Source organism: Brachionichthys hirsutus, chromosome 13, assembly GCF_040956055.1.
Source record: "Brachionichthys hirsutus isolate HB-005 chromosome 13, CSIRO-AGI_Bhir_v1, whole genome shotgun sequence".
Classification (NCBI taxonomy): domain Eukaryota; kingdom Metazoa; phylum Chordata; class Actinopteri; order Lophiiformes; family Brachionichthyidae; genus Brachionichthys; species Brachionichthys hirsutus.
Genome location: NC_090909.1, coordinates 10,231,821 through 10,347,775, shown reverse-complemented (window position 1 = coordinate 10,347,775; position 115,955 = coordinate 10,231,821). Strand labels below are relative to the sequence as shown.

At 45.5% G+C, this 115,955-nt stretch overlaps 2 protein-coding genes across 2 annotated transcripts; both read left to right on the top strand.

Annotated features, from left to right (window-relative positions):
• The first annotated feature begins 1,762 nt into the window (after nt 1-1,762).
• On the top strand, nt 1,763-9,248 carry LOC137902853 (spectrin beta chain, erythrocytic-like). Its single transcript, XM_068746948.1, has 4 exons — nt 1,763-2,074; nt 4,016-4,077; nt 7,496-7,585; nt 9,070-9,248. Exons 1-4 carry the CDS (start codon nt 2,008-2,010, stop codon nt 9,151-9,153), a joined length of 303 nt encoding a protein of 100 aa, XP_068603049.1. The 5' UTR covers nt 1,763-2,007; the 3' UTR covers nt 9,154-9,248.
• Nucleotides 9,249-14,888: 5,640 nt separating this feature from the next.
• On the top strand, nt 14,889-113,604 carry macf1a (microtubule actin crosslinking factor 1a). The gene is given in 102 exon segments (XM_068746947.1): nt 14,889-16,028; nt 20,327-20,493; nt 21,317-21,429; nt 21,797-21,903; nt 22,247-22,366; nt 22,747-22,842; nt 23,180-23,307; nt 23,438-23,531; nt 24,041-24,195; nt 24,444-24,738; nt 24,904-25,032; nt 25,116-25,193; nt 25,688-25,849; nt 26,015-26,119; nt 26,334-26,429; nt 26,728-26,853; nt 27,575-27,727; nt 29,628-29,782; nt 30,243-30,664; nt 31,645-31,811; nt 31,969-32,147; nt 32,251-32,389; nt 32,491-32,684; nt 32,869-33,028; nt 33,257-33,340; nt 33,412-33,519; nt 33,663-33,761; nt 33,860-33,982; nt 34,180-34,271; nt 34,346-34,481; nt 38,113-43,089; nt 43,153-43,845; nt 43,981-44,139; nt 44,270-44,482; nt 44,627-44,791; nt 45,018-45,269; nt 46,042-46,191; nt 46,336-46,569; nt 46,676-46,855; nt 46,935-47,108; nt 47,276-47,443; nt 49,121-49,312; nt 49,422-49,595; nt 51,055-51,178; nt 51,340-51,539; nt 51,747-52,064; nt 52,153-52,319; nt 53,318-53,474; nt 53,628-53,739; nt 54,430-54,492; nt 54,606-54,844; nt 55,165-55,294; nt 56,443-56,642; nt 56,985-57,212; nt 57,298-57,574; nt 59,159-59,757; nt 59,852-60,040; nt 60,118-60,324; nt 61,733-62,050; nt 62,167-62,349; nt 86,118-86,279; nt 86,368-86,538; nt 87,982-88,148; nt 88,410-88,569; nt 89,179-89,505; nt 89,780-89,864; nt 90,555-90,781; nt 91,341-91,547; nt 91,659-91,886; nt 92,060-92,278; nt 92,382-92,585; nt 94,039-94,264; nt 96,737-96,963; nt 97,094-97,216; nt 97,319-97,420; nt 97,590-97,691; nt 97,914-98,087; nt 98,171-98,326; nt 98,525-98,722; nt 98,823-98,951; nt 99,404-99,586; nt 99,712-99,867; nt 100,061-100,267; nt 100,455-100,574; nt 100,889-101,058; nt 101,175-101,334; nt 101,470-101,664; nt 101,798-102,070; nt 102,272-102,460; nt 102,538-102,649; nt 102,759-102,898; nt 102,977-103,139; nt 103,234-103,388; nt 103,506-103,580; nt 104,648-104,665; nt 105,279-105,396; nt 106,366-106,428; nt 106,888-106,920; nt 108,715-108,917; nt 109,742-109,858; nt 110,340-110,448; nt 111,413-113,604. Coding segments are annotated over 102 exon segments (23,562 nt in total). The 3' UTR covers nt 111,658-113,604.
• The last annotated feature ends 2,351 nt before the right edge of the window (nt 113,605-115,955 follow it).

Genomic DNA, 115,955 nt, shown 5'->3' with positions numbered 1-115,955 from the left:
AGAGACTAAAACTGCAATAACCATCAATCACATTAATTGACGGTTATACATATGTAATGTGAGCTTTTGATTTGTGAACAAGAAGGAATTTCCCTCTGGTTGGAAGTCCTTTTTTAACTCCTGTCATTTAAGGGACGTTTTGCATTAATTAGCTGTGATATGAAGTCATTTATCTTCAGTAGTTTCCCTAATATGAGACTTTTAGATTTGTGTCTCTCTCTGCTTTGGCCACAGGAGGGCAGGTCGGATTGAGTCTGCTGACGGGGCTTGTGGCTCACTAGTTTATCTAATGTACTTTGGGGAGACACTAACTAACTACCCATGAAGGAGTGAGAGTGTTTGTATATTTAAGATGAGACGTCTTCTCATCCAATCGGTTGATTTGCAGTTCTGGACTAAGCTCCCGTAGCTTTAGAAATATTTGTGTGTTCAGTGCATAGAGAATAAGAATCGGAAGGAGAGGAGGAATGAAGTGACACTCACAGGCTGCTGCCAGCCTTTGAGTGAGAAGAAGAGGAGGAGGAGGATAAATGAAGCCTGGGAGCCAGCCTGGCAGAACGGAAACAGAAAATTAAAGAGAAAGTGAAAGAAGGGAAGACGGGCAATGGACCAAGAGGGAAGGAAGGACATTTGGAAAGCTCTGTCCCACTTGTAATTCTAATTGAATCACAAGAGGAGGAAGCCAGATTACCGGAAGATGAGTTTGAGTGAGAGAGATTAGAGGTGATAAAAGGGAGGGGGGGGGGTGAGGGATGAGTACATCCAGACGGGGCGTAAGCGTAAGCTCTGTCTGGTATTTTTAGTTCGGATGGACATGGAGGAGGAAAACAAACTGATGGCGTCGTTTAAACGCCCTGTTTAAACGACGAGGAGCTGTTCTCCTCGGAGGCCCTCTACTCGCTGTCGGATGCTTGTTGTCTCCCAACCGAATGTTTCCTCCTTCAATGGTCCCCATTCATCTCCCGTCTCTGCTGTGCATACACAAGGCCCCTGCACTAATGAGGGGCGTGTCTCTGCTTGGTCTGGTCTGGTCTTTTCTTGCCTGTATGAAATTAAATTATGTCACATGTCTGCCAGGCCTTTCCTGATGCTGAAGGTCATCATTTTCAAGAAGCTGCCGAGCTCACATTGGCATAGAGAATCCACGAGACGCTTGACTCCGGTAGAAAAGAAAGCTGGGGAGGTTTATGTTTGCCTCTTAAGGAAAGGAGACGACGCAGCAGGAGTTAAAGGCTCGCATCGTGGAGGTGGAGAAATCAGGGAGCTTTTATCAGTGTCAACACTGGAGTGAGTGTTTCCATAGTCCTGCAGAACAATCGATTCTTTCATGCCTTTGCAAGCTTCTGTACTACATTATCTGTCTGTTTTTAAGGATTCCTCTCTGTAGTTTACGTATTACCTGCCTGGGACAACGTAGTTCTGCTGCGTGAAGACGGCAGAATACAGCGTCTCACCGTCAAATTCTATCTGCAGCAGTCAGACAAATACAGCCGGAAAAAAAAGGCACTTGAATCCTCCCTCTGTAGCTGCAAAGAGAGTTTGAGGGTGCACAGCGAGGTGGAGGAACTAAAATACGAGAGAGGAGGCGGCTCTGCAGAGCGAGTACAGGGAGTCTGTCGGCATCCGGAAACAGTAAGTGAGCAAGCTAGGGAACGAGTGAAGGAGGGGGGGAGAGAGAGAGAGAGCGACGCTGCCTGGAGAGGAAGTGGAACTGTGTGGAGGGAAGGAGGGTGGGAGGGAGGGTGTCCTCTTTGGATTGAGGGCGGGTAGCTGACGCTGACTTTGACACACACGTGTGAGAAGGACTGAGAGGAGTGCGAGCGACGCAGAGAGACGGCCGGCTAGCGGCGTCTGCCATGACGGCTCCCAGAGAAGAGGAGGACGGGTGAAGCACGGAGGGAATCTGGTACTACCTGCTGGTGCTGCTTTCTGTGTGGAATATGTGGAGGCGGCACTAACCTGACGTCTGCGTCGGATTCAATCTGCTCTGACCAGCAGGGGGGAGCGATGTGGCCCGCCTACAGGAATGAAAGCCACCTCAACGCTCACCTGTACTCGCTCATGTGCTGTGCAGGTCAGTGCGTTTAGGGGAGTGCACGTCTGTGTGGATGAACGAGTGCCTCGCTGCGGCTGTCACCCCGAAATACAATGCTCCGTTGTTTTCAACCGTTCCTCATGTTCAGAGATGAGAACTGTGTGTGTGTGAGAGAGAGAGATACGCAAATGAAAAGCCTTTAGAGCCTGTTTCTGATTGGCTGTGGAGCTCAGCTCCCCCGGCAGGTTTGGGAAGCAAGGCGTGCTGCAGGGCTGAAACTATGATGCAAGCGTCTGAAGAAATATTTGTTCTGTGCCTCTGGGGTTGGCCTTTGGGTCAACTCGTTGTCATCCTTCGCAGCGTGTGTTGAAACCAGAGTTTTAGCTAAATATCTGACCTAAATTCTGAAACGAATGTCTTTTTATTTATTTTTATAAATAATGTTTCTGCTTCGTTAGTTTCAGTTCAAGGCTTTTTAAATGTTTATGTGAGAGAGAGTACAAGCTAACAAGATATTTGAAAGAGGAAGTGATGGGATCTCTGCTCATGAACACGGTAACCAATGAACAGCGGGCAGGAAGGAATAGAAGTGCCTGCAGAAGCCTGTCTCCTGATTGGCTGGAGCTGATTTGCTGTTTGACAAACTGGAGGGAAAGCGCTGTAATACTTATTGGTTAATACTGCAGATACTTTTATTGAAATGTAATAATTAGACATTGACAATATACTTAAACTTTTTAATGGTACACAAAACCAAATGAAACTGTCATTAAAACAAAGTTATTTTATGGTTGTTTATGGTTTTTTATTTTGGAGGATAGATGTTTTTAAAATAGAATCTACATATTTCTACAACCAGAGACGTGGGGACTAATGCAGTCAGGAATGATCAGAATCATTATTATGTATTCATTTGTGTTTTACGGGTGTATTTATATTTCTGCAGAAATGATCTTTGGAAGCTTTAGAAAACTTCTGCAGTTACATATTATGAAATATGTTTCTCATTTGTTCATGAATGATTGATCTTTAAATCTCTATCGATACACCGCTCAGAATACACACGCAGTTAGTGCTGTGTTTGTGTTCGGTTCTCAAACGAGCACCTGAAGCCTGCTGCTGACGTTTGGCTGCACACAGACCCCTCTGAGGTCACTCTGTCCTTCTGTCCACTGGTGACCTCCGTATTTTGCCGTCATGCAGACCATCTAATGTTGTGACTCTTCCCCTGTTGAACAAGGGCAGCGCTTTCCTCGCCAGAGGAAACGTAGACCCCTAGCGGAACGGGGTCTACGTTTATTTCTGCTTCATGTCTTTCATCTGTGTTCGTTGTGTACAGACACAACACATTCATTTCTGGAAGACGCAACGTCATTCCAGAGGACGTTTGACTTGAACGGAATGGTGGGAAGGCATAAGCGGAGGGTTTGTGGTTTCTCAGCCTGATACAAGCTTGATGAAAAACAGGCTCCGTTGGTGTGGAGGTGTGTGTGTGTGTAGGGGGGGGGGGCAGATAACACATTTGCGTCTCAGCGTAAGGCTCTATTCCTGGCCTGGCTGCCTCACTTCTGTGGCCTATGTAGAACTGCGGCTGAGAACAGGCTTCAGTCGAGACCAGGGAGGGCAGACCGAAGAAAAGAAAGCTGTCTAATTACAGCTCGGTTTATTGTGACTGTCATCTCAGTATAAGGTTAGGTTTCTTATTACCACTACCTGGAGCTGAGGTTCATGACCTTGGAGGACCTTCGCAGTGCTTGAACATTCAGTTACTGCAGTACTTTACGACTCGGTAATAGAAACGACACGTGTAGCCGTGCGAGGCCTCTCTTAGAAGAACAGAAGCGTTCCTGTTGCGCTAAATGAAGCCAGCATCATCTGGTCGTTTCCCTCCACCTCCTTCCTTTGATCCGGGCTGGGTGCGCTTGTTTTGAATGATGCACTTAAGCTGACTCCTCTCTCTCTCTCCTCTCCTCTCTGCAGATGAGCGGGACAGGGTGCAGAAGAAAACCTTCACCAAATGGATCAACAAGCATCTCATCAAGGTACGTGTCGCAGGTATCTGCTGCTGTCACTGGACGGGCCTGCGTCATCTCATCTGCTACGGAGTACATGCTTTACCTCCGGCCAAAAATAGATAGCAACCCTGTTTTGCCTTCACTGCTGCGATTCCCACTCTGACATTCACCACTGATGAGTGAAAAGCGGCTCCAGTAGCTCAGATCCTTCTAGCCGGGATGCTGTTTTGGGACGTTGTTCTGTGGAGGCATGAAAACAAAGTGTTCCTATATGGGCTTCTGGATCAGCACATGTCTGGAGGGGGAAGAATGAAGCGAGCACACCCTGCGGTGACTCATAGCGGTGGCTCAGCGATGCTCTGGAGCTGCTTCGCTTCGGCCTGCAGTGTATTTATACAGAAGGAAGAAAAACTAGCAAACCGAGTGACGCAAAGGTGACCCATTAAGTTTAATGGGTGGGTCCAAATCACGGCAGGTATCCTTGTTCAACGAATAAATTCAGGCGCTACTTGGCCCCATTATTCTCGGTTTGAGAGCAGCAGCAGTCGAAATGCTCGACGGCGAATGAAGAGAGTGAGCAGCAAATCAGCGAGACGCATTATCCGATTGTTTTATCTGCAGTTCTGATTGCGTCACGTATGGACAGGCCCGTACCTCCACTCAACCCTGCAGGAAGGGCACGTTTTCAGAGAAGAGTTGAGAGACGTAGAGCGACCCGGCCTTTATCTGTTTATCTGACCTGTGTCTGAATCACACTGCTCATCTAGCAATCTGCAGAAACAGACACATTTCTCTTGGGTCATTAATGTTTACATATATCGTGTGTTCCTACTGTCTCATCTGATTATGCATTACGCTTCTCTCTAATCCATAAAGAACAGCTGCGCTCAGCACACGCAGGTGGTGAAGACGGGGAGGGGAGAATGCAGAGTATTTGTCACATGACCACGGAACGAAGCGTCTGCCTGACCCCATAACTCTGCAGCGGCTGTCGTCACAGTGTCCAGCCTGTGGATGTAACTCTGTACGAGCTGGCGCTGCTGACCGGCCGCAGTGAGGGAATGTAGAATGTAGGTCAGAGACGGCAGCAAAGGTGGAGCTTTTACTCAGAGTCACTTGTTGTGGGACGGCGCTGCTTGACTGCTTTTATTTCTGCTTTCTATTGTGTGAGAACTGAAAAAATTATTAGTTGGTCTGTCTCATATTAATATTCGGGTTCTGTGAAATGGCACCGTTCTCTGTCTTTAAGAGCGTTTGAAATGAATGTGTTCAAGATTGTAACTCGTAATTTCTTAGGCATTATTTTTTGGCTAGTCGAGAATCAGTTAGCAAAATTAGAAAGGATTAGCGACACTTTAAATCCATCAAGCATGAGCCTGAAGAGGGAAGCAAAAGAGGCAACTTGCAGAGTAGCTCTCTGTGGCATAATGCAGCAACACAATGCAGCCACACCAAATGAGTTAGATGAATGTTATTGACGTGTCAACGCAACGAATGGAAAGACTCTCTTAGTACATGTGAGTAGATCAAATACACAGATATACAGACAATGGCACGAAACCTCTAATCTCTTGTGCTTCTGTTTAAAAAGTGATTGTATAAAGACACAGTGCATCATCTGTTGACTCTTAAAGCACAGGAATGTTGATTCTGCAGAGCTCCACCCTGCCATGTGGGGATTAGGCCCATCACAGACGGAGAGAAAAGACTTGAGAAAGGACATAGATAGGTGACGTTAGAATAAAAATAAAGACAGAAAGGAGAGGTGGACAAAGCCCTTCTGTGACACCATCGCTCCTTTTTTCCTGTTAAGTCTGTGTGTGTCATATCTGACCTGTTATTGCCTGCTTGGGCATAAAGACTATTACTGCTAGTGTGTGTGTGTGTGTGTGTGTGTGTGTGTGTGTTGGTGTCTGTCTGTGTCCAATACAAACAAGAATCTTTTTAAACGCTGACTTCCAAGCTACCTGCTGGCTGCAGCAACACACTCAGCAGTGTGTTGACTGACGGAGAGTAAACCCAGTCGATGTGGATTAGGAAGTTGGGAGCAGGCAAGAGGTTTGAACTGTTAGCCACAGCGAAGCTAAGTGAGCTCTTAAGATGTCTAATCGTGCCCTTGATCTGTTGTTCACTCAAATTAGCGGCTGTAGCTAAAGCTGCAGAGCAACCAGACAGGAAGTAATCCAGAAAAGGCTTTTGTCCATCTTGACTTTGGGGAAAATGTCATAAAATCTGAAAGAAACTTGCAACACAACAGCCCTTGATCTGTCTGCATCTGGATCAACGTGCAAAGGAGGTTTTTGTTTGATTCAATTTCATTTTTTTTAGAATTTTGTTGATACTTTTTAGTAGAATCCTAGGAAGAAACACACAAAGCATGAAACACAAACTGATACAAACATAACCTCCTTGATGGAGGCAAGAAACCGCGAGCAGTTTTGTGATATAAATCTTGTTAAATCAGAACAGGATAAAATGGTGTCGATTATTTTAACATTTTATGAACTGCCTCCCAAGAAAGAAATCTTCAACGAGCATCATTCTGGCACCATGCTGCACTTGTTAAACTGTCCAGCAGGAGAATGATGGGAGTTTAAAAGATGGCAACATGCAGTTGATCTGGACTCGGGCTCTTCATGTTGGGCGGCTGTTCGGGTCTGTTCGCAGGCTCGTGGGTTCGATCCAGACAAACGTTTGGTAAATAATAGAATGGAACATGAGTTTTAACGAGCTTGGCTTCATTTCAAATCACAGGGTATGCTTCCGGTAAGCTGGCGTTCAACACTCATTCAGGTTCTGGCCCCGCCCCCAGACACATTAACACACAATTGGACAAGAACGGCGCCTCATTCTCTGAGTTGGAGAGACCGTTTCATTCAGTCTAATTAACGCTTGTGCCATCATCTAAAACCGCTGATGTCAACGCTCGCTGTAGGAAAAGAGACAACGGGAGTGTGTGAGTGTGCCACGGATGAGAGGAAGATGGAAGAGGAGAGTAGGAAAGGGGCTTATCAAGGGTGAGTGGAGGGGAGATGATGTTTCTGTAACGACAGTAACAAGACAAACGCGTCGACTTCAGCAGAAGGCTTCCGTCAAGTGTTCTTTTTAGGGAGATGTAAAGATGGCTGCATTCTGAGCAGCGTTTACAGACGTCTGTCTCGAGGCGGTCTTGCCCTCCCGATGGATAGAAGAAGCGATCCGGTGGATCAGCCTCAATGCTCATTCTGCATTATCTTGTCACCTTTCAAACTCTCCTCTCTCACTTTCTGTCTGTCATTCTGAGTGTCCTACTTTACAACAAAATGCTGAGTCATTGTGCCAGCAGTGGTTGGCCTGGCAACCGTCACCGTCAGCTGTGGGGTCAATCGGCCCGGCAGATGTCAACAGAGACGTGATTTGCGTGTTGACTCATCTATAACTCTGTGTCTTCGTTCCTCTTCGTCAGGTGAGGAAGCACATCACAGACCTGTACGAGGACCTCAGGGATGGACACAACCTGATTTCGTTGCTGGAGGTCCTCTCTGGAGTCACTCTGGTATGGATGAGTATTTCTTGTATGACTCGTTTTTCCATCAGGGCGTGCTGGGGTTAGCGCTGTGACCTCACAGTAAGAAGGTACCGGGTTCACGTCCTGCCTGCGCAGCGTTTCTATGTTCTCCCCGTGTCTGCGTGGGTTCTCTACAGGTTCTCTGGTTTCTTCCCACCTCCTAAAACATGCAATTTAGGCGGTTGTTTGTCCTTTGTGTGGCCCTGGGACAGACTCCAGAATGCATTTTCCCGTCCTCCCCTGCTCTGCCATGAACCCGCTCATTGTTGGTTGTAACCATCGCAGCTGAGCGAGTATTAGCACACAAAGGTTTAAACCTTCACAGCTTTTAGGGACTTTCTGCTCCGGGCTGAACGTGGCGATGCCCGAGTTGTGACTTTGGATCATCACCGGGATGTAAACGGCTCTGCAGCAGTTTATTAGTTTATTTGACCAGTGTGTAACCCAGGCAACAGAAACAGATAGACTGCTCCTCTTTGAAACCTTCATCATTGGCCACAGATGGCGTGACCCACACTCTTTAGGTGCTGATTTCTTATTTACTGTCTTTCGTTTAGTTTTGCCCTCTTTCTCATGTTACACCTTCTTCCGCTCTTTCTCCCATTTCCAACTCTTCTGTTACTATAGCAACAGAAGGGTGACCCTTCACTGAAAAGGGCCCTCCCCTCTCGGGGCCCCCCTCTCATCTTGCTTGCAGGGGAGGATGAGGATGAGGAAGGAGATCAGGGAGTATGTTCAAATGTCCACCGTCACCCCCCCGCTCTAATCCTTTCAGCTTCACCCTCCGGCCTGTAGGTGGTGCTGTGAGGCTGCATGTGAGTGCTGTGCCACTGATTTCCTACCAGGATGCTGGACTGAAGAAGAGCCCGTACAATGCTGTGTCACTGTGTTCCTACTCGTGTTTGTAAGATGGCTGGGTCGACTGTCAGCGACCGACGGACTCTTCATCAGAAACAATGGCTGTGTGTCTGAAACACTAACTGCTGGGATTATTTCTCTGGATTTGCAGTGTGTACTTCTGTAGCTTCTTTATTACACACACACACCAATAAAATACAACATTTCTACTGTTCAAGTCGGAATATTATTCATATTAATGTCGTATTTGGCAGCGATGATATTCGGACTCGTTAAATTTGTCCTTCACAGAAGCCTAAAGGAGGAGAAATGTTAACATCCTTGCAGTCTCGAGTGATAAACATTCTAAATGAGCGAGGTGTCCAGGGAGGACGTTCTGTCTCCAGACGGCATGGCTTGGCTCTAGTTTGCCTTGGAGTTCTCGGCATGCCTTTAACATCTCACCCCCTCTAGAGAACTATTTCATATGGACGCAACTGCTGAGTTATACCTCACTGGCTTATGCATTTAATCCAGATTTACAGCATTTCAACTCAATGCCGCCACTTAAAAAATGTTTAAAATACACGTGTTCACTTTCCTCATCACTTTCCCCCCCTTTCTTTTCATTCCAGCCCAGAGAAAAGGGTCGGATGAGATTTCATCGACTACAGAATGTCCAAATAGCTCTGGATTTCCTCAAACAGAGACAGGTATGAACACGAATCCAGAATCTGGATGTTGTTCAGCCAACAAACGAGAGCCCAAAACATGCGTCGGTTATTCTGACAAGCAGCTCGTGTTAATTCTGTTTTAGAGTTTATTACCCGATGTGGGATCGGTGAGAGGAGACGTGGCGGTAAACTGTGAATTTAGCACAACTTGATGGAATCTATTTCCTATTTACACACATTCTTAAAGTAATGTCAATCCGGTTTGGAGTCAGCTCCATGCTGCATCTTCTTCTGGAAGTTCCTCCAGCTAACTTTGGTCCATTTTCCTGTAAATCTCTGTAATTTGCCTAATTTGTTAGAGAACTACTTATAAACTTCTCCAAACATGCCTGAAGTAAAATCAACTTTCAAAACTTTGTTTTAGTTTTTCATTTTCACGTTTGAATCGAAGGTCCAGACCAACAAGATATAACAAGTCTTATAATGAATTGATCATTTCTCATCCTTTAACATGAAGTAAGGAAGATGAGTGTAGTTTCCTCTCATTTCTCCAGTCTAGCTTACTTTAGATTTTGCTCGGAACTAAGCAGACTCCTCATTGAGATGAAGATAAGTTCATCAACGTCTCTTCTCACTTTGAATTGGAGACCACCAAAAACATTGTGCCCCTTTTTTTATTTTCAGGTCAAACTAGTGAACATCAGGAATGATGACATCACTGACGGGAACCCCAAACTGACACTAGGCCTCATCTGGACCATTATCCTTCACTTCCAGGTTGGTGCCCCTCCCTTGCTGGTCTTGCTCTGTTTCTGTGAAGGTTATTTCGTTACAGACGAGAATGAAAGCGAGCTGCTGTAGATGTAGATCTCTGTCCAGCTGCTGAGTTATTTTCACTGCTACAAGGAGCTCATCTATATTTGTTCGAACCCATCTTGACTTGGCTTTCATTTGAACTCCGATTTGGACTTGTGTGTTCCCGTGTGACACGTACTGTGTCTGTATTTCAGTTGGTTGTTTTGTGGGATCAATGTGGAGGAAAGAATCCCTGTTAACCTTTGATATTGGCAGCTTCAACGTTATTCTTGGACTTGGTATCGACGACATTCGTTGTAACTCAAACACATGAAGGTTGTAGGTTTACGTTATTAACGCGTTGCTGAGTCATCATGCTTAAAGTGAGGGAGAAGGGTGGTTGACCACGCTGGTGTACTTTGAATTGACCCTCAGCAAGGTGACAGACAGACGGCTGGTTGCTATGGAGACGCCAGTGCACTACACCCCGGCAGCCGTTTGATTGGTCACGACTCAGCAGAACGTTGTGTTTGAGAGGTAGAGGGGTAAAGTTGTGTGGGAGGGAAAGTGGAAGACCAACTCAAAGATGGAAAGATGACCTGGAGAGCAGGACGTGTTTGACGAGTCTCTCTCTCTCTCTCTCTCTCTCTCTCTCTCACACACACACACAGTTATGTGTCCCTGCAGTGAGTTGAGGTGAGATGAGTATTACTGTAAATCCACGGTGGTGGATGAACGGCACACGTCACACATTTGTGTTTGTTGTCCTCTGGTTGCTGCCGACGTCCAGTACAGATTGGACAATCTTGTTCCAGTGTTAAACTGCAGCTGTGGTTGTTTCTGGTCTCGTCAGTGGGCGTGGCGTCCATCTCGGAGTCGCACTACGAGTCTCTCCTTGGGCAGAATAAAGTCATTACTGGGACGTTTCTCTTTCACTCAGAACTTGACCGACTTATTCCCGCGTTTGTGTTGGAGGCTGCTTTTGGTCTGTAATGATGATGAGGGAGTCATTTCTGGAAACAAGCCTCCAGTTCTTTGCGTGTTCAGGATGTGCATATGCAAATTACTGCTTCATTACGTAATCTTAAATTGTAGGGGCTCCCTCAGTGAGCTATCGTTTTCCATTTGGTTGCTATTTTTGTGAGTCGTCATTTCACTGGAACATCAAGTAACGGACGAGGCGATTGCTCTGCCTTGCACCGCTGTCAGCCGACTGACAGCCAGCTTCCTCTGCGGTCCTGCTGTTGTCAAACCGCTTTAACCTCAGAGGGTTTTATCAGCATCTTCTCCATGTATCTCCTGCTAATGTCACCTCGTTCCGCGCTGAATGCATAGCTTGGCATTTAAAGCAAGTAAAGTGAAAACATCGGACGCATCAGAGCTTCCATTCTAATTTTGCTTGCAGAGCATGCAGAAAGCCTTTCAAGCATATCGCAGATTATCAATCCTGTCTTTTTTTCAGTACAGTTAGTCGTCGATTTACGACCTATGCGGCTTACGACACCAACTTTACATCACTGGTCTGTTGCTTTTTTTGTCTGTTTACGCCGTGTTTTTACGACATACTGGAAAGCGAGCGAATCGAGTGTACGACAGTTTCTGTGGTCTCACCCACGATGTCTACCCAGAGAGTAGACATATGCTGTGTCATGATTACAGAATCGTGACACAGCATAATATACTGGCAGTAATTTAACATGGGCGACAAACCCCTCAGAACCAATTGTGGTCGTAAGGCGACGACCCCCTGTATATACTGCGTACAAGTACAGTGCAATCAACCACTGCCGGCTGCAGTTACAAAATAAAATCCCAAGGTGGCGCCAATTAGCTCGGTTGTGCAGTGAGATTTGAGTCCTCCTGCTTCGCTGTGTCTGTCTGTGATTGGCTGAACAAGCAGGTTTCCTGGTGAGGAAATTCATCAGTTTGACCTGCTCACAGGAAAAATCAGCAGCTGGGATTACTGCATTTGTGTTCCTTGCTAGTAAATTACGGTTGATCATCATCTGTATCAATTAAAACTGACTTCATGTTGATTCGGAAAGGTGTGATGTGGGTGGGGGGGGGACCTGATCGGGACATCCCTAATTAAAACCCAGGTTGATCGAGACATTGATGCAGACATCCTGCAATCCTCTGTTTTTATATCCCTGCTCTACTTTCATTCTTTTCACAGCTTCCACTCACTCACTCTTCTCTAATGTCCTTTCATTCCGTCAAATCGTCCTGACATTCTCATTCTCTCGGGTCCTCTCCTTTTTACCGCTAGTCCGACTCAGACATAACCTGTAGCTGGATGAAGAGAGTGAAGATTAAGGGAAGAGAGGAAATGGATTGAAGTGTTAAACCAGTGCGACAGTCGCCTCAACATTTAAGCTATTTTATTTCCCTCCGATCCTCTCGCAGCCTGTTTGTTGTTCAGGGAAGCTTTTGGGTCAATTGTGTGTGCTTGTGGGAGAAAAATCAGCTCACTAATGAGAGCGAGAGACGGGAAGAGAGAGAGAGAGGGAGAGATGCAGCGAGGAAACGGAAAGGAGGAGGAGAGCCAAAGAGGGAGGGGTGGATTGTGAGACTGAGATCGAGCAGAGGAGAGAGTGAAGCTGCTGCAGGCAGGAGATGAAAGCTTTCCTCTTTCTGCCGGGATCCGCCAGCGAGGGATAAACCAGAGGAGTGGATCCAGCGGCGGGAGGGACGAGTCCGGGCTGCCCGCTGTAACTGGAGCGCCTGGCTTCTCCCGATCAGCAGGCCTCCAACCACGCAGGACAGGACAGGACACACCGCTGACCACCTGGGGGACGCGCTCTTTCCTTCTCCCGGATTGCACACGGATCTGCTGTTTCTCCAGCCTCCGCCATGTCAATCGGATCCATTCAGTCACGCTTGTCTGACGGAGCGACGCCCTGCGTTCCCGTTTTTGCCCCCTGCATGTCTTTTGTTATTTGACATTCGGAGTGTGGACTCTCTCGTCCTGGCCTGTGCCGCTGTACAGTGTGGCGTTCTAACCGTCAGTGGACGATGAATACCTTTGGCTTCATTCCAGAGACGTGTACCCGAAGTAGGTTTGCTTATAGAATGGAATTTTGACAAGATCTTGGATGAGCTGTCGGAGGACGAGTCTCTTCCTCTGCTCCGTCTTTGCCCCAAGAGTCCAGTTCCGACTCGTATCCCAGATGCTTATGCCTAATCAGATCTAACGAATGTGAAGAATTAAGAGGCTGTAAGGCACAGGAGAGGAGAAACAGACCCCAGTTCTGCTGTGTATGTATATATATATCATTTCTCTATCTGAATAAGATGTAACATTTCCTCCGAACTATGGATTCGGTCAGGCTGTTGCTTCGTCGCACTGCACCACCTGATGAAGGAGGATTTTCCTGAGGAACGGCAGAATACAGAATGTTTGACTGGACAGTACTGGAGCTGATTTCACAGCCAACTCTGGCCCTCTGACATCAAAGCTGGGGGGGGGTGTCTTTATACTGTTATCCAGGGGAGGAGCATGTGATGCTAAGCTGTCTGGGGAGCTCAAAGAGGAGTCGGTCTGCTCTGCTGCCGCCGGATTAGGAACAGCGCCCCACTAATGCCATCGCATAGCATGTAGCAGCAATTTGCATTATTGTGATGCGAGTCCACAGGCATTTGACTCCTTTTAGTGAAGAGCTGCCACGTTGGTCACATTTATATAACAAATATTTGATTGTAGCATTTTGACATTATTCTCACTCCGGAGCTGGAAGAATTCACAAATCGTATGAAGCACCCGCTCAATGAGCAGAAGGAGCAGAAGGAGGAGCAGGAGGAGGAGGAGCACTCGGTGTAGCATCGGGGTGGGAAGCCAGTGCCTCAGAGTATTGGCTGATTGTTCCATCAGTCTGTGGCAGCGTTGGCTGACTGCATCCTGTCTTTCACTCGGGGCAGAATGAGACACCCGGCTGGTTTCTATATGCCGGAGATCATACATGAATCCGTCCAGGATGATTGTTGCAACTGATCGGATTCCTACTCATCTCTGATGTGTGCGTAGAAAAGAGGCATCCTTAATTCATGACCAGATTGATAGATCTGCGTGTCGATAGAGTTCCTGGATTACGGTCACTTGGAACCGACGGCAGATCCGAACATGGCTGTTGGCTCGGCTGTGGAAGGAAGAAGGAGTCTGCGCTGAATTGCATCACGTCTCATCTCTGAAGGAATATTACATCGAATAAAGAAGTGCGATAAGACGGCTACTGATCTCTGCTGTGCATGCACAGTCAGACTTTCACCCTTTATTCTCACATCAAATGCACACACACACACACATACAGTGTGTGTGTGTGTGGAACCTCAGGCATGGGCTGAATACCAACGGGATGTACTACTTTTTATTTCTCCCACTCATCGTCCTCCAAGACGTAATTTCTTACCTGTGAAATCTGTAGTGATAAATCAGACACCTTACCCTAACCCCCCCACACACACACACGTTGGGCTCCTAACATAACGGTGTCTTCCTGTCCTTGACTGCAACCACAAACCTTCTGGGATCAAGTTTAGTTGCCAGCTGCCTGCATATAAATCCACTGTTAATCACAGCAGCCTTTGGAGGAGGCCGGTCTGACTCCGGATCCAAGTCTGGAGAATGAAGGATTGAGCTGTGATGCATCATCATCCTGCTGCTGCTGCTGCCCCGTTACTTAACCAGTAACTATTTCCTTTCTTTACAGCTCGTATCACCCATCTTTTCATTTGCTTGTATTGTACTCAAGACGGTGACATAGAATATGGAGCTCTTTCCAGCATCACATGTCAGATTCCTCGGGAAGCAGTTTATATGATCTCTTCTCTGGAGCATCTTTTAATGAAGGACTGTTTTTTTCCCTAAAATTTCCACCTGAAATCTTCAAACCTAAATGAACATTGATTTGCCCTCTCAGACAGTTAATCCCCAATTGCCTGAATTTTGTGTGATTTCTTTGCTCTAAGCTGTTGTCAACATCAACAACATGGGGAACTCCATGGGTTGTGTCAGACTTCCCCATGAGGGAGGCGTCAGTGGAGCTCCCCCAACTTCAAAGAAGCGTTTGCGTTTTAGGCGCAAGCACAAGGGAAAGAAGAGCAGGAAAGAAGTGTTGGACTTTGGGCGAGAAAGGAAGCATGAGGGGAATGAAAGAGATGATGAAGAAGACGAGGGAAAGGCCTCGGCTTTTAGCAACAGAGCTCGGACTCTTGTAACAGTGCCTGATACCCGATTGATGTATTCCAAAACCAATCCACACAGCAATACTCTCTCCTTAAGCGCTGGGAGTGCCAATACAGGAGGCCTTTTGGGCAGTAGAATATTTGAAGTGTCCCCCAAGCCCAGCCCAGCATGGAGAGGAATTTTCTGCCTTCCAGGGGAGGAAGACACTGTTAGTGCCATTATAGATGTCTCCAGCATCCCAAGTCAAACCACAAATACCACCCCAGTCAACACAGCCCCAGCACTGGGCTGTACCACTCCAGGTGGAGGCAGGGTTTGCCTTGTTCGGGAGAAAGTCCAAGGAGTCCTAGAGAAACCTTGGATACGCCGCCAAACGGAGGGGGGAAAAGACAGAGGGATGTTTGGAGCAGCGGAAAAGGACGGAGGAGCGGAATTTGAAGGAGCACCAGATGTTGTGCAGACACCTTTGGGGAGTGACCATAAAGGTGTGGTCCATATCCGGGAGGTGGATGGTAAGCTGTGTGTGGTAAGGACCGTCTACCCGAGAGATTTTGGCTCTCCAGTGTGGAGTGGCGAAAGTGACAGCAAAGGAGATGTGTACACGGATCCACCTGCCCTCTCTCCAGGAACAGGGAACATTCTCAAAGTTCAGCTCTCTGAGGAGGACAAAGGGACGGCCCAAATGTCTGAAGGGAGTTTCCCTGTCACCATGTCCGTCAAAGGATTTAGCTTGAACACACCAGTGCATGCGCAAGAGCAGTCTTCTCCGTTGGAGTCGGGCTACGCCAGCGATCTGCCGCTGACCTCTCCGGGGACGGCGGGCACCACTCCCAGTCAGACAGACTGGGGAGGCTTGACCAGTAGTTCATCAGAGAGACTGGACTCCGTGATGGAGAGCTCCATGTCACCACAGCAACAGACAACTGCAAAGTACCTGCCAAAGGTTTGCCTCTACATACCTCTACTCGTCCTGTCATCCACATCGTCTCTGGACTTTTACTGATTATGTCTTTTATAAGGTGTAGCGAGTAACCTCGTGGTTCCGAACAGCTCGTCTCGTCAGCAAGTAAACAGTTTCTGTGCTTCGACGACAGAAGGTGCAGAAAATGGCTGGAACAGCCCCTGATAAATTAATCCACGGATGTTTTAGTCATTTTATTTGTCTTTTTAAGTTGCGAGAACATTCTGCTTTGGTCTGCTTTTTATTGTGAATTAAGAAGGTTGGCTTTAGGAGACAAAACTAGCTGTCTTCATACATTCCATTCCACTCGTGAGAATTATATTACTGTAGGCATTTTATATTTCTTTTGACAAAGTTGTGACTTTGTATAAACTACATATAATATATATATATATTTTTTTGGGGTACAATCTATACATACGATGTCTCTGGAACCCATTTTTTCAAAGTAGCAGTCTGTGGCCTGATGGAGGTGCATTCTGGTTTTCTTATTTGGTCCGTCCTTTTGTTGTGCAGGGTTCAGTGTGTGAGTGTGTTCTCGGCTCTTTCAGAAACCTCCCTCCATTCTGTCCTCTGTCCCCCCGAGCATAATCAACGCCGGACGGGTTGTCCCTCCATCCGTAGCATTCTTCCCTCCTTCCCTCCCTCCCTCCTCCATTTATTTCCATTGCCGCTCTTGCTGTGTCACTCCTGCCGTCTGTTGGACAGGCTTGGTGTCGTGGCCTCTTGCTCCAAACTGAAACGTATCATTCAAAAGCATATAAGTAGATGTAATTGTCTGTCCGTGTCGAGCTCTGGTGGCTTTGCCTGGCAAGGATTTAGGTCATTCATGGCAACATATAGTTGAGATGTTCAACGACAGGTTCTCTGCTGTTGGTGTTCTACATTTTAATCCTCTTACATTACTTTTGAATGTTTATCAGCAGATTTTCCACGGTTCACTGGCTGTTTGAAGGTTTGGATATGACTGCTGATGGGATGCCAGAGTTTTCTTAATCCTCCTTGAGAAAAGGAGCAGAATTCTTCTGCAAAGCTCTTGGGAGGCACTTTAGAGTACCGCATCACAGCCTGATAATAACATACTAAATAAGGGTAATAGATTGATGATACCTATATATTATTTGGGTAATAAAATGCAATTACCAAATAATAGCTTGGTATTAACAGCACTGATATATGGATAACGTCGGCATTAAATAATGAGGAGAAATAACCAAAGATGGAAACAAGACAAATGTAGTGAGTAGCGTTGTAATCTTAACCAATCTAACAGGATGTCCGGTTGTTTTCACAGCTTTACAGAATCTTGTTATTGTCGCACCATTTTTGGAAGCCAAACTTGGTTATTACCATTTAATGATGCAGAAATTCATCAGTTCTCATTTTCAAGCATTTGTTTCAAGGTATTACACACACATTTTGTGTGTAATACCATGTCTGAGTACCTGTGATAACGATGAATCTTGGTTACCTGTTTCAGTTTAACTTCCCACCAAACGCTACACCCAGCAGGCCGACAGAACTAACCCGTTTGCTAAACTCTAGTATATTTTTCAAATGGTGTTGACAATAAAACGGTGGTAAACGTCGTTCCTCTTTTGGCTGCTACCAATTACACATTACACAAACAATACTTTTCCATATGCGTTGTAATCCACCAGAAATCCTCCGCTTTCCACCCTTTCTGTTATTCAAAGAGCACACAGTTTGTACGACATCATGAGGCAAGCTTGAGTTATATAAATTGCATATAGCAAGAACACTTCCAGATCAGTGTTTCTTCAGAAACTATTCATGTTGGGCTTACAGAAATGTTTGTGGCTTGCGTGCAGCAGTCAGATTCTCTGCTGTGCTCGTTTCCATCCATCCTGCTCAGCCCTCCTTCACCTTGAAAATGGACAGGCTGCTGCAGCAGCACAGCAAATGAATCAACGGCAGCGCCTTCATGGCTGTGCAGGATAGCAGTTGGTGTCGTGTCAGTTTGATCTTGGCGCTGCGTGTCTCACTCGCGTAGCTGCTGAGTCATTGGGAGAAGACAAATGGGCGCTGCTGCAGCTTCCCAACGGTTCCTGCTTAACTGGTTGGTAGTAATCAATAGTCCCGTTCTGTCTATGGGTTCCTGGGTCGTGACGGGTGTGAGAATGTGTCAGGGTGCGTCTGCGTTCAGTCTAAGTGCGGCCGTCCGTTCTGTGTGGCTTTGAGTGGAAACTCTCGCTGCGTAAAAGCGATTTGAAATGTGCAGTCGTCAGCGTGACGGCTGCCTTTGAGCCTCGAGGGGATTCCTGCCACATATTAAAGTCACCCTCAGATTCATCCAGACAACCCTCCAACTGTGTCTGAAGCTATCCAGCCATCCATCATTCATCCATCATTCATAGTTTGATTGAAGGACTTGAAGGCAAGGTTGTACTGAAGTACAGCAATGAAATCCTCCTCCTCCTCTTGCTGGCCATATTTTTAAAGGAGGGCTGGTTCCAGGGTCTTACAAAGGATTGTGGGTATTTGTAACTGAACACTGCACAGACATGCACACGCGTACATTACATGTAGATATAAGGAATACATGGAGGCTACAGAGATGAACATCGTCTTCAATATGCAGACACACATGTAGACGGTGTGTATCCACAATGGTACTGAACAGATGTGGCCATTGAAGCCTTTCCTGATGAGATGAACCAACTCCAGCCATGTGACCAGTGTCTGGAGCCAGTACTCCCTGAACTACACTTGATGTTCACACAGGTAGTATTTTATGACGGCCTTCACTAGCGCTGACTTCAGCGAACTTTCATGGATTTATTAACTTTGCAACTTCACGTCTTTTCTGTTCAGTTTTTTAGAAACCCCGTTTTATTTTTTCCATCCAACTGCTCAGTCTTCCTCCCACAAGCTGAAGACAATGCGCAGGTGAATTGGTGATTCCAAATTGGGCATAGGTGTGAATAATTTTGTTTCTCTAAGTATCTGGCCTGAGATAAATTATAATCCATTGATGGCAGACACAGACAACAAAATGTTCTGTTGGGTGAGCTGCAGATAGATGAGTCCCTGTTAGCAGAGTCTCAGGTTGTTTGTGTAAACGTATAGATACCTTTTTCTTTGCAGTAACTATTATTTTAACGACTACTACTTCATGAGAAGCTTCTAACGATGCAGTCTGCTGTTGCAGTCCCCCCTTCTCTTCCTGCTGGCCTCAATGCTTTTTCATCACCCCCCCCCCCCCCCAAGCTCTGCTCCCTACCCCCTCCGTACTTTTTTTGGTTGTTGCTGCAGTATCCTGGCACACACTGGAATTTCGTATGGCTCTGTAATATCAGTAGGAAGAGAGATGGAGGCAGGAAGGAGGGGAGGATGACGGGAGAATACTGATTACAATAACAGCAGCCAAGCACCGACACTTGCTGCATATACATAATTCAGCTTTTGTCAGTTTGACCTAAAGGCAACAAATCCAGAGGAACAGGGACCCTGTGTGTAAATGGCCAAAGTGGTCTTGCAGCTCTGTGGCAGAGCACATCGCTGTTGGTCTCCATGGAAGCTTCTCCTCAGGCCTGTGAGCAAACATCCACTGTGTCCTTAGTGCTCTCAGGAGTACAGCCAAGTCCTGTTCCTTAAATCCGCCGATGTAGAATTAAAACCATTCGTCATCCTTTCGAGGGACTAGTAATGATCCTGTTTTGCTGACGCTGCCTCTTGTCTTCAGTACAACAGTGAAAATCCAAGGGAACTGATTTGAACAGGACTGAAGGTAGTAGCTGCAGTGGATACGAGGGCTGCACCGATTGATCAGCATCTGAGGCAGAACAGATGAAAGACAGGTCGAGGTTGGCAGGACGCAGGAGGAGAGGGGGCAACATGTTCTCCGAGCTGACTAGACTATAGATTATAGAGAGGGGACTGAAAAAGCTGCATTATTACACACACACACACACAGGCTATTATTGATTATCATGAAGATGAATGAGAATGAGGGCGGTCTGAATCAAAGTGAGTTTGTGTCCTATTCCAGAGCAGTCGGCTGTTTGTGCAGATTCGTTGTGGCTGTGGTTTGAATAGGAATGAGGGTAAAACTTGTGTCTACTGCAGTTCGATTGGTTTGAAGGTGTCCAGAATAAGATGCATATTTTGAAAGAATAAGCTCTATGGTAATGATTTTAAATACAAACCATATGTTTGATTTGATGACTGCAGAATCGCTGTGTTTCTAATTCCGTCTCCGCAGACTGGAAATGGCGAGCGTCCAACGGTAACTCCCGCTTGTCTCTCCCCACCTCCAGATTTCAGAGATCTATGTGAGCGGTGAGTCGGGCGACCTCACTGCCAAAGAGAAGCTGTTATTATGGAGCCAGCAGGCGACAGAAGGCTACGCCGGCCTCCGCTGCGGCAACTTCACCTCATCCTGGAGCGATGGACGCATGTTCAACGCTCTGCTGCACAGATACAGGTTAGAGGACGCTGTTTATACTGCGTAGTATAGGAAAAAAGCAACCTGCATCATGAAGGACCCCACCCACCCTGCACGCGGACTGTTTTCCCCCCTCCCATCTGGAGGAAGGTCGCGCAGCATCAGGGCCAGAACCACCAGGTTCAAAAACAGTTTCTTCCCTGATGCTGTGAGAGTTATGAACACAGAATAACTCTGAGGTGGACTATCAGGTCACAACTACTGCTGCCTTGTCGGACTCATTTCACTCCGTTGGATGCTGCTATTCGGGTATCTGTGAAATAAATGTGTACATATTTTGAGAGGGAGAGAGAAAAAAAAAAAAAGGTTTGCACTGAATGACTGTCTTTTAAATGACTGTTTGTTACTTGCCTCGATCTGGGACCTGAGTACTATTTTTCGTTCCTTTCATGTGGGTGGGGGAGTGACAATAAAACTTTCTTGATTCTTGGTAGTAAAACTAGATTCACTGAAGCTAATTCCAGGGGATTCTAAGGGAAGTGTTTCGCACCTTAGTGACGGGTCAATCCTAGTCGACATGTTTCATTGGAAAAAAATATTTAATGCAAAAATGCTGTGGAAAACACGACCATAAAACCCGCTGAATACGCTGTAAAAGGATGTTTCAGCTTTAGTTTTCAACATAGATACAGACAAATTCAATATTTCTTTGGAATCACCAAATTATAAAAGCGTTACACGTTCCGTTAATGCTTTCTGAACACAATGGATGCTGGTAAACACGAACCAGACACGCCGAGGCTGCTAAAGAGACGCGCACCGAGAGCACTAACTAATGCGCCTTTCTGTATCCGACTTCCAGGCCAGACCTGATCGACATGGAGGTGGTGTCGCAGCAGGGTAACCGGGAGAACCTTGAGCAGGCCTTTGAGATCGCCGAGTCGCTCGGGGTGACCCGTCTGCTGGATGCCGAGGGTGGGACTGTTATTCTGAGTCAATAGGCTGAGGGTTGACTGTTGCCAGTTTACAGTTCTCTGTCCAGCATTCTTAATAAGGTGTAAGAGTAGACGTCAGTCAACAACTACATATTATTTATTTATTCTAGTTTAGAAGTACGCTGATATTTTGACCAGGCATCCCTAATGTAATAATGTAATGCAATATTTTATGGTCATACCTGTTGTCTAGTTATTAGAAACAAGTTCTATAGGTTAATTCAGAGAAAAAAAAACATTCTGGAAATCTTAAAATGTATTATTTATTTTCTGTGTTTGAACGCAATCTGTCGCTCAGTGTTCTGGAGTTCTTAAGTCTTTGTCTGTTATGTTTTCTTTCTCTTCAGACGTTGATGTTTCATGTCCAGATGAAAAATCGGTCATCACCTATGTCTCCTCCATCTACGATGCCTTCCCCAAAATCCCCGAGGGAGGAGAGGGCGTCTATGCAAATGTACGTCACATCCCACTTTACCGAGCAGCCATCCATACGTTTGAGCTCATTAGAAATGGACGTCACGATGTTAGGAACCTGGTTTATAATGCTATGTTCATTCATCATTGTTGTTCCGTTTCCTCTAAAACCTTTAAATGTTTTTTCATATTCATTTTATGCTTAATTCTTTACAGAAATGTGTAATTAATTTTGTTTGACAGTTTCTACATGGAATATCAAATAATGGTGTTTTTTTTTCTTGCTGACATTGCATGACATGTAAAATGAATAAATTAGATTTAGGACAAACAAATTACAGACTATCTGTTCTCATCCTCTGTCTCCTCTCTCGTGTCATCAGGAGGTCAACCAGCGTTGGTCAGAATACCAAACCAGGTTCTCCTCTCTGCTCCAGTGGAGCCGCCACCATACTGCCCTCATGGCAAACAAGAACTTCCCACAAAATCCTTTGGAACTCAAGGTGAGAACTTAACACGAGCTCAACAATCCTCAAAAAACAGCAAGGAGTTACCACAAAACCCAGAGAAACGCCAGTGATGGGTAAATTCTCTCAAAATGAATAATGATTTGTAAATGCATTTTGCTTTAGTGGAACTGAGTTGCAACAAAATGTGAGAAAAACGAGTGTCACTAAAATGTAAATGACAGGATTCTGTTGTGAGAAATAACGACCTACGTGATGTCTAAAGAGAAACGGAGGAGGGACGGAAAAGAAGCGGTCACATCTGACAGAAACTAGCTAATGTCCTCCCCGGGACAGAGGCTGCGATTACAAAACTGCTTTTGACTTTGTGTTTGACCTTAAACAAATCATTGGCTTCTGTCTCTCCTCTCCACCAGGCACTTTACAATGAATACGTCCATTTCAAGGAGACGGAGATCCCCGCAAAGGAGGTGGAGAAGGGTCACATCGAACACCTCTACAAAATGCTGGAGGTGAGATGAAAGTTTGCGTGGGGGGCATCATGGGTGTCAGCCCAGGGGCATCAGGAGACTGCCAATGAAAGATGGAGTTTAGTTGGTCAGACATTTGTCTACTGATTTATTTTAGTGTTATTAATGCGGCAGCTTGTATAACGGCGCACAAAGACGCGATAGACCCTTCTGTATCCTCGCTCAGACGATGCTAGCAAACTTTTAGCCTGGGTGAGACTTCTCATCGCTAGAACTCTGATGTAAAAGCGCTCTTTAGTGGCCTGTCTGAATTTCAGACTTTGACGGTGTGTACAGTTGCACTGAAGCATGATGGGATGTTAATGTGTGCGTGCTGTAGGTGTGGATGGAGTTCGGTCGTATCAAGCTTCCTCAGGGCCTCCATCCCAATGACCTGGAGGAGGAGTGGGGCAAACTCATCCTGGAGATGCTGGAGAGGGAGAAGGCTCTCCGGCCAGCTGTGGAGAGGTACACACACACACACACACTGTCATCCATGCACTTATCTCACCCCAGTGAGGGTGCAGTGAATCCTCATGCTGATGTGGTTCCACGTCAAGTCTGGCTTTGAGGGTTGCACCTCTGTGTGTGTTTTCAGGCTAGAGCTCCTGCTCCTGAGGGCCAATAAGATCCAGAACATGGCTCTAGACTGTGAGGAGAAGCTCACCCTCGCTAAGAACACACTCCAGGCTGTGAGTACCGACCCTCTCCTATCTGACTTCCTTTTAATTTCCTGCCTCACACATGCGGGGTGCTGGGGATTGGGGATTGACACTGTGATAAGCCGTGCGAGCTAGCACCCTTCTAGGACTAAGTATTTCCTTTTTTTTATTTATTTATTTTTTCATTATGTTTGCGAATGTTTGTATTGTATGGTCTGGTAGACTGCTTGAACTAAATTGCCCCTTGGGATAAATAAAGTTGTCTGAACTGAACTGAACTGAACCACTTCCCCTGTTTGTTGCAAAGCTGGACACAACATAATTTAAAAGATGGCACATGGCCACTTCTCCATCTTTGTTTCCGCCCCTTCAGCTTAGAGCTCTGTTGTCAATAATGTGAACTATGGAAGAGAAGCTACTGAGAGCTGCTTTGGTGTCCCCTGTGCTGTTCACTGCCAGCGGGGAAACAGAACGGCATCGACCGGTCGGCTAATCAAAAAGGAGAAATCTCATTGTGGCATGTTTCCTCTGCCATCCAGGACATGTCTCGGGTGGAGAGTGGCGAGGCAGTGCAGTGTGAGGGGGAGCTGGCCTGCTACCTGCAGGACTGCGAGTCTCTCATCAGACAGCTGAACCAGGAACTAAAGGTCCTCCGAGAGGAGAAGTACTACCAGGTGGAGCAGCTGGCGTTCAGGTGAGTCTGGAGTTAAAGTTGGATGGAATTGGCTGTGATCAATTTGTGACCAACATGATTACTCAATTCAGGAAGGATTATCCTTAATTATTAGTGTCCATTTAAATCCTCTAATTATCTTCATACCACTCCATTTAGCCAGCTTGAGAATCTGAATAAAACAACCGTTTTGGCAAATTGACTTTTACTGCAGCTGTGAACCAATCACAAATGATAAATTCTGCTAACAAGAATCTGCGTCTCGTCAGAGTGTCCTGCCTTCAAGAGGAGCTGGTCTCCCTCAGGCTGCAGTGCGCCAGCGTCTACAGGAAGGGCCACTTCTCCCAGTCACTGGGCAGCACCGGGGCAGAGCACCCCAACCAGACGGTGACAGACGGGGGCCTGACACTGGGGCAGACGCTGCTGGGAGCTGTGGGAGCAGTCGGTGCGGCGCTACTGCGGCGTCCCATGGCTCGCTCCCAGCTGGTGGCCATGTCGTCATCAGAGGACGAAGGAAGCCTGAGGTTCATCTACGAGCTGCTCGGATGGGTGGAGGAGACACAGGTCAGTCTCTGTGACACGGAAATAGGCATGCGAATGCTCATTGAACGGACAGGCCCATTCTGAAATCCTCGTCTCACTGTGCTGGAGGATGATTTTCAGTGTGAAATGTAAACGTCAGTTCATTCTGAGTTCTGCTTTGGAACTTTTTCCGCCTCTGGTTTTCAGGAGCTTTTGGAGCAAGCTGAATGGGGCGCCGACCTTCCCACTGTAGAAAACCACCTCCAGGATCACAGCAATATACACACTGCAGTGGAGGAGCTGATGAGCAGCGTCCAGGAGGCGCACAGCTACGAGGCAAACACACATCACATATGCTCCGCAGCCTCTGCTTCTGCTAAGAGTTGTTTGTAATGAGGATTTCCTCCCCTCTATTTCAGGCAAATGTTTCTCCCAACTTCAAGACCAGTTACTCTGAAACGCTGGGAAAACTGGAGCACCAGTACTGCAAACTCCTGGTTAGTGTCGGGTTGAATTGTGCATGAGGTAACAAACGTCTTGGTGACTCGGAAGCAGCCTGAAGCTTGTTGCGCGGGTGTGTCTGTGGTGTGGAAGTGTTCTGAAGTGGATGACAAAAACCTTGCGATTGCACTGCTGTTCATTTTATTTTAAATATTGGTATTTAATATGTCCTGTTGCACTAGTCCAAGTCCAAAGTGAAAAAGGTATTTTATTCATTGCTTGAATGTTTGAGCTACGCCACAGAAGAGCTCTGTTTAAGAGTTAAATGTTGAAATAAGATGATTATAATAAAAGGGGACATCCTGGATCCGTTTTTCACTCGTCTGGTATCGGATCGGGACTCTGTATTGGTTCAAAATCGAATGACTCGGACTCGGGGTCCAAAACACCTGATTGGGACATCCCTAAATGGAATAGAGGATGCTTACTCCGCTTCTCTCTGCACAGCTGATGAGCAGCATGATGATGTTTGTTTGTGTCGTTGCTATAGGAACATTCCTCCTTGCGCCTCCGGAGCTTGGAAAGCCTGCATGCATTTGTGTCGCACTGCACTGAAGAGCTGATCTGGCTCAATGAGAGGGAGGAGGAGGAGATTGCCTTCGACTGGAGCGACAACAACCTCAACATGAACGGCAAGAGAGAATTATACAGTGTGAGTGGAGGAAGGGTGCTTAACCGATACACTGATGACGTGGCATACATAAAACAAGCTCGCCTTACTTTCTACAGGATGCGTTTATCTCCAGGAATGTTTTCCACATTCAGAAATGTCATATTTGCACCAGATGAGTGCTATAATAATCCATGTTATCCACAGGAAATGAGATTAGAGCTGGATGAGAAACAAGAAGTGATGCAGTCGCTTCAGAAAACCGCCAGTAGCCTGTGTCAGGAGAATCATCCAGCCAAGCAGACTGTGGAGGTGAACCTCTTCATTCATCTGGGCTGAATGGCCTTTAGATGCTGTTAAAGATATTCAGTTATGTAGCATTAATTAGGTTCAAAAGGGGCAGGACGTAAACAGGTGCATATTATATTGAATCTAAATGTTTCTGCATCTTTGAAGGGGAGCAGCATCTCCCCGTAGCTACCGTGGATACATTTACTCACCGTCTTCCCTCTCCGTGTTTCTGCAGGCGTACAGTGCTGCCCTGCAGACTCAGTGGCAGTGGGTGAACGAGCTCTGTGTGTGTGTAGAACAGCATCTCAAAGATAACACGGCATACTTCCAGGTAAGGCACCAGACACAGACGTCATTGTAGTTTAAGTCACGCTTTAGCCTGCTCTAGACTCCCATGCAAATGTCCTCCTCGTCTAAGGTATAGAGTTATAAATGTCTCTGATGCAAAATGAAGAAGCCGTTTGTTGTGGCTGCATCGCATCCGGTCCTCTAGCTGCAGATACACGATGTGGGTGTGATGCTGTAAGGGAGGAGTTGGTTATTTCTCAAAGCGTCTTCTGCATAAACTTACCTTCACATTCAACTTAAAACCCATCTAATGTTTTCATTCCTGTCTGTTTTGCCGTTAGTTTATGAGTGATGCTCGGGACTGTGAGTCGTACCTGCGCCAGCTGCATGAAACCATTAAGAGGCAGTACACCAGTGACAAGAACAGCAGACTGAGCAAACTGGAAGACCTGCTGCAGGACTCGATGGTATCTTATTTACACACACGCTTCTGTGTTTACATTTCATTGATATTAAATTACTTTTTCAGATGTGATTGAATTTAAAGTACTTGGTATTTCTGAATGTAGAATTAATCTTTGTCATTTGTACCAGGCGACATTAATAGGGTCATTACCTCTGCGTCAGCATTTCATTTAAGTCTTCATCCAAAACTTTATTTGAGAGAGCATTTAATCATTTATTTTTATTGAATTGTTTTTATTTGAGGTTGTCAAATCCATTTTTGATTCTTCATGCGTGGATATTTCTCAGTGTAAATTCTTTCTATGCCTTGCTTTTCATTTGACACGTTATTGTCCTGTCTGAAATTCATTTCAGGGATGTAATGTACTGTATACCGCTCTTGTAGCATCCCCCACTCTGTCTCTTCCTCTCCCTCACTTTTATCTCTTTTTTTGAATACCTCTCTCTATCTGTCTCTCTAAAATGAGTCCTAAATCAAATAAGAAATAAATGTTAATTCTAGGGTGAAGAGCACCTATAAATAAATACCTGCTGTTTAGCATTCAGGGAGCCAAGTCACAGGCTAATTATCTATTAATTGTAATACCGTATACCCTAACAAGTGATATTCGTCTAAAATCTATCCTATGAATTTGGGTCGGTGCTTTTATTCACAGTAGTGGTTTAGGGGGAAATATTTGCAAAACGGAGCTGCAAATGGTAGCATTTTTCTTTGTCCTGCAGGAGGAGAAGGAACAGCTGATTGAATACCGGCGCACAGTGGCTAGCCTGGTTAGCCGGGCCAAGGCGGTGGTGCAGCTCAGCCCTCGCAGTGCAGAGAGCTCCGTGGGAACCACAACACCCATCAGAGCCATCTGCGACTACAGACAGATAGAGGTATGCGACTAACCAGGTTCCAGGTGCTGACAGCTGAACTAATCCGCTCATAACACTCAAATCAGGCCCCCCCATTTCTCCACGTTGCCTCTCAGGTTACCTTTAGATAGTCCTTTAGCTGCTAGATACTTTGTGATGGGATGCGTTGCTAAGTGGTGCCAGGTCAAGAATCACCCGACCAACGTTTTGTTTTCAACCTCACCACCTACTCCTGCCTGTCTGCCCTGCACTTCCTATTATAGCTGCCCCCCCCCCCCCAGAAAGGTTTCATCTTTAGCTTGAGCAGTGTTTCTGTCCTCGGTGGTCCATATTAATGAATATTCTGTGGCCGTGAGATTATTTGCTAATCTGTCCTGGTAGCTGTTTTTGTAATTTGACTGGCATGTATATTTTGCCCATTCCATTTCCATATGGAAATGGAATGGGCAAAATAGTTACAACAAAGAATTGATCATTCTCATATCATGATCTGTGCATTTGCTCTCATTAAACAGACTAGACTGGATCTTGGTAGAATAGCCAAAGTTTGCACAGTTCCACCTATCAGTTCCACTTTTTTTTTTATAGCATACAGAATCAAGTGAAATCAAGGGCTCAATGAAAAGCAGCACCTTGCTCTGCAGGGTTGGATCTGCTGCTGCTATTTTTAGATTGCCGTTATGCTGTACGTGAGGTGTTGCATCCAGGTGCAGAAAGGAGGTGGCTTGCTCCTTACCTGCATTACTGATGTAAAACGATAAATAAATAGGAAGCTGCCACAGGGATGACGTTTGAACTAAAGCAAATCCATGCGTTCTGGACAAACGTGCACATGACCAAAAATAATCTCTCTCCTTCGCTTTCCTGTGTTTCCTCCATTTTCTTCACACCCTCATGTACCTTTTTGGCCTCTGTTATCACTCCTTCCACCTCCTCCTCCCTCTCGTCTGTCGGCTGGGCTGGCAAGACGAACGTTCAGGTATAGCAGCCTATATTCTCCCCGTCTCACCTCAGAGTCCTACACTGCACACGCTCTCCTGCTATGGCTGCTTCTCTGTCGTCAGCTGAGGTCAGGCTTTCCTGTCATTACTGTGACCCACTCTAAAGTGGATGGTTTTAAATATCTTATCAGAGTGGACCAGATGCATTCAGAAATGTGGACTCGCTGTCCGTCTACGTTTACAGTGGTAATTGTACTGTACTTGGAAAGGCGGGCAGCTAAAGACAAGCTCATAAATACACAGGTGGGGTGGGGCACAGAAACACAGCCGTCCTCCAGGTATTCATCTCCTGGTTTACGTTTGAAAACTGACGCAGATGTGATTGCTTTGTCTTTAGTTTGGAGCTGAGTTTCGCAGCTTTGAATCCCAACCTCTTCGTCCTGCTCTGGGTTTCTTAAACTTGCCGTATGATGGATGTTTGTCCGTTGCTGAACTGCTGCTCAGGGTGATTCAGGCGTGAGGAAACTGAACTGAGTTTGGATAGTTTCTTCTTTTGTGATAAAAGCTTTAGTTTTATGTGCAGCTTTCAGTCCTTGGTGGGGGACTAGAATGCTGCGTCATCAAGGGCTCCTGCTAACCTCATGACTTCAGGGATGTTTGCATTTTATGTTGCGTTCCGAGTTTGTTTTTGGTTTTCAAATTCCTCTTTTCCCTGATTTTAGATCTCTCCATTTTTTCATCTGACCTCTCCTTTGATCTTCCAATTAAAATTCTGTCATCTTTCTTTTTAATCATAATTTTATTTTTCTCTTACTTTCTGCCTTATCCATCATTCGATCTTCATCTCTGCCTCATTCCCATTGTCTGTCTTTCCATAACTTCCACCCGTTCCCCTTTTTCCCCTCCATTTGTGCTCCATCTATCTGTTGTTGTTGTTTTCCTGGTTTTTGCCTCCATCCTGTTTACCTGTCTCTTCTCAGATCACGATAAGCCAAGGTGAGGAGTGTGTGCTGGAGGACAACTCTCAGAGGACCAAGTGGAAGGTGATCAATCCAACCGGGAATGAGGCCATGGTCCCATCAGTGTGTTTCACCATCCCCCCTCCAAACCAGGAGGCCATAAACACCGCCAGCAGGTGAGACACGATCACGACCTGCAACAGGAAGGAGTGGTGTTGTCAAATCCAGCTGTGGTTGATGTGCAGGTGGATGAACTATCCTACGCTCATGCAAACTCTTAATGTTGGATGCGAAAAAGGATTAACGCAGGCTTATAATGTTTAACCATCAAATAGGATTCATTTCTATGCATTCCAGAGGGTGAACATTTATATTAGTAACTTTTATTTACAGTTACTAGAATCAGAATCAGTACACGGTACATACATTATTCCAGTACACATAAAACATGCTGTGAAGTTGTGACTTGAATGAGGTAAAATAAGGTAAAATGGCTTTCAGATATTTAATTTCAGATATATAAATCAGTTTTAGCAAAGAGCTATTCATGACTCATTGCTGTAAAGTCTTGTTTATTATATATCCAAAAAATACTTTTTTATGAGCTAAAAAAATATTTGTGTTTGCATTTTGCAGGGCAGAGCAGTCGTACCAGAAGGTCATGTCTCTGTGGCATCAGCTGCATATCAACATGAAGAGTGTCGTTTCCTGGCAATATGTGCTGAAAGACATCAGAACCGTCTCTGGATGGAGCCTGGATACGGTGAGGCTGACCGTCTGTTTGTCTCCAGTCATCTTTTGTCCTGTCGTCCTGTTTGTGGCTCTCTGATTTTCTCCTTCTCTCTTGTACTTACCGTCTTCCCTCTTCTTTCAGGTTCGGAGTCAGGTGCCTGCAGAGCGGCAGCAGGTACTGGATCACCTGGAGTCCCAGTTGGCAGACTTCCTGTCTGACAGTAAAGAGAGCACTCTGTTCACACCGGTTGAAAGAAGAGAGCTGGAGAAGGAGGTCCATCAGGCCCAGCAGCACTGCCAGGACCTGCTGCTCAACATGGAAACCAGTGAGTGAACTCAGTCCTGAACTTCACAACTTAACCCTCTACACATAATGTATAGATACCTGCTTCCATTGATGTAGGTGGAGCTACACTTTACATCCACTAGAGGGACACAAAGTCTTGGTAGAGGAGGTTGTGATGGTAAATAATAAGTGTAGTCTGCGGTGCTCTGTTAGGATATGAAATGCTTTTCAACATGTTGACAGTTAATTTCATTTTTTTCAATAAATTGTATTTTTCATCGTTGTGTCCATAACAATTTGTCTTCCTTGATTTATGGCTACATAAATTTAATTTATGGATATTTATGGTGACAGTTTGCTGCTCTGTTTTGTCCTTTTCAACCATATTTGTAAGCTCTCTGAAAAGCATGAATCTGGAATGAATCAAGAGTTATGCTGTAGGGAGCTTCATCCACACCCATATAGATCTTTAACGTTGAGCCTAGTCAGCTTTCAGCTCCTGGTTTCTTCTCAAATGAAAATGTCTTGGATCTGCTTTGTTATTTGAATATTCATTTTATAGAGTTTTCATTATTTTAAGAACTGGGCTATTTGTATCTACCTGGTAGTTTTTTTCTGCTGTTTTTCTCCCGAACGGTAGAAAGATATTTGACTTTGGCATATAAATGAATTGTTTGAATGCTAGTTCCATTTCTGTTATGTATGATTGAGCGTCCCTTCTGAAAACAGAACGCCGGTCAAATTGACTTTCTTCACAGCAGTGAAACAACCACAGTCAATCCAGAACAAAAATCCTGCTCATATCTGTAGCATGACCAAACAACAGAGACATCAGAATAAAACTCCGAAAGGTTTTACTTTGTATGAAACCAATGTGAAAATATCATTAATACATCTTCATCTCATCATCTCTGAACATAAATGTTTGTTGTTGTTTTTAATTGAACCCCAACAAAATGCTTACAGTGCAACATTTGATGCCCCAAATCTCTTCCTCTTTCTCTTGCCTGTTTCCCACAGTGGAGAAGGATGAGTCGGTTTCACGTTCCTACCTGTCCGAGCTGCAGAACATCAGCCTTCGTCTGAACGAGGCTGAGCAGAGACTGATAAAGGCGATCGAGGCTACGCGCTCCAGCCGGCTGTCAGATGATGGCACTGACAACGCTGTCAATATCGCAGAGCAGCAGGTCAGTCAGTTTTTGATATTTCCCATTGCAATAGCAGTAGCACCTCTTTTTATGTAATACCTTTTAATCTTTATTTAAATGAACTTTATATTACTGTTGTGATTTAAAAGATGAACAAATCCAAATCTTCTGTCGTCTCTAACTTTTATTTGTCTAGAAGCTGCGGTCAGAGCTGGACGCCTTGCGTTCTAGCCTGGGGGATGTGTCTCACCGCTGCGTTAGTTTCTTTGAGGAGAAGCCGAACTCCTCAAATGTTCCCGTTATCCGGTCTGAGCTCAATCAAGCTCTTGAGAAGATAGACAAGCTGCACAACCTCTCATCTGTCTATCTAGAAAAGTGAGTGAGCACGTTCTCCTCTTAGCATCAAAAAGCATTCTGTTGATTAACTCTTAAGACTGAGAATGAGTTCTTTAATTTTTTCTCTGTTTTATCTAATCAGATTAAAAACAATAGACATCCTGATGCGTAGCCTGGATGAAGCGGAGAGCCAGGTGAGGACGAACGAGAGCAGACTAAGTGAGGGGGACATCGTTCCCGCTGACACCGCGGCCCTTCAGAACCTCAGAGATCAGCTGGGGGTAGGTCGCACATCGTTTCGCACAAGGTTTCTCAGACAGCAAAAGAGAACTATTTGACTAGCTTTTGTTCTGCCTTCTTTGGTTCCCATGTTCTTCCTCAGAGTTGGCAGGCTGAGCTTCCTGAGCTAGAGGGCGTCTTTCCCACTCTTCAGTCGGAGGTAAGGCGAGCCAACGAAGCAGCATCTCGGCTCAGCAGGCTCCACCCGGGCCACAGCCCCGAGATGGAGCACTACCAAGAGAGAGCCCGTCAACTGGCAGAGAGGTGGAGTGGTGTCAAAAGACAGATGGAGACACGGTGAGCATGAGATGATGAAGATATGGGGGGGGGGGGGTTAATAGTTATATTCAGGAGGTTCTGGCAAGGAGGCATGAATCAACGGAAGACGTATTTACACGTACCGCATGCTAAATATTGGATAAATGTGCAATAAATATTTCTCTATTACTTTGTCTTAATGTCTTTTCCTGTTTTATTGCAGACAAACGGACCTCGACGCTCTGGGCTCGTCCCTGCAGCACTATAGAGACGGCCATTCGGCTCTGATCCGGTGGATTGAAGAAACCACAGAGAGACAAGAAAACGCTCAACCTGGGCAGACAGACAGCAAAGCCCTGTCTGAACAGCTGGCTCAGCAGACGGTGAGGAGCATTAATGTAAAGCACGTTAGTCTGTGGATTGATTGTCACCCAGAAAAGCAATAAAATTCTGTGGGCGGATTGGAATGAATGCTGGAATCCATTTGTGGCAGAACTATTGTTTTGAATTAAATCTTGCATTAGCTAAAACCCAAAAGGAAAGCTACAAATTATATCTGGCGGCCTTAAATGAGTGTTATGTATTCATTGTTGGCTGATTCCTTCCTTCAGGCATTAGTAGCTGAGATTGAACAGAATCAGACCAAACTAGATGATTGCCAGAGTTTTGCCAGAAGCTACTGCACCTCTGTGAAGGTAAGATACCATCTGTTTGTTTTCTGTTTGCTTATACTAAAGATGTAAACGCGCTGCTGTTTGTTCCGTAGGATTATGAACTGCAGCTCATGACCTACAGAGCCTTCGTAGAGTCTACACACAAGTCGCCCACCAAGAGGAGGAGGATGCACTCTTCCTCTGACACCATCACTCAGGAGGTGAAGTTATCTGAATTTCTGTTATGTTATCCAACTTGTGTTGAAATAAATATTATTAAATATGAAGATTTATCTCAGTACTGTTAATAAAATGTAAACGTTATTTACTGTTCTTGTAATAATTTGTGGGTGTACCTCTGCAGTTCATGGACTTGCGCACACGCTACACGGCTTTGGTCACCTTGACAACCCAGCATGTAAAGTACATCAGTGATGCACTGAGAAGACTAGAAGAAGAAGAGGTGGACTTTTGTTTCACTCCATATTCGTATTAGTATTTTTTTATTGCGATTTATTTCCCCAGGGCCTTGTAAAACATTTTCTTCTTCAATCTGTTTAGAAAGAGGTGGAGGAAGAGAAGCAGACCAGGGTGGGCCAAGTCTCAGACCTGCTGGGCTGGGTCAAAGGCCTCCAGGGAAGGTCTGGGGGGCCCATCACGGAGTCGTCATTGGTTGCTCAACAGGTGCAACATGAATCTTATTTCTGTTTTATGGAGACCAGCTTTTGAGTATCCAAGTATTCAAATGATATGTATTTACAAATCTTTATGTAAATACATAGTTTCTGATTACTGAAATGTCGTTTTTGTGTGTTTGTAAATAGTAGTGGATCATGTGTCCCATACTAAGCTCATCATGCATGAATGTTTGCTTTCTAAAGGCCATCGCTGAACAGCTAGCAGCCAAGAAGGATGACGTGGCTGAAGCCCTAAGAAGCGCAGAAGTCTTCCTGCTGTCAAAACAGGCCAGCAAGTAAGTTGAGTTTCAGTGCATGGACTCGAGCATCGAACCCACTGATCTTACCTCCTCTCTTGTGTCCTCTCCAGACTTTCTCCTGAGGAACGTGCTCAGGTTGAGGCTCAGCTTGATGAACTGAGGGCCTCTTACAACCAGCTGTGTGATTCTTCCACCCAGCAGATGCAGCAGCTGGAGCAGCAACTGGCTAAAGAGGAGGAAAGAAAGGTAGACCCGTTGGTGGGGTTTGTTGAGATGCAATGGTGGCGCTGCAGCTTTAAGACAAGAAAAAATATTTTTGTGTTTTTCAAGTTTGGCAAAATGTAATTTTAAAGGCATTTGGTTAAAATGTTGCTTTCAGTCTGATTGTGCTTCGCTAAGCGCGAGTTCATTTGTTGGCACAGTAAGAGTGAATGTGCTGTTCAGCATGTTGTGTGTTCACAGAGTGTACCTTTTTGACAAACATCACCACTACTTGACATGGTTTGACAAACATCACAGGCCCTTTTCAGACATGCATTCTAAAAAAGTATATTTCTAAGAAATCCTTCTTCATCGTTCAGTGAGAAGATACCAATGGAGTCATTAAAGACTTTTAGAGAAAGTAACCCTTGGAGTCAAAATTTGGCCACAGAAGAGAGAAGAAGAAATCGCTGAATGATGCTGTCTGAATTGGGCCTCAGCATGGAGTTTTTCACTCTCACATTGATCTCCTAAAAGCCTGCAGTCATGATATTAACATCCACATCCTCATTGTCATCATCATCATCATCAGTACATATATCTGCTATATTGGCCTTAGTGGTGCCACGCTGGAACAGTCATGCTGCCAGTTGAGTAGGAGACCTAGAGCTTTGGTTTTCATAGACCCCTTGTTGGATGCAATAAGCTGCATGTCATCCCAGCAGCTACAACATAATATCATGACACGTTTCTTTCTGTGGTGTCAGTCAGTCACATTACATTTCAGTATTTCTGTTTACCCCATGTCTGCTTTGTAGTCACCAAATGGGAATCGCACATGCACATATTCATATGCAGTTCAGCACATTGATAGAAAGAATTTATGGAAGATTCATTCTTTCGATAGCTCTGTAAATGTGATTGTCACATTACAGGACAGGTATGCTTAATGAAGTAAATATTTGTTTAAAAACAATAAATTGGTTTTGGTTCAGCTGCACCAGAGACCAGCTATGCAAAGAAAAAGAAAAATCCTCTCCACCATTTGAGCATGTTGTGTCCAGTTCACAGGAGTGAGTGTGAATGAGAATATTTCTGCTTGTTTAATGCATACTGTAACTGTGTGAAATTTAAACCAGAGTTTTGCTTGAAAACCACTAACAGCTTCCGAGGAGAATGGCGGACGCCAGAGCTCAGAGCCGCACGTCAGGGTGAGAAAGGGAAACCAAAGTTAGACGTTCATAAACACAATCTGCACCGCTTCAGTGTGTTAGTGAGTTTGATCACTTTATTATCGTTCACCTGATTCAGCTGAGAATCAGTCTCACGATGCAACTGAACACACAAAAAGCTATTACAACTTAACGTGATGTTAGCAGGTTGAATTAGCGTCAGTGCTAGGAGTAAGAATGAAGAGTGGCATGCTCAGTGCTAACAAGCGGCTTCTCACCTGTTGCGCCTCACTCTGCTGAGCCCCAGGCTGGCCCATTAGGGTTTGCCATTGGACAAGCTCATACGGTAAGTAGTGCTAGCTTTCTCTTACCAGAGGTTTTTCTCATTTAGACATGTGGTTATGTATCCTTGCTCAACTTGATCTGCAGCTTTTCTGCTTTTTTTTGTAACTACTTGCTTGATGCATGCTTCATTTTTGATTTAGAGTAATTGTGAAAACAATCAAAGCTTTTTTTTATGAACGAGCAAAATTATAAATAATCTAATACATAAGTGAGTAACAGGCACCCTAAAGGCAATTATATCTTCTTAAATCTGTTGTGTTTTTTGTGGGGAGTGGTTGTGGGTTTTCTTTTTCTGATTATTCCCATGATGTAATATGAAGGTATATATATACCGTATTTTTTGGATTATACGTCGCTCCGGATTGTAGGTCGCACCAGCCAAAAAATGCATAATTAAGAAGAAAAAAACATATATAGGTCGCACTGGAGGATAAGTCGCATTTTTGGGGAAAATTTATTTGATAAAATCCAACACCAAACAACATATAGCACAAAGAACATGCTAACACGTTTACCAAAATATCAGGTTTTATTCCGAATCACGAAATCCAAGGAAATCTTCATCCTCGGTGTCACTTTTGAACAACTCCCCCAACTCGGCAGGTAGACAAGACGCCGCTTCCTCTTCTACGTCGCTTACATCAGACTCGTCGTCAGTTGCAGTTCCAATTATTCCAGCCTTTCTGAATCCCGACAGGATGGTTGCGGTTGTCACTGAAGCCCATGCTTTGTCGATCCATTCAATGACTTCCAGGAAAGTTGCATGGCGCATTCTCCCGGTTGCCGTGAAGCTGTGCTCTCCATCCGTCATCCACTGCTCCCACAGGTTACGCAAAACTGACTTAAAGCTCCTATTCACGGAGATATCAAGTGGCTGGAGTATTTTGGTTAAGCCTCCAGAGATGATGGCAGGTATGGAGTTGAAAAATTTTAATTTATTTTTTAACTGTGGTGTGATGTGCGCTCTCATGCTATCCATCACAAGCAGAGCTTTGCGTGCTCTAAAGAAGCCATCCGGTCGCTTATTGTAGCATTTTGTTAGCCACAAGTTCATCATTTCTCCATCAATCCACCCTTTCTCGTTCACGGCGATTTCAACTGAGGAGCATTGGATTTTTGGCATGGTTTTTCGTTTGAAAATGACCATCGGTGGCAGTTTTGATCCGTCTCCACAACATGCCAGCACCACTGTGAAGTGTGATCTCTCATGACCAGTTGTAACGATATTCACACTTTTTTGCCCTTTCTCTGCAACACTTCGGCCCATGGGGATGTCAAAAGTGAGGGGGACCTCGTCCATGTTAATAATATGATCCGGTGTCACGTTGTGATCACTTACATGCTTTTCAATGAACGCGCGGAAACTGTCAACCTTGGCTTGGAAGTCCGCTGGCAGTTTTTGGGACAGTGTCGTCCTTGCTCTGATAGAGAGGCGTTTGCGCTGCATGAAGCGGTAACACCAAGAAGGTCCTCCCGCAAAGCCGTTTATATTCACCTCCCTGGCAACCACTTGGGCGCGGAGACGCAACTGCACCGTTGACAAACCTCTCCCAGAAGCACGTTGTTCAAGCACCCATGCGTGAACTCGTTCCTCCAACTGCGGCCACCTAGCTTGTCGCCCGCGATTAGCTTTCTTTGTTTTCTTCATTTCAGTAAGCGTAACCTCCGCTTTTCGCCAGTCCCTTACAAGTTTTTCGCTCACTCCAAACTTTCTTTCTGCTGCTCGATTGCCGTTTTCGGCTCCATATTTCACTATCTGAAGCTTGTAAGCCGCGGAATATGACTTTCTTTTCGGCGACATTTTCAATCAGCCCTTCTAATTGGTGTTTTTAGATAACAGGTGTGACAGATAACTCTGAACCTCCAGAAACCGCGACAGATTCTGACGGGTCACAGAGTTCCCTGTAACACCTGTTATAGAAATGTGTAGGCTACTGTCTCTGCGCTCACAGATTTTGTAAAAAAAGCATATATAAGTCGCTCCGATTTATAAGTCGCACCCCCGACCAAACTATGAAAAAAACCGCGATTTATAATCCGGAAAATACGGTATATACTATTATACGATAGGAATATGGTTACATAACACATACGGTACATACTCTTATCTGAAGTGATACCAGTACATGTCTTTAATTTATCATTCTGTATTTTCATAGAACCAAACTGCCATTGCTGGAGTAATTGACCTGGGAACAGTGGAAACCTTTCCAGTGTTCCAAGCAGCCCAGCGTGGTCTCATTGACCAGGACACCTGTCATGCACTGTTGGAGGCCCAAATCATTATGGGTGGCCTTTTCCAACCTGATTCCTCGCTCAATCTTTCACTGGAACATGGTCTATCTCTCGGTCTAATTGACCCGCATATGAGATGGTCTCTTTCTGAGCTAGAGAGTGCCCTGCTAGTGGTGGAAAATTCCAGGATGCCAGATGACCAACAGAATTATATTCTGCCAGTGGCTACAGCCATGGAGTTTGGGCTCATCCAAGAAGAGGTGGGACTTCGTATTTTAGAACTTCAGATGAGCACAGGGGGCTTGAGGAACTCAGTGGGAAAAATAATGAGTTTGGACCAAGCACAATATCAGAATCTTTTGACTCCTAGAACCATCAGCAAACTCCAGTCAAGACTACGATGTAAAGAGCTGATCGACCCAAACACAGCCGAGAAATTAAACCTATGTGAGTTACAGCAGCGCTGTGTCTTTGACAATGACTCAAGCCGCCTCCTCCTTCCCGTCAAGCAGCAACCAGGAGGGACTGTCTGCCTTCGTTCTGGAAGAAAAGTTGGAATATTCCGTGCCATCCAGGAAGGCCTTATTGATCGAAAAGTTACTGTGAGGCTTCTTGAGGCTCAGCTATTCGCTGGTGGTATTGCTGACCCAAGGTCTGGACGCAGACTAACGATTGATGATGCTCTTCGTCATGGGCTTATGGACCAGGATCTCGCTTGTTCTATGTTAACACGGCAGCTGCAAAGTGGAGGAATCCTAGACCCGTTCAGTGGCGAGCGTCTAGATTTGGAAGAGAGTATTCAAAGGAATCTTCTCTCTGCTCGTTTGGCTGTCTTGGTCCTTGAATCTCTTTGGGCATTCATGGGAATCCTCTGGCCTGAAACTGGGGAACTGCAGCCCATTGTTGAGGCTCTCCAACAAGGAATGATCTCAGGAGAGCTATCAAGGAACATCTTAAGACACCGGCATACCATTGGGGCTTTGTACAATCCAGAAACCCTCCAGGTTCTACCCTTGAATGAGGCTGCTGATGAAGTGATTGATCAGAGTGTAATCACTTTTCTCAAAGACTTTGACATTCCAGATGTTCTGTCCAGCATGAAACAGTCAGGCACCCCATTTCTAAACCGCTCGAGCCGGACTTCCACCAGTTCGTCCTCACCTCTATCGTCTCCTCTGCCTTCAGCATCTCCTGAATGCCTTGTATGGGATGCTACACCGTCACATGAATTGGATCCTAAAGAAAAAGCAAGACACAAGCTACTGTTTTACCTCATGACTCACAGCTATGTGGATGCTCATTCTGGAAAACGATTGGTGCTGCTAGACCACGAGTTAGTGCAGCTAGTCAAAGCTACCAAACGAATTGCTGGGGACACTCTGTATGGAAGTCAACATGACCTAAAAGGGTCTTTGATAGCTCAGAAGAGCATGAATGACAAACAAACAAAGGTTGAGGAAGAAAGATCAGATGGCGTCACTATAAGTAAAGAAATTGAAATTAATATCTCAGACAATGTAAAAGAAAGATCAGATGGAGATCATTACAACAGATTTCTCAATAAGCCATCTGAATGCAAACCAAGGGACAGTTGTGATACAACAACTAGAAGTACAACCTCAACAGTAGAGGGAAAAATAGACAGGGCACCACTAAGTTCAGAGGGAGATTTTAAACTGTTGAAAGAACCCCCTCCTCAGGATGCAAAGACGAGTGCCGTTAATTGGGCCAAGTCTGATGATATGAAAGACATGAAGAATTCCCAGCCTGAAAAGATCAAACCGAATATGACTATGAGAGAAACTGGCACAAAACAAAATAAACCTCAAACTGGTCTCCCTCAATCTGCATTCGAAAAGACAATGGTGGATGCTGAAATGGCAAAGTTAGTCCTAGAGCTCAAACAAGGTGGACTGATGACAGAAGACGGGGAAAAGCTACTCCCAGAGGAAGCAGTAGTCCAGGGAGTTCTCCCTGGCTGCACTGCGGTTAAACTAATGGCTCAGGCAAGTCTGTTTGGTGGGTTCGTAGAGGCTAGCGGTGGTAAGTCACTTAGCATGGAGCATGTTATGCAAGGTGGTTTACTAGATGAAGATCTAATGTGGAAAATCCTGAAAGCAGATAAAACCCTTGCAGGAGTTGTGGATGCAGAGAAACAGCAAATCTATGGGGTAAGGGAGGCTGCGGTGGCAGGGTTGATAGACCACAACACTGCTGCCCGACTTTTAGAAGCACAGGTAGTGTCTGGGGGGATTTTTGACGTACATGGGGATAAGAAGGTCTCTGTCACTCTCGCAGCAAATCTGGGACTGATTGAGGAGGATCAAAGGGAAGGATTGGTGGCACTTGAAAAGGCTTTCAAAGGAAAAGCTACAGATTCAGCAACAGCCCTCACTAAAGCCATGTTGGAACTACAGATGGAAGGTGTTATTGACCCACAGTCCAAGCGCCCTGTTCCACTGGAGCAAGCAATTCAGAAAGGGTTAATTAGGCCTGATGAGGCTTATCAGGTGTTGGCAAGGCAGGTGGCAGAGGGCGGTATAATACATCATGATTCATCGATAAGGCTGTCAGTTTCTGACGCAGTTAACAGAGGACTGGTTGATCGATCAGCTGCTCCCGGGCTGGAGCAACTAGAGTTGGTTTACCAAGGAAAAGTCGGCCCTTTATCTCACCCAGAAGCTGTCTCACTGCAGGCATCAACGGGAGCTATTTTAGATCCCGTCTCTGGGCGTAAACTGACAATTACTGAGGCAGTTTCAAAGGGTCTTTCGGATGAGAATGTTGCCGATCAAGCCATTATTTCCTGTGCTTTAAGAGAAGGAGTCCTTGACCCCCAGACTGCACGCATTGTACCTTATTCAGAACTTGTAAATAAGGGTAAGATCGATATAGAAACAGGCAAACGCTTCTTGGAGGTGAAACCATTCAGGGGTGTTCAGAATGAGCAAACAGGAGATTACTTAACTCTTCCTGAGGCAATTGCATTAAAGCAAATCGACCCAATTCCAGCACTGAGGCTGTTTCAATGCCAGGTGGACAGTGGAGGGATCATTGATATCAGTACTGGAGAAAGGCTTCCTCTATCTGAAGTCTGTAGAAGAGGTTTAGTTGGCGACGACATGGTGAAGGTCATGGCCGCCAACAAATTTCTGAAAGGAGATTTGGTTGATCCTCCCACCAGAAAGCAGGTCTCCAATCTTGAGGAAGCCATTGCTAAAGGGCAGAGCTCATCCAAGGTAGTGTCAGGGGTACAAAAGAAACTGGCTTCTGTGGAGGAGGAGGATGATGAAGGTAGCTCTACACGGGTTGCCTCGTTAAATGGTACACGCAGCCCTGCTTTACTGTTATCAGTGTCAAGCCAGGATAGTCCCACAAACTGCTCAGATCTGCATATGGGGGTTTGTTTAAGATCTCCAGTTTCAAAGAGAGGTTTAGCAATTACACAGGACACTGAACATGCGTTTACATCTGCAGAATCAGGCAAGTCACTCCTTCATGACATTTCTTTAGGAGAGGACAAAGTAGAACGTTCAGTATCAGTTGAAGGAAAGACTGCAGCTGAGACAGACAAATCCATAGACCTCTTGTGTGAATTTGCTACACATGTTGAGAAACGAATTCAGCAAGCAATTGAAGGAATAGTGCCACAGTCAAACGTCAGTAAATCAGAGCCTCTTATGCAGAAACTGGAGATTGGTCTGAGTGAGACAATTAATAAAGAAAAGGCCGATGTTTATGAAGATATTTCTGAAGAGTCCGTTCCGACACCTGTTCATGATAGTAACAGTGATACACTGGAGGAAAAAGGCGATGCCATTTTGAAGTCAGATGGGCAAAATGTTAAGGTCGCGAAAATGACATTCCTAGCAGGTGATAAGAGCACATCAGTGGTTCATCGTGTTTCCGAAAATAGAGACCTCATGATGGATGATGACGGAGAAAACCAAGGCGATGTTGAAATGTCAAGATTTGCTGAAGAGAATTATAGAAAGGCTAATGTGCTCGTGCAGAGATATGTTATAAATGATGGGGATAAAAGGTACGAGAAAGATAAATCTTCCGAGGTCGACGCCAAATCGAGCCGTCAAATTGAGCAGTCGGACCAGCTATTCGCCTCAACATCCAATGTGACTCAAACCAAAACCAAGAAAAAGAGGAAGAACAGAAAGACTGGAAAGGATAAAGAAGCAGAGAGTGAAGCCTGTCCTCCAGAAGTAAAACATCCAAATCAAAATGACAATACTGATAAATTAGAGGTTCGTGGTCAAGCAGCCTCCATAGGGCCTCCCATTGGTCAAAGTGAGTCAGCGATTGACAGAGAAATTGAGGTTGAGAATAATTTGGTAACACAGGGACAAAAGGAAGTTCCGGTCACCCTGACATTAGCCGATGGCATCATCAAACCAGACATTATGCTATACAAACGTGCAGAAAAGCTTGATTTGATGCAGGACAGTAACATTGAAAAATCAAAAGATGTTCTTGAAGATAAAGCTTCTGTCACTCGGCAGCAGAAGAGCAGTCATGACCTAAAAGGCGAGGAGCATAAATTGCCACAGAAATCTGTTTTACCAGATGATGAGAAAGCAGCCTTGATTTTGAAAGCTAAAGAGAGAATTTTTAAAAAGGTTTTCGAAAAAGAAGTGAGTGAGAAGCAGACTGCAGTGGAGCTACAGGCATTGCGCAGTGAGGCTGGGAAGAAGAGTCCAGGCATGTTTGTGTATGATGTGCATTCTCAAGCCCTGCTCACTGAACTGGATGGATTGGAGACAGGCAATGTCAACGATGACGGTGTGAAGAAGCCCAGCGGTTCGCCAGAAGAGAGAGAGACGGAGTTGAGCGTGAAAGAAGACCAAATGAAATTGGCAGTGGTCAAAGAAGGCCTAGAAGGTCCATCAGTGGAGAAACGTTCTGTCAAGGAGGACATGGACGCCCAACTGTGGGAGGTTTGTGAGCATGAGCACCAAAAGAACATGGGTTCCGAAAAGAAAGACGTTCAAGAGGAGATTGAAACACCTCCATCAGTTCAACCGAAAGAAACCCCACAAAATAAACGAAATAAGAAAACCAAGAGGGCCAAGAGTCTAAAAGTGGCAGAAGCTCATGATGAGAAGTTGTGTACTCCTAAAAAAATGAAAGCTGAGATGACTACAACACCCTCAATGGCAAAGGAAGTTGAGACTTGTGCAGTTAAAGGAGCTGAGAGCAGCCAACAAAGTTCACCACATCGGTCAGAAGAACGCAGTTCTCACATCGAAAGACACCTAAAACTGGCAACAGAGGTTTCTTCCACTGGGGAAGAACAATCCGAAGTATCCCATCTAGATCCCGGAAATGCTGGCAAACACATTGGCTGTTCTCATAGAATTGTCACAAACAAACCAGTTATTAATCCAACAGGTCAATACATGGCCACTGGCCCAGGAGCAGATAAAATATCAAGGCGGGGCAAGACAAAGAAAGAGCTCCAACTGCCTGAGATTAGTGGAACCAGTCTCCAAGAACCAACATCTTCAGAATCAGGAGACGCTTCAACTGATACTGAATCACTTGGAGTCCCTGAGTCGGAGAGTTGTGAGGAAAGAGAGGATGGTGTGAGAGAGGGCCAAGAAGTGGCATCAAACCAAGAGGGGACGGCATCCAGGAGTAGCACGGTAAGAGGGAATAGATCTTTTATAAAGTATTATTTGATAAAATATTTGTGTAGATTTCTTTAGACAAAATATGCGAACATCTTTAGAATAATGTATGATAATTAGTGTCACTGTATTATTATTTTTTTTTCATAGACACCGTTGGTGGGTCAGGAATGCTTGGACCATGATCAGAGCATTGCTTGCTTGGTCTCCATGATAAGACGAATTGAAGTTGGACTGAAGCAGCAGCAGCAGCAGCAGTCTGTTGGCCGAAGCCTCGTCGCTTTAGAAGACGCCATCAAACAAACCGAGGTGAACAATGTGCAGTTAACAGGGATTTGTCGTCATATTATTGTCACACCATCACATAAAAGAGCTGAATTTAAGTTTAGTCTCTCACCAAGTGGCGTCAAGAAAACTTGTTTCCTGTTCCGTCTCTCAGACTCTGGATGTTGAATTACGTGACTTGGAGCCTTCTGTGAAGAAAGAAATGGAGGCTGCTCAGCTTTTTAAAACCCAAACTAAAGATGTTCCTGAAAAACTCCTATTGGCCCTGGGAAAGGGTAGCAGGAGCTTGGCTCGAGGGTACGAGGCAGCCAGAGAGCTTTCTGATGGCATTCTGCAAAGTCTACGAGATGGTAGAGATTCGTGCAAGGTAAAGGGAGTCCATATTAAGCGAGGTAGAAGCGTGTGTTTTTCTGTGTCTGTCTTTGAGGTGCAGAGAACTCTTATTTCTTCAGATGAACTCATTTTAGATTATGATGGGATGCATTTATTCCCTCTGATATGTCTCTTTCAGGAGGCCGTGACAGCTGAGCAGAAGTCAATGGTCGGAGAAGTTGAGAGGCTGCTGTCTTGGCTGAGGGAGACGGGAGCTCAGATGACTGGAGGAATTGAAACAATGAAGGCGACAGAGAAAGATGACAAGTGTGATCAGCTCACACAGCAGCTGCATCTCTGCAGGGTTGTTCAAACTAAGCCATTTTATTAACAATTTTCTTTTTTAAAGGAATCATTAAATGTATATTATGACGCATCTTCATGTCAGAATCACTTTTGAACAGAGGCATCATTTGTTTGCAGAAATTAAGCAATTTTATGCCTTTAAATGTAATCTGTTGGCAGTAAAATACAGTAAGGAAAAATAAACCACCGCTAATTCATTCACTCATCTCTTTGTTCCATTTAAGGAATTCCAGTCCTCTTTGATGGCTCGCTCCAATGAGGTCAATAGTGTGGCTTTGGGCATTCAGGTGTTCATCTCAGAGCGAGCTCGGGACCTGGCTCCTGAACAGAGCAGGCAGCTTCTGGGGCAGCTCCAGCAGCTCCAGGGGGCTTTCCACCGAGCAACAGGCCAAGCCCAGGCCTGTGCCGAAGCCTTGTCTGCTAAAAAAGAGAGGGAGGAGGAGGAGCAGCGCAGAGAGAGCGCGAAAGAGGAGGAGGTTTGGAAAAGGATGATTCAAAGGGATTGGCCTGAAATGGAATTAACAATCACATGCCATGTTTCACTGCTTTTGCTGTCATGTCTACTGCCATGCTTTCTGGCCTCTAAAATCAACATCAAAATAGACTTGAAGCTGGAAAAAGGCTTTCGTTAACTAGCTAACCTTCACAATTTAACTTGTCGGGTCATTACATTATCAAGACAAACATATCCACACCTTCATACCTTGATAGCAACCTGCTTCTGCACATGCATAATACATTAATGCAAGTTTGCTCCTCTGCATGTCTCTCTAACATGTTTTATTAACTTGTTTGCCTTGCTCTTACAGATTGCCACTGAAGGGAGACGCTTGTGTTGCCGTGGTAAAAGCTATAGCAGAGGAGCATCACTGATAGCAATGTTGGCCTGTTTTTCCCTTTTGTCTCGCCTGAATTTAAAGGACGAGGAAAAACGGCAAATAAACAGACATTTTGTTGATTTCATTGTGTTTGTTGTTGTGAAGCTACTATGTCTGTTTGCCTGGGTGTGCGTGCGTGTGAACTCTGGACACAATCTGCTCAAAGCTTGGCAAAGTGCACTATATAAGGTTTTGTTTAGGAGCAAAACCTTTTTTTTTAGTAGAAAAACGAGTGGTTAAATCAAATACGAGTGGAAAATGATCCATGTCACATGTTTAATGGTTTTCATTGTCGCTGCCAGACTTTTTTTCTCCAATTCATATTCTTTGTGGTTCCTTTTCTTCCTTATCTGCTTATTATTTCTCTCAGGTGGCTCAACAGCAGAAAGCTGAGTACTCTCAGAAACTCGACGGTCTTGCTCTGTGGCTGGCTGGAGCTGCCAGCTTGCTGGCCAGTCAGAAAGCTGGACCAGAGTCAGGTGACGTGAATGTGTTGCAGGAAAAGCAGAAAAGACTAAAGGTATGAAGCTTTCGTTTCACTCCGATCTAGAATGTTTAGACGGACTACAGAGAACGTAACCGTTCCAGATGCTGGTCCACACTGGGTGAAGAAATGGTTTTTTTTTTTCTATGACCAAACCAAACTTGTTTTCTTTCTCTCCAGGAAGTACAGAAGGATCTACAGAGGAGACAAGAGGGCGTAGCTGAGGCTATCCGTTCTGTGGAGGAGCTGCTCTCAACGCGAGGAGAAAGTCTGAGCCCAGAGGAGAGGAAGAACCTCCAGGGGGCGCTAACAAGAATGAAGGAGCAGTACAGTGTCCTTACAGATTCAGTAAACGCATCACTGTCAGACGTGGATGCAGCCATCAACACTACTGTGCAGCAGAACACACAAAGGGTAAGAGGACGCATGGGGTCATAGCTATACATATTCTACACATATTTGTGCTTGTGGTATATGTTTCTTTTTTTATCGTCTCTTCATTTCCTCTTTTCCTCTGTAGGCAAAAGCTGAGGAGGAGCTCCAGGAGACCCAAGGCCAGATAGGATCTCTGTTGAATGAATTGACGTCTCTTAATCAACCAGGCAGCAGAGGAGCGGCCTCTGGAGTGGCCAAAGATGTTCTTGATGCACCTTTCCTACCACCAGAGAGCGCTATGATGTCACACACGGAGACGCTTCAGGTTATAGTCCTTCTTCTATTGTAGCTAATATTGTCTTAGCCATCCCTTAACCTTTTACGCCTCTCTCTCTCTCTCTCAGGCGGAGCTTCAGCAGCTCCAGTCTCATCAGGCAAAGCTGCTCCAGATCACACAGTCAGCTCGATCCCTTCTGGACCAACCTGACTCCGCTGTTCCTCCTGAGGAGAAACGGCGTCTCCGGGCTGCCTTGGATCAGCTCCAGGCCCAGCACCAGGGGAAGCTACAGAGTTGTCAGGTAGGCTAAATAAAAACTGGCGTGTCTTCAGCCAGACCTACTGATTTGTGTCCTGTAAACTTTTTGTCTAATTCTAACTGAATGGTTTTCGTTCTGAATGTAGGATTTATTTCATCTTTAAATGAGAGTTATTTTGCTTGACTAACTCCTGTGACTATTTCTTCTAGGACCGTTTAAGGAAGTCTGAAGCTCTGAAGGATGAAATGATGAAGTTCCTCCAAGAGCATGGGAATCTAGTTGCCTGGTTGGAACAAAGTGAAGAAGAGCTTCGTTCGCTAGGAGAAGGAGAAACCGATGCACAAGGACTGAAGGGCAGGTTGGACGAGCACAGAAAGGTGCATACCGTAAAATAATGCATTCATCTAATGGGGATTAATCTGTGCGTTGTCATATCTTTAATAGCCAAATATTCCCATGTGGGTGGCGCTGTTGCCTAGTAGCAAGCGTTGATTTCTTTCTGTGCCGAGTTTCTATGTTCTACCTTTGTCTGCATAACTGTAGTCGGGGATTTTTTTTTAAAGAAGATTGATGATGGATATGTATTCCTACGTCACATACCATAGATTCACCACAAGAGGGAGCTGTTTATTAGTGCGAGAAATATTTATCATGTATTAAAGACCTGGTAGCAACACTTCACTTGTAAATGAGACACCTAGACAAAAATATTAGTATGCTTATAAAATCTGTTAAGAACCTTAACTTTTCTTTCACTCTCAAAACTAGAGTTCACAATTTAACTCTGTGAGCTGTCTTTTTTCCAGGATTAGAAAATGTCCAGACAGCTTATGTTATCAAAATACAGACTTAAAAAATATTTCACATGAATAAATGTTCAGACATTTCATTTCATTTCATTTTATTCATATGCACAATAATAAACATAAACAAAACATTACAAAGGCAAATAATAGTGCAGGAGAGGGAAAGAAGCCGAAAGGGCTTACAGTATATAAAAATCCTCCCCTCAAGTTCAAATTAACGAGACAAAGTCAATCAATATATATATATATATATATATATATAAAAGGAGGTTAAATAAAAGCTAAAATTCCATAAAGTATTCTCAAAAATCCAAAGTTATTTGCCTGAAGGTGGCTTTGGCATCCACATTTCAGAATGGGTTGCATTATTTGGCCTTATGTCACACATCCTTATACATCTTTACATTCAACCTGCTGTTTTCTCACCTCCAAATAGTGCAAGTTAAAGTTTAACTGAAGGTCTGAGAACACTGGCACTGTGGCTGAGGCTTGATTTCAGCAGCTGAGGTTTGTTTTAGTTGCTTTGCAATGAATCTGCTGAGAAATATAATCCGATCCCACAGCAGTTCAAAGTTCAAATATATTGCCAAAATCGGCTCTTAACCTTTAATTATCCATGGAAGACTGACTTTCCATGTTGATTCAGTCCAATCACAGGCCTTGATTCGCACTCATCCGGCCTCACGTTATCATCTGGAAGCCATTGAGAAACTCCTCTGAGGAAATTTGGGATATTTCTCCTGTTAGGTGTCCCTTGATTCCACACATTTAAAATCTGAATTGGCAACCTGTTGGTCATAATTCTTTCGTCACTGATGATTTTATAAAAGTAGCATCACTTTCTAGCATATATACAGAATTGTCAAGTGTTGTGCTAACTCAGGGGTGGGCAAACTTTTTGACTCGCGGGCCACAATGGGTTCTAAAATTTGACAGAGGGGCCGGGCCAGGAACAGATGGATGGAGTATTTGTGTGAGCTAATATGAATGACATGCAAAACCCATTACATGAAAGGATTTGGCTTTTTACAGGTAGCATTACAAGGAAAAGGTCAAATGAATCGGGTTTAATTCTAGTAAAATTTAATTTAATGATATAATTTGGACAAGTTCGGCGGGCCAGATTAAATAGCCCAACGGGCCGCATATGGCCCCCGGGCCTGGGTTTGCCCATGCCTGTGCTAACTCAAAAATGAGTTTGAGTTGCTTGAATGCGTTCACAATTTATATGAAGTTTTCTGTTTCCAGCTTGGGGAGGATGTCATTTGCCACAAAGCGGATCTGCGCTTTGTGTCCATCTCTGGTCAGAAGGTTCTGGATTCTGTTCAAGGAGCCCTGGAACAGGTTGGCGGTCCGGACCCAGCAATGGACAGTACCAGGCAGCTGATAACTGACAAGCTCCAGGACGCTAACCACAGATACACAACCCTCCACACCAAGGTGAGGGCTACAAGAATAAACTCGAGGAATTGTTACGATTCTGCTTCATTTATTCATTTCAATTATTTTTCTTGATTTTTCACGTTGAACTTCTTTCTGTTGCGTCCAGTCAGCAGAGTTGGGCGGTCGCTTGTCTGGCCTGTTGGAGCGGTACCAGCAGTACCAGGATGAGGTTGTCTCCCTCCACTCCTGGCTCAGCACTCAGGAGCAGAACCAAAGCATATCCAATCCCAGTGGAGAGACAGACCCCCCGAACCTGCAGAGGACACTACGACAAGTGCAGGTGACGGATTACAAACATTTGCATAAACATACAAAGTTGTAGGGAAGGCAGAAATGCATAAAACAATTTTTAGTGTGTGGAAAAATATTTTTGACGATCTGGGCTCATTGACAGTACAGGTAGTCTGATGGACACTAGTCTGATGGACACTAGTCTGATGGACACTAGTCTGATGGACACTAGTCTGATGGACACTAGTCCCATCTGACTGTAGTCTGATGGACACTAGTCTGATGGACACTAGTCTGATGGACACTAGTCTGATGGACAGTAGTCCCATCTGACTGTAGTCTGGTGGACAGTAGTCTGATGGACTGTAGTCTGATGGACAGTAGTCTGGTGGACAGTAGTCTGATGGACTGTAGTCTGATGGACAGTAGTCTGATGGACAGTAGTCCCATCTGACTAGTCTGGTGGACAGTAGTCTGATGGACAGTAGTCCCATCTGACTGTAGTCTGGTGGACAGTAGTCCCATCTGACTGTAGTCTGGAGGACAGTAGTCTGATGGACAGTAGTCCATCTGACTGTAGTCTGGTGGACTGTAGTCTGATGGACAGTAGTCCCATCTGACTGTAGTCTGATGGACTGTAGTCTGATGGACAGTAGTCTGATGGACAGTAGTCCCATCTGACTGTAGTCTGGTGGATTGTAGTCTGATGGACAGTAGTCCCATCTAACTGTAGTCTGGTGGACAGTAGTCCCATCTGACTGTAGTCTGGTGGACTGTAGTCTGGTGGACTGTAGTCTGATGGACTGTAGTCTGATGGACTGTAGTCTGATGGACTGTAGTCTGATGGACTGTAGTCTGATGGACTGTAGTCTGATGGACAGTAGTCCCATCTGACTGTAGTCCCATCTGACTGTAGTCCCATCTGACTGTTGTCTGGTGGACAGTAGTCTGGTGGACAGTAGTCTGGTGGACTGTAGTCTGGTGGACTGTAGTCTGGTGGACTGTAGTCTGATGGACAGTAGTCTGATGGACAGTAGTCCCATCTGACTGTAGTCTGGTGGATTGTAGTCTGGTGGACTGTAGTCTGACGGACTGTAGTCTGATGGACAGTAGTCCCATCTGACTGTAGTCTGGTGGATTGTAGTCTGGTGGACTGTAGTCTGATGGACTGTAGTCTGATGGACAGTAGTCCCATCTGACTGTAGTCTGGTGGACTGTAGTCTGGTGGACTGTAGTCTGGTGGACTGTAGTCTGGTGGCCAGTAGTCTGATGGACAGTAGTCTGATGGACAGTAGTCCCATCTGACTGTAGTCTGGTGGACAGTAGTCCCATCTGACTACTGCATCGTGTTGAGTCCTGTCCAAAGCGTTTCAATTCAATTGGAGACATGATCATCTGGAAAAGGTCTGAAATACTAATATATGTGAAGTATAGTCGGACTTTGCTCTGGTTTTAAAATGTCTCTTTTCAGCTATAACCGTTTCTATAAGCGCTTCCCCTGTCATCAGCTCCTGCAGGATGAGCTGGCTGAACGTTCAGTGCAGCTGGAGAAGGTGAAGAGAGCCGGACGAGATCTGGTCAGCACCGACGAGTCTCCTTCCCTCAAAGCGGTAGACATCCTCTGTGCTGCAGGTGGCGTACCTCCACAAATCTCCCTTGATCTTAACTGTACACCGCTGATCCTGGACCGGGGCTCAGTTTCTGTATTTTGAAATGCTCACAAACACACTTTTGAAATGGCACGTTTTAATTATAGAAGTCCTGCCTGAATGTTGCTGCCTCCCTCTTTTCAGATGGTTTAGAGAAACGGTTTGGCTCCCTCTCTGCGTCTGTGTCGGTACGGGCCGAGCAGCTGCAGACAGCTGTTGCCCAGTCAGTCAGTGTCCAAGAGGGTCTGAAGGGTCTGCTGAGCTGGCTGGACAAACTGGTGGTGAATCCCGGACCAGTCGAGCCCACCGCACAAGCTGTACAAGATGCCTTGACCCAGAACCAGGTAGGGATAATCCCAGAAGACACTCTGCAGGACCCTGCGAGGTCCAAGACGTTGGTTTCCATGTTTGCTTTAACATGAACCTGATTAGTTTTTATTGAATATCCGCTACAGCGCGTTGAACTTGAAGCATCGGCTAATACAGCACGTCTATGACTCTTCGCTGAAGGTTGCTGAACTCACACTTTTGATCCAATATTCTTTCCACAGAAACTTCGTCAGGAGCTGCTGTCCAGGCAGGGCAGCGTGGAGGCAACGCGAGACTCTGTTTCCAAACTCCTTCGGAGTTCCGACGCCTCCGCAGCCTCCGGCCTCCAGGATGCTTCAGCTGATCTCTCCCAGCGCTACTCTGAGGCGCAGGCTAGTCAGGCTGAAATGGAGGCGGAGCTCAAAGGGCTGCTGCCCAAGCTGGAGTGCTATGAGCGACTGGGCTCTGACCTCCATGTCTTTACACAAAGCCGGCTAAAGGCTCTGAGCCCAGCGGGGCAGCCGGACCGTAGTGTGGATGACTATAGGCAGACCATTGAGGTCAGCACAGCGGCCAGATGAAGGACGGACGGTGGAAGAAGCCAACTTCTATCTGCTCAGTGAATTTGTGCTGTGCTTCTTTTCTCAGGAGGTCAGGTCTGAGCTGGAGCAGGAAACCGGCCAGCTGAAGTCCTTCTGCAACCTCGCCACTGAGCTGAGTCAATCTAAGGCGCTCGGCAACACACAAAGCGTCTTAGATAATACCCGGCGGGTGTCTGCTGGGTTCACCCAGCTGGAGGCCGATATCAACAAAAGGTAAAAACCAGGAGAACACCTGAGGGGTGCCCTTTTAATGAAGGTTAACAGTCATGAATGCTGTTGGCCTAGTTAATATCAAAACAGATATAAATAAATGATCTCGGATCTCTAATCCTGCTCTGGTCATTTGTGGAGTGCGTATATTCCACATGGAACAACGTGGAGGCCGTTAACCTGTGAGCGGCTTAGTTCTTCTTCTAGTTCTTTCCTATGAGTGAGATGAATTCAGATGACCTTCAGAAGCAGCGCGTCAAACTGTAATTGAGTTAATAAGATGTGATTCTGCAGGACAGACTGCGCCGCTGGCACGCTCAAAATGTCTCTTCTAAATTTGTAGCTTCATGGAGCACCAGTTGCTATGCCTACCGTGCCTGAGAATGTGATTGAGTAACATGTTATCTAAAGCATGTGTGAGAATGTTTTTAATGTTAGCCCATGTACCTGAGAGCTCTCACTGCGCATGACGTAGGGGAGGATTTATCGTGTTGTGTGACGCTTCACAGCAGTCGGTGTTCAAATACTTCGCAGTACGTTTACGTGTCTGCGATCTGTGTGCACTAATGTGGCCGGTGTGATCCGATGAGCAGGCCTGGCTGCTAATATAAGCAGAGTGGATGGCTCATTGTTCATCCTATAAACGGCCTACTTGGATGAGAACCAGCCTCGAGTCCCGAGGGGGAGGAAATAGCAGCATGATAATGACGCTGCTGGATGCCGGGCAACTTCTCAGAGCCGTTTCGTCTTCGGGCAGTCAGCAATTTTCCAGTCAAAGCTCAAGACACTTCACATACACAGAGAGAGAGGTTAAGGCCAGTTTTTTTGAGAAGTAATAATAAACTCAATTAAGATCAGTAAGAAATATAAAACTATGATGCGAGCTGAGTTGCCTATACTTTCCTCTGTTCTCATGCCCCCTTCCGTTCTCCTCCTCCATGCTACTCACGCGTCGATCATTGATTCCCTCCATTTGCGTCCGTTTCCTTTCTCCCTTGCAGGTTTGCCGCCACCCAGGCCTGTGAGCAGCAGTTGTTTCAGTTCCGTGGCCTCGCTGCGTCTCTCCTTAGGTGGCTTCTGACGGCACAAGACCAGCTGCCGCCCAAAGAGGCCAGCCTCTCCACAGACTTCCTGCAGAGAAGAGTTCAGCAGCTCAAGGTGTCTAATCACTAGAAACGATATATATATATATATACACAGATGTAAATACAGTATACTTTGGTTTTTACATAAACAAAAGGGCGACATTTTGTGAAAATGATCGTTGCACTCCAAGAGCTCACCGACTCGGTAAAACACATGTACCTTCAGGACTTGTCGAACGACTGGGAGTCGCAGCAGTCACGGTTTCAGGAGCTGAACAAGACGGGCTCGGAGCTGGAGACCCTCATCATCGACGTCACTGCCCCTCAAACCAAAGCCGGTAAGGCAAGAATACCAATGCTGCCCAAGTTATCAATGTCACCATTCTCCGCCTTCTTCACTTCTCTTACATTTCTCGTGATGCCATTTTTGCAAGCAGGCTTACAGAATTTGTTGATGGGGGGGGGGGGGGGGGGGGGGCAGGGAATCCCCTCAGACTCGAGAAAATAATGGCCTGAGTAACACAGGCCTATAGAACACAGCACGAGGAAACATAGGAGATGAACAGACACACTGTTAAATCAGGTTTAACCCTCGCCCAGGGCGACAGAGTTCACGTTGACATTTTATTGGCCCTGTGTAAAATGCCTATTGGAACAGAACAACATTGTCTACCGTAATTCATTCCCAATTGACACTGGTGCCTGTGTTTAAGTGATTCTAAATGGATAGCCTGAAAAAATCCTGCTGCAGAGCAAGACCAGGGACTGCGACCACCGTGCCGGAATGGTCGCAGCGTGAAAGCTAAAACTAAGCCGTTTTATTTCCAGAATCTTTTGAAATGGCAAAACGGATAACACGCCTTTCAAGCATTTCCTCATCCACAGCATTTTGTTGGCCGATGACTGCCGCAGCTTCATCAGTCATCGTGATTATGTTGCACAGCTGCGTGTTGATCAGCTTCTTTTGTGTGTGCCCTTTGTGAGTGCTTTTGTGCCGCTGTCTCGGCCTGATGTGTGTCTTTCTCCAGGTGCTCTTCAAATAAACGGCTCTGAAGGTCCCAGCAGCGTCAATGGCATTCACACGTGTAAAGGTGAGGCCTCCTGCTGCCGCTCTCTCTCCTCCTTTCCATCTGAAAGGAAATAAAGTAAATGCTACTGCTACCCTTCTTTTTGCTGATTATGTATTACGTTACTGTTTCCTCAGACCTCACAGAGCTCCAGGTAGCTGTGTCTGATCTGAACGGTCGATATGAGACGCTGGGTGGCGAGCTGAAGGAGCGTCTTAGTCGGCAGCAGGCCTCACTGGAGCTGAGGCAGAAGGCTAGGCGGGATGGTGAGGAGCTGAAGAGCTGGCTGACGGAGAGAGAGCAGAGCCTGAAACAGGGACAAATCGCCTCCCCCTCCAGACCCGAGGTGGTACGCACCCAGGCCCAGGAGAACAAGGTGAAGGACCGGTCTATCTGTTTCTGATAGATACAAGCCAACACATGCATCTGCATTTTCCCTGAAAATATTCCACATTTTGCAAAAGTTCCATAAATTAGAGCGCTTGTATAAAAATTTTTTGTTTTTTTTGACCAGTTTGTCAGATGGTTCCATTAAAACCTGATTAAAGTGTTAGGAGTCTTCTGACGATTACCAGTACTTCATGGTCCGGGCTTTAAAGGGTTAATTGGAAAGCCAACATATTGTCTTTTTGTCTTGCTGGACACGTTTGGTGTTTCTAATTTGAAGCTTTTAAGTGCTCTCGTTGTCTTCTTTAGGCTCTGCTGTCAGAGCTGGCAGAACACACTGGCCGGGTAGAGGAGCTGAAAAACACACTGAGGAAGCTGATTGCTGACAACCCGGATTCTCCTGAGGCACACAGCTGGAGACAGCAACTACAAGAGATAGGTATGTGCTGCAGGAGACGAAGCAACATGAGAAGACGATAGGTGGTTTTACAGAAAGAGGTAGATTAGAGTCTTAAGAACTAATGCTGATGCCTAAAGGCTGTAAATGATGTAGAATGATGGGCGCTAAATCAACCCAGAGACCAAAGCTACACGATCCACTGGACACAAGCTCAACTGTAACGTTCCAGGTAAAGAACTGGTGTGAATAAAGTGTAATTATGTCAACCTTACCTGATGCATTCATATGGGGGAAGCGCATACTAGAGATAGCCAAGCAGTGAAAAAACACCTGTTCTATTTCAGAATGGGAAGGTGATCTGTGAAGAAAATCAATGAATTAATGTCTGTAGGGCCTTTTCATAAAAGTAGTCAGAGTGTATCAATGAGATGTAGAATGTGGAGGCTCAGAGAAGTGGAATTACCTGTCTAAGGTCCAACATCCCTGAGAGAGAGAAAAGAAAGTTTGCATTCTGTTTACATCCATGCATAAACGATATGTCATGGAAGAAATATATATTAATATTATTATTATTTAGTTAAATTATCTCCATTAGCCTGAAAATGAAAGACTAAAACTGTGATTAAGGAAATCTAACCAAGCTTTTTCTACTCTGGTGCGTCTTTGAAAGTGTTGCAGTGCCTCAGAATTTATAGAAATGAAGAACTGAGATCCATTTTCTCCACTGAGGGAGTGGGAGGTGTTCTCAGAGCTATTTGTTCTCTGTCAAACTTGATATTTTTACCGGTGTCTCCTATGAGTTAACTAAGACCAAAATATTTAAGGTGAAATGTAAGAAGGGCTCTTTTCGAGTTCACACTTCACAAAGCGTTTTAAAATCCATGTGGATCGAAGAAACACGAACACACACTGCAAGATGCCTCGAACATGAACACAAAAGGGAGAAGGAGGCCGAGGAGGGACTGTGGAAAACGCTTCTTGTCTTGTTTTTTCTTTAGATTGAATCAGGTGTAATCAAGTTTCATAAATTACAAATATCATTTAAATATCTTATTCCTTTTATATTAACATTTTGCTGTTATAATACCTCTTCAACTCAGGAAGAAAAAGGGACACTCTTGAGTAAAATAGACATTATGAAGGTGTTTTGAATTGTTCTCTCGATCCTCACTCAACAATTTCCCCAGAATCTCGCTGGCAGTCGACCAATCAGACTGCAGCCCAGAGGCAGACTGAACTGGAGACATGTGCCGATAGGCTAGGCAGCTTTGCCTCTGCAGCCAATCAGCTGGGCCCATGGCTTTGGGAGAAGGAGCTGATGATGAGCGTGCTGGGACCCCTGAGCATCGACCCCAACATGCTCAGCACACAGAAACAACAAGTCCAGGTAAGGACAGAGGAGGCAGAACCACAGTGATGCTGCAGATATGTCAAACAGCCAATGCACAAACAAGACTCAATCTGAGACCTCAAAGAACAACTTGTGTTTTTAATTATAGCAAGCTGAATTAAAAGACCTTTCATGCGTAATATAAAGTCGCAATGCAGTGTCAGATGCTCTGTGTTTGTTAGTAATTCAGGATGTCAGAATAGCTCTTTCAATAATTGTGTGTTTCCATTTGCTTTTGCTTTGAAATCACAGATATTTAATCACAAGAAACTTTGTTTCTCATTTTTGTACCGTCTCTTCTCTGTGAATAATTCAGTCTAACCTCTCCTTTCTGTAAAGTTTATGCTGCGTGAGTTTGAGACCAGGCGACCCCAGTTTGTCCAGCTGACGGAGTCTGCTGAAGGAATCCTCTCCCAGGCCGGTGACTCTGACCAAGACCCCAAGGACCTGGCGGAGGTGCGAGCTGAGCTGGGCTCCATCTCACAGCAGTGGGAGGGCCTCACAAACCGGCTGACTCAGAGGTCAAACCACATCGAACAGGCCCACGGCACCAGTGAACAGTACCAGGTATGAGCCAGAAAGAGTCATTGTTGTATGATAAATGTCATTCTGAGTCTCTGACAATAGGACTCTACCTCCCTCTGCGGCCCAGGTCTTGCTCAGAGAACTCTCCTCCAGTGTTTCTGCTCTGACCGAGAGGCTGGATGCTCAAGCCTCGCTGAGTGCCCAACCAGAGGCACTTAAACGTCGCCTGCAAGAAACGGGAGAGATCCGCTCAGAGTTGGAGAGACGGCGGATCGAGCTAGCCGAAGCTGAGAGGCTGTGCCAGGAGTTGAGTGCCATCATAGCAGAACCGTACCTGAAGGACGAGCTGAGAAAACGACTGGAGAGTGTCAGTGGGCCTCTGAAGAGTTTGGAGGAGCGGGCAGGTTTGTGTTTAGTGGTATTTCTATGCAGCCTCATGGGTAGTACGGGCAGTGCGGTTAGCAGGAGCTAGCCTAGCACTGACATGGAAGTGTCTAGGAGAGGTAGCCGTAGAGTTTTTAACAGGGTTGTTTAATACAATCCCAGAGGGGAAGAACGTGCCAGATGAATGGAGGAGAAGTGTGATGGTGCCCATTTTCAAGAAGGGAGACAGAGTTGTGGAAACTACTAAGGACAGAAGTAAGAATTTGTGAGCGGCTGTATGGCTTTATGCCGAGGAGGAGTACCACAGATGCAATATTTGTGTTGAGGTTAGTAATGGAGAAGTACAGGGAAGGTCAGCAGGAGCTGCATCGTGTCTTTGTAGTTCTAGAGAAGGTCTATGACAGGGTGTCCAGAGAGGAACTCTGGAACCGCATGAGGAAGTCTGGAGTGGGAGAGAAGTATGTCAGAGTAGTTCAGGACATGCAGGACAGCAGTGAAGTGTGCAGTAGGAGTAACAGGGGAGTTTAGTGTAGACGTGGGATGCACCAGGGATCAGCTCTGAGCCCGTTTTGTTTGCCATGGTGATGGATAGACTAACGGATGAGGTGAGACAGGAAGCTCCTTAAAATATGATGTTTGCTAATGACATTGTGATCTGTAGGTAGAGGAGAATCTAGAGAAGTGGAGGTCTGCTCTAGAAAAGAGAGAGATGAATGTGAGCAGGAGTAAAACAGAGTACATGTGTGTAAATGAGAAAGAACAGTGACGTAAAGAAGGTTGACCTGAGGTACCTCGGATCAACAGTACAGAGTGATGGAGAGAATGTGGAAAGGAGGTGAAGAATCGTGTGCAGGCAGGCTGGAACGGGTGGAGGAAAGTATCAGGTGTGCTCTGTGATAGGAGAGAGTCAGCGAGGATTAAGGGAAAGGTCTACAAGACGGTGGTGAGGACAGCCATGATGGACGGCTTGGAGACAGTGTCTCTGAGGAAAAGGCAGGAGGCGGAGCTACAAGTGGAGGAGATGGAGATGCTGAGGTTCTCCTTGGGAGTGACCAGGTTGGACAGGATTAGAAATGACAATAAGAGGGACAGTGAAGGTTAGACGTTCTGGAGACAAGGTCAGAGAGACCAGACTTTGATGGTTTGGACATGTCCAGAGGAGAGACGGGGACTATATCGGTAGAAGGATGCTGAGGATGGAACTGCCAGGGAACAGGGCTAGAGGTCGACCCAGGAGAAGATACATGGACGTAGTGAGGGAGGACATGAGTGGCTGGTGTTGGGGAGGACGATGCAAAGGACAGGGTGAAGTGGAGGAGGTTGATTTACTTTGGTGACCAATCATGGGACAAGAAGAAAGTACAGTAGTAATCTATACAAATGTAATACCTCTTTAACTGATTTGTAAACTTGATAAATAGTCTGTCAGCATTACCTTTCAAACTTAATCATTTTTAGCTGTAATGGAAATAATTAGTGCAAAAACAAATCCTCGAAATAAAATGCAACACAAGCCCCATAGTCCCACTCTTCCTCTTTTTTGTTTGGAATAGTTTGTCAGTGTTTGTGTCTGTAATCCCTGCTCTGCTTTTCCTTGCTCCTAGCTGACGGCCTGTGTCAGCTCCAGACGGCGCTTTCGTCCACGCAGCAGTTCCAGCAGATGTTTGAGGAGTTAAGATCCTGGCTGGACGTACGGACAGATCACAGAGACTCATCCAAAGACTCTCTGCCATGTCAGCCCGAGGCCATCCGCTCCCTGCTTGCACAGACTGAGGATGTCCAACGTGAAATCGCCAGTCAGCGTGGTTCCTATGAACTGATTCAAGCCGAGGGCGTGTCACTGCTCACCTCTCTGCCTGCCAGTGGCGACGAACGGGCTGCCCTGCAGTGCCGCCTGGTCTCCTTGAGACAGGACTGGGAATGGCTGAATGAGAGAATCTCAGATCAAGTAAACAAGCTGAAGACCACCCTGAGCAAAGCCGACATCTACCAGCAGCACAAGGCTGAGTTGATACCCTGGTTAGCAGAGTGTGAGCAGAAAGATGGTGACATCCGGCCGTCATTGGGCCCACTGGCCATGGACGAGGCTCTGCAGAAGGCCCGCGGTCTATCTCTCGACCTGGAAAGACGACAACCTCTCGTCGAGGCGTTCAACACTGCAGCAGATCATCTTCTAGAACAGTGCTGCATCGGGGAGGAAGAGGTGCATAGTGTCATTGTTTGTTTGATTGTTTTTGGAGGATTGCTTAATTACAGATTTTCTATATTTTATTTTTATGTAAACAAATCGTGTGTAGGTGCGAGATGAGAAGGCTCAGCTGAACCACAGGATGGACACGCTGGGTGAGAGGCTCCGTACCCGCACCACCCAGATGGAAGAACTCGCTGGACGCCTGAAGGAGTTTGAGGAGGGCAGACAGGCTGCATTGAGAAGACTGGAGGCCGCCAGGCACCAGGTCGAAGTCCAGGAGGCTCTGGGACCACAGGTACAGGAAACGTTCTTCAGTCTGCATGTGTACGTTACATGAGTATTTATCTATTTCTCCATTTCTCTGCCACCCAGGCATGCAGTGCTAAGAGCCTTGATCGCCTGAGAGGTCAGCAGGAGGGTTTAAGGTCCCTGAAGCCTCAGGTGGTGTACCTTAGAAACCTGGCCCAGGGGCTTGTGCTGGACTCTCCACAGACACCGGGAGCTAGCAACGAGGGGGAACACTGGCTTCTGGAGCGGGCCGAGCACACGGAGAAAGAGTACAATAATGTTACTGACAAGGTGAGGGTCATGGTCAGAAAAAAACTAGTTATTCCGTTGCTCCATGTTTGCAGATTGCCCAAATGGACACCAAAGATAACTCAAACAACTACATCTCTCCTGAGTGACTGGACGTTCAGTGTAATTCCTGATGCGCATTCGGATTCATTCATTCCATGTAGCTTAATATTAGCACTTCGTGTGCTTCCCCTTTAAATGTACCCGCCTGGAGATGGTAAGAGAACATAGATTGGTTCAGGAACTCATGATGATCTCTATTCATGGTGCTCCTGTGGCAAACGGAATTGCAGGAGTGAAATACTGGTCATATTCACCAAACTGATTCATTTTCCAATGATTCAAAAAAGCATTGATGAGTCATGGAGGAAGTCGATTCGTAGGAATAACTTGGAAAAAGCTTTAAAACATTAACTCGTCCATGAATGTTGCTGCCTGACAAATGGTTTAATCTGCTATGGTGGTTTGTAGCAATGGATAATACTCCCAAGATGGGTGATGTGAAAATGAGACGACGATGCAATGATTGAATTGTCACACAGAAAGTCATTTAAATGAGCAGCTCTCGGGGGAAAAAGCGGCAAGTAGTGATGTCAGAGGCCAAATCGGTGTTTCAAATAGCCACGTTTTAAACGGGAACAACATCAGTGTAAACAGTCGAGCATGAAGAAAGAGAGGGATAAAAGAGGTCAGAACAATTGTGGGTTAAGATCACCGCAACAGTTTATTCCATCTGAAGTGAAAATAAATAATTTATAGCAGGGTCATTGTGTGTGTGTGTGTGTGTGTGTGTGTGTGTGTGTGTGTGTGTGTGTGTGCGTGCGTGCGTGTGCGCATGTTGGTGCAGAGCAGATGGGTGCCTGTTAGCTGAGGGAATGCAGGACGTCGATAGCTGTCGGGACAGTCTGGCTGTTTGACTTTCACTCCTCATATATGGCCATTGTGGACATTCAGCACTTTGTCATACACTGAAATGTAAACCAGAGTCTAGTGAATTTAACACCGGCAGCGTTGCATCTACTGTCAGCGATCCAGCCTACGAATATTCCATTTATGGTTGCAGGAACTCTGTATAAACCTTTTCTCTGGTGAACTGCACACTATTTCACTGAAACAGTTTGTCTCCTTCTAGAGAATGTGATATCAGGCTCATCTTTACATGTTTGTGACTAGATTTGATCATTGTTTTGAATAAAACAAATACCTTAACTCAGTGAATTCCTTTTGATATTTTCTATTTTGTAACTCGCGCACTGTTTTTTCTTATTCCGCTGCCTTTTTAAAAAAAAAAAAAAAAAGCTTAAATAAAAAGGTTTCCATTCTACAGTCTTTTCGCTAACCTTAAAGTTTGCATTTTTGAATTCTGATGCACTTAAAATGAAAATACATTTCTCTTTTTATCCTCCATCAGATTGAGCAATGCTGCTCCTCCCTCGAGTCCAGGCTCCAGGGAGTCTGCGAGGTCCAGTCTCATGTGCGGGATGTCTTCTCGCGTCTTTCCGACCTTGATGATGAATTGGACTCTCTCAGTCCGGTTGGACGGGATGCAGACTCCTTGGCCTCTCAGGCTGATACCCTGAAGAGCTTCTTGTCTTGTGTGGCCAACCTGAGGACGGAGCTGGAGAGACACTCATCAGAATGCAGCGCCATGCTTCTGAGAGAAGGCCCCTCCCCTGACCTCCTGGCCCTCAGGAGAGAGACGGAGGCGCTGAGCCGCCAGGCTGGCAAGGTTAGGGTGATGCAAGATGATGATGATTTAATTTTTTAATGGCTATTGATCCATTTATGTGTAAAAGACGCTTTCAACCAGTCGTGACTCTTTTATCTCTGCTCCCTCTCCTCCAGCTGTGTGAGCGCGGTCAGGCCAGGCTGGACCAGATTGAAAATGCCGCTGAGAAGGTTCAGGAGTTCTACAGGCGTCTGGCTGAGCTGCAAGGCCTCCTGGGAAGAGCCGAAGAGGGGCTGAACTCACAAAGCGTGGTTGGCACAGAGGTGGAGATGATCAAACAGCAGCTGCAGGAGTTCAAGGTCAGGGCACTGGATATTTACTTGTTTGTTCACTGCATGGCCGTGTGTGTGTGAAGTGTTAGTATGTCAATGAGCACTTTGTTTTATGAGCATTTCATGATTACAGTAAAATCTGATTTTACAGGACCGTATTTTCCTGCCATCTTCTTTCCTTCTAATCTCATTCGGTTCATGTTTTTTCTTTGATTTCTATGACAGTACTGGCTTGTTTGCGTGTGCTTTGAACTGTAGAGCGCTGAATGCATCTGAGCTCGGGGAGAAACGCGTTTGTGTTCTGACTCTTCCCCCCTCACGTCACTGAAACTCTTTTGCACAGATAATCAGAAATTCTTCAGCGTGTCATTAGTTTTGATTTGGTTCACATGCTTTAGAGCTCTGTTGCCAACTTTTCCTCTGACTCCGCCTCCAAAGACCATGAGGTGTGTGAGGATCATCTGTGGAATCAAGAGGATGATAAGTTTGGACACTGATCTCCTTGAAATGCCTAACGCAGTTAAAGTCATGCAATATGTATTTATAGGACAGTTACAAGGACCTCGTCGCTCACAGATACACACATATTTCACGATGCGCAGCCTTCTGGTGATTTAGACTGATAGCCATGCCATTGTGGTGAAGGCCATTGGAATAAATGTTACGCCACGCTTATGTTTCCCCTCTTTGTGGTCAACATCACCGCCTCTCAAATGTTGATGCTTTTTCCTGCAATTATTGTGTGTCAAACGTGTTTGAGAACACAGAATCCCAGGAGGGAAGTCTGGCCTTTGATGGGTGTGTGCAAATGTACTTGTGAAGGTGTTGGTACACAGAAAGAACCCAAAAATTAAAGGCACAGTTTAGAAAATGATGGGATAGTTAGGGTTTATGGGTTCAGCCAGATCAAATCGATCGTCAATTTGACCAAAATACAACGGAATATTGACCATTCTGCATTTTGAATTTGTAAATTGTTATGGGTGAGCAGTAAAATGGAATTCAGTCAACTGTAAATTATTTAATTTCAGTTGTAACGGAACTATGAGAGCATTTATAAATAAATCAGTCTATAAACTACATTCTCCTCTTATATGAGAGGAATGCAGCCATTTGATTCTAACTTTAACCCATAATTAATAATGAATTCACTTCTGGTGATGGCTTGCTGCTTGCCTTTTTGAAAATAAATCAATAGAGGACAGTCAGTTCTTTATATCAGCGAGTGGGCAGAAACGCATCAATGCTTCCAATTCTGGAAATTTAGTGTTTCTAGTTCTAGTTCTAGTTTCTTCCTGAACTGCGTGCAGACAGACGATGTACGATAGCCGCTGTCTGCGGGGTATGTAGGGCATGGAGAAATGGTCTGCCACCCTATCTGGGGGCGTAGGGGTATTTATAGGAGGGCAAAGAAGGGAGGAAAGCAGAGAATAAAAATAAATAAAAAATGACTGAAAAAGAGTTAAAATGGTCAGAATGATGTCCTGGAAAGCAGGAGACAGACTCACAGGTGGATCCAGAAAGGGTTCTGTGCTCAGTCTGGCCCTTTTTTGACTCTGTTTAATTTTTTCATTTTTCGAGCTGCAGCATCTCTATCCGATGCTTATAGTAGGAAGGAGAGAAAAAGATGTGAACGTGTCTGTCCTCCACTCTTTGAAGCAACCCCCTGTCCTGCTTTGTCTCGCTGTCCCTCTCCATTTCTCTGTAACTGATCCAGCTCGGCTCATTTCAAACCTAAACAGTCTGTCTGGCTCCAAAACAGACCGGGCCGCCCCTCTCCCCTCTACTTGTCCTCCCTCCCCTCCCCCAATGGACGCCCGTTTCCAATCCAGAGAGATGATGTCATGCCAATGCTTACAAAGAAAAGGGAGCTCAGGACACTGTTCGTGTGTGTAGGTGTGTGTGGGTGTGGGTGTATGTGTGTGTGTGTGTGTGTGTGTGTGGGTGTGTGGGGAGGACAGCCATGGCGTAGGAGGTGATGTAGTCGGATCATTTTTTTTAACTCATCAGCAGTGATCTCAGAGGTGCGGGGTCAGTTGCAGATCTGTGTCCTTTGTCTGCTTCTTCCTCTTCATCAGGGTTCCTGTCAAAAATCAGCTTTGTTTCCTCGTACGGGATAAACTGAGAGCTGACTGGAGCAGTCGTCTAATCTGGGACCGCTGCTGTCTGACGGTCATGTGAATACATTTTGTGGTTTTCTCTGCCACTCGTTTAGTAATGGGGGGGGGGGGGGGGTGCTGGGTTGTGACTGGCCTCACTGCACTTTTTTTGGATTGCAACCAAATGTACGGAATGTAAAAATCAATGTCTTGGCTTTCTGACCTCTGCCAAGGAGGTTAAATGTTTTATTCTGTTTGCTGTTAGCAATATAACTCTAAATCTACCTGCCAGATTTTCCTCTCAAACTGCTGCATGGTTGGGAACATGGCAGACAAGGACCCATTAAATGTTGGACTTTGAGCTGTATAAAGGATGGATTCATTTCTTTAACGTTCTAAGCTCTGACTCGATAAATATTTTGCATGAGTTCTTGAACTTTTCTTAAACTGCTTGATGGGCATTGACCCAATGGAGGATAATGGATCATTTCATTATTAATTTTAGCATTGTGAGAACCCTGAGGGCAGTCGTTTCAATCAAAATGTAATTGACAGATTTCTATGAGCGTTATAAGATGCAGACATTCCTCATGAAAGGTGTTGTGTTGCAGAGAACACCACTGCAGGTTCCTTTTTATATTGAGCAGGGACAATGACGTGGCGCTGTCCTCTAATGGAGAAGCACTTGATGCAGTCGGAATGAGTTGAATGGAGTTGCTATCACGCAGTGGAAACATGGCGGATGAATTGGCTCGTCATTAGATAAAGTGTTTGGTAGCAAAGTATGTTTTTATTTCTTCAGATATTTTCTTTAAAATATTCTTTTTTATATAAATGTGTTCATGCACAGTTCTAAATGTAGGTCATCCACAAATGTAATAAAAATAAATAGATTTGAAGGATAAAAATATGCGTTGGGTCACGGTTACCCACATACAGTAAAACCCAAGCTATTACTTGGCTTGTGTTGACAGCTCATCAACAATCCCTTAATACTCTGTCTCGCATAAGGGACCAAAATATCAATTTACTGCTGGCCAGAGTGAAGGACCGCGTGTGTCGTACAGAGATTCAGTCGATGGCCGTGTGAGTCTTACGGGTTTATCCTGCTCAGTGATGCTTTTTATCACGTTCATGTTAACACATGACCGTCTTGTCTGCATATATATGCTACTGTGGAATCTGTGTTTGTATTTAGGCTGCTCTGTAAGCCGATGAGGTGTGTGTGTGTGTGTGTGTCAGAGGATGATTCTAATTCCAGTCTTTTTCTGGGTGCAATCTGGAATCTCAGCTGTCTCCTCACACACAAACACACACACACTCACACAATAGGGTGTGGCATCAACATCCCACTGCATGGCCCTGGCTCCCTCTGTCTCTGAGCAGCTGACATAGTCTGTGTGGGATGAGAAACACACACTCGTATTCTCGCAGAGAGACGCTAGGAGGCTCTAAACCTGTGGCTACAGATGGACATTCCAGAGAAGGGCTGGTTATTCCGGTGGCAACACAACAGGAGGTTGTGCGTGTTTTTGTACACATGCGTTTATGAAAATCCTCTTAAGTACTCCTCCTTTGTTCCATCTGATTCTCTTCTTCTCATCATCTTCTAGTTTCTCCTCCTTGGACAGACTTTTAGTCGGTGACTCACTGCCCTTTACCGCACCGACCGTGTCACCAACTATTTTAATGATGGGAGTAAAAGTCGAGCCCAACTGGGCCAGCAGCTCTCTGGTCGTCTGTCGGGTCCTGCTGTAAAGCTGCAACATGCATTAGCTTTCACCGAGGTAGCAGCTTACACGTTTAGAGTTAGTACAACACAAAAGACGACTGTCCTCTGGGCCTTCCTGTTCGCCTGCCTGAGCCTTGCACCATCCCTCCATAGGTTTTAGTGGGAATTGCGGAAGTCTCGGCCCGATGGTAACGTTCAACAAAGTTGAAAAAGATATTCCTGGATCCATTCTAACAAACAATGGGTTGTTCTGTGGATAGTTTTGTGGAACAAGTCTCGTGTAATTCTGCCCCAAAACACAACCCCAATAAACGATAAATAAACCAGTGGACATGGGTGAAAGAATAAATCAAAGTTACCCGCTCCCTACTAAAATGAAAGATGTTCTGGAGAATGTATTTAATGTGGGTGGGTCAGGGGTCTTCGTAGGTTTCTGTTTAGGTCCAGCACTAATCATCTGAATTCCCAGGCTAAAACTGCAATGATGTTTTAAAAGGTTCCTGCTTCAGTTTAAATGCTCGAGTTAAATTCCACACAGCACAGGTTTTACCCTGCCCGTGCAGACTGCATTCAGAACAAGAGCCACAGTTACAAGTTAACATTATTATTACACTAATTATCCACAGTCGAGTGCAGTCAGAGTTCAGTGTGGCAGGACCCAATAATGCTCCAGTGACTGATCCAAGTCATACCTCATCCAGACAACAGCCCTTTTTACGCTTTCTTTGCGTCTTCCTGTTCTTTCTGTCCTTCTGGTCTCTTTCTGTCTTCTCCTTTACGTCTGTCTGTCGGTGCACGTCATTTATTTCCACCATTATATTCATTATATACTGTATTCCAATGGGCTGATTGAGTCATACTAGCATCATTTCTAGTGACTAGCATTTGGATTATGTGTGCACAGTATGTCTGAGATTGTGTGTTTGTGTGTCCGTGCGTCCGTATTCCAGTATTGTTCCAGCTGGTGTGAATTAGAAAGACATTCCACGGCTCCTTTTTCCTCCTTTCCCTCCTACAGTTAGGAAAGATCCATCTTCCGGGATGAAATTGAACAGATATTGTAGATATGTGTTGGGAACGTTTCTTTTCTTTTTATCCAAAGCAAAAGGAATGTTTCATGTAGCCTCAAACAAGATTTCAGAATTCGTATCCAAGAAAATCAAGATTTCATGCATGTAGCTTTAAAAAAAGGGACTAATAGTGAAACTAAATGCAAAAATCTGTCTGTTCAGATTTACTGTGTGAAATATATTGAAACAACTTTCCATCATCCTTTAAGCATGGCATAATTCTGTTATTTATGTAAATGTAAACCTGCCATATGAAGAATAAGCCTAATGACAAACAATCCTTATTTTGACCGTAAAGTTTTTTTAATGACATTCTATAGAAATAGAATAAACACAGAAATAAATAGTCCATAATAAAAAGTCCATCAGTGCAGAAATACAGACACGAGACTTTTGATGCTTCGTTGTTCTCTAGTTGTGTAAGATCCTAGTGAGAAGGAGAACCAGGTGGAGCAGCCTCAAAGAAAAAGAGAGATGACCTCCAGCAGTGACCTTTCAGTAGGCAACGTCACAGGTGATGTTTGGTGTGTGTGTTGAAGAGCAAGAGAGGGAGGGTCAATTAACTCATTGAGTGCCAGCCATTTTCAGCTCCGCTATATGCGGAGTGCCCCAGTTTTCGCGCATTTTTCCTGATTTTCCAAGCCACACAAAACATTCTTTACTATGACCATGCACACACCGAACCTTAAAGTCTCTTCTTTCTTCAGGAAAAAAATCAGGTGTGTTCCTACCATGTTTCTTCCTGGAGTTATTGGCCGTTGAAGAGCGGCAGATTTTAATGTCGGGGTTGGGGGTGAATGTTTGGGTTAGAAAAAATGTCTTTAGACGTCAATGGCACTCAAAGAGTTTAAAAAAAAAGAAAAAAAAGGAGGATCGGGCTATATTTGTCACACAAAGATTCCAATCAGTGCAGAGAAGTAACCTCCTAAGTGTTTATAATGTGGAAAGTTCCTCCTGCAGTAATCGTGCGTAGACATTAAACACCTTAGACTTTCAGCAGATTAAAGACACACCTCACCACCAGAGAACCAGGCTGGGGGGGGGGGGGGGGGCATGTGAAGGCTTTATTTGTGCAGGAGAATGTGTGCGCACATGCCGGTTTAAGTAACCCCCACCTGCACACACTTGGCATATTAGCCATAAAATCTGCAAAGTGTGATGCTTCCATTACGGTCAGAAGTGGCAGCTGTTTGTCAGATGATTGACGGGAGTTCTAATTCAGCCCGTTCAGCATGGTTCTGGAGGTTCATGCCTTATTTGCTCTGCGGTTGGGCGTGCTTCCAGGTCTCTTTGCGTCTGTCTGCCTTCAGAAGGTTGAGAACAATACATGCTTTCATCCGAACTCGCAGGCAGGTGAAAGGCTCTGTTAATATAGAACTACTCAAGAGAGTTGGGAAGGAGGAGGGAGGATCAGCAGCGTGAAAGCAAAATGGCTGCTAACTTCCTTCTGCTGCCAGGATACCACAGGCGGGGGGAGTAGAATTCGATTATGGGAGAGATATTGAAAAAACGAGATGTTGAAGGAAGAAGAAGAAGAAAATGACACTGAGATTATAGATCTGCTCTGGCTTTGGAACCGAAAAGGAAAGACGGAGAACTGAATCACGTTGACAGGTGTTCCACCATGAGCAAGCAAACCAGGCAGAAAAGTCAACAAGTGTGTGCCCCCCCCCCCCCCCCCCCCAACCTGTGTTTGTATTTCTGCATCTGGTCTCCCGCCACAGACAGTCTTTTTGTGACTGGCAGGCCGTTTAACGGATGCTGTGATCCAACACCAAGTCAGTCGAGTTTTAGTCCACAGTGTGACGACCCCCCCCCCCCTTTCAGGGAACATTAAACCATTATTCCTGTCATCCCTTAGCTCCTCTTTCAACACTGCCCTCCTCCTCTTCTGTCGGTCTGTGCTGTGCTTCTCAAACATGTCGTAAGAACTGAGGAATGGCTAAAGATGATTGGGAGGGGAGGGGCAGATCCACAGATTATGAGGGGTCCTGGGTGGATGACTCTGCTCATCGGTGAGTCAGACAAGGAAAGGGTTGGAGAATACATTCACGGTTGTCCTTTATGCCTGATTGTTGCTAATGCATTTAGCCTCTCGCTCCCTGCTGCCTGGTCTCTGCTCTCTCTTGGTAGCTGGCCCGCATCTGTGAATGTTTGGATTTAAATTGCATTGTGGTCTGTGTAAAGGAGATTGTCGGTTAGCCGTGGGTCGCGCGAGAGTTTGGGAGCTCTGCGCATGTGTGTGGGCGGGCGTAGCTCACCAGCGACAAACCCCTTTTGTTTCTATGAAGACGTTTGCCTTGGACGCAGCAATGACAGCTGCAGCGTAACTGACACAGAGGGGGTGGCCGGTTTAAAGGGAGAGGGAGGGACGTGCCGTTACAAATGAAAGAGTGGAGTATTTAGCGTGTTTGACATGCAGGCCACGGGCCGCTCTGTGCAACAGTTGAGAAAAGGGGAGCTCCGCTTGTTGGAGTTAGAAATCTCAATGCAAGTTAAGTGAAGGAGAGATAAAGACGGAAGGCAGGCATGCTGTGGTTCAGATCAACCAAACAGGCGAGAGGAAGGATGACAACGGTCTCTGGCAAGTCTGTCACTTTGGATAGAAAGAGACAAACAAGTCGTCTTCCTCTGCAATGGGCCTGCAGGATGCCACATTTGTTCGTAACCCCCCCCCCCCCCCCATGTGGCATCCTGAAGAAGCGGACGGCACCCTCCTCCTCCTCTGTTTTTCTGTGCACAGCCCCGTCTCCTCCTGGCCCCCTCGGCCCGACACACTCTCCCCAGCCGGATTGGGTTTCAGTGAAGGTGCAGACGGGTATGCACAAGTGGAGTCTGTGAATATCACAGACTTTTGTATGTCTATTTCTTTTCCATGTTTATATTTTTATACTGGCGGCTCTGTCGTAACAAGGACTGCAGCTCATCTAGGAAGCCGTTGCGGTTCTTACCGAACTCGCTGCTTCCATCCCGGGTGAGGATGAAGGAAAAATCATGCTTCATAACTGATGAACCCCTTTCTCTACCGATGGCTAACAGCCCCCTCTCTACCTCGATCTCTCCCTCCTTTCTGCTTTCTGTCTTTTTGTTTGACTCCGTATCATTTCACACTGAGGACAGTGTTATGTTCTCCAAAGGTGGAAGGGAGTTAGCCCCGGAGTGGAGGGGTCTCTAAAGCTGCTTTCTCTCTCGTCCCTCCAGTTCTGGCAACTTTGGGAGAGAGAGTTGGTGCCTTTATTGTGTTCTACATTCAATAGTTGGAGTACGTTTTCTTAAATTCGTAGTTTTTTCAAGCGGTGTTGTCTGTTGAGAGACATAATCAGCTGATGTCTCTCTTACTCTGTCTCCGTACCCAGTGTCTCTCTATCAGTTTGTAACTCTCCTATGCCTCGCTCTCTCTTCCCCCCCATTTTTCCTGTCTCTTGTTCTTATTTTATTCCCTTTTTTTGTGAGGGGTTGAGAGGAAGCCAGAATGATTGGAGCACTTCCTGTGTTTTAATACCAGTTCAGGAAACCGAACAAACGGAGGCTGAATTCAAACACAAACAGCGAGAGAGCAGGGAGGGAGGGGTAGTGAGTTAGAGAGAGCGAGAGGAGCTGGGGGGGGGGGGGGGGGCGGCAACAAGCGAGTGAGAGGAAAGGAGGGAGATTTTTTTTTAGCAGCTGCAAACCATTTCAGTTGTGTAGTGGCCTGAGAACAGAGACTGGGAGTGAAAGAGCGAGTAAAGCTTGGCCACGCGTCTGGGAGAAAAGAAAGGGAGAAGAAAGAAGAGGAACTGGGATTGCGTGGCACTTCGCTTCATCCTCAGCGCCGGCTAAGGAGAAGGAAAAAAGAAGACCGCAAAAGGAACGAGTGAAGGAACTGGGCTTGTCAACTGCTGAAGGGAAAGACGCTGCCTGCAGAGCAAAGCGTGGACCGGAGCTGCGAGGGCTGTCTGGGTCTTTGCCCTCTGGTTGGAGTCCCACGACTCCCTGCACTACCCAGCTCTCCTGACTGCTGTCCTGGCTGGTTCAGGATCCTGCCCCCTCCCCACACACACTTTTCTGAATACCCACAGATGCCCTCTTTTACGCCATTCTCCCCCACCTTTCCAGCTTTCAATCTACTGTATCGCCTCTCCCCTGGAGCTCGTCTGAGGATGAGAGAGAAAGCAAGATAAAAGGAGAGACTCGACGGGGATTTCTTCACGCAAAATGGACTGCTTCGCTCTTTGTTCTGGATTTAACATTTTCTAAACCGTTTTATCCATGGTGGAGTGAATATTTTTCTCTAATGATGACTGTGAGGATGGTGATGATGTCTTAGACAAAATTAGGGCTTGTCCTTCAGGCATGAAGCCCTAATTTTTTGTGATGGGAGGACAGAACAGACAAGGTAAAGGAAAAGCTATGGACTGCTTGAGTGCTCACCAGACCTCAAAGTGGCAGTGACTTAGTAAAGGGATTTCTACCTGCCTCGATAATCTCTTATGGATAGACGTTTTCTGTATTTTTCCTGTTTTTAATTTACTGGATTTCACACTCATTCTTTCTGCAGGGAACATTTTTAACAAAGGAAGATAAAAGTAAAACAAATCCATGGAGTATTGTCCTAGTCTTTGCGACCCACGCAGCCTTTCTTTTATATAACAGAGAGTGGGCTTTCTCACCTTAAAAGGAGACTTTTACACTTCAATCCCTGCTTCTCACTGAGACTGTTGAAGTTGTCCACAGTGAGGAGACAGAATGGAGAGGAAGGAGGCAGGTGCTTATTCAGACCAAAAAGGGGTTCGGGAATGACATGAATATGGAGAGGAGAGCTGCACTCTCGGAGTCGGACAGCCGAACAAAGTGGTGTTATCTGGATGGTACTCGCCTCACGTTGGACTTTGTGCTTCTCGGCGCGAGAGAGCGATGGTGACTCTTTCTTTCCTTTCGTCCCTCTACTTCTCCCTCATTCTTGGAAGTCCTTCAGATAAACAGCGTTGGTGATTAATATGGTGTTGAGGGGGAGGGCTGTCTTTTTCACTCCCTTGCTGACGCCATACAGCATCTCAAAAAGACCAAGGAAATACGCTGCTCTGGAAGTCACATAGGCAAGACAGCTACATACTTAAAACTGGCTGATGTATTTTTCCTTCGGGTTTTTTTTTGAGAATGTGAAATACAAACAAGACTGTGATTTTGCTGGACAGGACGTTTTATGAAGGAATTTGCTTTTTTCACAAAGATCCCCTTTTTGTTCTCTGTTTTTTGATTTAAATTTATCACGCCTGCAACTTAAACAATAAGGTTTTTGTAGCAGCCCAGCAGAAGCGAAAAGGACAGAATGGGGAAGCCCCTAAGTCGTCCTGACTGCTTAAGGCAGAACCCCCGCTGTCTTGGAAAAAGTGACGAGGATGAGGCATACATAGAGGATTGCTATGTCCCCCAGCGATCCATATATGATACTATGCGCATCAATGAACAGATTGACCAAGGGACCAAACTGTGTCAACCTTCTAGAAGTACTTTAGGCTCTGGTGGGGAAGTGAGAGGAGAGGGAAGTACACTCTCCAGTAATGGCACCATTGGGGCTGATTTAATTGGGGTTTTTGTTTCCAGGAATGCAGATAATATTGGTGGAGTGAAGAAACTAGATGAAAGAGTGATCTTTGATGCCTTAAAGTTGACTGGCGATCCTCAGATAATATCACCACCCGTTGGTATTGTAAGTTCAGGTTTGCCTATTGCCCCATCTTCTTCAGGCGGGGTAGCTGCTGTGGTCAAGAGACGTCATCAAGGTGGTGAAAGGAAGGACAATCCGAATCGTCGCTCATGGAAAGCTTTTCTGCCCCCAAGTTATCCAGAGTTTGCTGAGAGACTTGAGGTCTCATCTGTTGAAGGAGCAGAAAAACGTCTGTCTGGGGCTGGGATTCCTCTCTCTCCTCTTCAGCCCATTACAGCTTACCTCCCCCTTTCCACCCCTACATCATCGACTCTGTCCTTAGCTCCTTATAGCCCTTCCCCCACATCGTCTGTACCCCAAACTCCTCCCGTGTCCACCTCACCTTCTTTAACACCCACAGTGCCTCCTTCCCAGCAACATCCTCCCAACAGGCAAAAGCAGATTCATTCTGTGGTTCACAAGCAACGGAAACAGACCCATGTGGTACCATTGCCTACCAAAGAACAGTTACCAGCATTCGACCAGACCTTGGCACACCAGACTCCTGGAAATACGCCACCGCACAGCCCCGGTATATTCAGACAGATGGAGCTAACAAGAGAGGGCCACAGACGGACCACCAGCTCTTCTAAAGCTGGAATTAGACTGATCCCAGAGGAGCCTGTGGAGTCAGTGAAAACCTCAGATTCAGAGAGGGACTCTCCTCTTTTGGACCAGGACCAGGGGGACAATACTCCTCTCATCCCACCAAAACCAGTCTTCTGTCCTCCTACAAAGGCCCGCACCTGGCCTCGTAGTATATCAACAGGAAAAAGAACCCATCTTGGATTGAGGCACCACTTCCCTATACTCCCTCCACTGCCCCCCCTATTGGACGATGAAAGCAATATGAATGAAGAGTCACTTTATCTCATCGACCCCCCATCTCCTTTCCTGAAGGGGGAGGAGGATTTAGTGTATGGGGGACTGCCTCTCTCCCCCTGTATCAGCCAGGAGGGAGGTGACGAGGGCCTGCTTGGTTGGGGAGCCCAGGGCAGTGAGCTTAGAAAACGCACAGCATCTGAGCTCAAATTTGAGGAGGATGAACGCAGTGTACTTGCAGAGCTTGAAGTGCAGGAACAGGAAGAGTGCAGGAAAATAACAGTGGAGGAGGAGACATGGAAAAATGAAAGGCATAAAGCAGAGGAGGAGAGAGCACAGAGAGAGGAGAGAGAGTGGGAGGCAGTTCTTAAATTAGACAACAGGGACATAATTGATCAGCCTTGGGATATGGAGACATTGGAATCAGGGAGGTGGGATTTAACTGGGTCTTCTGGACATTGGCCACTGTTGACTCCCCCTACAGGGTTTGGTGGCTCTGGGGTACCCAGTGTCTCACCCTGCCCCAGCTCGGAGGCTGAATCAGATGATCTCTTCCTGGAGCTAGAGAGACAATGTCAAGAGGCTGAAGGAGAGGAGGGGGAGGAGATGAGTGTAGACCCTGAGCCTTTTGATCCCTACATCCTTCCTTGTTTAGAGGAAGAGGAGGAGGAGGGGGGAGAGGAAACAAACACTGTTGGGGTTGATTTTGAAGGAACTCTTCCTCTAGATGCAGTTGACTCTGTAGAGCCTAACAGCCTTGCACCAGGTTTAGAGACTATTACAAATGATTCAAATTCAAATGTCTTCGATCACATGAAACGGATTACCAGCTTTGACTTGGCACGAGCCCTGGACTGTGAAAAGGAACATTGTTTCATTGATGAAGAATGTGATGTTGACTGCAACGGGGATAAGACAGAGGTAGAAGAGGAGACGAGTTTGCCAACAGACTCTGCTCTTGGTCAACAGCTGGAGTCCGACTCTAGTGGGGTCCTCGTATCGCAACCTGACAGAACTGGTATTCGTGACTTTACTCACCCAGAATGTGAAGATGAGAAGAATGCACAGACCGGAGTAGATCCAGATAGTGGGGCAACATCAGATCACGACGGTGAGGATTGTGAACAGAGAGCATCCACTCCATCCCAAAGCCCTTTGAACCCTTATGCTAGAGTGGTGGAGGAGATTGAGCAGGAAGCAGGAGAATTGAAAGAGGAAGATGATTTGGAAATGGAGTGGGACATGTATGACCAATCTGAGCCAGGTTTTGACAGTAATGAGGGAGTTCTCGGGAATCGGTCCTTTGAGTCTTTGCATACACTTGAAAATGAAAACAACAATGAGTGTACACGCGATGTTAACATTCAAAACGTCTGCCAAAATGATCCATTACCTCCTTCCATAGCAGTGTTTTGTGAGACGGAGAAGTGTTTTTCTTCAGAAACAGATGAACTTTCAGGACTGGACATGCATGAACAAGGTCCAAATCTGGAAACTACAGCAGAAGTGGCAACTGGCACTCCAAATTCAGGCACTATTCCTATTGCACATGCTCATTCAGCACCTTCTTTCTCTTTAACACAGTCACCACCTATATCAGATTCTCAAGCTGCTGGGTTGAATGCAAAACACTCTGAAGCCTTTGTGATATCAGATAGTTTCGTTTACCTGGCTGTGTCTGTGCCTCCCCATTACCCCAGTGACTGTCCCCCATCTCCACTTCAAGACTCGATTCCCCCAAGTCCTGTCCCCAAACCTCCCTCCAGCACAGACCCAGATGAAGAGGCAGCCATCCTTTCCCCTGACAGCTTTGTTTACATGGCGGCACCTGAACGGCTCCGACCTGGCCCCTCAGATGTGTTCTCACACTGTGAAGAGTCTCAGGAGCTGGATTTGGACTCCTACTCTGAAGGGACACAATCTGGGATAGATGGTGTAGAGTTTGTCCTTGGATCCATGGCAGGGGACAGTGACTGGGAGTCGGATGGTTCTGCACTGGACTTCCCTTCAGTCACATACACAGATCATGCATTAGACCAACTTGAGCCTGGCTTGCTACAGAGCTTATTTTCTCAGACCGAGACGGGTCAACCACCGGCCTATAAGACTCAAAACGACTTGCTCCGGCCATTGCCCACAGGCTGTCCCATAGACCTCCTCTTAGAATCAGGAAGGAGCTCCAAAGCAGAGAATGAACCAGTGTCTCTATTATTAAGCTCCGTCACCAACATTAAAGATGAGGTATGTTGTTTTTTACATTATTTATAATTGACTCAAAATGAAAACTGTAAAAAAGTAAGATTCATTTTCATGATGTGAGCTGACGTATTTTTTCTTAAACACTGCAGTTGCTTTAGATTGAAGCCACAATAGATTGAACTGTGATGAGCCATTAATTATGTGCCATGGGAAAGGACTTAAAAGAAAGAGTATGTGTCTGGGAGGTAGTTTACTTATCATTTTTACATTTATATATTCATGATTAAATCAGAGGATTGGTAGATGAGCAGAAAAAGCTGAGCAGAAATCTTTTTTTTTAGCAATGACCACATTTAATGTGGACACAGAGGCATAGCGTGGATACAGAGCTGGGTCAGATATCTAAACGCTGTGGATAACAGCATGGAAAAACGTGTGTCGGGGGGGGGAATACAGATACCATAATTAGCTAGTTGTCTTTGAGTTGTAGGGCTTTAAATACAGTTTGATTCTCAGACAGGGGTTGCTGCTTATGGGGAAACTGGCCAGTGATAATATGCAGTGCATGGACATATTTGAGGTTGATCAGGTTTTTGTGAAGCTAAAAGAACTGTGTGCCTGCAGCCTACTTTCAATGCTGATCAAGTGCAAAGTTTTATCATTTAGATACTATGTCCACAGAATCCTATGCTTCCATACAACGTCGTAGATTCTGGGCATATGTCGGCAGACGTCTGTCTTGTGATGATGATGAATATATTTATTAGATAGAATGTTAGAGTACAAGTACAGTCACACAGTAGCATGTATTACAGTACAAATGAAGTCAAACATCCTGTCTAAGAGGAGCATTTCAAAAAAGCCCTTGCGGTCTTGTTTCCGTTGAAAGTCCTTCGTACATAAATCATCCACAATTAACAATACAAATTTAACAATACAAATAAAAATAAACCAATATTCGATAACTCAATTGATGCAACGTAACATTAGAAAAACAAAAATAAAATGATTTTACACCGCCAATGCAAACTAACAATTAATCTAAGATAAATTACACCACTGATGCAAAATGACAATGAATGACAATAAATAAATTACGTAAATTACAATAAATTACTAAGGCAATTAATATGTGCAACGTAGGTGGACAAAAAAAAGGGAGGGGGGGTTTGATCCGGAGAGAGTCGTGATGACTATCTCCGTTTCTGTCCCCCTAAAAGGTGTATTTTTAGGGCCGTTTTGAAGGAGGCCAAAGAGGTGCATGTTTTGAGGGCGGGAGTCAAACCGTTCCACCCTTGGGTGGCTGTATTGTAAAAAGATGATTTACCCATGTTAGTCCTGTAGGAGGGGGTAATCAGGCTGTTGTTTGAGCTCCCTCTCGTGTTGTGGCTGTGGGTGTCACTAAATCTGTGGAGGTGTTTAGTCAGGTAAGCAGGGATTGAGGGGACTGAGGGCAGAGCTGCATTGACTATTTTAAAAGCCAATCCCATTTTGAGTTGTTTAACCCCGTCTTCTACCCTGAGCCATTTTAGGCTAGCAAAATGTCCAGAAAGAAGGTGGGTCATGGGCCCCAGATTGAGGAGTAGCCGAATCAGTTTGTTTTGGGAGGTTTGGAGCCTTTTCAGGGACATTTTGATGTTTGAATACCAGGAGGTGCTAGCATAGTCAAAGAGGGGCTGAACGAGGGCTCCAGCAAGCGTCCGGAGAGCACTTTTGTTGACAAAAGCAGACATTCTGCCCAAAAATCTTGTTCTTCGATTGACTTTTTTGATCACCTTAGTTGCCATACTATCGCCAGACAGGTATTTGTCAAGAACACAGCCCAAATAGGTAATCTCTTCTTTGCTGGAGATTACTGTATTATCGACTGTGACCTTGAAATCATTAACATTTATCTCACGTAGAGAGTGTTTAGACCCAAAAAGAATCGATTCGGTTTTGCCAAGATGTAGTGACAGTTTGTTATCCGTAAGCCAAGTACGGATTCTGGTGACCTCAGAGCTGAGAGCCTCCTCAACCTGCACTTTGTCCTCTCCCGAAATCAGGAGTGCTGAGTCATCAGCAAACAGGAACAATTTGCAGTTACAGGCAGCACTCATGTCGTTAATGTATAGGAGGAACAGTAACGGTCCTAGAATGCTGCCTTGAGGAACCCCACAGCTCACCGGGAGGGACGAGGACAAGGTTCCGTTTATGTCTACCATTTGTTCTCGTCCCTCTAGGTACGATTTCATCCAGTTTGTTGATGTGCTATCAAAACCAATCGCCCCTAGTTTATTCAATAGGATTGAATGGTTAACGGTGTCAAAGGCCTTCTGGAGGTCCAGCATGACCATGCCGCAGTATTTGCCCGAGTCTACTTCACGCTTAATGTAGTCGGTCAGATATATGAGGCGCGTGTCAGTGGAGTGGGATGTTCTGAAGCCTGATTGGAATTCAAAGAGCAGGTTATGCTCGGCGAGGTAGCGGTTGATTTGCTCCTGGATTATTCTCTCCATAACCTTTGAGATGGAACAAAGGATGGAAACAGGGCGGTAGTCGCCAGGTTCTAATTTGTTTCCTTTTTTATACAGAGGGATAACCCACGCCGTCTTGAATTCCTGTGGGACGTGGCACTGATTGATGGATAAATTTATCAGATGGGTTACCACGGGGGCGATAGAGACAGCTGCGTCTCTGAGGAACCGGGTGGGTATGTTGTCAAGGCCCGTGGCCTTGTTAGGTTGAAGGGCAATTAGTTGTTTTAGCACATCAACGGTATTTACAGGTGTGAAAGAGAAAGTGTCCTTTTTAGCACCTAGCTTCTCATAGTGAGTTTGGATGTGGTCAGAACCATACAGACCTGAATGCGGGGGGAGTTTGCTGACCAACAGGGTGGCAATAGTGGTGAAAAAGCTGTTAAAACAATTAGCTACCACCAGCCTGTCAGTCTGGAGTGAACCACTTGAGTTAATGCAGATATTACTGGTTTTTGTTTGGAGTCTATTGCTGCAGCCTGATTGTTTTAGGGCCTCCCACAGTTTTTGTGGGTTGCTTTTGTTTGCTTCAATGTTCTCATTTAAGAAATTCTTTTTGGCATTTTTTATCATTTTGTTAACCACATTGCGTAGTTTTCTGCTTTTTTCAAGTAGTTCCTCGTCGCTGGTTTTTCTGTACTCAGAGTAACATTTGTTTCTGAGCTTGATGGCATTCAATATTTCCCCCTTCATCCAGGTTCTGTATGGGCTCTGACCCGAACAGCTGTTATGGGTGCTATCTTATCAATGACAGACAGAAATGCAGATTTAAAGGAAGACCAGGTCCCCTCGACAGAGGCGGAGTTTAAAGCATCAGACCAATCAGTTTCCTCCAGCGCTGTTGTTAGAGCTTCTGGGGAGTAATGCTTCATGGTTCTGCAGTTGATTGTGGTATGACAATGGGCTGCAGGTCTATGAATTTTTCGAGTGCAGAAGATCATGTTGTGATCACTTAAATTGCGCTCGATGACACCACTGTTTTTGATTCTAGATTTGTCCGATGTCAGGATTAGGTCTATGATGGTTCTAGAAGTGGTGCTTACCCTTGTAAATTGCTGAATCAGCTGGGTAAAGTTATGCAGATTACAGAAGCTGCTGAAGGATTTGAAAGTTCTGAGAAAGTTCAGTGTTAGTGGAAGCAGCTTATTTTGAAATAGAGAAAGGCTTTCTTGATGACTTCTGAGAATATAATCACAGGGTTCTTGATGTTCCGGACATGGATATTCGATAAATGCTGGAAGACTAGCCTCACGATGAACTGACACACAGGACTGTCAGTGTTAATCTGTGTCCAACATGGAAGGAATGGTCTCTTGAGTTCAGTTTCTGCATTAGCTGAGTTTTTCCATATTAAAAAAAACAGTCATTGTGTGATATTAGAAAGTCCAAGAACATTTCACTCAAGTCTAAACTATTTTTAACTTAAAATAAACAGTGGCCTCTCGTAGCCCTGTTGTCGAGGTTTCATGTCCGAGAGACAAACTTGATTATTTTTCACTGGATGACATCATGATTCGTGAGCCCACTGATGCACCTGATCCAGCGCCTGTGATGCAAACTGGTCCTCTGTTATTACATTATACAACTCATTTATACTCCCCTGTGCAGGCTTATCACTACTTTGACTAGATGTGTGTTTGTGAGAATGGGTTTGTTTGTTTGGTTGTATAACACATTTATTATCAGTCCTCATCTGTTTGCTCTCTCACCCCTCTCTCACATCACTGTCTTCAGCGTAATGCAATCAGATACCACGTCCACTGAGCCTCAGAGGAATACAGCTATACGGAGCGCCACAGTGCAGACGGCACGTAATAAATAACACGAGACTTGATAAGGGAGAAAAACATTTGATCGTCAGAGAAAGAAACTGAAAAGAGTTTTTTGTAATGCTAGATATTAGTTGGGAAAAACTACAAGCTTTTAACATTCATATGTGTTTATTAACAGGTTACAAAGTAGTGTTATGTACACATAGGGTATTTGTGAAGAAGATAATAATAATTTCCTCTGAGAAGTGTATTTCTTGAGACTCATTGCTGTGATTCTCAAATGTGTATAATACTAATATAACTGAGTGACCACAGAAATGCTGGGTCACTTTTTCATTTATGATTCATGACTGTTCGGAATGTTTTCGGTTATACATCTTAGAGAGGACACATGCCCTTAGTGGGTTATGAGATCCCCCCCCCCCCCTTTCTCAGCCAGGCCTCTCCTCCCCATCTTCTGTGCGTGAGTGCTGCTGTGATAAGAAGGTGAGAGGTAAATACTCTTGTGCTAAAGGCTGATTGTTGCCTCTGTCAACAAGGCTACACAAAGCGTTTGTGATGTTGTCTGGGGAATGAAATCTCTATCGGATGAGAATGTGCCATGTAACTGCACAATGTGGGCCGGACTCAGTTGATCCTGTTGCTTTTGCGCGCCTCTCTCTTGTCTTCCATCTCATTCCATCTTTATCTGATAGTGTGCATATTACCACGTAAAACATTCAAACCAAAATGATCACAAGGAGAGGATACACACTTAAATAGGCAAAGAGGGAAGCAGGTGCCTTCAGGCCTGCAGCATATTTATGATTTGATTGATGTGATAATTCTGGTACTGAGCATCCGCCTCTGGGATGGACGGGGAGGTGCTTCATAATAATACAGAACAACATGAAAGCAGATGCAGGAACACATTGATCTCTCATTGGCATTGAACTTGGATGCAACTGGGAAGTCGTATTGTCCTGGTGGTTTCGGTCCTTTCTTTGTTTTCTGCTTCAACAGCAGTATCTGGACTCTCTACCAGTCATTTTGTACCGAAGGAGCCTCTTGGATGAGAGGTGAAACGTCTTCAATCAAACTTGTCCAGTTGATTCTTCATGTTGGCTCTTTGTGACAAAAAGCAAAAATCGAAAAATCACATTTTGCAGTGATTTTACATGTTTTTGTCCCCCTGCCTGCCTCTGCTTCACTCCTCCTTGCTTGTGATCAGCAAGATAGCAAAGATCTTAGAGATGTAAGAGTAGCACTGATCTCCTGTTATACATCAACTTGTTTAAAAACATTTAATATTAGATTTGCAATATACTTAAAAAGAACATCATGGCTGCCTGTGTGGCAATGCAGTCAAATGTGAGTGAAAGAAGGAGCACAAGATGTATTAGAACTTTTATGGGCATCTCAAGACACAAAGAAAAATGTGATGTATGGCACAAGACCTATACCAGGTGTGCCATACAAGAAAGCTGTAGTTGTTAGTAATAGAGTGGACGTCCTGCTGCTGGTGTGTTTCTAGTCTCTGTGTGATCAGCTGCTTTCTCCTCGGTCTGTTTCACTGGGAGCCGATTAGCTGCACTTTAACGTCGCTGAAGGAAGTATTTGTGTTTGGAAAATAGCATCCCTAGAAGATATGAACACATGCTGGTGAGATGACGAAGGTGAGACGAGGGTAGCATTGTTTGAGCCACTGTGCTTTGAATACAAGCCGCATTTGCATGAGATTTGCAATTGTTGGTTGATGTTCAAACGAGGCCACTGGTTTCATCAATGGATTCATTAACCTCTTCGTTTCTGTGGTGGTCAGTTTGTGGCGTAAAGCAAATCCTTTCTGCCAAAGTTGTGTCCCTGTTTAGTTTGGAAACAGATTTCTGCCATTTCCTTCCTCCCCTCACTCCTCATTCTGTTAATAAGAGAAAGGAGGGACTGAGGAAGGATGAGGGTTGAAAGCCAGGAAGAGAGTGAGAGGCAAGGAGAGGGGTTAGGGATGGGGGGGGTGTAATGCTTTCTGGAGAATTGCTTCAGCCTCGGTACAGAATACTCGGGCAGTTCAATTTTTCCATCCGTTTTTTTATTTTATCACCTGCATATACCAACTCCTCCTCAGTTTTAGAATAGACTAAAACGGTGGTTTTATTTCACTCTCTCTGTGGTCTGAGGGTCTCTATTTGGAGCAACATGTTCCTGCTCCATATGGATGAAGATATTGATCATCCTGTGTTAAATGTTGTATATGCTCTGCTTTGCATTATTAGTTTGACAAATGAAAAGTTTCAGACATTCACAATGATTCACATTTAGTTAGACATAGTCGCAGTTTCAGGGTGGCATCAAAGTCACGTGATGTCACAGCCCTGAGTTTACACCGGTGAGAAAACTGTGGTAGCTTCTTTGTTTTTATAATTTTTTATGTTCCTCTCTGATTTTAAGTGAATTTGTTTCTTTCACGTTTTCACATATGTCTGACCACCAATTAGAATGTGGCAACATTTAAAATAAATTCGAATCAAAACACTCCATCACAGGCATGATGATGCAAATTAGTTTCAAAATGAAAACCTTAACCTTTACAATTACAACATCCTGTTAAGCTCATGTTTGTCTGATGAGACATATCAATGCAATTATTAAGCCTGTGTCAGACACCCACTTCTGTTCCCCTGCTTTATCCATATCGGCTTCAACCCTGTGTTTTTGCCACCTGCCTAAACGGCTGACGTGAGAAAAGCCAGTGCAGTCCAGAAAATGTGAAGAGGCGAGACTGTGAGATGAGTGATCAGGAGGATGAGGAGGATGAGGAGGAGGAGGAGGGGTGGCAAGTATGGCGGTGATATTCAGCCAGCTCATTTAAGTGCCTTAGCGTGTGCTGCTGCGTGCTGGCTGAGGTGGGGAAGAATGACAAGTATGTGGGACATTTTCCAGAGCTCTGGATTCTGGAGTCAGCCACGGCGATGGGAGAGAGGGAGCAGAGAGATCGGCTAAAAGAGTGAAAAAGAAATCACAGGGTGACAGAAGCAGAGGAGGGACAGGGAGTGGAGTGGAATTTAAGCGCACACGGTCTATAACAGGTTTATATACACCCCCGGTGTATGTTGGGTGATGAATGGGTGCACTCTCCCTTTTCCTTTTCTGCTCCCCTCTCTCTCCGACACACACACACACACCAGGATAAGGCAAAGGGTGGAGCGGGTCATGGCTGCGGTCATTGTTGTTGTTCTGGCCGACAGACTTCCTGTTCCGAGCAGTTATGACGCCCGACGCCACAACACAGCTGCGTCCAGAGTGGACAGCAGCACAAATATATACAGCTCATTCATCTTGATGTTACACAAGAAGAATATCTGTAGAACTCTACAGCTTTAATTATGCACGAGCATTTCTACAAAAACACGCGCACATCTAACTCTGTCATCTATCTCCGGGGGTGTGTGTGTGCATGGATTTAGACACACACTCGTCTTGGCATTGAGAACCTGTAGTTTAATGCCATATTTAAACCAGATGAGCAGAAACCTATAACCCCTCTGATTGTGAGCCACTGCCGAGGCACAGACACATCTTCCAGCTTCCAGCTGAGTTTTCCAGCTCAATTCAGGTCTGTAAACATACTTGACACTTCATAAATCCAAATCTAAGGCTTTGAAAGCTATTAAACCTTACATTTGGGCTTTGTTTTGTGTTTGTTTCAACACAGTGAAAGCATAGGTGTCTAAATATGGCCTCATTTCTGTATTTAATATTATGGTGCATTCACCTTTTTGTGGTTTCATAATTTTATCCTGCCACTGTTTGGCGTGATTAGTTTTTTTTTCATGGTGATAAAGATGAAGTTTAAATTGCTGCAGTGTGCAGACGCTCTCGTCCAGGGCTCGTCTGTTAGCTGGTTGCTAAAGGGAGGTCTCAGGAAGGATTTAATGGAGCTTCAGGCTGAGTATTTTATATCATGTAAAAAAGGAAACTTCTGGAAAACCCACATTTTCTATATTTTATAGTGGGAACAGCAATTACTTGTTCAGGTAAATTATTTGAGTTGTATTTAGTAGAGGAGGGAGGCAGTACTTCATTATTTGCCAGTTGAATACCCACAACTAGTGAAGCACCTTCCAGGCCATAGAGGTATTTCACTGAAAGCCAAACCTTCTCCAGGGCAAGGATTTACCAAAAATCAGTTGTGGGGTGTGTGTGTGTGTGTGTGTGTGTGTCTCCTCTTTGTGTGGCCAGTGGGGTTTGGCTGCCATAGCATTTTAAACCACCAGGCTTATTCTCCCTCTGTGGGCTCCTCCAACATTTTCATTTTGCTGGTGGTTTTCGGTGGTCCCGCTGGTCAGGAAATTAGTGGAATAACATGAAATGGTATAAGATGTTCTGTGGATTTGACAAATTGTTGAATAGAGAATGATGGTTTACAGGAAGCTAGCAGAATGTGTGTTTTTCTCACGTTCACTGCCAGAGCTGTTGGTTTAGAGTATTTTTCCTCCACAGTAGAGCGAACTGGAGTAAAAACTCCAAGCTTTAACCCCCATGAAAAGCGCATGAACAAACCAGACAGGAACGTGTCCTAGTAAAGCTTGCATTCAAATTAGAAAGCAACAGACAGACATTCTGAACACTTTTCAAATTTGTAAAAAAACAGGACAAAATGTTATTTGTATAATTGTAGCTAAATCTGGATTTCTTTTTCAGGGAAAATGTAGATGTGTGTGTCTGATTGTATGATCAGGTTTTTCAGGGAAGAAATATCAAACTTATGATGTAGAAGTCTCAAAATCCCTGAAAGCCCAAGTGTCTCGAATATGATCCACCCTGTTTTAAAGGGCTAATAATGCCCAGACTATTACGGGTGAATGTGTAGCACGAACTGCTGCACAATGTTTCAGCATCCATATCACAATCAGTATATGCACAAGTCACATGGCAGGAAGTGCAGAGTCAGGCTAGCTAAAGGCTAATTAAATTATGCATTTTGTTCTGCATTTTTTTGTCTGTTTGATACAAAAGGAGTGTCTGACATAACCAAATTTACTTTAATTTAGATTTCTCTGGTTTGACTGGACCATTTTATTTTATTATTATTTGTCAGACGTGACTCTGACTGTTGGCTCCCTTAATTTTGCTCATATTTTTTCTTTTCAAATACAAGTATTCTTCATCTGGCAATCTGGATTTTGAAAACTTTATTGCAGAAAATGTTGCAGATAATTTACAATATATTATAATTCCAATTTTATTCTATGTAAATTTGTCAGATTAATTTTCATCTGTAAATAGCATTAAATGAATACAACTCAGTTGAATTCTGGCGTTCTCGGGACCCCGCCTGTTCTACTCAAAGACCCCGTTGTGACCGTGGACCAGTCTTTCACAGCACAGCTGTGTGAATATGTCTTGTTAGGACGGGGAAGTCAAGTCTGGTTGTCTTTAGTCCCAGTGGCTGCACCTATTGTCATTTGTGAGTGAGTGTGTGTGTGTGTGTGTGTGTGTGTGTGTGTTATACATGCAGGCTTTCCAACTGTGTGATTAAGTAAAGGTTGCATGCACCCGTGCGATTGTGTTGGAGTGCTCTGCAATGTGCGTGTGTTGTCGAGTCAGCCTTTTCCAGCCAGGCCCTTACTTGTGCGTCTAACCCCCTAATCCCTATAATCCCCCTTCCCCCTGCTCTTTTTTTCTCCTCCCTCCACCCTCATTTCTGACATTCCCTCCCTGTCTTCCACCCCTCTCTTTCCTCTGTGTATCTCCTCATATCCAGTTGCTTCTATATATACATTATGTTGCAAAGATCACTTACTTTTTTTTCTTCAGCAATCTGTGTGGAAAAAAATTGTATTTGAAAGCAAAGTCTGCTCTTTTTTTGTTTTCTCCTGTCTTCGTCTTTGATTCATTTTGATTGTTTCTCAACCACCTCCAGGCTGTGGAGAGAGAGCAGGTGGACAGCATTCAACCAAAGCTTCTGCATATCAATGCGGTGGGTCAGGGTCTAATCCAGAGCGCCTCCAAGCACACTGATACCCAGGCACTGGAACACGATCTGGAGACCACCAACCTCCAATGGAACTCCCTCAACAAGCGGGTACGACTCAATATGGCTACAACCAGTGGTTCCACTGACGTGATCTCATGTGCACCAAATTATACCAGCTTTTTGCTCCTGACCTCAGGTGGCCGAGCGGATTGCCCAGCTACAGGAGGCCCTGTTGCATTGTGGCAAATTCCAGGATGCTCTGGAGCCACTGCTCTGCTGGCTGAGCGACACAGAAGAGCTGGTGGCCAATCAGAAACCCCCGTCTGCCGAGTACCGCGTAGTCAAGGCGCAGATTCAAGAACAGAAGGTACAAGGAGAAAACGGCGCAAAATAAAATCCCCCTTCGCATGTAAAAGCATCAGTGATGAGACATTTTCCATGTGTGTTTATATTAAAGCAGAACTGAGAGCCAATGCCCTCCACTTTTCCATTCGTTGCTTTGAATCATTGATCATCAAGCAGTTGTTTGAGCTCTTATTTACTGCCACCCACAACCTCCTTTTTTCTGTGAAGCATTTGGTCAGCTTCTCTGCATAAATTAAAGTAGATTAAAAAAAAATCTCTTTTTGCTCACCAGACTGAATTCAGGCATTATCGGTCTTGGCATGTTCTCATTGTCCTTGAAGCAGAAACGATAGCTTCTTGAATCGCAAACACTTCTACACAGTCAACGACCCGTCTGCTTGGCATCCAAATGGCTCCAGTCAGACTGGGATTAAAAAACAGACACATGCGTTTGTGTGGTTTCAGAGACACAAACACACACACGCTTTTCCTTGTCTGTCTAGCATTCACTTCCTGTCTTTGTGCACATGAGTGTTTCAGCCTAGGCCAGCGATCAATCACATGTGTTTACATCCGTGACAGAGAGTTGTGTCACAGTTTGACAAAGAAAAGAGTAGCAAAGTGCATTCCAGGTTAGCCCAGCCGGAAGATGAAAGCAGACTGAGGCTGCTTTTTAAGTACATTCATTGCACGGTTGATCTTTGTTAAGTACCTACCGGTACTTAAGTGAAAGTCAGCGTGCGATGCTTATACTTTTTATATTGCCTACCAGTATTAAAGTTCTAAAGATTTCTATGTAAAGGTAGCGGCTAACTTTTTGTCATTGTGTCTGTTTTAAAGATGATAATAATTAGCTTTGAAGGGGGCAGTCCCTAAGAAACGAGAAGCTTGGCAATGCTTAGGTTTTTTTAAACTGTTTATCTCAAACACATAAGAGTAAGTTTGTGATCTCTCAGTTTGTAAGATAAGATCTAATAAAAGTACAGTAATACTTTGACATACGAGCTCGTAACTCAAGTCACTAAATATACACAGTATTACTGTAATATAGAATGTGGTTTTATTATGAGTTTTACCTTCAAGACAAAGTGTAGCGAGATAGCGCGGCTCGTACTGCGGTGCCAAATCACTTACGCGGACACCACGGTCACATTGATCGGTCATTTCATGCTTCATCTCCATCATCATCATCGTGCGTCTTTTCTTCTCACTGCCGTCCTTACCGCTCGCTTTCTTTGCACCCATCACTTATAAAGAATACTCACAGATACAGCCAGAATGAACGAGCGAGGCGCACTTGGAGCGTTCGCCCATCTAGCATCAACATCTGGAAGCAAAATTTTATTCACAGGCTGGCTTGTATCTTGGAAAACTCGGATGTCAAAGTACTCGTATATCGAGGTATTACTGTATTCTGTCAAATTCCTCTGGAGCAAACTGCTAATCGTCATTTCTCTCCCTCCAGCTGCTCCAGAGGTTGTTAGATGACCGCCGTCCGACTGTAGAGATGATCCGAGCAGAAGGAGAAAGGATCGCAGACACAGCAGAGACTCAGGATCGAGAGAAGATTCAGATCCAACTCCAAAGTCTGGCAGAGAGATGGACCGACCTGCTGGACAAAGCTGATGCCAGGTAAGACCTCTCCACAGTGCCCGGGTGGACTCCAGGGCGTGGAGGATCAAGGAGTCGGCTCTGGTGTACCATCCAACCTTGACGAGAAGTCATTTTGGTCTTTGATGGTCAAGAAAAGACAGGGCAGCTGTGTGACAGAAATAGGGCGCAGTTGCTTTGAAAGCAATAAACTTTCAATTACCGTAAATCCCCCCCCCCCCCCCCCCCCCCCTACTCCTCTTCCTCATTTCTAATCTTTGTTTCCCTTTCCCCATCCTTCAGGCAAAGGCAGTTGGAGGAGCTGCAGGTTTTAGCTCTCCAGTTCCACGAAGCTCTGGACCCACTGGGAGACTGGCTGAGTGCCACCGAGAGACGCCTGAGCTCTGCCGAGCCCATGGGAACTCAGACAGCAAAGATCAGCCAGCAGATCCTCAAGCATAAGGTACTGGTTAGGCGCCAGTGTTAGCAAGACCCTCTGTTATTTCTTCATCCAACCACAAAAGGACCCCAACACATCATCCCAAGACAATGTAGACTGAGGGGTAGAACTTAGATGTGGCTAAATGTGTAGGAAGGTGCTCACTAGTGTTGAGATGTTCACCAAAGTAAAGGCTGGACCGTTGGTGCATCCATGAACGAACTCCATTCATAAACTCTACATTTTCTTGTTCAAGTTCTGCATTCCTTGTTTGAGCACATAAAAGTGTCACTTAAAATCTGAGTGGAACTCAATGGAGGGATTGGGGGGTGGAGGCACACAATCCACAAACCTGCCACACCCTTCTTCCTTTTCTCCTGCTAAGATGTTTCCGTTTCAGTTTAGTTTTTGTTGTTCCTTTAAGTTGTTGAAGTTATTATTTTATTCATTCATTTGTGTTCATTTCTTGTTAGACTTATGATTTGTCATTTGCATACTCATATTTTGTTTTGTCATCCATGCTTTTCTTTTGTTATGCTGTTTTCTCACTTCTCTTCACCCTCCCTTCAAATGCACACACACACACACACTCTCACACACACACACACACACACTCACACACACACCTCCCAGGCACTCCAAGAGCAGGTGTCCTCACATGAAGCCAAGGTTGACCACCTTGAATACCTCAGCCAATTGCTGACCCCGCTCAGTTGCCCAGTGGATCGTGACTGGTTGAGCGAGCGGGCCGGGTCGCTGAGGTCCGGTTACACGGAACTTGCTGATTGGTGCGCGAGGCGGGCGGCCCTTCTGGAGCAGGCGCTGGCTAATGCTCGGCTGTTCGGGGAAGATGAGGTTGAGGTGCTGAACTGGCTGGCAGAGGTGGCTCAGAGGCTGGGGCAGGTCTCCGTTCAGAGCTACCAACCTCGGCTGCTGGCCGAGCAGCACAAACAAACTCTGGTACGGTTTCAATGAGACACGACATCCTGAGTTATCCTCCCTACACAGGACGACGGGAGTTTGCAAGCTAAATCACAGAAAGGGATACATGCCCAGTATTATTTCTGTAGTGTCCATTAAAAGCTCTCCATGTTTCTCCTTCTGTACATAACGTAACGTAATCATTGCCCATCGATAGCACGGACGTGAATCTTAGTGTAATTGTGCCGAATAGTTGAATTGGGGATTCATAACGCATCTTTGTGATTGATGGTTACGCTCTTTCTCTTGTCAGTCTCTGAATGATGAGATTGTGAGCAGGAAGAAGACGGTGGACCAGGCGATCAAGAATGGACAAGCCTTACTCAAACAGACCACCGGTAACGTCCCGCCCTCTGCACTTTACTGAAAACACATGAAATGCAATACCAGTTCCATTTTTATTCATTTGTGCTGCGAACTGTTCTGTCTGTTCTCGTATTTGCCACGCTGACCTGAAACCCTAGCAGTATGCCGTTAGACAAACGTTGTGGCCTTGAAAGGCATTCGTAATCCTGGGATTCTGTAAGAGTTTACATGTTTGGACTTGATTGTATGGCAGAATGTAGAAATTTAAACTCAAAATCTCGGTAATTAAATTTACCTATGTGGAATTTTACTTGCTGGCGCAGTGAGTAGCACTGTTGCCTCACAGCAAGAAGGTTTTGGGTTTTGTTTCTGTGCAGAGTTTTTATGTTCTCCCCGTGTCTGCGTGGGTTTCGTTTGGGTTCTCCGGCTTCCTCCCACCTCCAAAAACATGCAGCTTAGATGAATTAGTCACCCCAAATTGTCCGTGAGCGTGAGATTGCGTGGTTGCTTGTCTTTTGTGCGGCTCCGGGACGGCTGCGGCTCGTCTCGTCTGCAACACAACAGGTGGATGGATTGATGGAGTCCGACTTGGTGCTTTGAAAATAAGACAACTAAGATGAAGATCTTTCTCTCTAGTTGGCACAGGGTTCACCAATTCAGCCCTGAATGATGTTGCTCAAATTCCTTTAGCGCGACATCCTGAACTGTGCGTCCTTCTGCAGGTGAGGAAGTTCTCCTCATCCAGGAGAAGCTGGACGGGATCAAGTCTCGCTATGCCGAGATGACGGGCAGCAGCAGCAAGGCCCTTCGCACCCTGGAGCAAGCGCTGCAGCTGGCTACGCGATTTGCCAGTGCCCATGATGACCTCAACCAATGGCTTGACAGTGTAGAGGCGGAGCTCAACAATGTAGAACCCGATGCCGCGCCCATGTACCAGGAAAGACAGAAGGTGGGTGGAGCAATTTATGTTCATGGCTCTGTGGAGTTCATTATTCCTGCTGATTTGAACAAGATGCAGTCTTTCCCATCATTTAGTGATTTTAGAACATTTTATTCCAGTCACACTAAATGATTGAAAGTATTTAACCACAGTGTTTAGTGAATGAATCGTTACTGACTCAGACATCCACATTTATAGACTAATTTTAAAGACACTGTCCCCAATTATTCAAAAATGTTTGAAGGGAACAAATAATTTCATACCACCTCCTGTCTGTGATGACATTTTCTATCATTCCAACCAAGCCATCAATAGCTGTGTTGTCATGGTTACATTGAAGATGTGTCACCATTTAATTTGTTGCCGCTCTTTATTTGTTTCTTTCTACAATGACTTTTTTTCACATAATATTTAATGAATATTAGTCCACCACACATTTGCCCTTGAATAGATGCATTTACTCAGCTTGTACCTGTTTTTACTGATGAGCTTATAGTTTGCATTAAAGCAGTTTTATTGATTGCTTCCTGTCCTGTGTAAAACTATTTGTTCCTGTTGACTTTGGCAGGAGCTGAAGAAAGTGTCTGCAGAGAAGCGTCTGGTGCTGGACACTGTAAATGAGGTTGGCAGCGCATTACTTGATTTGGTACCATGGCGAGCTCGCGAAGGCCTGGACCGCTTGGTGGCTGATGCCAACCAACGCTACCGCCAGGCTGATGAAACAATCACCCAGAGGGTGCAACTTGTTCAAGCTGCCATCCAGAGGTCACAACAGGTACTGCATTCGATTTCTCTGGGAGGTTGAGCTGGATATCTTTATTTAAAAATGCATTTTATTTGTCTGATTCACCACAAACACTTGACCCTGCTAAACCTGTCCTTTCAGTACGAGGAGGCAGTGGACGCAGAGCTGGCTTGGGTTGGGGAGACGGAACGTAAATTATCATCTCTGGGTCCCCTGAGCCTGGAGCCAGATGTGACTGTGGCCCAGCTGCAAGTGCAGAGGGCGTTCAACATCGACATCATCCGTCATAAAGACACCGTGGATCAACTCCTCAGAACCAGAGACGATATTCTGGAAACCTGCAGCGAGGCTCAAAAGGATGCGCTCATAGTGAGTCACTGAGAATTAAGAGGAAGAGGCTGAGTAGGAGCGCCTGTGTCCATTGGTAACATGTTAAGGATAGCAGTAGTGAGGGGGAAACAATTAAGGGACGCGAACATTAAACGAAAGTCTATAGAACACGTAGCGGCAGAATGCTAAAGTCTTCCGTGTCCCTTCTTCAGGTGAAGACGGGCTCTCTCTGTGCTCGCTATGATGCAGTCAGCCAGACACATGGTGAGCGGTTCTCAGCCCTGGAGCAAGCCCAGGTTTTGGTGGCCCGGTTCTGGGAGACCTATGAGGAACTGGAACCATGGTTGGGTGAGACCGAAACCCTCATCACCCAGCTGCCTCCACCAGCCATCGACAGCGATGCTCTCCGCCTGCAGCAGGACCAAATGAGGGTATGTGAATGTAATCAAATGTGTTCTGATGCAGCGTTCAACTGAGACCTACAGAAATGAGACTTTTACGTCCTTGTTTTGTCTTATTTTCCCCTTATTGCAGCTGCTCAGGGAGTCTATTGCAGAGCATAAACCCCACATCGACAAACTGCTGAAGATTGGGCCTCAGCTGGCAGAGCTCAGCCTCCAGGAAGGGGAGACTGTGACGCAGCGCTACAACGATGCCGAGAAGCGCTATGTGGCCATCAAAGAGGGGGTCAAAGGTCGTGCTGCTGCCCTCGATGAGGCAGTGTCTCAGTCTGCACAGGTAAAAGACAGAGGACAAATGGTTAACTGATTAATGCCTGATTTGGAAAACGTTGTCTAATATTTTAATTGTATTACTTTGCTATCAGAATGTCATGTCGTAAACTTGAATATTTAAACATACTTTAAAGTGGCCATCTGTTGGGCCCAGGCTGCTTCATTGCTTGGTGTCTGCAGCTCTAAACAAAACAGACTGATTGATTACTAAGCAGCATGTCTGTGTTGATATCTAATGTTTGCACTGAGCTGAATGGTAATGCAGATTTAGCTTCCAAAGTCAGGAGTTCATGTCAAGTTGGGGTTTTTTTTTGGACTTCTTTACTTTATTCTTATGTTAGATTTTAAATGTTCATATCATGTTAGCAGAAGCTAAGCTTTCTTTATGGATAGTTTGTCTGCATTTCATATCATGGCGCGTCATTGAATCGCTTGAGTGCTGCTGCATTGATTTTGCCTGTTGATATTCTATGCATGTCTGATTTAACATTGTTTCTCCCCCCCCACCCCCACCATTCCCCTTAAACGGACCCTGTCTCCCACTTTGCCGCGACACTGTCCCTCACCCGTCCTAAACCACCCACCTCCTTGTCTCTCCGCCTTCATTTTTTTAACTTAACCTTAATGTCCACCACTCTTCCTCACAACCTGGTCCCTCCTCCTTCCATCATTCATCGTTCATTGTGGATGTGCTGTATGTTGCCCCGCAACCCACACACCATCTTTTTCTCCATCATCACTGCAATCACCCAGCTGGTAGAGGTAAGACCACTGACTAAGAATACTGGCGTTACTCGGGCAGCTCTTTAGCAATGTCATTTTGATGACTAATCAAATGTGAATTCACACATTTAGATCAAACCTTTTTCATTTAAATCTCCACTCTGCATCAATCCCAAGCGTGTGACAATGAAAGTAAGTTGAACCTGCTGGGGCGCATCCCCTCTGCTTAGCATTGTAGAACTTAATGGAGCCTTGTCTAAAAGTGAGATCCGCTTTCCAGTTGTTATTGTTTTAGTCTGAGATTATGGCATTCAAACCTTCAGTAACTTGAATGTATTGGACGTCATGATCATTGAATTTAATTTTCCTCAAGTGTCTAAGAATCTCTTCAGTATGTTATTCTCTTGTCCATAAAGCTACTCAGCCCTTCAGAATGGGCCGAACCTGGTAGATTGGTGCTTTAGTGTGTTGTAAATGAGTTCATATTTGTGAGGCAACCTGGATGACGTGCTGAAGGTGAAACATTCAAATGCTCATTACGTCACTAGAAAGTCTGCATCCCCTGCTTGTAACAAATCATGGGTAGTATTTATTGCTGTTTGCCACAGATGGCCGATCACCCACACAATGCCTTGGTATTCGTTCACTGTCAACGTGTCAGCCAGCAACCCCCCCCCCACCCCCCCATGCTGCTGCCTCCGCTTCATAACTGCACTGTCTCTAACCATCTCCAGTTTCATGACAAGATGGACCCCCTGTTGGAGACCTTGGAGGGGGCAGTCCAGCGGCTGCGACAGCCTCCCTCTGTGGCAGCAGAGGTGGAGAAGATCAGGGATCAGCTGGCAGAGCACCGAACCCAGGGGCTGGAGCTGGACAAACTGCTGCCAAGCTTCTCCGCCCTCTGCGCCCGCGGAGAGGAGCTCATTGGTCGAGCTGCTCATGACGATCCCGCTGCTCAGGGTGAGGGGCTGCGCTGTGTCTGATGTTGGATAACACTAAAGTAACATTCAGATTGTCTGACTGGACACAGTTAATGAATCAGTCATTCAGTTTATAGATTATGTCCACACACACACGCTGCAGAAAGCTCTGCCTACTCTACCAAAGTAGAAAGTTCTGCTTTCGTCCATGTTACATCACAATAACGACATGACTAACACCAGTACTACAACTAAACCACTGAGCAGCATGGTGTGATAGCAGAAATAACACCAACGCTTATTGGTGTTATTTCTGCTATCACACCATGGTTGACTTCCTGTCGTTCTTTGCTGAACATTTTACGAGGTTATTCAGCCTGAAATGTGAAAATAGATTTCTGCCTTTTTGTGTAATTAAAATGTTAAACAGAATAATACACAAGATAAACCAGTTTTCCAGCATTTTCTAATGTCATTAAAGCCACATTGAGTTCCTGTAAAAAGATTGTAAAGAAAATAAGAAAAATAAATAAAACTAGAAAAGCACTAAGAGTACAGACAGAAGCTCATTCCCCTACTAATTAGATCTACACCATCCACATGGTGATCTGGACCATCACTAAAGGGTTGTATATTGCTCTTGGTATCTTTATCCGTCCAGAACTTTTTGAGTCGTCTTGCTAACAGACGGCCGGATAAACAGCGGCGATCTCATAACCCCTGCCTCGGTGGAGGTAATAACTGAAAACAATTAAATCCGTTCCGGCCGTTTTAAAACACTCGAATCAATGCTAATAATGACAAAAACGTTTTTAATTGGGATATAGACACACACGCTAAAACGATATAACAAATGAGATACAGTATTGCTGTAATATAAAATTTAAGGCCAAAGCAAAGGAGAGAGACCTTTTAAACAGCAGTAGGGCGGGGCTTGGGACAGAGGTCCCAAGCAGGGCCAAAGACTCTGGGCATGCAGATCATGATCGTGCCTGTTGTACCAAGAGCAAACAGGACTTTATGAAAAGGTATTTATTTTTTTAGGTTCACCCCTTCATATGCAAGCGGAACAGCCTCCTGTACCACTTCTTCCTTTTAATCCGGATCTCAAGTGCCTCCACAGTGGTCTTCAGTGAATCTATCTCCTGGTAGTCCGGCGGCTTAGCAAAATTATGGGGACACGGCGGATAAAAGCACCAAAAAATTTTTATGTGCTCTACATCACCATAGCTTTCAATTTTTGGTGGGAGCCACCTCATCAAGATGGTGGATGGCGGCCATATTGGATTTCCGCCATGTAAAATCTATAAATGCCAATATCTCGGCTTCCAAGCCACTTAGAAGGTCAATCTTGTTGTCAAAGTATACATTTTCTCAGTCGGGGAATGCATTAAAGCTATTGAGAATAACACTAGAAGATTATTTCTGCAGAGATCAAATAAATTATGTTCATTCAACTCGATTCCTAAGCGGCTGGACATAAATGGATGACGTACATGAATTGAACTTGATTTGATTCACTTTTTAACATAAGTATTATTACATGTATGATCAAATTATCTGTTAGACCGTGCTTGTTTTCAGACCCAAATGCAACAATTATCTGACTGTTTTGTTGACATTCCCTTTAGCGTGGCTCCACTTAGTGGATGCATAACGCAACCCCAGACCCAACACTACAGTAGTTTCTATTCCATGCGCCTTATAACGCGGTGCGCCTAATGTGTGGGCAAAGTTTTAGAATAGGCCACTCATTGAAGGTGCGCTTCGTAATGCGGTGCGGAAAATACGGTCGATGTTTTAAATGATAAAATGAAATGTATTCAGCGGTGAAGTTCTTTATGCTCTTTTTTTAAATGCAACGACTTGTTGGAACAGAACACACATAAGTGACTCTGTTATATTGCCCCCCCCCCCTGAGGGGCTCTGCTTTTGTGCTTTCTACCCCTCCACGCTTTGAGGAAATGAAAGACCTCTCTGTGCAGCAGGGATGGCGAACCCCGACACATTCTGCTATTAGCTGTACTCTCGTGTCTCCCTACCACTGGAACACCCTCGTTCAGTCGGCTGCAATTTAGGCTCACAAAACTTGGACTGGCATTCTGTGCCCTACCATCAACTTCAAATTAAATGGAGTCTTGAGCAGAGCTTCCACATGAACAGAGTGTTCGTCCTTTCACCTCCGTTTATGACAAATCCTTCTATATGATTCAAATTCATGTTTTACTTCGTGCTTATTTCTGTAATTATTTTCTGTAACTTGCCAACTGTTGTTGCCCCCGACCTCAATTTAGGTGTATGATAACTTACCACTTTAGCAATCTTCAGATGAAAATGTTTGCTTCTATCAATATAAAGTTCTTGCGACTGGACTGGTGAGTCTTAATTTGCTTGGAATGGACTCCAGATTATTGCCAAAGAAAGACTAAAAGTATTTTCCATAATTCCCAGTGACATCCCACCAGTTATTCTCCACCAGCCTGTTTGAACTCTTGACTCCTGTCTCCGGCAGCCGTTCATTCCCGGCTCCTGCGGCTTCGCTCGCTGTGGGATGAGATCCGGCAGCGAGCAGAGGAGAGGGAGGGGAAGCTGAACGACGTCTTGGACCTGGCAGGGAAGTTCTGGGCTGATGTGGCGGCGCTACTGAGCACACTCAGAGACTCGCAAGATATTGTGAAAGAGCTGGAGGACCCTGGTGTGGACCCATCACTCATCAAACAACAGATAGAGGCTGCTGAGGTATGGAGGATGGGCGATAGGGAGTAAATTGATAGAGAAGCGTTAATGGATGGAAGTGTGACAGAAACAAACTGTTTTATTTAACTTTTCAACTCCTAATATACAGTGCCATGTCTCTTTAAACCTCTAGGCCATTAAAGCGGAGACGGATGGTCTCAGGGAGGAGCTGGAGTTTGTCAGGACCCTCGGTGCTGACCTCATCTTTGCCTGTGGAGAAACTGAAAAACCCGAGGTCAAAAAGACCATAGATGAGGTATGGAATCAGTACCATGTTCTGAAAAGTATTGTTTTTACGTCGATGTCCACAAAGTATTGTTCCACAAACCGGATTTGTGTCTTCCTGATATTTTCCCAGATGAATGCTGCCTGGGAGGGACTGAACCGAGCATGGAGAGAGAGGATGGAGCGACTGGAGGAGGCCATGACGGCGTCTGTGCAGTATCAGGACGCACTGCAGGTTTGTACACCAGTCAGTTCTGGTTTAAGTGGTCGTTGACGTTTTATAATAGGTCAGAGGGCTGCTCGTCTTTCTACAATGCTAATACATTATAACTGTGATATATTAATGTGGATGTTGGATGTTATAAACGTTCAATGTTTTAAGTCATTTTATTCTGTATTTCCAGTCGATGTTTGACTACCTGGACAACGCAGTGATCAAGCTGTGTGAAATGTCCCCTGTGGGGACTGATCTGGGAACTGTCAAACAGCAGATTGAAGAGCTCAAGGTTGGCATGAGATGCTAATTTTTCCTGAATGTTACACAAAACTATAAAGTTGTAAACACAAGCTTTTATGTCCATATGAGTCTTTATCTCAATCTCTTCTGTGATTCTTATGTCTACTGGCACTAATGTCAGAGGTTAGTTGCTCGACTAATTACCAGAAGAAGTCTATGGTTATCAAAAACTAAACACTTCTCTTCTCCTTTTGTCTTCACCCCCGAGCAGCAGTACAAGGTGGACGTTTACCAGCAGCAGATTGACATGGAGAAGCTCTGCCACCAGGGGGAGCTGCTGCTGAAGAAGGTGTCGGACCAGACGGACAGGGACATGATCCAAGAGCCTCTGATCGAGCTCCGACATCTGTGGGACAACCTGGGGGATAAAATCACACAAAGACAGGTAGAGGAACTCGACAGTTGCATTTTATTGCAGTCCAATCGTTTGGGTTCTCATTTTTAAGATCTTTCTTTTGTCCATTACAGCATAAATTGGAGGGTGCCCTGCTGGCCCTGGGTCAGTTCCAACATGCCCTGTCTGAGCTGCAGGCCTGGCTGAACCACACACACACCACTCTGGACACGCAGCGACCGGTGAACTCTGACCCCAAGGCCATCGAAATCGAGCTTGCCAAACACCACGTACGTCTTTGTTCTTGGTTCTGTTGATATTGTGAGTTGACCTGTGTGTTTATTTAAAATACTCTGTCAAAGTTCAGGCCAGCATTAATGCGATCTAATGTCTTGTTAAAGAGCCACGTACTAAATATCGATGTCCTGCTTTGTTTTGTCAGCTGCGTACTTTACTAAATGTGTGCGCCATCTCTTCTCTTCTGTCAGGTCTTACGCAACGATGTGCTCTCCCACCATGCCACGGTGGAGACTGTGAACAGTGCTGGCGCTGAACTTCTGGAGTCGTCACCTGGTGACGAGGCCAGCCACCTGAGGGACCAACTGGATCGGCTCAACCAGAGCTGGGAGAGCCTCCTGCTCAAGACCCAGGAGCGGCAGAAACTGCTGGAGAGTGCCCTGCAGCAGGTACTGTGACGAGATAAGGGAGTGGGATTAACAGCAGCTATGGTGCTAACGATGATAATAGGCACCTTCAGTAATTACCCCCCCTCCCTCATCTATTTAGGCTGAAGGTTTCCATGGTGAGTTGGAGGAGTTCCTCCAGTGGCTGAGGAGGACAGAGAGCCAGTTGTCTGCCGCCAAGCCGACAGGCGGCCTCCCCGAAACGGCCAGAGAGCAGCTTCAGCAACACATGGTAACAGAATTTACCTCTACATTCGGGCTAGCACAAACACCATACAAACAGGAGACGCCTCTCTGAGGGTCTGCGAATGCAAAATAATACAAAAAGGTTTCTATAAAATGCTCCTGTGGTGTTTCACCCTATAACCTGTGAACTATAGGTTATATAGTTTACAGGTTACAAGGTGAAATTAAATGAATGTTAGAAGTACAAAACAATTATATATTTATTATTTTGTTAAACACAATGTTAATTGAATATACATGGGGGGGGGGGGGGGTAGCATACTGCTCGTGTTTGTCATATCCTAAATTGAATTTATGAGATTCTAAATGTTTAACTTCAAAATGTCTTCCATCCCCTTTTCTATTTAAAGGTGATGACATTTTAATCTTTTATTCTGAGACACAACGACCCTCCCCTTTTAGCCAGAGGGACAGTTGACATTGGTCCCATCTCTGCAGGATCTTCAATCCCAGCTGAGTCAGCGAGCAGACCAGTACCACCACCTGCTGGATCAAGGGGAGTCCATGCTGCTGGCTCGGGGAGGAGAGGAGGCAGGACCCGGAACCACGCAGACCCAGCAGAACCTGAGTATGCTGCAGAACAAGTGGGCCAGCCTCAACGCCAAGATGGATGATCGGAGGGTAGGACTTTGGATCTTGCATCAATCGGTCCTACTTAATTCTGTACTATTCTTTTCTTTGATCTGTTATCACTTTTGGCAAAATGCTTACTCTAATAAAGATTTTGTTAACTCTAAACATTTCAGGCAAAGTTGGATGAGGCTCTCGCCTTGGCAACGGGCTTCCAGACATCTCTGCAGGACACCATCAACTGGCTGACCCAGGCTGAGCAGACCCTGAACGTGGCTCAAACCCCGAGTCTCATACTGGACACTGTGCTCTTCCAGATTGATGAGCACAAGGTAAGGAACATGCTCTAGTTATTAGAGGCATCGTTATGATGCATTTGTGTCATGTTGTATGCATAATTTGCTTTGGTCTGTTCATTTTGTGACAGACATTTCTCTCTAAATACTGGCATTATAAAGTCTCGTTGGTCGAAGGCTTTGCTACAGTATATTTTCGCTGACTTGCTCGGGTCTGTGGTTTGCATAGGTGTTTGTGAATGAGGTGAACACCCACAGAGAGCATGTCCTGGCTCTGGAGAAGGCTGGCTCACAGCTTCGCTTCGCCAGTTTGAAGCAGGACGTGGTCCTCATCAAAAACCTGCTGCTTAGCGTGCAGGCCCGCTGGGACAAGCTGGTCCAGAGGTCGCTGGACCGTGGCCGACACCTTGATGAAGCTCGCAAACGTGCCAAACAGGTGCTGAGGGGTGATAGACTTGTGATTTCGTGCTAATATTGTCCATTAGACACGAAGAACACGCTGAATACCAACACCTTGTTGAGATAGCCAGTCATTGCAACATTTTCTAATTGGAAATGTTCAAGTCTGTCTCTGTGGTGGTCTCATCTCAAATTAGAAGCAAACATTCATTCTCTTTCTTCAGTTCCATGAAGCCTGGAGGAAGTTGACTGACTGGTTAGAGGAAGCCGAGAAACGACTCGACTCAGAGCTGGAGATTCCCAACGAGCCGGACAAGATCAAGGTCCAACTCTCCAAACACAAGGTACTGCTGAGAAATAAACATTCTGAGCAGGCAAATAGAAACCCACACGGTGTCGACTCGTTCGCCCAGAATGCGTTGAGACGGGATCGATCCTTGACGGTTGGCCGGTTGCTTGGTTGGTTGTTTCGTCAAGGACCCAGCAAACCCTGCAGCTCTTCCAGATGATGTCATAATTAAGTCAATGAACATTTATTAACCTATTGTCATGTTTTGCATTGAACGTGCTGCTATGTTTGTGTAGTTCATGACTCTGCGTGCTCTGACTGGCTTTCAGTCCTGTCACAATCAGCTTTTCTTTTCCTTTTGCCCGGTAGGAGTTTCAGAAAGCGTTGGGGTCAAAGCAGCCAGTTTATGACACTACGGTGAGGTCTGGGAAAGCCATGAGGGACAAGGCTCAGCTGCCTGCAGACACCCAGAAACTGGACCACCTGGTGGGAGAGATTCGCGACAAGTGGGACACCGTCTGTGGAAAGAGCGTAGAGAGGTGAAGAGGAGGAAGGATGGACAATAAAAGGCTTTTCCTCTAGTTCGTTTCAGACGTGACATGCGGAGCATGAAATCGAGTCATTGATAGCTGTTTGTCCTCTTTAATCCATCCAGACAACATAAACTGGAGGAGGCCCTGCTGTTCTCAGGTCAGTTTGCGGAGGCTCTCCAGGCTTTGGTGGACTGGTTGTATCGGGTGGAGCCCCAGCTGGCTGAAGATCAGCCCGTCCATGGAGATCTGGATCTGGTGTCCAACCTCATGGACTCGCATAAGGTGAGACTCTAAAGAGGATTGTGTAAGAAGATGAATGAACACCTTTTGTAATTTGAATCGCATGAAGCTCTGAGTCGGACATCGCTCATCCTCAGCCCATTGGCCTTGTTTAATGGCTAATCTCTAAACCTGCAGGCTTTTCAGAAGGAGCTGGGTAAGAGAACCGGCAACATTCAGGCTCTGAAGCGCTCTGCTCGGGAGCTGATGGATACCGGCCGCGATGACACGGCGTGGGTCAAAGTTCAGCTTCAGGAGCTCAGCAACCGCTGGGACACGGTGTGCGCCCTGTCCGTCTCGAAGCAAACTCGCCTCCAGTTGGCGCTCAAACAGGTCTGAGAAGAAGCTGCGCCGCTGATGAAAATGTTCACCTTTCCGTAAACATCACATTGTGTCCGCAATGAATGCACAGGACCGTGTTTAAGACCTTCGCCTGTCTTCTTTCCTTCCACCATTTCTCCCTCAGGCGGAGGAGTTTCGTAATGCGGTGCAGGCGCTTCTGGAATGGCTCTCTGAGGCGGAGCAGACTCTTCGTTTCCGTGGCGTCCTTCCTGAAGAGGCAGAGGCTCTGCAGGCTCTGCTGCACACACATCGTGACTTCTTGGGCACCGTGGAGGAGAAGAGGATGGATGTCAACAAGGCCGCTGGTATGGGGGAGGCCATCTTGTCTGTCTGTCACCCGGACTCCATCACCACCATCAAACACTGGATAACCATCATCAGGGCTCGCTTCGAGGAGGTGAGGAGGACGAGCAGACTTCCTTCAAATGGAGATCGTTCTTAACCTGATTGTTGTTTTTAAGGTTCTCATACTAATGTTTCAGATTTAGAGTTTGGATTTTGCCATGAACCAAATGTATTGCCTTAAAACGTAGATGTATTTTTATATAACAAATAAATAAGTGATAAATAAGTCTCAGTCACCATCTTGGGTCTACAGGTGTTGACGTGGGCCAAACAGCATGAGCAGCGGCTTGAGACAGCTCTGTCTGAGGTGCTCAACAACGCCAACCTGTTGGAGGAGCTGTTGTCATGGTTACAGTGGGCTGAGACCACATTGGTCCAGAGAGACACAGAACCCCTTCCCCAGGACATCCCACAAGTGAAGACACTCATCGCAGAGCACCAGGTGGGGCAGCGAAACACTCGCACCTCCCCGCATTGGTTCTGTCCGTTAACCGCTGCGTTGTTCTGACTCGTTCTCAGACGTTTATGGAGGAGATGACCAGGAAACAACCAGATGTGGACAAAGTCACAAAGACCTACAAAAGAAAACCAGCCGAGGCTCCCAGTAGCCTGGCTGAGAGGAGAGGAGCTCGTAAGTCGCCGGAGTTTACCTTCAGGAAGACGAATATCATCATGCCTGAGCCAGCTTGAGTTTGGAATACACAAACGACTCCTCTCTTAACTCGGTGCTTCTGGTCCAGGCAAACAGCAGCAGGCAGCTATGCAGGTCTCTGGAGGAAACCCACGCCTCAACCAGCTCTGCGCCAGGTGGCAGCAGGTGTGGCTGCTGGCTCTCGACCGTCAGCGCAAACTCAATGACGGTCTGGACAGACTGGAGGAGGTGTGTGTCATGTTACGTAATAATATTTAATTATATATTTGATATAATAACACTATGCGTTCTCTGCCTCGATATCAGCTCAAAGAGTTTGCCAACTTTGACTTTGATGTGTGGAGGAAAAAGTACATGCGCTGGATGAACCATAAGAAGTCCCGTGTCATGGACTTCTTCAGGCGCATCGACAAGGACCAAGACGGAAAGATTACGCGGCAAGAGTTCATCGACGGCATCCTCGCATCGAGTACGTTATGACTGACCGTGTGCATTTGAGGATAGCTTATTATTCACAGCGAAGAAGGAATGAACGAACGGATTGTTTCTGTCCGCCGGAGCAGAATTCCCCACCAGCAGGCTGGAGATGACGGCAGTGGCAGACATCTTTGACAGAGACGGAGACGGCTACATTGACTACTACGAGTTCGTTGCTGCGCTGCACCCCAACAAGGACGCCTACAGACCCACCACGGACGCGGATAAGATAGAAGACGAGGTGAGAGATGCAAAGAATAATGGCAGGGAACTGAGGAGGAGGCAGTGAGCTGCACAGGAGAACCTGTTGGTCCTTGGGCCGCCTGAGTGAATGCATTAACGTGACGATGTCGTGCAGGTCACTCGGCAGGTGGCTCAGTGTAAATGTGCCAAGAGATTCCAAGTGGAGCAGATCGGAGAGAATAAATACCGGGTAAGTCCAGCTCGGCCTCTGGTTGAGTGTACCAGACAATATTTATAGTTGTGTGTCTAATACAGCATAAAAGAGCTAATGCTAATTGATATATAATAATTAATTTTGGTCAAATAGGGAGTAATTTGCTGGTCATTCCACTGCAGCTTGATGACTTGACATTAAATTCCACAGCATGTGGTTCTGAATATAAAACATTGAAGTCTGTTTTGTTTTGACTGCTCATTGAAACCAAAATGTAATTTGTTAGAAATGCTGTAAACTGTTTAGTGTACAAGTGTGAACCCATGCAAATAAGTGCAAACCTGTGTTTGTTTTTACCACTGGCTGCCTTCCCTTGTCCAGCGGGCTCGAGTTCACTCCTCAGCATAACTTCACAGCATCCCTGTTATGTGTCTGCTTCACGTCATCTTTCAAAACATGGCGCGTTAACGTTGTTGTAGCATCGTAATAACACCTCACTGCCCTGCAGGATCGTCCTGTCACCACCAGGGTGTTAATAAAACCGTGTAAATGTGACTGCATCAACGCAAGCTGGGCTGCTGGCAGGTTTATTCCAGCTCCACTCATTTCATTTCATGGTTTCTTCCTGTATTGGATCCCAGTCAGAATAAATAAAGCAGGGACCACAGTTTATTACTGTTGGTAATCTGTCCTCCGCATCGCTACCCACTGGGTCGAGTGTCTGGCTGCGGGACACTAGGGAGACTAACATAACGCCCGTTTGTCTGTCTTGTGTTTTTTTGCTCGTGTTCATGTCTGTATGGCTTCACGTTTCTTCTCTTTCCTTGTCTTTATCTCCCTTATATTATCATCCGCTGGCTACGCCACAGCCACACAGTAACCTCCATATCCTCTGGTTCCGTCTGCCCGCACGACTAATCCTGAGCTCAAATAACAAACGCACAAAGAATACAATAGCCATGTTTTAAATCGTGCTTTGAAGATCCTGTACACAATCAATGGTGTCCATTACAAGCCCCAGTTGTCAGTACATGTTGTTTCACTCGTGCTCTTTTTCTTTCTCCTTGTGTTCCCGTGCTCCGTGTCCGCTGGACTTTTTGTAGTTCTTCCTCGGCAATCAGGTAAAGTTGTGACTGCTGCTGCTGTGATTGGTTGTGTGGAATCTGCTTGCTGGTTTCCCCATCAATGAAGTTCCGTTTCTGATCTCACTCGCTTGATTACAAATTGAATAATGATTGGGGACGAAACAAATGGAAAAGAAGAAGCTCTTCATTGTGGCGGAACATGTGAGCAGGTCCTACCCTCCCGCTGGGATTTGTTTGTTTGGTGTTGAGAGTGATGAAATTGCATTTTGTGGCGCAGGCGACAGTGACTTGGCTGAAGTAGTAATTAGTGGCGAGGTGATATATAGGGTGCTTTGGACTGAAGCGAATCATCTCTGAGAAGCACAGGACGGGATGAATGTTCTCCTCCTCGGGCGGTGGGGTCCCTGGTTAATTCAGTCGGTGCATGTTTATATTGTCGTTGCATGAAGTGGATCTGCAGATTTGGTGCATAGGGTGCATGCTGTGATGCTGTAAATCATTTAAAACTCATCTAGCAACATATATATATATAAAAAAAAGATGTCATTTGTTAAATTCTCTTTCTTCTCTTTGCCCCTTGTTTTCTTTCTTCGCTTGTGTTTTTCCTGCCCTCTTCTCTCCTTCTTCCTCTACTTTGTGATCTCCACAGTTCGGTGACTCCCAGCAGCTGCGTCTGGTGAGGATTCTGCGCAGCACGGTGATGGTGAGAGTCGGAGGTGGTTGGATGGCTCTGGATGAGTTCCTGGTCAAAAACGATCCGTGCAGAGGTGAATCCTCTTTACTCTGTCGCACGCCTGCATCCTCAAGTCGTTATCACAAACACAGAACACACAACCGATCACGCGTTCTCACTCCTCCGCTCTCATCCTGTCACTCACAGGCGTTTGCTAGAAAGCCTGACTGATAATTATTACATTTAAAGTTATCTCTGCTCTTATCCCAAAGCAATACTTTGCTCGCAGGCTGGCTCGTATCTCCAAACACTCGTATGTCGAGGTATTACTGTACTGTATCTAGCGTAGTATATGAACTATATAAAACTTTACCTGTAAATTACTTTGAAAATTGCATAACCTCTAAGAGTTGCTGCGTAACTATAATAAATATCATGCAGTTCAAGGTGTCGGTAACACTTTTAGATAAGCCTGCCATCAATCGTCTTCATCAATGAATTGATGCTCCCTTCACCTCCTTTCTTTACTTTCATTATGTATGTATGTTTTGTATTACCTGCCAGTGAAAGGGTTAATGGACTGTTTGAATGCACAGGTTTGTGACCGCTGTTTGCACTAAATGTTGGTGGGACACCAGTTAATCCCGGTCGGACTCGAACATGCTTTCACATGAACCCGTTACAGAATCTAACGCACCTCCTGCACACACATTTCCCATCATCAGTGAGTTCCAACACAGTTTCCCAGGAAACACAACGCCAGGACTGACTAGCGGTTGTCAAGCCGCTACCTTCTCTCTCCGGTACCGTCTTCAGTCGGTGTTTGTTTCTTTCTCCATCCCTGATCCCTAAATCTCTCTGTATCCTGATGTCCTTCTGGAGCTCATCACCTTATGTCATTTTTAATTTATTTATATATACAACCAATTCTCTCTCCTCTGGAACTCTGTCCTCATTTTTAATTCTCTTTTAAATCAAACCGTAGTATTGCATGATGCATGGTCCTCAGTTTTCTCCCTCTTCCTCCCTTTCTCTCTCTCCCTCCCCTTTTCTCTTTTCCCAGTGCAACATCCAGGATTTAAGATTCTCCGCTCCGATTCCAGTAGCTCCATCTCATCTCGTATAGGTTGGACTTCTCCTCTATCTCTTGTGCTTTCACTCTCCTCTAACTGCCTGCCCTCTCTCTGCCTCTTCTACAGCATTTATCCTGGACTCTTCCACGTCTCCCTCCACTTCTTTTTTTTTTCCTCTTCGTCTCTTCTTCTTTGGTTTGACCTGGCTGCTGTGCTGTGCAGGCTGTGATCACTGGACTGACGTTACGTCTCCTTCCTTTTCTGCTCTTCATCTCTCCCGTGTCTGTTCGTTTTTCACGCAGTCTGTGATAATCCTGATCTGTTCCAGGGGTCTAGTCCTCGTCCAGACCCCCGCCGGTTAGCTGTGTGTGTGTGTGTGTGTGTGTGTGTGTGTGTGTGTTTCTGCTCTGTAAGTGTGATTGTGTGATGCTGGAACTCCTTACAGTTACTTATCTTCTCTTCAGTCCACCGGGGGCATGCTGTGATTTCACATTGTCTCTTATGTCTCTTAGTGACAGTCACTCCTGGCTATTTCTGCTGCCGAGGTATCTACACTTTCTCTCTCTACATCTCTTTCACTGTCATCCATCCATCCATCCTGCTCTGACTCCATCTTTAACCACAGCTGTCCTCTGTGTGTCTATATTTACACCGTGTACTGTTTCAAACCGCAGGTTTGTGTGTTTAGGCATTGTTGTCACTTTTGTTTGTTTGCCTCATGTTTGCGTCGTGCTAAGCAGGATGTGGCCAACCCCCGGTCTGTGCACTGTATTGTAGTCTAAGTGCTTATTTTCATTTATAAATTAAAATGTGCTCGTAAAAAACTAATGGGTGATGATGCTCAACCGAAGAGAAGGAATAATAAATGCAGCTTTGTTCTTTAGTAATATTTGAAATTGAACCCACATAAAAATAAAAAAAACCTTAAAGCGTCTGAATGGAATGTCTCAGACCTGGGCGTGGCCAGCCTGGGTTCCAGAGCGACTCCTTCACGATGTCTGCTTGGCAGCAGTCACAATTACAGGGTGCACCTGGCTGGCTGGTGCTGAGGGGGGACGTAATTACAGGGTGCACCCATTTAATCTGCCGGCCGTGGGGTGAGGAGGACGACGGCCGTAAGTCTAGGAGCTGTGCTGCTTCAGCGAGCTGCAGGTCTCTTCTCCACGTCTTCCTTTGTTGGATTTCATTCATGTTACGCGTTGTTGGTTCTCTCTCTCTCTCTCTCTCTCTGTGTGGCTGGCTTCTCCAGGCTTCTTGTCGTCTGCTGGGGCTGCTGCAACTCGTTCTGTCAGAGAATGCTGCTGAGTGTTTTCCGGGCTCTCTGCTGCTGAGCTTAAGCCAGGCATGATCCCTTCTCGTGTGTAGAAGCACACTGTATGCACAGCAGCGCTGAGATGTTCCCGCATAGCAAGCAAGACGTGGACATGAGCTCAGCTCGGAGAGCTTGACGTAAAAGCGAGAGAAGAGGCTGCGCTTTTTGGTCGGATGTGTAAAGTAGATATGCAAGGAAAAGACATTTTTCACAACTGAAGACACTTGCTATTAAAGGACTGGTGTGACATTTTGGTCAGTGTGCTGATCAGTTATGATGATCAACCTGAGGCCGCAGGATGTCAGAGGATTGGTAAAACTGCTTTAAAGGAGCAGTTCAACCCAAAATGAAGTTGAATTCTGACCTCTGCTGACGGACATTTGTTTTTTTATTTGATGTTAGTTTACTTTTTCTTCCCCACACTGCAATCTGTAATTAAAACCTCTCACAGTCAGCAGCAATAACCTCAACAGCGTTTGGTTTTAGAAGAAAACAGCCATAAAATCCACCACTATTCAGTCCCACTCTTCTGTTGAGTCTTCACATTCAGCCCAAATCACACCAGTGCTAAAAAAAAAAAAGATTTCCCAAACTGTTGATCTGTTCTAAAGATAGAATCAGCACCTTGTGAGCAGATTTTTATCTCTATTGTTCAGGAAATAGTTTGAAATAAGAAATGCTTTCTTCTCCCTGAGTATGTGAGTTGAGAGCCGGTGGAGTTGTTGAATGAATTTATCTTCAACGCTCAGACTGTGTCTTCAAATGTGGGCGACCTCTGACTTTTGTTGCGTATCAAATTGATTGAACTCAAACCAAACACCTTCACTCCCCCTCCCCCTTAAAGACAACTAAAGCATCCTCAGCCCCCCCCCGACCACGCGAACACCCACCCGCTCTGCTTATGTGCACTCTCCACTGAAACGTGCACGGCCTCTGACGTCTGCAGCCAGAGGAAGCGCTGACTCTCTGCCGCCCCCTGCTGGAGGATGCGTGTAAGAAACCTCTTCTCTCTTTGCTCCCTCCTCAGCTCGTGGCCGCACTAACCTTGAGTTGAGGGAGAAGTTCATCCTTCCTGAAGGGACGCCTCTGGCTACCTTCCGCTCCCGGGGTCGACGCTCCAAACCAGGCTCGCGCAACGCTTCACCCACGCGCTCCTCTTCCTCCGCCTCCCACAGTGGCGCCTCCCTGCCCTCCGCTCCCGCCACACCAACAGCATCGGCATCCTCAAGAGTGAGTGGTGACGTCGTCATTATAACGACTTGGCTCATTTCATGGACCTCAGAAGGAGTCTGTTGCTTTAAATCTAGTCGTGGAGATTTTTCCTCCTGCAATGACGGGTTTTATTTCCACTTATGTCATTGCACCACATTAAAGACAGAACAGGAATACTGTGCTGTATGATTCATGGTGGTTTAACAAAACACAACCAACCTGACCTCCATTTAATAACACAGGATAACTTTGGTTTAAATGTCTCCTTGAATGCTGCACAGTGCTGGGACCTTCACACGGAGATTAGACAGATGACATAGTTGACCGTTAGACGGTTAACTATCTAAAAGCAGGAACCTTTAGTTATTCAACACTGAAACAAAACAGGATCTCTACCGGTAAAATTAAAGATCATTCAGCCGCAGTAAAAGGTCGTTCCACCATTTCTATGCTCCAGTCTGGGAGCTTTAAATCTCGAGGAGTCCTTCTGGTGAGTACCTGAAAACCAAGGCTAAACGTTGGAACAGAAAGAATTGTAGGGTTTGTGTTGCACTTTGTTCAGTTGTTGCCATCCTCCTGTTGTCACCACATCCTTAACTGTGAAATTGTGTTTTTTGTTCTTGTTTTGTCTTTCATCTTTTTGCCTTTTGACCCTCGTTCTGACATAAAAACTCTGCTAACCTGCTTCAAAATGCCCCCCCTTTGCATCGTTGGGTTATCTTTAACAATTACACATGAATACACTGCGCTACACTTCCCTGCTACCCTTCCGTCCATCGCTCCCTCCATCCTTCGGCCTACTGCTGCTTTGCTGCTCCTCTTTCCTCCCTTCCTCCCTTCAGTCCTCCCATATTCACTCACGTGACTATGCCAAGCCGTGGCTGGCTCACAGTAAAAGTCCAACTCCAACCAAGTGCCACTGCTGCCCAGATCTCAGCCACACCACCCCTGGGCACGAGGTAACACACTCACCCTGTCCCACCTGACCTCCAACCCACTGAACCCACTGAACCCACTGAACATGCTAATGCACTAACACACACTCCCAGGTGCTTGCACAACACCACGTAGTAACGTGTACTCTTTCCTTACTGCTGAGTGAGAACTTTGAAGCTTCAGTTTTGATGGTTTTCATGTTAAAATGAAAAATGACATCATTGCCTCAGGATTGAGCTTTGAAAGAAAAGATGATGCAGATGAGGTGGAAATCGAAAGATTGCATTTTACAGAAGTGCCGAGGATGACGAAAGAAGCATATTAATGGCATTACTGTCCAGAATGTCGTTGTACGTAGCGTCCCATTCCTCGTAGTTCTGTTTTGGTTCAGTGTTTTTGTGTTTGTTTAGTAATATTACAATCATGTACCATTTAAGCGTGTCTCATGTAAACGGTAAGCAACTCGCGTTATCCTCAACTGATGTTTCCTGCTTGCTCCTGCAGGGGGCGACATCGGGCTCTAAACTGAAGAGGCCGCCGTTTCATTCGAGTCGAGGCTCTCTGACCGGAGAAAACGGAGGAACGACTCACGCTAGCAAACCATCGCGAGCTGGTGAGACACGTCTGTACCGGAGCGCCATTCAACAGATGTTCTCGCTACTTTCCTCTGTTCTTTTCCGGTAGTATTACGGCTGCCTTCCTCTGGATCCATGGCTAAGAGCTCAAAAGTATAAATGGGAAAAAACTTGCACATGAAGCGAAACATTAGCAGAGATAACGGCGGATCGACTCAAACCGAACCTGCTTGGGTAGACTCCGCCTTCGTTCACGTGTCTTCGGTTCACCTCGACTCCACTCGTGTGTTCGAACTCCGAAAATCTGTTTGCCTTCCGAGGCCTTTTAAACTCCATTTTTTTGGGTGGAGATCCGAGGTTCCACTGTACTTCCATTCAAACCAGGATAGTGGTGCTAAAATGTGTAGCTTGAAGATGTTAAGATAGGAGATTCTTTGATAACTTTTCATTAGCGCTTAATAAAAACTCACTAACATCATTAGGATTTATTCTGTGTAGACCGTGCATGTCTAAAATGTCCTTACAAACCATACGATAGCTGTTGTTGTTATGCAGAATCTGAACCTGTGGCTGTTAACTCTGACGTCGCTATCGCTAGCATTAGCATCTATAGTTTTACGTAGCAGCTCTTTAGTCAGTGCTCATCAGCCTCTGTGTTGAAAATCACTGGATGTTTCTGTCTGCTCCTGTTCTCTCTGTCTCTCTCTCCCTATCTGTCATTGTCTCTCTGTCTTTCTACCGCTGTCTCTCTTTCTCTCCTTCTCAACCCATACGGTCAAGACAGATGTCCACCCACTATGAGCCTTTGGTTCTGTCCAAGGTTTCTGCCTGTTAAACTCCTTGCCTCTGTCCTCGCAGTGCTTGCTCTTGTGGGTCAAGTTGGGTTTCAGTTTGGCGCCTACCAGTGTTAACTACTATTCATAAATGGCATTAGACATACTTTAAACCTAAATCACTTGATCACGTTTCCCCTCCTCTTCCCACCCGCTGTCTTCCTTCTAGATCCAAAGCGAGGGGCATCCTCCGCCAGCGGCTCGACCAGCCGAGCCGGTAGCCGGGCAGGAAGCCGGGCCAGCAGTCGCCGTGGCAGCGATGCCTCGGACGCTTCAGAGCTGCAAGATGCTCGTTCCGTTTGCTCCGACAACTCAGATACTCCCCGACGATCAGGTGGAGCCAAACCCTCAAAGATTCCCACTATCTCTAAAAAGACCCCCAGCCCAAAGACCGCAGGGGCTGCCAGAAAGTAACCCCAACCGAGGTTTGGTGTCACGTTCACTATCATCGATCATGTTTGAGGTACCAGCTCTTCAATCTGGAGCCCGTTCATGTAGAATTTGTACACTCGGACTGAGATGGAGAAAGGAGGAGATGGACAAGATGAGTGACCCCCCCCCCCCTCCCCCTCTGTCTTCCTCTGTCTCACAAACGGACTGAAAACATGGCAGAGTTCTGGTCTGGAGGTCCCTGGCCAGAGTCAATCGGGGTGAAACTTCTCTTTTAAGAAGTGACCCCATTTTGCTTTCTGGCCTTCTGCTTTGTCTTTGGAAACCAGAGGACTCGACGAGACGCCGCTTTACTTTGTGTTACGCTTTCCTGCCCAGGTCAGACAGAGAAACAGAAAATCTTTAAACTGCTTTATGCCACACCAAGACACACATTTTACAAGGCAGAATAGGGCTATAAAAACTTAAAACGGCTCAAATGACGAAATATAAAAGCCGCTGTGGGTTATTATTTTGGCTTGTGGGCCAGATTCCTCAAAGATGCGTTTGAGGAGAAAATATGCAACGACTCATTCCTGGATGGTCGTCGGGAAAAGCCGTCGCCTCGGTCGATGGCCGGACGCAAAGAAAACGTGTGGGGAGATCAGGGGGAAGGAAACGCTGTCCGGCACACGGCCACGAACCTCGGAGGAACCGTGCTGCTGCAGCCGAGGGCAAACACTCACAGTCCACACCGCAGCCAGACTCCTCCCAACTGCTGGAGCGCCGAGCTCAGCCTGGCGTGGGCATTTCAGCACACGTAACAATCCCGACTCGGATCACAAACGGGGATCAGGATGGTGACGCTCCGCTAACGGCACATTACTGACAGAACACACGGGCAACCCGACCCCATGCTAATGCCTCTCTGCTACCAGCATGCACTAACCGTCTCTTCCTCTGCAGTCTCACCTTAATGTCTATACTGCGTTGCCCTTAGCAACCCAGCAGCACAAGCACACACATTCACACTCAGCGTGGCGTGTAACCTGTCGTCGTCGTCGTGGCAGGAAATGATAAGACTTGAGTCACTGTATGCAAAAACTTTGATTTGCGAATGTCTTTTTTTTTTCTTGTTTTATGGTTAATTTATAATCCAGTTGTATTTTTGTTATTTAGCTAGAAAGATAAATCTATTTATTTTCAGTGTCATATCGCCATCAGCGGAGAGTGATTTAGTATTATGGATGAAGAAGTTGTGATTTTTGTACCAAGGAAATGCTCTTTAACATTGTGCGTGTGTGTAAAGTGTGTTTCTGTTTCATCGTAACATTGCTCACTAGGCCTCTGATTCTAGTGGCGGCCTTGTGGCTTCACTTGTCTCTTTTGCTAATGACTACAATTCCCAGATCATGACCAAAGGGGTTTGCCCTTCATGTGTAAAGAAAAAAGAAACTACAAATATGAATGACAGGAGGCCTGGACAGAGTGGACCAATGAGAGTGGGGTTTCTCCCTCATGTCCCTCCCCAGCATCTCTTCTTCTAGGCTTTTTTCAAATGTCCCGTCTTTGACAGGGACGCGTTGTTTCTATGTTATCTCAGCATAAGAGATGAAGTTTAATAAAGTAATGAATTACCGTAAGAGAGAAGACATCTTAAAATGACTTTTATTTATTTATTGTCTCCGAGGGAGTCTGGACTGCCACGTTTTGATGCTGTGCTGCTCTCAGTGTAATGATGAGGACATGGAGGAACGTTACTAGGAGTCAATTATGTAAAAGACAAACTAAAACTATAAACCATTTTTGTCCTGTTTTTGTATTAAAATATGCTTGCAGTAAGAGCTTTCCTGTGTTTTCTTGGTTAGCAGGATCATGTATAAATTGTGTCTTCCTGTTTGCGATGTGTTCTGCGTTCTTTAACATTTAGACTTTTAACTTTAACCTTGTTCATCGTGCAGCTTGCACCGTGAAGGACTCGTGTGCGTGTCGTTGTGGTGTTGTGTATATGTTGGGATGAGCTAAATAGATGTCGATTTGTTTCTTATCTCTTGTTTGTTCATTCCTGCGTTCAGTCACCCTGACAGCCGAGTCCAGGCTGAGACCGGATGTTTCTAGCTAATGAGGACACTGGACTGGGTCTGCACTGGACCAAGGAGGTAAACACTGGAAGGTGGTGGGTGGGGGGGCGGGACGATCATTCGAAGTAGCTTTTAGATTTAGAGTCGTCTGTTGTCAGTATGTTAGAGGATTCATCCCTCAGAGTTCTTGTCACAGGTCTCTGAAGGAAATGGAGTAAGAGTTTATAAAACAAAATCCTTTGTCCAGTGTATTTGGTTGTTCCAGATGAAGTCAGTCCTGCTATTGCAGCTGAGTGCGCACACACACACACACACACCTTATTCTGAACCACCATTGCCCCGTCCCGCCCGTTGCCTGACAGTCTTCACTGTGTCTCTGAATGTCACATCATTTTTGTTAGGTTAAGGTTGGTCGAAGGCCACTCGGCTCCTCCTCATTCCTTTCGTCAATACTTCTCTGTTCTTTGCCCTTCTCTTCGTCTCTCTCACCATTATCTCTCCCGATATAACCTCCTTAAGCTACAGATGTTCAGAGGAAAGAAAAACAAAATGGGCAGAGCGTTAAGTCCTGGCATTTGGGACTCGCCCTTTCGGCCAGGACAAAATGAACTGCGGCCGGTTTGGTTTGGTCAGTGTTATTCATTCTTCTCTGCGTGGCCACAAGAACGAGGCCGCTTTGAAGAACCGGGTACACAAACAAGGGCTGGCACAGAGCTGGACCTCAGTACTATATTTGAGTCACGTCTTCCTTCCAGATCCCGTTGGTTCAAATGCACACGGCAGTGTTTCTGCATTAGGCCAGCAGCCTGGTCACTAATGAGAGGCTCAACTGGACATGCAAGGCCTGCCACTTCAGAGAAGTGATGCGTGCACATGAAATCAAGTCATTCAAAAACGAATTACTATGAACAAACATATACAACAGATTCTCACATTCAGCACTTAATGCTGCTTTAAATGAGAGCTGCAGTCTGGATTAAAGGTCACATATTATCTTTTTCCACAAGTTAACGCAGTTACCAAACACTGATGTGAAATACCTGACAGTCTTTGGTCAGAATAGCAAACAGATGCGGCAGGACAGCGTCCCTCTTTGTCTCAAACAGCTCCGTCAGAAACGCCTCTGAAAATTAAAACGAAACTAAGTCCATATCGGGTACGAGCTATGTCTTTCTGGCTTGAAAAAATCCTTTTAACACATTTTGAACAAAAGGATCAAACCAGTTACGGCAGAATCCTCACGAAGGGACTCTCTAGTCCACTTCCTCGATGGTGGGCCGCTGAGAGCTGGTCGGGTCTGACCTTTTTAGCACACACTAAAGCATTTTTTCCAATTTTTGGTGGAACATTACCATAAAAAATAAACTTCTATCGACTCTGTGGCTCGTGCATGAGTCGAAGAAGAACAGACACGGGGAGAGTGCACACATATCTTGAGAACGCCCCCCCCCCCCCCCCCCCCGTTGTGATGCCACAACTGGGAAGGGTGCTGCCAGACGTGTTTCAATACTTGATTACATAACTACACAAACTACACAGGATTAACTGGATAGTTTAATTTAGCAGTTTGTGGGTTGATAATGACCCAAAACGACCAAAATATGTGTAGAAACAGAGTCACATTAACCAATCGGGTATTAAAACACTGACTTTAACGACAGTGTCTCATTAGACTGAACTCCAAGAAATTCACCACTGCTGACCCAAATGAAAAGCCACTTTCTCAGAATCACTGAGATCAGACACAGAACTTTCAGGTGCTGTTCTGCAAAAAACTAACTTTTTGGGAAAGTGGGTCAGCAATATGTCTGTAGAGGGAGGAGCGAAGCAGGAGCTGCAGCCTGGTCGTGTCTCAGTGACGCTCTGGGACACCGGAAACATGCGGTCAAGGTGAGATGGCTTCCGTTAATCCTCGAAGAAAACCACAAAGAAACCTGGGAATCATCGGACATTCTAAAAGGACAATGATTCCAAGCAGACCTCCAACGTCTGCCAAGACTCGATTTCCAAAGAAGTCCTGGATCATTTCAAAAGTCTTCTCGGTCGCCTGACTGAACCCCCGTAGGAAATCTCTGGCAGGATTTGAAGATGGTGGTTGCAGAACTTGATCAGGAACGCTGCCAGAAGCTGCTGTCTGGATCTGCTGTCTGGATCTGCATCATGTTAGCGGCTGGAGGTGACGTAATCAGTAAGAGAAGACGTGCAGAGACCCAACGATGAGAGAGATGAACAGACAAGGTCTCCCATGAGAGCACTGGGAGG

Bases quoted from the DNA above. Each gene is read 5' to 3' on its own strand.
- LOC137902853 (XM_068746948.1), top strand. From the start codon at position 2,008: ATGTGGCCCGCCTACAGGAATGAAAGCCACCTCAACGCTCACCTGTAC. The intron at 2,075-4,015 runs GTCAGTGCGTTT...TCCTCTCTGCAG, and splicing joins CTCGCTCATGTGCTGTGCAG to ATGAGCGGGACAGGGTGCAG. The intron at 7,586-9,069 runs GTATGGATGAGT...TTTTCATTCCAG, and splicing joins TCCTCTCTGGAGTCACTCTG to CCCAGAGAAAAGGGTCGGAT.